The sequence below is a fragment of the Rana temporaria genome, chromosome 2, assembly GCF_905171775.1.
Source record: "Rana temporaria chromosome 2, aRanTem1.1, whole genome shotgun sequence".
Classification (NCBI taxonomy): Eukaryota; Metazoa; Chordata; class Amphibia; order Anura; family Ranidae; genus Rana; species Rana temporaria.
The window spans coordinates 270,412,562-270,556,740 of NC_053490.1; the positions used below are offsets into that span (position 1 = coordinate 270,412,562).

The following is a 144,179-nucleotide window of genomic DNA, read 5'->3' on the forward strand; positions in this document are numbered from 1 at the left end:
ACTCAGGAATTGGAACAGGGACCTCCCCCAAAGGTCAAAGGTCAGAAGGCGGGTTCCCAGAGGTCAAAGGTCACAGGGCATGGCTGAATGAACAAGTCGGGCTAAGCGTCTTTCATAGATCTCTTGTTCTGTGTATACCAGCCTCTACCATTGGTATTATGAGCTGGTTTGATTGGGCAGGGGATTATTTCCTATTTTTAGCAGTTTAATAGACATGAAAATATATCTTGCTATGTCAGTGGGCAGCCCTACAATTATAGCTCATTGTCCTTGTTTAGCTCAGAACTTAACTGAAAATTAACTCTATTAAGTGTAACTTGTTAGAATTGCTCAGCGTCACATGTGACCTTTTTCTTTACCAGTTTTACCAGTTAATCAAGTATTGATTGTTATACAATGATGAAGAAAAGCAGGACTCTGCTAGGTGTTGAGACCTTCATTCAGAATAATTCACCACATCATGTATATAAAAACATATCTTTTTATTATAAATCTATTAAAATGATTACTATGGGGTAATCATCCCCTAAAAAGGCATACAAAAAATTAGGCACATACAAAAACTCGAGCACATCCTGTTAACTAGTGCAAACCCTGAGAGAAGAGGTCCTTTGAGCCATGTCATGCTCCCAGCATAATAATTGAAACATGTTGGTGTTTTAATTCTTAATGTACAATTTTTTGGTGAATATCAACTAAGATGTATTTTTGTTTCCTTTAGAGCCATTATACATATACAGGTTACCACTACTTCCCCTGAAGAAGCCAATGTTTGGCGAAACATGTAGGGATTCATCATTTGTAACCTCAGTGGGCCGTTAATACCTTGGCCAGTATTATTTTTGCACTGATTTTTAACGCACCTGTGTATGTATTGTATGTCCAAAAAAAATTTTTTGTAATAATAAAAACATAAATCTTTTAAAGCGGAGCTCCACCCTAAAATCACACTTTGCTTCAATATGTTCCTTTTAATCAGTTTAAAAATGTTATGTGTGAAAAAATTTTCTTACTTGCCTGGAATAGCCTGTTGCTAGGCAGAATTTCGAATCTGCCTTCTTCCTGGACCGTGGTCCTTCTCTTTTCCTAACTGAGCCGCACAGACTCCTGGGAAATGAGTGTCATAATTTCCCAGGAGACGGTGCGCTCTTCTGTGCCGAAAAATCGCGTTGTCATAACAACGGGGCGGGACGGCACAAACAACCTGTGCTACGAGCACCGCTGTACTGCACACGTGCGAGATCAAGAGGTGCATGCTGGTTACCCAACATGCACCTTTGCGACTAAAACAGGGAAAAAAATGTACTGGGCTTCAGATGCCCACACGTAGGATGGCAATGGCCACAGAATGAAGGCAACTGTTAGATTGCTTTAGCGATCGTTTGGGGATCTTTTACTATATTTAATGTCATGTGTAGTGTAATTCAATTGAACTGGCCAGAAAAAAAAAAAAAATTATGACTGATACCCCGCTTTAAGAACTATTTGCAATCTATACTTTTCTAGGCACCGCTATAATCCCTATTCCCTATCCCTCCAAGGTCCTCCCCTATATAACATACACAATAAACATCATCACATATATCATAAAGCAGGGAGAGGAAGAATGCCTTAATCCAGACAAGATTCGCTGTTCTAGCTTGAGATGCAGCTAAAGGTGGTTAACAAAATTACCAGGACAATGATCTCCTAAGAGGTTGATATGTAGTGGTAATCTCTTCCAGTCCAATCACAAATGGAAGCAGTGTAGGAATGACACCAAGTGTAAAGACTAGTTGCTTGGCAGATGAATGCCCTCCCACCGCACATATATACAGAGGGGGTCCCACAGGGCACCCACAGGGGGGAGAGGAGACAGTGGCATCACTTTCCACCACCTTAAATCCCTTGTGTGTATTATCCTGCAACTCAAGGGTTCCGTCAGACAGACCAGGCCATCACTCAAAGAAAGGTTGAGAGATGAAGCTATGCCAAATTCAGACTAGATTTATCCAAAGGTCTGTTCGTAGCTGGCCTGTCTTTTGTAACATGCAGATGGGTATTTCCAAAGCAACACTGAACAATCTATACAAGTGGGAATACCACATAATTTTCTGACATTTGATGCATCAAGCCTGCTGACATATGCATAGAAACCACTTAGTTAGCCGTTAAAAGCGATGCTTTTGGGTCTGCTGTATAAGGCCTCAGTCATGTAGGCAGCATATACCTGCATTAATGCAACAAGTTAAAATGTTCGAAAAAGGTGCAGCTCGCATAATTAATGACTTTATGCGTCTGGGTGTAACTTGAATATCTGCATTGTACATGAAATTGGAAGAATTTGGAAATATTGTTTTGTAGGCAACACATATTAACTGATGTAGTCACAAGTAAACGTATGTAGAGATAAGTAATCTAATATTACTGCATGTAAAAACACAGAAATTAAAGAAGAAAAATAAGGTAAGAAAACAGAATACTTTTTTTTTTGCTAATTCCTTAAACATTTTTCTATGTGCTGAGGAAAGCTACTTTCTTGTGAATGAAATCTAATCGCTTAATTTCTTCTCAGCCTTATTTATGTGTGGTAATCCTTTCACAGAACGGCATAGAAGCATCTAGGACAGAAGGAAGAGAACGTTTCCTGTGCTATATACATGTAAGTATATCCCTGTACTAGACAGAACTAAGATAAAAATCACTTTTGAGGTCTGATATTAGAGTACCTATAAGCCCTGCTTCCATGTGTTTGTTGATGTTGTGCTAATGAGAAGGCTCCAACGTACTTTGGGGTTGGATCAGACTGAGTTCAGTAAACCAAAACCTGCATTTCATTATAGGGAGCACAGGGCTGCTTTCTGTAATAAAATGAAAGCATTGTGCAGATATTAAAAACAAATGTCCCGACAGTTAATGATATTTCTGCTGAAGCCTTTTACACACGGTAGCTGCAGGGCTGGCATCAGAATATAGATGGCACCTTTTTTTTTAAAGCATTAGAAGACTAACTTCCATGAAAAAGGACAATGTTCTTCAATATCCTTGTATCTGGTGCCACTAAAGTTGACACAGCAGAGCAGTCAAACTGGCTGCTCCTTCCGGCCATTGACCCGTTACCCCCCTGTAATTTAACCATGACCTGGCAGCAGAGCAGGGGCAAGGTCATCTAAAGCCAGGGCGAATATTCCAAACTGCCCCCCCCCCAAAATGTATGAGCAATATGTGTAAGCAAAAATCCCCCCCCCCCTCACAAAAACAATAAGCACTAATCTGCATTAGGCATAAATTCCACCTCCTGAAGCCCACTGTTTGGCTGACATCACAGAGTCAGTCCAGACCAACGGCGGATCCAGGGGGGGGGGGCAACAGGGAAATTGCCCCCCCCCGAGGCAATCATGTCACATTGGCTTTTAAACTGCTTTGCGGTGCCTGCAGCTCCCGCTGCCGAGTCTCTAACTCTCTCTCCCTCTCTCATCACCAGGGCTGGTAGGCTGCCTGTCCTGAGGCTGCTTTGAGCTGTAGCTGACTGCAGCACTCCCCTCTCTCCTGCGTGTATGACATCGGGCATCTCTCGCTGTGTGTGAGAGCTGGGTCTGTGTTCGGCTGTGCTGCCTGTGCTAGACCTGCTCGTGTGATAGTAGATGGAGATGGAACACTGATTGAATCAGTGTTTTGTCTATCACACAAGCCCATAGGGTGGGACTTTGCTAGGGCCGAACACAGACCTACAGCTCCTGTTTGTTCCATGACACACGTCGGGAGAGGAGATACCTGCTGTGTGTGATCGAGGCAATGCCATGGTGAGTGCCATGCACAGTGTGGCTGCATTAATAGACAAAAGTGGGGCTGCATTCATATACAAAAGTGGGACTGCATGTATATACAAAAGTGGGACTGCATTCATATACAAAAGTGGGACTGCATTCATAGACACAAGTGGGGCTGCATTCATAGACACAAGTGGGGCCGCATTCATAGACAAAAGTGGGGCTGCATTCATAGACAAAAGTGGGGCTGCATTCATAGACAAAAGTGGGGCTGCATTCATATATAAAAGTGGGGCTGCATTCATATACAAAAGTGGGACTGCATGTATATACAAAAGTGGGACTGCATTCATATACAAAAGTGGGACTGCATTCATAGACACAAGTGGGGCTGCATTCATAGACAAAAGTGGGGCTGCATTCATAGACAAAAGTGGGGCTGCATTCATAGACAAAAGTGGGACTGCATTCATAGACAAATATGGGGCTGCATTCATAGACAAAAGTGGGACTGCATTGATATACAAAAGTGGGTCTGCATTGATATACAAAAGTGGGTCTGCATTGATATACAAAAGTGGGTCTGCATTGATATACAAAAGTGGGTCTGCATTGATATACAAAAGTGGGACTGCATTAATATACAAAAGTGGGACTGAATTTATACACAAAGGTAGGGCTGCGTTCATATGCACAGTGAGGCTGCAATGGTGGGCACTGATGAGGCTGCATTGATCTCTTGTACCATGTGTTCAGTCTCTGACCATCCCTTGTACCATGCCTGCAGTCTCTGACCATCTCTTATACCACGTCTGCAGTCTCTGACCATCCCTTGTACCATGCCTGCAGTCTCTGACCATCTCTTATACCACATCTGCAGTCTCTGACCATCCCTTGTACCATGCCTGCAGTCTCTGACCATCTCTTATACCACGTCTGCAGTCTCTGACCATCCCTTGTACCATGCCTGCAGTCTCTGACCATCCCTTGTACCACGTCTGCAGTCTCTAACCATCCCTTGTACCACGTCTGCAGTCTCTGACCATCCCTTGTACCACGTCTGCAGTCTCTGACCATCTCCTGTACCACATCTGCAGTCTCTGACCATCTCTTATACCACTTCTGCAGTCTCTGACCATCCCTTGTACCATGCCTGCAGTCTCTGACCATCCCTTGTACCACGTCTGCATTCTCTGACCATTTCTTGTACCACGTCTGCAGTCTCTGACCATCCCTTGTACCACGTCTGCAGTCTCTGACCATCCCTTGTACCACGTCTGCAGTCTCTGACCATCCCTTGTACCACGTCTGCAGTCTCTGACCATCTCCTGTACCACGTCTGCAGTCTCTGACCATCTCCTGTACCACGTCTGCAGTCTCTGACCATCTCTTGTACCACATCTACAGTCTCTGACCATCCCTTGTACCACGTCTGCAGTCTCTGACCATCTCCTGTACCACGTCTGCAGTCTCTGACCATCTCCTGTACCACGTCTGCAGTCTCTGACCATCTCCTGTACCACGTCTGCAGTCTCTGACCATCTCTTGTACCACATCTGCAGTCTCTGACCATCTCCTGTACCACGTCTGCAGTCTCTGACCATCTCCTGTACCACGTCTGCAGTCTCTGACCATCTCCTGTACCACGTCTGCAGTCTCTGACCATCTCTTGTACCACATCTACAGTCTCTGACCATCCCTTGTACCACGTCTGCAGTCTCTGACCATCTCCTGTACCACGTCTGCAGTCTCTGACCATCTCCTGTACCACGTCTGCAGTCTCTGACCATCTCCTGTACCACGTCTGCAGTCTCTGACCATCTCTTGTACCACATCTGCAGTCTCTGACCATCCCTTGTACCACGTCTGCAGTCTCTGACCATCTCCTGTACCACGTCTGCAGTCTCTGACCATCTCCTGTACCACGTCTGCAGTCTCTGACTATCTCCTGTACCACGTCTGCAGTCTCTGACCATTTCGTTTCCAATGTTTTTTTATTAAGTTTTCAAAAAAAAATTGGGGAGAGGGGTATACAAAAGAAAAATTGGGGGTGGGGGAAGGGGAAGAAAAGCACTCGCAGTCAACATCTGGAGGGCCCTTAAACAGATACAAATTATTGCAAATATACACGTGACAAATACATGTCTCTGACCATTTCTTGTACCACGTCTGCAGTCTTTGACCATCCCTTGTACCACGTCTGCAGTCTCTGACCATCCCTTGTACCACGTCTGCAGTCTCTGACCATCTCCTGTACAATGTTTGCAGTCTCTGACCATCTCTTGTACCATGCCTGCAGTCTCTGACCATCTCTTATACCATGTCTGCAGTCTCTGACCATCCCTTGTACCATGCCTGCAGTCTCTGACCATCTCTTGTACCACGTCTGCAGTCTCTGACCATCCCTTGTACCACGTCTGCAGTCTCTGACCATCTCTTGTACCATGTCTGAAGTCCCTGACAATCGTCTACAAACTATGGGATAGATTTATGGCATTTATATTTAAATATTTTTTACTAGTAATGGCGGCGATCATTGATTTTTTAGCGGTACTGCAACATTGCAGCGGACACACCGGACACCTAATTGAGTTCTGTAAGCAACACCTTATTTTCTGGCAGTGCCCCTCCCGAGACTAGACTCTGGATCCGCCCTTGGTCCAGACAAGGGAAAGATCGCAACCACATGCATGGGGTTCAGTCTCTCAGTGAGCCACGGAAAGCCTGAGCCGGCCGCTTCCACCCCCTCCACAGCCCTCTGCTCATGGAGCTCTGAGAACTGAACGATTGGAGGTGTTTAATCGCATAGTTCTTAGACTTAGAGCCGACAATGCTGCATCCACCTAGGTAAGTATGATTCCCCCCTCCCACCCCAAAAATCCCATAATTCTCTTTTAACAAATTATTTTATGCTTAATTCTTAATGTGTCCTGTTATCAGAGGTTGGGACATGGAGTGTGTCTTTGGGCTAAACACTTTATGCTAAAGGTAAGTACTTGTACGCTGTGTAATGATCCACCCACTTTAGTACAGCCTGCTGTGTTAAATACTCACCTTGCTCCCTATTTCAGCAAAATTTCCGCATCTGTCCATCTTCACGGTGTGCATACGAGATGTGGTCCAATTTAGGTAACTTTTTTTTCCAGCCGTCCAACAAAATTTGTCTCTCCTATAGGAAAGGGTGGGTTTGAAAATAGGTTGGGCTTGGCTGTCACTTTGCCCTAAATGTGTAAGTGAATATGCAGTGCTATGTCACACATTTCACAGAGCCTGCCTTCTGAACTACAGCTAGGAACCATGGGATATGTAGTCCTTAGAAATTGAAATTAAACAGCAGAAGAGAAGCTGCAAAGCATGCAGGGAACCCGAAAGTTGTGGAAAATGATGGCCAGCAGACAGGCAGAACTCACAACATTAAAGGAGATTTTTACAGTAATATTTTATTGGATTTTTAAAAATAACTATTGTTTGTATAGTTATTGAAATGCTAATGTTATAAAATGAAACAGTAAGCTGTGACCATAGAACAATTTTAAATAGTTTAAACACGTTAGCCCATATTAGGAAAGCACAAAGTTGCCATATAGGTGAATGTGCATTAAAATTAATCTTCTGCTGTGTCGGCTGTCCACTCAAAATGAATAGGCTGGCTTAACACAATGCACAATACTGCACATGCAGCAACAGTGGGAATCTGGCCATACACATACAACTGATTGGAAAACTATTTTGCATATTTACATTATTGTAAAAAAAAATCTTAAAAATTCTGCAGTAAATACATATTTAAAGGATGAGAATTTAGTTCCGGTTTATCGCCCTGTTTAGTTCAGATCTACGTTGGGTAATACTCTGGTAAATAAAATTGCTCAGGGAACAACCAGTGCCTCTAGCCCACACGTACCCCAGACTATAGTGAAGCTGAAGCATCAGACACCATAGCCAGTTGGATACATTTAGAACCTTTTACTACAGAGGGGCAGACAATGGACCTAAAGGTATTTTTTGGCTTTAGGTCTGCTTTAATAGTGTACATTTGCAATTTCAGGTACAACCAGCCTGTCCATAGATGGATCAAAATTCAGACACTCCTTTCTGAACTGCTCAAATTTTATTCCATCTATGACCAGTTTAACACATGTGAATATAACTGTATATAAAAGGTGTTAACTGGAGTGAGGTTTTGTATACAATCAACAGGGTATCACAAGTAGATATTGCCCCTGATTCCAAATTCTGCTTGCTGGGTATAGTAGAAAAAAAAACATTGACAGTCAAAAGCCTTAATCCCCACAATCATATTGCTCTTTTTGGCACAAACATAAAAAATGTCTCTCTCCAAACTCACCAACATGCTTTATTGAGAAAAAAAAAAAAAAAAAGAATACCACACTAACTACGCAAAGGGTAGCTTATCGATGTAGGGGTTGCCCTCAAAAATGTTTTAAATTATGGAATGGCTGGTTGGCTTGGCCTAATTTGGCCCTTGCAACCTCTTTAAGTGAAACAATAGGTGTTTGAGAACACAAGAACATGGAGTCGCTCACATTAATGGCTGCAAATAATGGGCCAGATTCACAGAGATCGGCGTATCTCTGTGCGGGCGTAGCGCATATGAGATGTAACCTAGAGAGGCAAGTACAGTATTCACAAAGCACTTGCTCCCTAAGTTACGGCAGCGTAGCGTAAATGGGCCGGCGTAAGCCCGCCTAATTCATAGTAGGCTGGTAGTGGGCGTGTTGTATTGAAATGAATCGTGACCCCATGTAAATTAAGCGCCGAACGAACGGCGCATGCACGCGCATGCTCAGATTCACATCGAATTTACGCCCTAAGATACGACGGCTCAATGGCAACGACGTGAACGTAACCTACGCCCCATTCACGTACGACTTATGTAAACGACGTAAAAATATTTGATTGTTCCGACGTCCATATTTTGCATTACTTTGCATTACCTGCGCCTCATATAGCAGGGGTAACTGTACGCCGAATGTAAGCCTTACGTAAACGGCGTAGCTAAATCCGACGGGCGCAAGTACGTTCGTGAATCGGCGTATCTAGGTCATTTGCATATTCAACGCGTAAATCTACAGAAGCGCCCCTTGCGGCCAGCGTAAATATGCACCCAAGATACAACGGCGTACGGCAACTTACGTCGATCGGCTGAAGCCATATTTCAGGCGTATCTAGTGTTAGGAATCAGGCGCATAGACACAGCGGATCTGGACACTTACGCTGCATATCTGTAGATACGCCAGCAAAAGTGTTCTCTGAATCTGGCCCAATCACTTTATTTGTACACCAAATATTAGTTCCTTAAGTTGAATACATATGTGCTAGCACTGTACCGTTATGTATTCCTAGTATTACAATATCCAACAGTGTCTATATTATATTATAAGAATCAGAGTCAATGCTATCCCATCACAATTCTGCAACTAGTTTGTCCAAGTTTGTTCAGTTGTGATTTAACTTTGTCATGGGGGGGGGGGGGACGATAAATATAATTATACTGGTTGTTCAGCGTTCTATGTTGAATGAAACTTAAAAAAACAATTTCTATAGAAATTACTACCTCTGTTGTCCAATCCCCCGGTACCCACATGCAGCCTGCAATATCTGTGTGGCCTGCCACGTGTTGGGCACATTTCAGAGTGACAGTGGGATGCTGGGTACTGAGACACTCTCTGTGTTCCTGACACTGAAATTAAGCCAGTAGAAGTATAGTCATATGCCTGGTACACACGACCGGAATTCCCAACAGGAAAAGGTCCTTCGGAAATCCCGATGGGAAAACCGAGAACCTGCTCTCTACTTTTCCCCCGTACAGACGATCGTTTTTCCCGTCGGGAAAACTCACATAAGAGCTTTTCCTCGGGAATCCCGACCGTGTTTATGCTCCATCTGAGTTTTTCCCCACAGGAAAATGGCCACAAATGGCCGTTTTTTGCTGCCGGGTTTTCTGATGGAAAAAATCTGTCAGAAATCCCGGCGGGAAAAAAGATAGCTGGTTCTCTTTTTTTTTGTCCAGCGGGTTTGGCAGTTTTCCCGTAGGAAAAACTGCGAGGGAGCATACACATGGCTATTCCTGGCCAAAAGCTCTCCTCGCAGTTTTCCTATCGGAAAACCCGTTTGCGTGTACGGGGCATATGACATCATAAGTGTGAGAGTAGTATGGAACAGTGTGAACCAGTATGTAAACACTGAGTGGGCTACAACTGACCACCAATGTGGGGTGGGCGTTTACAAAACCTCCCCTGACCACCAATGTCGAGTAAGGGTTAACAACACTTCCACAGACCACCAATGTAGAGTGGAGGTTAAGAGGACTAACGGCATTGCCACTGACCTTCAAAGAGGGGAAACACTGCCATTGATCATCAATGCAGGGAGGGGGTTAGCTGAATTCCCATTGACCATTAAGGCAGGAAGGAGGCTAGGGGGAATTAACAGCATTGCCACTGACCACCAATGCAGGGGATTAGAATCAGTGCTATTACTGACCACCAATGTGGGGGTTATTTCTGCAGTCACTGACACCAATGCTAGGGGTAATTATTGCTGTTGCTGACATATATGATGGGGGCTATTATTGCTGTCATTGGCACCAATGCTGGAGGCTATTATTGTGGCCTCTGACACCAAATCTGGAGGTCATTACTTGGGCCTCTGGCACCAATGTTAGCGGTTATTATTGCAGCTACTGACACCAATGCTGGGAGTTACTATTACTACCACTGACACCAAGAATGGAGGTACATTTACTTCCAATTTGTATCTTGAGTGTGTGCAAAAAATACAGCAGGACCAAAGTTTTCAGGAGTTGAGAACAAGCTCTCCAGCAGAATGATTCAGTTACACAGATGAGGTAAACCATTTACTACTGACAGGGGCTCTTACAATAATCCGATTTTATTTATTGTAGAACTGCCCCTGTAGGGATTGCTGTGTGTGGACTTTGCTTAGCTTTCCCCTTATCTTGCAGCCAGTTACTAGGGTTTTTCACGCAACCAACTATACTCTCATCCGCTCGGTTCCAATAATCAATCCAGGAGTTTTTTATTTATTTTTATTTATTGTTGGAACTTTACAGATGAGGACAACTCTCACTTGGCCACACCAGGTTAACTGTGATAGCAGATTCTTTGCTTGGCCATACAACACTAATGCCGCGTACAGACGATTTGACATTCCGACAACAAAACCGTGGATTTTTTTCAGACGGATTTTGGCTCAAACTTGTCTTGCATACACACGGTTACACAAATGTTGTTGGAAAGTACAAGACGTACGACGAGACGAACAAATGAAGTCCGATAGCCAGTGCGGCTCTTCTGCTTGATTCTGCTTGTGCCGAGAAGGGGTAGTCTCCTCCTCATTTCGGGACCCCGTTCTCCAGCCAAAGACCACAAGCACATGTGCCCTTGGCATATATAAAGTCACCCAGCATGCACTGACACACTTTCCTCTGCCAATGGCCAGAGCTGTAACTATGCCTGTGCTCTCATTTGTCAGGTTTCCTCCCACTGTCCAATAAGCCCCATCCTATTGGACCAGTGTGAAACATTCAGACAACATGAGCAGCACCATGAGCAGACCCTACCAATGGATCCCTGCTCCCTGGTAGGCAGAGAGCACTCTACATTTATCTGGCAGTCTTCCTGGTAAGCAGAAAGACCCAAAAAACTCTACTCTCTTCTACCACCTACCTAGGAGTGTGCTACATTATATAAAAACTTTACCCCAAAAGGAACAAAACTGTTCACCGTAACTGCATATAGAGTATTACATGGGGTTTGACTTCAATTTGTTAGTGTATTTAAATTTGCTTGTACTGTACATTTAACACTCCTGTCTCCCCAGACTGACTGCCGCTGTCCAAAGATGCCCCCTGTGCTCCTTCATCTAGAGTGAGGCACTCTAATACAGGAGGTGTGTTACTGGCCAGATAACCAGGTGAAAACAGAGGGGTAGAAAGCCTAAAAAAGAAAACAAATGCAGCCACCACATCTAATGATTGGTAAGCTGCAATATATTACATTTGGTGTTTTGGGTTTAATATCACTTTGAAATACTCTTATATACTGTATGTATTGTTTTACTGGCTTTAGTTCCCTTTTTTTTTTACACATGCACGGCTCAGTGTGCTTTCACAATATATCAGAAATATTGCTGGCAAACAGAAGAGGAGTTCTAATTGCAGAAGTGGTATACAGAGTCTCATATGCAATAAAATCCTACCTGGCAGCATATTTATCTTAGGTTTTAGCTCCACTTTAAAGAAGACATGTTACTGTTCTGAAAATAAAGCACATCCTACAAAAGAAAACTGTTTGTAGTTACCTGTCCTGCTATGCGTTCTTTAACCATTTGCTTACTGGGCACATATACCCCCCCCCCCCCCCCCCTGCCCATGCGAAATTTCAGCTTCCTGCACTCTGTCGCTTTAACTGACAATTGCGCGGTCGTGCGACGTGGCTCCCAAACAAAATTGACGTCCTTTTTTTTCCCACAAATATAGCTTTCTTTTGGTGGTATTTGATCACCTCTGTGGTTTTTATTTTTTGCGCTATAAACAAAAAAGAGCGACAATTTTGAAAAAAAAAACAATATTTTTTACTTGTTGCTATAATAAATATCCCATTTGTTTTAAAAAAAAAAACATTTTTTTTCTCAGTTTAGGCCGATACGTATTCTTCCACATATTTTTGGTAAAAAAAAAAAAAAAATCGCAATAAGCGTTTGGTTTGCGCAAAAGTTATAGCGCCTACAAAATAGGGGACAGAATTTTTTTTTTTTTATTATTATTTTTTTACTAGTAATGGCGGTGATCTGCGATTTTTATTGGGACTGCGACCAGTGAATCCCCTATCAGCCAGGCTAGTTAGCACCTAGCAAGCTAAATTTGTTAGCCATGCCTGTCTACTATCAGGGTGCTACATACAAGACAGTGAATGGGCAGTGGTTTAGGTAAAGCCTAGTATGCACAAGCCAAATTTCTGGTGACATTGGCCAGTTCAATAAAAAACGTCTGACTGTATGACAGCCGGTCTGACAGAAGCCAGAAAACCAGCAGCTGACCGACTCCCGATTAGTGCTCTCAACCAATGACTAAGAGCGCTGACCGGAGTGTTCTGGCAGGGAGCCATTTCTCTGTCAGAACAAAATAGCACAGCAGGGGAGTTCGCTGTACTAACACCATATTGTTAGTACATCGACTCCATCCTGAGATGTCAGCTTTTTTTCGTTCAACCCAAAAATAGTGGCGTGTATTAGGCTTAAGTATAAATAGTCGTCTTTTGCAGGGCATTTCTTTTTTTATTTATAAAGGCAAGAGTCACAAGTCACTTTGGCAGTACAGACTGATACATTATGGCCAAGCAATTTGTAGCAGATTTGTTAAAGTAGAACTAGGCAGGACATTTGTTTCGCTTTGGATAGACTAAGGAAGGGTTACAACCCTGGTCAGGTTTTTTGCCATCTGTGTCCCACTGGGAGGAGATTTGTTTTCACGTCCTGTCCCATAGCCAAAACAGGAAGTGAGAGGAAATCCCTCTAAAGTAAGGGAATCTCTGTTAGTCACCAGCACTAAATGTCCCCTCATTGTAGGATTCCCCTCTATTCCTGTTCTGGTGAAAACCCAAAATTTGGGATTTTCTTTTACTTTCACTCTTGGTAGTATTGGTAAACAGGGCAAACAGAGAGAACCTTTCTAACAGGGCAACAAACAAATAAACCAGACCAGTTTTCTAAACCCTGTCGACGCTATTCAAGACAAAAAAAAGTGTTGCCTATAGTTCTACTTTAAGCTTAAACTTTCTGACAGAAATCTTTTAGCACAAAAGCAAAAAATATATACTTTTTTATTATTTCTAGCCTACTACTATTAATCGAAATAATCTTGAAGTTTAAAAAGACACATTTACTTCCTTGTGGTGTATATTTATTATGCCCTGTGAGTAAGCACTGCTGTGTCACACATTTCACAGAGCCTGCCTTCTGAACTGCTGCCGTGTTGAGAGGAGGAGTTTCAGGAGGTGGATTCAGTACAAGAATCACTGCTTGCAGATGTTTAGTCAGAATAGGCGACAGATTAGGTAACGGAAGTGACGTTCCGTCATCTGCGCATGCGTTCCACCGCTACAAGGTATATTCATCTGACAGAACACCTGCAGTCAGAAGAAGGCGGCAAAAAAGTGAGCGTATATAAATAAATATAGTATGTTTACATCTGTGATTCTGTTTTCATGTTACATTTTGAAAGAAACTGGATGCCTGCAGTAGGTAGGTGGCGGAGTCCATGTTGGTACACCCCGCACTGCTCAGCACTAAACCTTTCAAAAATAAACATCCAAACAGCACCACAGATGTCAATATACTAGATTTATTTATATACGCTCACTTTATTGATAAAATGCAAGGAAAATGGGATTGCCGCAGCGGGGTAGCTATTCTCCCCTAAGAGTTAAATTTGCGGTAAGAGTTCCCCTTGGCCCTTGGCCTCTGGTAAAGGTCAGGCTGTATCTGGGCAGTGTTAGGTGTTGCTAGTGTATTATTGGTTAACCTCCTCAAGTTTGAAAAAGTGCAGGAAGCCTTCCCATTGGCCCTTTTTTGCTCTGAACTGGTCAGGTGACCACTGTATCTGGGCAGTTTAGGGAGTTTTCTGTGGAGAATTTTAAATAAAAAGAGGGGTTCAGCGCCTCAGAGGCTCAGTCGCCTCAGTAGCATCAGCTGTGGAGTTCCCTCCCACCCTCCCTATGTTGCAGCGTTAAACTTTATTATGTGGCTAGTGTCACCATTTAAGGGGGACAGTTTTTTGGATACAAAGTTAAACGAGTGATTTAAAGTTATTAATATTATGTAGGAGAAATGGGTGGTCTACAAATAGCGCCCTAATAGCCGCCCACCGTTGCGCTTATGGATAAGTGAGTGATGCCTAGCTGCTGCTTAAAAATAAATCAGTGAAAAAAATGTAAAAAGATAAGATTTGTGTCAGCAAATTACAGCAGCGCTAACCAAATATATGTGCATATTCTACTAAAGTGCAAACACTATCACAAACCATATATAATAGTATCAAAAAACATTTATACTAAGTGAAAATTAATCACAAATGTGAAAATGTTCATAAACACCCGTGATGATAAAGAGACGTGAGTTTAAGAGCACTGAGCGTGCAAAAAAAGTCTTTAAAAATCAACAATTAGATCAAAAAATGATAAATGAAAGTTCATGTGATTAAGGATCCTTTGATCTTCAAGAGCTTTCACCACACCCGATAGTATGGGGAAGGAGGCACAGTTCACTATCGGGTGTGGTGAAAGCTCTTGAAGATCAAAGGATCCTTAATCACATGAACTTTCATTTATAATTTTTTGATCTAATTGTTGATTTTTAAAGACTTTTTTTGCACGCTCAGTGCTCTTAAACTCACGTTTCTTTATCATCACGGGTGTTTATGAACATTTTCACATTTGTGATTAATTTTCACTTAGTATATATGGTTTTTGATACTATTATATATGGTTTGTGATAGTGTTTGCACTTTAGTAGAATATGCACATATATTTGGTTAGCGCTGCTGTAATTTATTTTATTAATATTATGTGTTGAAGTGGGGAGATTCCCCTTTCTTTTGATTATTGTCACAAACTATGGTGAACGAGAGTGAACCACAACTGCGGTTTAAGGAAAGAATTCAATGCACCTCCCTATGTTATGTGAGATTTCAGTATTGGACCCCAGGCGTCACTCCAATCAGAGAACAGGAGTTTGGGGGTTCACTACATCATCTCTCTCACATATAGGAATGCGTTGAGCTACTAAGGGCGGGGTATTACAACATGCCATCAACCGTTGGCGTAGAAAATTACAATGAAGATCAACGAGCACAACTGCATTAAAGATACCAATGCACTTCTCTATGCAAGTGATTATCAGTACGGGACCCCAGGCATCACTCCAATCAGAGAACAGGGAACGCAATACGGCGAAAAGCATCGTTTACAGTACCCCCCTCTTAAGGGATACCCTCCTGGGGATCTCAATAGGTGAAGGCTTATCAGGGTATCTAGAATGGAATTGACTACATAAAGTGGGTGCATGCACTTCAGCTGAATGTTCCCAAGAATCATTTTGTATACCATAATGCTTCCATCTAATCAAGTATTGTAGACGTCCTCTTCTTTTTCTAGAGTCTAAAATACGTTCAACTTCATAATGTTCTTCACCCTGAACTAGGATAGGGGGTGCGGGAGGAGGATTCCTACCAGAAAATTGGTTGGGTAGGTAGGGTTTGAGAAGAGAAACATGAAATGAGGGATGAATCCTCAGTTCCGGAGGGAGGGAAAGTTGCATGGTATTTTGATTAATGACCTTAGAAATAGTAAATGGACTGAAAAATAGCTTGGCCAATTTCCTAGCAGGTAAATGTAAATGTAAGTTTTTTTATAGAGAGCCATACTTGATCCCCAACTTTATAGGATGGTGAAGGTCTATGCCTAAGATCATAATAGGTTTGTTGACGATCTTGTGCACGTTTGAGATTTTGTTTCAAAACTTGCAGTACAGATGAAAGGGTACATTTGTAAGTAAATGAGACTCCGGTAGAATGTTGGGATGAAACCCATAATTTGCAAAAAAAAGGAGAGTAGCGGGTAGAAGAACTAGTTGAATTATTATAAGAAAATTCAGCGAGAGGAAGAAGGGTAGACGAGTTATCCTGAAGATGGGTGCAATAACATCTGAGATATTGTTAAAGACATTGGTTTACACGTTCTGTCTGTCCATTTGTTTGTGGATGGTATGCACTGGAGTATCTATGGTCTATTTGGAGAATATGACATAGAGCCTTCCAGAATTTCGAAACAAATTGGGAACCTCTATCAGAAACTAGACGTGAAGGAACACCATGTGATTTAATAACATGATCAAGTAGGGTTTGCGCTGTTTCATTAGAAGAAGGTTATTTTCTTAAGCGGAACAAAGTGAGCCATTTTCGTAAGCATATCAACTGTTACCATAATGGTAATATAACCATTGGAAGGAGGCAGTTCAACAATAAAATCCAGAGACAATGCTTCCCAAGGTTTTGTAGGAATAGGTAAAGACATCAGCGACCCATAAGGTGGTCTTCTTTCATGCTTAGATCTTATACAGACCTCACAGGTCGAAACGTAATCTTTTATGGTGGTTGTCATATTGGGCCACCAGAAATAATGTTGGATGGGATCAGTATTTTTTTCTATTCCAGGATGACCAGCTAGGGGAGCATCATGTAGAACTTTTAGTATGTTGGTAACCATAGATAGAGGAATATAGAGTTGAGTATGCTTGTAAAAAAAAAACTTCTTCATCTTGCGTTAGGCCGTGAGGAATGGTAGTATCTTGCGTATTCAAACTTTGTTTAAGTAACTGTTTTAAATTGAGGTTAGCAAGCATAAACTTATGAGAAGGAATGAGAGGAGATGGGGAGGGAAGTTCTTCAATGGATTCTGAAAGTCTAGAAAGGGAATCCGCTTTACCATTTTTTGCACCTGGCCTGTAGGTGATCAAAAAGTCGAATCTATCAAAAAAGAGACTCCAGCGTACTTGTCTAGAGGAAAGGGTTTTGTTGGACTTGAGATATTGTAGATTACGATGATCAGTGTAAATCATTATGGGGTTTGTTGATCCTTCTAGTAAGTGTCGCCAGTTCTCTAACGCCTTGCACAGACGAGCAGACATGTCCGATGAAAACGGTCCGCGGACCGTTTTCATCGGACATGTCTGCTGGGATGTTTTGGTCTGATGTGTGTACACACCATCAGACCAAAATCCCCGCGGACAGAGAACGCGGTGACGTAGACGACACCGACGTTCTCTGACACGAAAGGTCAATGCTTCCACGCATGCGTCGAATCAATTCGACGAATGCGCGGGATTTCGGGCCAGCGGACATGTCCGATGAGTCGTACTAACCATCGGACATGTCCGACAGACAGGCTTCCAGCGGACAAGTTTCTTAGCATGCTAAGAAACTTTTGTCCGCTGGAAACCTGTCCGCTAGGCTGGAAAACTGTCCGGTAGGCCCTACACACGGTCGGACATGTCCGCGGAAACTGGTCCGACGGACCAGTTTCAGCGGACATGTTCGGTCGTGTGTACAAGGCCTAAGGCGCATTTAATTGCAAGCAATTCTTTTTCACCAATAGGGTAGTTACATTCAGCTGGATTTAAGTTCTTTGAAAAAAATGCAACAGGAAGAAGTGGTGAATCGGAAGTAGAACGCTGAGAGGGTATAGCGCCTAGGGCACTTTGTGAAGCATCAACTTCCAACACAAAATGATAATTTGAATTAGGAAGCTGCAAAATTGGAGCAGTAGTAAAACTATGTTTTAATTGTTGGAAAACCGTCTGGGCAGCTTTTGACCAGGTAAATTTTACCAAGGAGCTGGTAAGTTGGGTGAGGGGCTTCACGAGTAAAGAGAAATTTTTTATGAACTTTCTGTAGAAGTTAGCGAAGCCCAAAAAACTCTGGATGGCCTTTCTGCAAGTAGGTGTAGGCCAATTTAAAATACAAGTCACCTTGGACTGATCTATCTGTATGCCTTGTGGAGAGATAATAAGGCCGAGGAAGGAAATAGTGGTTTGTTCAAAGACACATTTCTCAAGTTTAGCATATGAGGAATGAGTCTTGCAAGCACCCATCTGACATGTTTCCAATGTTGCATCAAGTCGTCTGAGTAAATAAGTATATCCAGATACACAACAACGCATATATCGAGAAGATCTCTGAAAATATAATTCACAAAGCTTTGGAAAGTTGCTGGAGCGTTGCACAAGCCAAAGGGCATGACAGTATATTCGAAGAGTCCCTAACGTGTGCGGAAGGCGGTCTTCCATTCATCGCCTGACTTAATACAAATTAAATTGTAAGCACCTCTGAGATCAAGTTTAATGAATATGGTAGAAGTCTGCAATCTTTCAATCAATTCGGGAATAAGTGGAAGAGGGTAGCGCTTCTTCACTGTGACTTTGTTCAAGGCACGATAGTCTATTATAGGTCTAAGACTACCATCTTTGTTCCTGACAAAAAACATTCCAGCACTGGCAGGAGAAGTGGAGGGTTTAATAAAACCCTTTTTTAGGTTATCCTGTAAATATTTCTTTAAATGTTGAAGTTCAGGTTGGGAAAGAGTAAATCCTGCCTGTAGGTATGGGGCTTCCTGGCAATAATTCAATAGGACAATCATAAATGCTGTGAGGAGGCAATGTCTCTGCATTCTTCTCACTGAACACATCAGTAAATTCGTGATACTGAGATGGTATCTCCTGCGGGGCAAGATGAAGCAGTGGAGCAACTTGATAACTACAGTTCCTTGGTCCCAAAGGAGTATAGGCATATGCAGCTTAAGCCGTGGTAGACCGAATACAACAGGGAAGAGAGGAGATGAAATAACATCATAGGACAAAAATTCACTGTGCTTATCTCCACAAGTTGTCAATAAAGGCCGAGTTTGATACAAGATAGGCCCTGATGCAGAAGTTGTTCCATCAATAAAACTCACAGAAAAGGGAGATGATTTCTTCAAGTGTGGATTTTTGTGAGGAGACAAGGCCTGAATCAATGAAGTTACCACAAGCGCCTGTATCCAACATAGCTTTAACAGGAATTCTAACATGATCCCACTGTAAAATAAGAAGTAGAAAAATATAAGGGGCATGCTTGGAAACAAAACAAGTAAATTTGCAAAGGTGAATTGGCTTACGTTCTTCCTTTTTCTTTTTTACAAGAGGACAGGAGGAGATTGCATGGCCCGATGAGGCACAATAAAGGCAAAGATTCAATGAGCGACGATGGGCCCTCTCGGATGAGGTAAGTAGAGCACGCACAGTCCCAATGTCCATTTTTTCATCAAAAGAGGTCAAACTCAATTTTTGAGGTATGGGGCTTGATTGACTTTCAGCTCGTCTCTCTCTTAACCTACGATCTATAGTGATAGAACGTTGTATGATGTCATTAAGGGTTTGAGGGATATCTGCTCTAGCCAACTCATCCTTGAGTGGTTCGGAAAGGCCGAGGCGAAATTGGTTACGCAGTGTAACATCATTCCACTCAATAGCCCACCTCAAATTCCGCTATGAAGTCCTCAACTGGTCGTCTACCTTGTTTAAGATTCCTAATCGCATTTTCTTTTTTTTTTTTAAGTGTATTTTTGTGCGTGTACTCGAGAGAGGAGCCGGACTGCAGGAGTTGGGAGTAGGCAGGCCTCCCCCAGAGACAATCTGCCACCTTTCTCCATGCCCCGGGTGGCAATGGCGGGTGTGTGAGGGGGTCCTCCCACACAGCCCGCCCTACCTGCTCCGCTTTGAAGCCCAACGGGGCAGAGGGACTCCCTATAAGGGATAGAGAGGATTTGCCCGCTCAACCAGCCCTGTTAGTCCTTCGCCTCTCTTTTTTAGAGACCGCGTGGTCAAAGTGCGTGCATGTTAACCCAATTTTGAGTGCGTGTAAGTGTGGTGGTTTTTGTGGGAGGGGGGTGGGCGTACTAAGCGCAAGCTTACCTCGCATAGCACACCCACCGGGAGCCAATCTCAATTCCCATGTAGCCGAGACCGGGATCCGAACCCCTAGCTGCAGAGGTGAATGGCTTGTCAGCGCAGTGCTAATCGCGTTGAGCCACCGCAGCTCCCACCTAATCGCATTTTCAGCAGTGAGTTGCTTATTAAAATCATCATAAAGCAAGGACATAGTTGCCAAAAATTGTGGACAAGAATTTAGGATAGAATCCTCTTTTTCTAGGTAGGTATTTGCCCAAGCACAAGGTTCTCTAGTTAAATAGGATATAAGGGTAAGCACCTTAATCCTAACATTGGGGAAGGTGCGAGGGTGAAGTTCAAGCATTAATTTACATGCATTAATGAATTCTCTATAGGTCTTTCGATCACCAGTAAAATGTGCAGGTGGATTGACCTTAGGTTCAGGGGGAAAACGAGGCACGTTAGGGTTCTGAGCAACTAAATCTTGCAGGGCTTGATTTTCCACTTGCAGGTTTTGTACAGTTTGAGCAAGAGCGTCTACCTTTTGAGTAAAGGTGACAACATGGTTTGCAAGTTCCGCTGGGTTCATGATAAGGTTCTATTATTCTGTCACAAACTATGGTGAACAAGAGTGAACCACAACTGCGGTTTAAGGAAAGAATTCAATGCACCTCCCTATGTTATGTGAGATTTCAGTATTGGACCCCAGGCGTCACTCTAATCAGAGAACAGGAGCTTGGGGGTTCACTACATCATCTCTCTCACATATAGGAATGTGTTGAGCTACTAAGGGCGGGGTATTACAACATGCCACCAACCGTTGGCATAGAAAATTACAATGAAGATCAACGAGCACAACTGCATTAAAGATACCAATGCACTTCTCTATGCAAGTGATTATCAGTACAGGACCCCAGGCATCACTCCAATCAGAGAACAGGAGATTGGGGGTTCTCTACATCATATCACTTTACATAAGGGAATGCATTAGGCCACTAAGGGAGCAGGTATGAAATACCTTCTACCCTTAGCATACAAAAGTTAAAGCGAACATGTTCAGTATTTTAGGGCGGAAGCCCGTATACATTTAACAACACATGTCAAGCACGTAGCATTTAAGAATACTGTATGCAAGTAATATTTGCGTGTGAGAGGCAAGTATAGCTTAGCTAGTTTGAAAGTGAATGTCCCTTTAAGATATTACAGAGCTATTAGCTGACACACCCTAAGTTAATTCAAGCAGCAGGCTATTATTAATTATAGGCAGATCCACTTAGTACTTCTGTAAAGAATATGTATGAATAACTGTAAAGGAGTAATAGTACTTATCCGTTTGCAGGCTTGAGTAATTCCAGTAAGCTAGTAGTAGTAGTGCAGTCTCTCCTGGAGGAAGGTTCTGTTAGGGTGTAGCAGCAATGCCAGTATGCATGGCAGCATGGGTCCGGCTAGGATATTAGCTTGATCATCTTAGGTATTCAGCATGGTATGCCTTGCAGTCCAGGGATTGATGGTAGCAATTAAATGTAGTGTGGCCGGCTACGGCTGACAATAATGGAACAGTGTGTGTATTACACGCTGTTCTATTTAAGGCTGAGAGGCATGTGTGCCGAATAGAGCGCTAATGGCGCTCGGCACTTCCACGTTCCAAGCTGGAACGCGCGTGGTGCTGGGCGATGACATCATTGCGCGGTCGCCGTATGCGTTCAAGCGTGGAATGCAATACGGCGAAAAGTGCTGTTTACAATTATACAGCTTGAGCCGTAGTGGTTGAGTTGTTTTTTACGTGTTCTGAAGTTTAACTTTTAATATTTATTTATTAAAGTTAATAATAAAGGCCGTGGCCAAGTATTTTCCATCCTCGCTGTGCCCATTACAACCTCACTGTGCCCATTACAACCTCACTGTGCCTATTGCAACCTCACTGTGCCCATTACCTCACTGTGCCTATTACAGCATCACTGTGCACATTGCAGCGTACCTAAAATTATTGACAGGCTGCGCTGCGGGCGTCCATTTTTTAAAACTAGTGGCTTCCTCCTGGTCCTGTCCCGTTCCGTGATAGGCGTTTGACACTGTGTTCAGTGTTCCGCCTATTACAGACGTTCTTTCATCCTCGGGCTCAGTTTCCCAGCAGACACTGTGTTCAGTGTTCCGCCAATCACGGACGTTCTTTCATCCTCGGACAAGAGAAGGTCCGTGATAGGCCGAACACTGAACACAGTGTCTGCTGGGAAACTGAGTCCGAGGATTAAAAAGTACGTCTGTGATAGGCGGAACACTGAACACAGTGTCAAACGCCTATCACAGAAAGGGACGGGACCAGGAGGAAGTTGCAAGCTTTAAGAAATGGACGCCCAAGGTACACTGACTTGAGTATAAACCGAGAGGGGTATTTTCAGCCCTAAAAAAAGGGCTGAAAAACTTGGATTATACTCGAGTATATACGGTATGTTATCAATAAGTTACAAAAACACACCTAATAATAATTTTACAGAACAAAACATGAAACAACATATGACATACAATCCGACAGGGTGTAAATTGTTTTTTTCTCCTATTTTATCTTTAGATTTCACGTTTAATTCTGTAATTTCAGCATTAGAAACAGCAACTTCAGCTGCTCTGAGGATAAATTCAATATTTTTTATGAAACACAGAAGTCGTTCAGCGCACAGTGGTTTGATACAAGTGAACACCTATAATCTAATTTGCCAAGGAAGGAGCGTTGGAGAGGAGTGGGAGACCTCTAGAGCAGAGTGCAGGGGGAAGATCTCCAGTCTGAAGAGGCAGGCAGGAGGTGTATAAGAACTAGCTATCACTTTGGGAAGCTGAACTCCGATCTGCAGCTACATCTATCCCTGTGGAATACATTTTTTTCTGTGGTAAGCATGATTTATCCGGCAGTCTGCTGTCTTTGAGAAGTACTCGTATTCGTTGACCTGTATGTAATATAAATTTTAACTTTTCAGCTGTCTTTAGTGCTTCCATCTGCTTGGGATATTTACTTTGATTCCCTAGGCAATCAAAAGCAGCAATTTGTGTTACGGATTAAACAGCACACTAACTTTATTTGGAATTAAAACACTGACATTTAGAATGGAAGGTATTTGAGAAACTGATCGTCCATACACTTTGTGCAATATATATGATTTTGAGGACAGGAAAATAAGATCATCAAGAAGCATTTCCCATTTATTTTTTTACATTTTTTTCTTTTTGCAATATTGCCTATTTTCTAATCTGGAGACATTTGAAGAGTTAAGTTCTAATTGGAAAGATGTCTAACACTTTACAAAAAATTTGGACTGTGATTTGTATTGTTGGATTCTTCTGGCATTTCACCAATGGAAGCTTTGTGAAGAATCACCTCCGATCGAGTTTTATTCAGAGGAAGCTAAGCGGCAGAGAGAAGCGTGAGATGCAGAAGGAGATCCTCTCCATTCTGGGGCTGCCTGGGAGACCCAGACCCGCAAGCGGTGGTCAGTTCCCATCTTCAGCACCTCTGTTCATGTTGGACCTCTACCATGCTATGTGCAGCGAGGAAGAGGAAGATGGAACGCAAGGAGTATCACGAGCACTCTTTACCACTTTAAGCACCCAAAGTCCTCCCTTGGGAGCAGTAATCAGTGAAGCGGACACCGTCATGAGTTTTGTGAATATGGGTAAGATATACATTTTTGTTTCCCTATTCAAAACTACAGTAAAACCTTGGATTGAGAGTAACTTGGTTTGAGAGCATTATTCAAGACAAGCTACATTTTTTAATCAATTTTGAATTGATATACAAGCGATGTCTTGATATACAAGTAGTGTCATGTCCCAACTGAGTATACAAGAGAAGAAGGGAGCCTCTAAGTGTAGCAATATGGTTACATTTAACAAAGGTACAACATTTAGCAACATATTGCTACACTTAGAGGGCACCTCTCTTCTCTTTTATACTCTGTAGTTCCTGTTGGATTTTGCTTCTAACCCCCTTGTGGAGGCTTGTGGATGGACATTTTATGTTTACACAACCTTGTTGCAAAGCTATAATCTTTTTATATGGACTATAAACTGAAGGACCTATGAATAACTGGTTGTGGAATGAATCATTTGAGTTTCTATTATTTCTTATGGGGAAATTTGCTTTGATATCCAAGTGCTTTATATTACAAGCATGTTTCCGGAACAAATTATGCTCGCGATCCAAGGTTTTACAGTATCTATTTCAGGGGGCATATTCATTCTGCTGTGCTTAAACTTTCTATTTTCAATATGATTTTTTACCTAAGTTTGGGATTTTTTTTTCCCTAAACATATTTGGAATAGTTTCTTCTAATGAATTTTACCATAAATTTTCTATACTTTTTACAAGAATGAACATACTTCCTGATTCTTTGTCCAGTACATGTATTAAAGTGTAGTTAAAGGAAACTGACACAAAGAGAGATATGTAGACTTTCACTGCTAAACTCCTTCCAAAATGCACACTACCTACTTGTCTCTAATGCCTTGTACACAAGATCGGAATTTCAGATGGAAAAAGTCAGATGGAATATTTTCATCAGATATTCCAACCGTGTGTGTGCCCCATCAGACTTTTTTCCATCGGAATTTAGAAAGAGAACATCTTTTTTTCTGACGGAAATTGGAAATTCCGTTTGTCTGTAGGGTACTCCGACGGAAAAAAAAACATGCATGCTCAGAATCAAGTCGACGCATCCTCGGAAGCATTGAACTTAATTTTTCTCGTCGTAGTGTTGTACGTCACATCGTTCTTGACAGTCGGAATTTGGTGTGACAGTGTGTATGCAAGGCAGCTTGAACGGCATTCCGTCGGAAAAAAACGTCTGAGTTTATCCCAACGTGAAATCCAATCGTGTGTACAAGGTATTACTTTCAGGTTTTCTCTGTCACTGATCTGGAACAAACATGCCAGTCAATTCAGTGACTTCAGAACGTCTGCAAACTAGATCTAGGTTAGTGACTCAAAGACAATCAATGCCAATGAATCAGCCAGTCAATGAGCATTTTCCAGAACAGAGGTCAGCATTGACAGCTGCCATATAGCTCTCACAACTGGTTTACTTTACATGTATTTGTGGTATTATTATTCATCCCTACAGAGGAGGTACAGGCAGGAAACTAAAGCTTGCTTGTAGAAAGATTAAGGATACATTGGTAAGGACTGTACCACAGGAAACAAACGAACAGTACTTTCCATACACTTTGGTTCAGTTTTTTTTAGTAAGCAGACCTTCCTGCTGTGGCCATGATTTAACTGATATAAAGGTGACTAATTTATATTTCTTGCCCACCCAGGTTTTCTGTCCTTTGTTTCCCCTCTTATTCCAGACAACTGATTGGAGTTTAGAGACTGGCGATAAAAGATAGTTTTCCCATTCTGGGTCAGTACAGCTAGAACCTACATTTGAAATAGTAGGAAAAACTGTCAGCCTATCATTCTGTTCACTTGATTCCAGAAGTACAAACCTATAAAGTGTGAACTATGAGTGTGAACTATGAGTACTTTAAGAATTGTTACAACCAAAATATCAAACTGTGCAGGGACATCAACAGTGAGGACCCAGTCAAGTTGCACTTTCAGGCAGGATTGCAGTCTGCAGCTTTCTATAATACGAGGGAATGTGTAAAATAGCAGAGATGTATGGGTGGGTATGTGCTTCCTTCCCTGCCAGTCCTGCTGCCCTAGGCCATGGCCTATGTGCAAATATTCTAATACAAGTGCCATTTCCTTAATTTTTCAGCATATTATACCCTAATTGTTGATAGTATGTACGGTTGTTTAATACAGCATATAGCTATAGAAGACTGTATAAGACATATAATAAAACTATAATAATCTATGGCTTCTAGGGACTGTATAAAGTTAAAAATAACCAATAAAGGTCACAGACTGAGGTATTTGCCATAAAAAGCAGCAAAGAATAATAACATTAACACTAATTAGAACTAATAATATATATTTTTTTTTCACTATGACTATCAGTTGATGATTAATTATTATTTATTAAGGTGAAAAAAGGTCACATTTACATATAGTGTTACAATTTGTGGGCACCAAATTCGAAAAGAGTAATACAATTTCTGAACGAGATTAAAGGAGGAGTTTGGGTTCACTAAAAAAAAATCTATACATATTCACCTCAATGCTACAGCCTCAGCGTGACACTGCAGCTGTCCCACATTAGCATTAAGACCAAGAGCTAAGCAATCACATGGCTGCTGATCATCAGTTCTTGGTCTGCTTGCAGCAGTGAACAGTAACTGCCAGTCCCTGCCCTCCGTTTTTAAGCACTCACTGGAGCACTAGAATGGGGAGGGGACAGGTACAGAAAGCAGAGCCAGCTATCAGGCAGTTGGGTGGATACCAACAATATTGACAGGATCCTACCTGAGCCTGGCACAACTCTGCTCCGCTATCACCTGACTCACGGTCAAAGGAGTACAACAGTGAATGTTCCTCTGTTACCCTAAGGCTGGGTTTACACTAGAGCACGGAGCGGCTCACAGCAGGGGTCCGTTGCGTCCCCATTTACTGGTTCAGGTCCGATTTCAACCCGAAATTTGACGCACAGGGCTGCTGCGCAATTCGCACCGGAGCGGCTCCAGAGATGTGTGAACCGTCTTCATAGAGAACTTGTAACTATCTACTACTATGTGACTTGGATGCGGGCAAACCCGCATTCAATTCGCAATAGTGTAAAAGCAGCCTAAAGAAAAATACAGCCAAGAAAAGCCCTTTTAAGAATAGCTGAATTACAATTTTATTTTTAACATGAACAGAATGTATTTTTTGATAATGAAAAAGATATACAGTTTTTCTTTAAAAGTCTAAACTCACTTGCATATGATTGGGTATTAAAAATGAATATAGTTTCTCCTTATTTACTAAGTGAATATACACTTTGCAAAGTGACTAGCCTTTATTAAATCAACCCTTTTGTGTTTATGTATTTGCAGTATACTAGTTTGCTTTCTGATTTTTTTTTTAACTGGTAATAGTTAAATAGATGTTTATTGATTTCTTTTTTATTTCTTTTTTTAACCCACAACACACAAGATATCACAGTGATTGACCTGAAAAGTGTATTATTTAGAACTTTTTTGTGCCTAAGAGCTGGTTCACACTGGGCCGACTCGTCAGGCGACTCAGCCGCCTGACAAGTCACGTCCCGTTCTATTCAATAAAACCGTTCTAATAGGAGCGACACAAGTCGCTCCGACTTAGAAAAATGTTCCTGTACGACTTTGGAGGCGACTCGGGGCGACTTGCATTGACTTCTATACAGAAGTAATTTTGCAAGTCGCCTCTGAAGTTGTCTTCAGGTCGCCTTGCCGAGTCGCCCCCAAAGTCGCCCCTGTGTGAATGGGCTCTAAAGCCACTTTGTTTTTGTATTTTAATTACCATTTGCATGTTATATATTGTTTTCTTTAAAAACATACATATATGAATTTATACTTTTTTTAAAGGGTTAATACTTATTTTAGTATAATTATAATTGGCTTCTACAGTATAAGGTTTATTTTCTTGATAAGCAGATTATGGGGCAATTAACACAATGAGGCAATGTAGCACAATACATCTCTCTGCAGTGTAAAATTGTCTTGCAGTTAGGAGATGCTGGACAGCTCTACTTAAATTATCAGAAACAAAACCTAGTGTTCACTGTCTAAAATAGGGTCTAAAAATAAAAGTAGTGTCTAAATATAAAAACTTGTACGTGAAAATATGTAAGCTCTCACTACTGAGTTTTTGAAAATGCTAGTTATCTGCATGCTGATCCAAGGACTTCAATCATTTCTGAGTCTCTGATCTAGAGCAAGTATGCAGATTCGCAGTTCTATAGTCACTCTGACTTTTTAATTCGTAATGCTTGCTTCAGCAACTCAGAAACTACTGAAACAGGAATAGCCAGAAAACTGGTATTTTTAGGAGGAAGTGCAGCCTCCATATTAATACAGTATGAGGATAAGACTTCCCCTAATGGTAAATTTAGAGATGTATAAGAAGAAAAATGCCCTTGGAGTGGGGTCCCGCACACTGCACGGGTTAAATGCTTGTGATGTCTAATGAAACAAGGTGGCATTATTTACTCTATTCCCCATTCCAGCAGAACTAGCGCTATCCTTTTCTTCCGAAGCTCAAGGCTGCAATGCAAATCCTGCTGCCTCATCATATACAGTGCAGGGCTAATACAGTGCAGGGCAAGCATGTGACTGTGTTTGTTAGTGGCTTAGAGAGGGCACTGCAAGGACCCGGTCACACAGATAGAAGGAGCCTATAGGAGCCGAGAATAAAGTATTACTTATCACTGTATCCCGTAGATTTATTTTTGCAGTGTTGAGGGCCCAACTGTGAGGGTATTTTTTTTTTCAGCCTGGAGTTTAGCTTTAAAATGCCTGATGTATTAACCCTCATTCACATTACATGCAGCTTTGAAATCGTGCGACTTTATTTTAAAGCTGCATGTCAGCACGACTTCTGGTGCGACTTTGAAGACATCTGTGCGGCTTCATGCACAGATTTCTATGCAAGTCGCACTCGAAATCGCCAAAAGTAGTGCAGGAACTACTTTTGTCTAATCGATGCAGCACTGCAAAGTTGGTGTTGCATCGATTTGAACAGTGCCATTGCCGACAATAGGGTGCGAATTGTAATGCGATTTGACAGGTTGCTCCAATGTGAACGAGGGATTAGTCCATGTAGTGTCTGGGAGGTTTTAAAGCCTATATTTAAAGCTATGTAAAGGGAAAATCATTAATGTGTGGGGATAGAGTGGAAAGTCCTAAGTATGGAGGAATCCTCCTATGTGGCTGGTGGTTCTCAAAACCATGGGATAGTGATAGCTCAGCTTCTCCCCTGGAGATATCCACTTTGGGAATGATGCAATCACACAACTATATCCATGCCCAGTCTCCCAGAACTCTCACCTTGGTGGCGTGATAAATCGCATGTAGCATAAATGGTAGGGGCCTTGGTGTGACAGCTTTGGTGTCTCCAATGTACTTTGCTGTAATTGATATTGATTACATTCAGAGCACCGCTACCCACAGTCCACTTCCGCCCACTTGTGTCCACTTGTGTGGGCGGAAGTGGACTGTGGGTAGCGGTGCCCTGAATGTAATCAATTACAGCAAAGTACATTGGAGACACCCAAGCTGCCACACCAAGACCGACTACTATACAGAATATAATGACTTTGCAGTGTGATTATTGTCCAAAAAAGACCAAACACCACAGCACACATCGGACCACTGTGCTACACACCGATCATACCACACAAGGGCCTTCTCCTCCACCCTCTCCTACAGAATGTGTCCTGGTTGGCAAATCAGGAGTCTATCTAAGAATAAAGGCAATCTTCAAAGTAATGCTGAATGCCATAGAGATCAGAAATATCACCGTCCCATCACCTCCAATCACAAGGGCTTATGGAATTTGTCGTGAGGGTAAAGCAAGGCTGGGGCTGACATTTCCAGGAGGAGAGCTTACCCTGATATTCATAAAGAGCTATATGACAGGTAAATAGGAGCCTCTGAGACCAGCGGGATTACTACAGGCGGGCAGCCATCTTTAACATCCTAGAAAAATAAGGAAAAATCTGTGCTAACTAAATATGTGAAATAAGCTGCTACATACAAACAAACAAAGCCAATGAAATAGTGAACAAAAAATGTAGCGCTTATAAGCTCAAAAGAGAACAATATGAGGTACCATGTGAGGTAACAGCATTAATGGTATATGTGCACATGAAGAGGAATACCAAACATTAAATAAAATTAGGTAACCAAGAGGAAAAAAAATATTTTCTCATGTGATAAAACGTGGCAAAGTCTCTAATCAAAGCATTAAGTGAATAGTCTCTAGCTGAAGCATCAGGTGGACTTCAATGGAAAAATTAGAGCAATACATGGAGTGGACTAATGTCCAATGATTTGAATAAGACAGGTGATCAAGTTGTCTGTAGAGATCTATGGGATTCACAATCACATCAGGCGTAAGGAAAGTGTAAACACGCTTACCAGATGGGTTGGACTCTACTACTATACAGCAAAGAGTCAATCAGGCGTTGTGGTCTTTGGGGACCAGGACCACTGAAACCGGAAAAGGACCGTTGTTGTAGTGGAAACTCCAGCCGGTATGGACTCCAGAAACAAACGATACTCAGACAACGTGTTGCGTAGTCACCACGGATTCCTAGGTGTAACCCTCAGGCCTTGTATCCAGGGGTACAGGAGTAGATGTAACTGAACCTCCAGTGGGACCATGGAGTAAATAAAAATGGAAAAAGGGGCTCCAATAGCGCAGGTCAATTAAACCAGGAAAGGTTTATTATTAAAAATCATACATATAAAATTATGACAAAAATAAAAGTGATCACATAAAAGCAATATGGGGTGCACAATGGCAATACCCGACGCGTTTCGGCCACATAAGCCTTCAACAGTGTTCAGAAGTGGGAGAAATCATTCCTTATGGCCCCTACCTTTTATGCTACATGCGATTTATCACGCCACCAAGGTGAGAGTTCTGGGAGACTGGGCATGGATATAGTTGTGTGACTGCATCGTTCCCAAAGTGGATATCTCCAGGAGAGAAGCTGAGCTATTACTATCCCATGGTTTTGAGAACCACCAGCCAGGATTCCTCCATACTTAGGACTTTCACTATTCCATTTTATTCATTTAGTTTGTTTATTTATTTCCATTGTACTTTTACTGACTTTTACTCACTTATTTGGTGCTCATCCACCATTTGCACTTTGTGTGTATTGCATCCATTTTTATATCATTTTGTGTTATTGCCATTCAGTATACCCATAGGGATTTTCTTTAGCGCTAATAACCTTTTGTTATTCATTTATGTGATATATTGTCATTGTATTAAATTAGTCTTTTAGTCATACTTGTACTTGATTAAGTTTAAACATTTCTAACTACCTGAAAATTTTTGTATGTATGTGTACCATTGGAAAAATCCCTTAGTTATTAGTAGTTTGTGTTTCATTTTGATAGATGTACCCAGGGGTTTTTTTCAGCGAGAACGCGGGGGAACGCAGTCCGGCACCTCTAGCACTGAATGTATGTGATCTCAAGAGTGCTGGGTTGTGCTACAGTGTCTATTGCTGCCGGGGATATAGTGTTGCTGGAATGGATGTATTTTTGCAAGGGGAGGATCTATTGTTGCTCAGGAGGTATATTTTTGCTGACGGGGCATCTATTGTTGCTGGGGTGGGTCTTATGTTCCTGGGAGAGTCAGTTGTTGCCTGGAGGGATCTACTGTTGAGGGAGAATTCTATTGTAGCTGAGTGCTGGATGGTCTATCGATACTGTCTATGGGGAGATCTTTTGTTGCTGCTGGGGGTCTATTGTTGCTAGGGGGTGTTTATTTTGTTGAGGGTGGTCTATTGTTGTCAATGAACTATTGTTGCTGGGCAGTCTATTGTTTTTGGCTGTAGGGGATCTATTTTACTGTTATCATTAACAAATTAAAGGGGGAATACTGGGAGGTGGGTAGGGGGTGGGACCAAGGAACGGTGCTCGGAGGTAGGTAGTGGTGAAGACGGGTAACTCCAAAAGGGAGAGTTCCTGCACCTATTCTCTGAGAAAAAAAATCCCTGGATGTACCTATTGTTTTTTTTTTTTTCCAGTTTTAATAAATGGGCCAAAATATTAAATACTGTATGTTTCGTGCCATTAGAATTTCATATTTAAAGCGGAGTTCCGGCCACAATTTAACTTTTTAAATATAAATACCCCTGTAATACACAAGCTTAATGTATTCTAGTAAAGTTAGTCTGTAAACTAAGGTCCGTTTTGTTAGGTTGTTACAGCATTTAGACACTTTATAAAATAGAAATTGACTGGGGCCATCTTAAGTGTGTGCATCATGAAGCCAGACTGTACGACTTCATGGATTTCAGCCTTGCAAATCTTGCACATGCTCAGTGCTGCACAAGCAGTGTCAGATCAGGTTTCAGCACCTGTGCTGTCCAAGTCACATGATTCTTTGAGACTGGGGAGTGCACAGACTCCTGGAAAGTTACACCCACTACATTCCCAGGAGTCTGTGCGGTGTAGGTTAGGAAGCATTAAGCACCTAGGTGCAGGAAGTGGGAAGATTAACTATTCTGCCTAGCAACAACACTTTGAAGGCATCTAAAGAAAAAAAAAAATTGCGTAAAGGACTAATGACATTTTTTTTAAAACTACTGATGTAATGTTATATTTATGGGTGGAACTCCACTTTAATGTCACTTTAAAAAGTTTGTGTTGGGCAAGCTGTTTTGGATACAGAGCAATGTAGTCACTGGATGCGAGGTAATAGACTGTAATAGCATTAGGTACATACAGTAAACAGTGCTTTATGTACTACTTCCCATCTACTGCTGGGTATAAAGTATAAAGGTATAAAGAGTCAGGTTTAGTGCTCCTCTGCTATTCAGGAGAAGCTTTGTATATTTATCAATGAATACAGGACTTTCTCTGATTCTAAGCCTAACTGTGTGTAGCTAATACTGCCCAGTAGCAGCATCGTTCTTTAAAGGAAGTCATTTGGGCCAGCTTGACCCAAATGAACTATCAAAGTGTCATTAAACATGGAATTTTACTTTAAACTACGGTAATGTTATTTAAAGAAAAATTAACATAAAGAATAAAAGCCTCCCAAACATACACACAGACAGAAAAATAGTGGCATACATGCAATATTATATATAGTTAGGCTGGGTTCACATATGAGCCGCATTCGGCTCGCAGCAGGGGTCTGGTGCGTCCTGGTTCACCTTTTCAGGTCCAGATTTCAGCCCAAATTTTAGACTGAATTTGGACCTGAAACAGATCAAAATATGCACAGTGTTTTTGTGCAAATTACACCGTACCCGCTGCGGAGATATATGAACTGGCTCCATAGAGAGCTGGTCAAAATCCCCTGCTATTGCAAATTGGATGCCGGGAACCCACATCCAATTCACAATGGTGTGAACCCAGCTTAAAAGAAAAATAGATTTGATCCCCTGCTTATTTTTTATGTTTTCCCACTGACAAAGAAATGATCAGCCTATAAATTTAATAAATAATAACAAAAATATCCAGAAAAACACATTTCAAAAAAATTATAAATTGATTAGAATTTTAATGAGTGTAATAAATATTTCATCCCCCATCAATCAGCAAGATTTTTGGCTCCCATGTGTCTTCTATACAGGTAACAAGCTGAGATTAGGAGCACTCTCTTAACCTGCCTGGCGGTATTCCCGAGTCTGACTCGGGGTTAGATTTTCCTGCTGCGAGCGGTAACCCCGAGTCAGACTCGGGCTTGCCTCGCTAGATCCACAGGCTTGGTTTACTTACCTTGTTCCTGGATCCAGCGATGCCACCGCGCTGTGTGAGCGAGCGGGACCTCGCTCGATTCACACAGTGCCTCTGTGTGACGCCGATCTCCGTTCCCTGCGACTTTACGACGCACGGGGACGGAGAACGGCGCCAAATTCAAAAAAGTAAACAAACACTTTACATACAGTATACTGTAATCTTATAGATTACAGTACTGTATGTAAAAAAAACACACCCCCCCTGTCCCTAGTGGTCTGTCCTGTGTCATGCATGTAATTTTATATAATAAAAACGTTTCTTTCTCCCTGCAAACTGTAGATTGTCCATAGCAACCAAAAGTGTCCCTTTATGTCAAAAATAGTTTTAGATCAGCTAAAAAAACACCGATAATAAATTATAATCACTTGCAGAATTGTGCGATAGCGATTTGTGGGGAAATTCGTCATAAAAAAAAAAATAATGATAGCGACAATTCTGCAACTGAGCAAATTTCAGTGATTTTGATTTGATTACATTATTTAATAATTTTTATTATAATTATATTATTATTTGTTATAATTATTTATAAATATTTATTATATTATAATTTATAATTTTGTTTTTAAAAAAAATTCATACCCGGGATGCCTATTAGAATCTTGTTTGGTCAGATTTAAGTGAGTTATTTCTAAAAATGACAGACCTACAATATAAAACACCAAATTTCCTTGCAAATAATGGTACCGCTTTCAGCATGTTTTTTCTGAAAGAATCATACCGCCAGGGAGGTTAAAGGGAGTGCTACTAATTTCAGCTTGTTACCTGTATAAAAGACACTTGTTCACAGAAGCAATCAGATTCCAATCTCTCCACCATGGCCAAGACCAAAGAGCTGTCCAAGGATGTCAGGGCAATATTTTAGACCTACACAATGCTTTTCAACAAAACAAAGGTTTTTACACCAAGTACTAAGTCATGCTTTGTGATGGCTTCAAATACTTATTTCATTCATTAAAATGCAAATCAATTTATAACTTTTTTTAAATGCGTTTTTCTGGATATTTTTGTTGTTATTCTGTCTCTCACTGTTAAAATAACCCTACCATTAAACTTATAGACTGATCATTTCATTGTCAGTGGGCAAATGTCCAAAATCAGCAAGGAATCAAATACCTTTTTTCCTCACTGTATAATGGTTTCTGTTGATGGGGATTTCAGTCAAGAACTGAATTATTTTATTTTATTTGACATGTAAAAGGCTACATTTGACTTACTTTGTTTGAGGAGCAAACACACCTTGATAGGACATGTGGTGCCCAAAGAAAAACATCACAACACAAAGCATGTCAAATACATCTTCTGAACTGCCATGTGTGCTGCTTGATCAAAGTCTATGGACTTTTGTTGACCTGCTTTTGAGTTGTATTCCAAATGCATGTGTACTGCTGGGAAACAACATATCTGTCAGTGAGAACCCTAAAACTAGCTATCCACCGATATATACTGTATAGGTTTTATATACACAAAAGACATATGTTTTACCCACTTTCAACCTTTCTTTTATTATTCTTCCCTGATTTATAACTGAATCCTTCATAAACATCACATACTTCTTCATTTAGGCTCCATTCACACATTTGCGGTCTGAATCGCTGAAATTCTGCCTACGATTCCAAACCACGTGCTTATCACTGCACAACGCGAAAAAATGCATTTGGGTACCATTATCCTCTAAGGCCTTGTACACACGACCGGTTTCCTTGGCAGAATCCATCAAGAAACTTGGTGGGAGAGCTTTTTTGCCGAGGAAACCGGTCGGGTGTATGTTTTTCATCAAGGAAACTGTTGAGGAACTCGATGAGTAAAAAAGAGAGCAAGTTCTCTTTTTCTTCGACGGGAGTCTGAATTTGCTCGTCGAGTTCCTCGTCGGGCAGGTTTTCGACGAGAAACTCGAGCGTGTGTATGCTAAGAAACCCGCACTTGCTCAGAATAAAGTATGAGACGGGAGTAAAAGTAGCATTTGGATTGGAGATCACACATTTTTCAAAGCTGTAACAGACTGAAAAGTGCAAATCGTCTCTTAACAAACTTTTACTTAACACGCAAACACATGGGATTAGCAAAACCAGCCCCAAAAGTTGTGCCAGTGGAATACCCTGCTGTTGTATGTGTTGTATGTCACTGCGTTTGAGAACGAGGAGATTTTGTCTTGACAGTGTGTACGCAAAGCAAGCTTGTCGAGTTCCTCGACAAGCATAATAAGGAACTCGACGAGGAAAACTATGTGTTTCGCCCAACGAGTTCCTCGGTCGTGTGTACGAGGCCTAACAGTACCCCAACAAGATGTGATTCTGCCACAATTGTTGCGTGACAAGATTACAAGGCAATGACAGCAAACTGTGCCTTTCCAAATCTAGTGGAAGCTTGCACAAGCTTCTTTTGGGCTACACAGGCATAGGGCAGCCCATGTAAGTAAAGGAGCTGGCCCTATTTGACATGCAAAATCACATGCAAATTACTCAACAAAATCGAGAGTCGGAGCGCTTGTTCCTGCTACCCAAAAATGTGAATGGAGCCTTAGGAACAAATCACAAGCATTACTGCAACACACACGTGTGTTATCATTTTGAAGGCAATGAAACCCTGATGCACATGCAGTGCAGAGCCCCACAACACTGTTGTGATTCAGGAAAAAATGCTGCATGTACTATATGCTTTGTTTGAAGCTCATTCAAATTGAGTGGATGACTAATTTCAGACTGCTGTTACCATGGACCCCACCTTTCACCATTTTCCTCCAGCTATATTGTTTTTCCCATCTGCTGCCAGCTGTCACACATAGACCTCACCTCCATCCACTCTTTCACTCATATCACGCCTCCCTCCATTTCCTGCATGAGCGCAGATCCACACAGCCATTAGGCTTGTGGATCTTTCGCTCTCCCCTTTCCCGCTGCATACTACCAACTGTTTCAACCTCCGCAGATTCCTCTGACTTCCATGCCCACTTCCCATCAGCCCCTTCCACCGATCCTTATCCCCAGAATCAATCCTCCAGTCCCTCCCAAGTCCCTACCTATCTTTCATATACCCATCTGGTGTCGACTAGATAAACAACTCAGTGCATTCCGTTACCTTTATTTCAGTATATGTATATCATGATATATATATATATATATATATATATATATATATATATATATATATTCCTGTACATTTTCATTTTTTCACTGATAGCCCTGAAGAAGGGGGAGTCTTTGTTCCCCTGCATTGGTTTTATCATGCTTTACAACTTTCAATAAAACAACTTCAGATTATTTATCGGGCTATAACGCGCCCCGGCGTATAGCGCGCACCCCCGAACTTTAAGGAAAATTCCTGCAAAAAAAAAAATACTTACAGTTTGGATGCCCCTCGTCGGTGTCTTGCCCGTCGTCCATCGCGTCCTGCCCGTCGTCCATCGCGTCCATCCGGCGTCCTTCTGCGGCCATCGTGGTGTCCTCCCCACTCGATCCCCGCTGTGTTTGAACCACTGCGCCCGACATATACCGAGCGGAGTACACTCGGGTATATTCGGGCGGGCTCGGCTCCTCTCGCGTAAAGGACGTACAGGAAGCACAGGACGTGACCGCGAGAGGAGCCGAGCCTGCCCGACTATACCCGAGTGTACTGCGCTCGGTATATGTCAGCGCAGTGGTTCGAACACAGCACGGGAAGCAGGTATCGGCGTATATCGCGCACCCACGATTTTGCCCTGATTTTCAGGGCAAAAAAGTGCGCGGTATACGCCGATAAATATGGTACTTGTGTTCCACTTCTAATTGGATATTGGGTGCTCCTTCTAACTACCCTCATAATTTCAGATTGGGAATAGTTGACTAATCTCAGCATGGGAAATCAAATGGATTTTCCCAGTCAAATGATATGGTCTCCCTGAAATAAAGCCAAAACCATGGAAGTTTAATGCATATCCATGCATGTAAAATCATGCATATTTAGGCAGTCATGACTTTTGACCACTATCTTATGTCTTTGGATAGCTTTAGGCCTCGTACACACGATAGGTTAACCAGAGGACAACGGTCTGATGGACCGTTTTCATCGGTCAAAACCGATCGTGTGTGGGCCCCATAGGTTATTTATCCATAGGTTAAAAAAAAGCCAACTTGCTTTAAATTTTACCTATGGATTCCTAACCAATAGGTCAAAACCGATCGTTAGTAGGCACAACAATCGGTTAAAAATCCACGCATGCTCAGAATCAAGTCGACGCATGCTTGGAAGCCTTGAACTTCATTTTTTCAGCACGTCATTGTGTTTTACGTCACCGCGTTCTGACACGATCGGTTTTTTAACCGATGGTGTGTAGGCGTGACGGACCATCAGTCAGCTTCATCGGTTAACCTATGACAACGGTCCTTCAGACCGTTCTCATCGGATGGACTGATCGTGTGTACGAGGCTTTTTGGTCCAACTCTCACAAACTAATATTATCAAAGTTGTAAAACGAATACATAAATCTGGCTTCAACTGTATGTAATAAAAAGAGAGTAATATGTACGCATGTTGCTTAAATGGACTCAGTGAGTAGGTTTAGATTTATTGGAACAGAACTAGTGTGTGGTACATTTGTCAGGGTGTAGCTGCTTTCAGCTTAATTACACTTTGCTTCATGTAAGATTCACTTTAAGGCGGATCACACTATTACATTGCGGTAATACATGTTTCATCTTGAATGGCACTTCACACTGAGGCAATGCAATATTGTGTGTTGTGTCCCAGAAAAGGATCAGGTGCAGTTTTGGCAGTGTTTTAGTGCATTGTCACCTCATTCAAAATAAATAAGCCCCCTAAATGCAACCCATGTAAATTTGTGATGTAACGTGCTTCATAATGTGTATGTTAGCGTACCGGTGTGAACCCAGCCTAAATGTACATCTATAGTTTAAAGTGTTTCTGCAATGTCATATTGTAGCAATCTTAAAAAACAGAAAAGCATCAGCAAAGCAATATACAAAGGAATATACACACACAAAAAAACAAATATATGTGTATATATATATATATATATATATATATATATATATATATATATATATATATATATATATATACATATTTATTTATTTACAGTATATATGTTATATTTACCTGTGTCCTTTATGCAAAATAGAAACACTAGCAACATCACTTGGCATGCTCAACATATAATTTTCTTGTGGTGACTTTGGTTGCTCCTCTAAAGAACAGGTAACCACAATTCACCCACCCACATTCTTCCTGGCCTACTGCATGCAAAAAAACTGGAAAGCCATACTGAAACAGCTGGAGAGAGAAAAGGGACATTTATAATATCATATGCTGGAGATTTCATTTAGTTGAGATGCAATAGGGAATGGTGAAAACTGCAAAGTGGATGATATGGCAATCAGATCTCTCCATTGACTTGTCAATTTTTTATTGATTTTTTTTATACATTTTATAGCGTTTTTCAGAATAACAATACAGCACACAAATTAACAAGTCAATAAATGGTACAGATTATAGAGCGGGGGAGGGGGTAACAGATGAGATGGTGAGGGCGGGGGGAAGTGTGAGCCTTGGCCGATATAACTACCAATAGGCTATCACTTAACTTGGGTAGGTAACCTAGATATGTTGCCAACATGCAAACATGAGTGCAGACAAGAAGACCTAGCAGAGCTGTATGAATCGGGCCTGTAAAGATCTAAATGAAGGCCCGTCAGTAAATATTCTCATTGCTGTGCTGTCCAGAAGAGTGTCCCGAATGTACGAGGTGGGGGTTTTTGGGTGGGGCCATTTGATCCAATGGTGGAGCTAGCGATGGGGATGTTTAGACAGCAGTGTGGCCTTAGAACAGACTTGAAGGGTACTAAAGCATCTGGTGGTGCTTAATGTTGTGTGTTAGATCCGTTAGGGCCTGCCTGTCTGGTGGAGAGCGCGCTTCGTCCATGAATGAAGCCCATTTGTGTTGGAATCTATTGGATTTTCGATGGTTGATGAAGAGCAAGTACATGTTCTCTAACCTGAGGAGGTTCAGTAAGTCGGTTTTTAAAGTGGATGTTAAAGTGTAAACCCCTCTTACAACTTGCACCTACATGTAAGCCTAGATTAAGGCTTACCGGTAGGTGCAATATATATCTCCTTAACCTACACGGTTAAGAAGGAGATATTTTCAGTAAGGAATGCACCGATGTCTACGGCACAATGCGCACCATAGACAACGGCGCAGGCGCACTGAGCATGGCGTTTTTGTGAATGGAGCAATGGGGGGTTAATTCCATAATCCCGCACATTCGCTGGGATCTGCCTGTCCCGCGTGCAAGCGCGGGAGTGATGTCATTGCCGCTCCGGCCAGTCAAGGGCCGGAGTGGCGATACAAGGAAGAAGATTGTAGGAGACATGGCAACGGCGGCTGAGGGGACGAGGAGAACTTCGGGGCTTCGATCTCAGGTAAGTCAATCATAATGAGCTAGTATGCTATGCATACTAGCTCATTATGACTTTCTCTTGCAGGGTTTAAAAAAAAAAAAGTTGAGGGTTTACTTCCTCTTTAACCCTCCATACACCCTCCATGCACCCAGTGAAGTGAACAGCCTCAGACGATACACAGAGATTAACCAAATCTCCCTACATAGGTTTTACATCCATATCTGCTGTCTTCACATTTGTATACTGTTTAGAAAGTTCAGATCTTGTTAGGAGATTTTCTCTTCCTGTTTAACACAGAGTGTGATGTCTGGGAATACAGCCAAGATAGCTAAAATTGCAGATTGGAAGAAACGCACACACCCCCTCTCCACATTGGCAGAGACTCTCAGAGGTGTTTTGTAACAGGACCAGCTCCCTGCTAATCTATTTATAGCAACCTCCCCTGACAGAAAAGTCTGGCTACTTTTATCCCATGTGTCCGAGAATTTGTCAGGAGTTATAAGGCTGATCACAGAGGAATGGTACGGGACATAGCTCTTTGAAGAGAGATAACAAAATGCTGCACATATATGTGCCCAGCTCAAATTGCATGAATCGGGTTTACAGTTTATAGAGGAAGTCCACTTTTTGAGGATTGCCCTCCTGGCTGCCATGTAACAAGTAGCAATCCAGGCCTTATTGTGTTGCAGGATTCTGGACTGAGACTTAGTCATATCCTGTTTGGTGATATCCAATGGACCAAACAGTAGAAGAATATGTTGTTGTGGGGGGTAAGTCAAGTAATTGTAGATGCACAAAGTTCCACATGATTCCACTAGGATAAAATATAATGGCAGGGCCCTCTTTACTGTGCAGGGGAATTAAATTCCCAGGGCACACGGAATGCATGTGGTGCAAATGTCCGCCAATGAATCAGCATTTTATAATTCTGGTAGGCCAATAACCCACAGATTATTGCACCTGGAGCTGTTCTCCAGGTCATCCAGTTTGTCAAATTATAAACTGCTGGGCCTGTTTGTGGTGAAGGAGTTTTGCATCTAATTTTCCAGATCAGATACATGGTGCTCTATTTCGGAGAGCCTAGTGGCGTGCTTGCCTAGTTCCTTCCTCAGCTGTGTAATCCCTGCAGCTATGGCTCTGTCACCTGCTGCAGTTATTGTGGGAAACAGTAATTTCTGCTACTGCCTGGGCTAAGCCCGTGTATTGCTCCTCGGGTGGAGGGGGTGTTGCTGCCGTATGATTAGCAGAGTCTGCAGGGGTTGCGGAAATGCATAAGGCATCTGCTCCATCCGCCATGTTGGCTGTGTGAAGGGAGAGCTCTGAGCTGATTTCTGGTGCCGATGTTACTCAATAAAGCTAGCAGAACCTGTCCAACAGAGGTGTCTTTTATCACTCTCACATTTTTTATGCGAGTTAGCTGTGCTTTTCCATAGACTTTTATTATGTCCCGTGGTTTTGGTGCACTTTCTAAAAGTGCACCAAAAGTCCTGTATGTGGCCAAGTTGCAGCAGATCAGTGTGAAGCTGCCCTCTGTCAGTCACAGGTATGACTCCTAGAGGCAGAGGCATAATGAGTTTTGTAGTTTCATCACAGCAGGACTGCTGAAGTTGCCTACCCATGTATTGGACCATGTGCAAATTTTTTGTTCGTACTAGTAAATTTATTATCATCAGCTGCCCACAGGTTCACAAAATGACTCTCATAACATTGACAATTTGATACAGTTTTTCATGCCACTTATTTTGACGTACCGTATCTTACAGCTATATTTATTGAGGTTTATAAAAAAATAGAAACCCAATCTAGGAAAAGAAAACTCTAATACAGAGCAAAAACCCAGAGCTGTTTCTCAATGCTTCACAAGTCATATCAGAATAACGTGGGTTGTATCACGGGTTAGAAAGCCAGCAATCCCAAACAGCATTGAACAAATCAGGCTTCTTCCTAATAGGTGAGTTTATAAAGTGGGAGGCTATTGTTAATTAATTGTAGCTACATGGGTATAGTGGGGACAGTAAAGGTGTATATATATATAAATATATTAACTTGTGCTAGAAGTTAAAATAAGTAGATTGCAGCTGCTGTACACAAAGTGCACTTGAACAAATGAAAAATAAAAAGAAATTACAGCGCTCACAAAATATTATTTTATTTTTTTTAAAACCACGTCAGACTCAACCACAGCAAGAGACTTGCTCATGATTTCATTTATTCATAAATATTGTCTCTTCTTCAGTTTCGCATCATTTGTGGTTATCTATATTCTGTTTTATATATTTATTTTTCACTCTTTTTTTTTTTTTAACATGTGAAAACGTCCAAATATATTGCGCAGGTGTGCTCCAGGTAATAAAGTGCAAAAGTGTTTCAAACTAAAAGGGGCATCACACACCGCAATCATTTTTTTTTTTACTGTACTTCACTATAAGTCTTTACTTTCTTTTTGGTGCCACTATTCACTCATGATCATCATGATTGGGGAAGAATTTTGTAGGATCCTCCTGTGATATACCATTCATGGTCAACATTCAAGCTTGATTGACTCCTGGACTGAAAAGCCAGGGGTCCATTAGTTTTGGTGAGTGGGAACGCAGGCTGGGTGTGTGATGCACCTTGAAGTTTGAAGCACTTTTGCACTTTATTACCTGGAGCACATCTGCCCAATGTATGGTATATGGATGTTTTCACATGTTAAATTTATTTTGTGAGCGCTGTAATTTATTTTTATTTTTCAAAAAACTCCAAAACTTTTTTTTTTTTTTAACTCCGACCATTCTGAATAATGTGTGGGTTAAATAACAGTCATTTTAATTTGCCATCGACTATCTATCATTTACACCACTAGTGAGAGCAGAGTAATACATAGATATCAATCTGGTGGTGTCAGATCTATGCAGTAGCTTTTCAGGAGGAGTAATTTCTATAGGGCTTGATAAGAATCCAAACTGAGAGCTAATGGCATGGCAGAGTTGGTGGTAAAAAAAACAAGAAATTGGCCTGGGAGTTAAAATTCTTTGCATAACTGATTAAAGAACTTGAAAATCTTTTTTATGGAGCCAGTCAACATGAGTGGTAAGGGAAGGAATATTAACATAGGCATGCTCCGCCTGAAGCATAGCTGACCCAAGCTCCTCAGTGACTATATGGTTATCCTTATGCAAGATACCTGTTATGGACATGAAAGTTCCTCGAAGAGTAGATTTAAAGGCCTCCCACTCTGAGGAGGGGGAAGCGGTATTCGTATTACTGCTAAAGAAGTGTGATCTGAAATGCCCCTAAGTTAGTACGTCAACTATCAATGGAAAAGTCTGGGGGATAGCGAGGGCCAGGTTGATTCTAGACATAGTGTTGAAGGTGTCAGAATGACAAAGATACTGCCTAGCATCCGAGTACTTTCACCTACATACTTCAGTAAGATCGTACTAAATTAACTAATCAAGAAATAAAGATTGTGTTTTGCCTGTTCTGTGTAAGTGATCGCTGGCAGGGTCTAGCACTGCATTAAAGTCACCAACAGCAGGTGTCCACTTGGTGAATCAAGAGCCAGAATAGAACGTTTTTGTAAGCAATCAGTGTTAAAGGGGGTTGGAACATAGACGTTCATCAATGTAAAAATGGTAGTGTCCATCAGGGTCAGTCTTATCCTGCAGGATTTCAGCAGAGGGGGGTTGGGTGGCATTAAATGATTTAGCTATCTAGAATTTGTTAAGGGCTAAAATTTTAGAGGCAATCAGGTGAGTCTCTTGGAGGCAAATAACACGGGCCTTATATCTGTTAAGGAAGGAGAAAACCAGAGAGCGCTGTGGAAAACCAAGGCCTCTGACATTCTAGGACACCATTTTTAAAGGTGCAACAAGTGATGATCTAAACCAAAATGTGATACAAAGGGATTTATTATAGTATCAAAATAAGTATAAAAACAACGTCCGAGATGAAGCTACGCCATTGAGCAGGGCGAAATGCGTTGACATCATCACCCTGCGCCGTCACATGACGTTCTCCCGGTGTGTGAGAGACAGGAGAGAGTTGCGGTAAAAGGAGCTGTGGAATACGGACGAGCACACGTGGAAGTGCACGTACTAAACAGGCACAACTTGCCAGGAGTGTGGAACACACAGTCCGGATTGGTCACCAACTTGACCTCCGCGGATATCACTTTTCCATTCAAACGAATTGGCGTACTTACTGCCTCAGTGGAAAATTCATCAATAACCAACATAAGCTGACACTCCAGCCAATGTATGAGTGACAACAAATAACAAGTTGGTAATGTACTAGCATTCCAGTTATTGACATTGGTACCATTGCGGCAACTTGTATTTTCCCATTATCTTCAAGCGTTAAGATTAATATGTCTGCTTAATCCTACCTGGCTGATAATATATGATTTTTTCAAGCCATTATTAACAGGACTGTTTATGTATGGTTAAGGCAATTTAAGCTGACAAATCAAATCCACTTTTGCTTAGTGGATATTAATGGATCCAACCGTCATATACTTGCTAAGACTGCTTTAACTAACATTACTAACCTACCTCTGCTGAACTGCCTGATTGATTGAACAATACCTGGTTATCCTTCTGCTGTGTGTGCTTCAGGACCCTCAACTAATAACTGGCCTAATTTTTTAATTTAAATGGCCCTTACTCTCCAATTAGGATGAGGAAGTGATTTATTTGGCCCTTTAGTCATATCTCCATTGCTCCCCCACCTTTTCTCCTTTCCCCCACACACTGGGTTCAGCCACTTGTAAAAGCACCTATTGGCTTGATTAAGGAGGGGCTATCAGGCATTATTTCCCTGAATTATTAATTGCCCCTATTATTTTCTTGATAGTTAAATCAATTAGCCCATTGCATGATGTGCATGTAACTCGTGGCTGAATCAATAACGTCCGGACTAGTGCTGTGTGTATGTGTTGTAAATTGTGAGTCTTGTTTGTTATTATTGTCCATGGCAATCTATTTCTTTTAAATGGTTCCATTTTTCCATATAGTTCGTAAATGACTGTACTTTTTATACTTATTTTGATACTATAATAAATCCTTTTGTATCACATTTTGGTTTAGATAATCACTTGTTGCTATTAGTAACCCCTTTTTTAGGCCTTCTCTTAGGCTATTCCCTTCTCCCCTTTTATAGCTATGCAGAAGTGAGCCTGATTTTGCACTTTCCAGCTTTAGTAAATCAACCCCATTGTGTACTTAAAAGTGGGGTATTCCTGTACTGAGTTTGGGGAACTGGTTTGCTTGCGATGGTAGGGGTAATATTTATTTTTTGTCAGATGGCCCTAGTTAAGTTCTTGGATGGTTTTGCTAACCAGTTTGTAGATTTATAGCTGTTTTCAACAAAATAGATAAAACTTGATGAAGACAGGGATGCCGTAGTTTATCTCTGAAATTGTGCAAGCACCACTTGCTAATCTATATAAATCAGTTGTATTTATGGTCTGCATATCCTGGCAAAATGCTCAATCCATTTCTTGCACTTATTTTTGGACGTCTTACATATGATGTGGTTCATCACTCCAGAGTACCTTTTAATTTAGTGTCTGAAAGAAAGAAAGCTGGGACTAGTAATTACAGATGATGTGTCATTTATAGTAAGCAAAAGCCTACAAAGTAAGCTTACAATAAAAACTGGACCACATTTCAGTGAAAATCTATTTTGCTGACATTGTGTGGGAGGCAAAATACAGTGTAGCAGGATCATTAAACAATAAACATTAAAGTTGGAACAAAGTGTGACAATGGGAAGCTTTGTTGCTCTCTATTTCCCAGCGGCCTCTAATATTCATGTTTGGCACAAACCTATGTGCCTTGAGCGGAACTAGGGAAACGCCATTCTATTTTAAAGTCTGGACCTCTGGATATACCTCTGCTGTTCTTTGCATGTACTGCAAAAAAAGCTCACCTGAAATAAACTTCTGTACACTGCCTTTCAAGCGTTGTTAGGTCTTAAAGTGTATCTAACCCCAAGAACAAAATTGTATTATATAGCAGCTTGCAAATCCTTTGATATGGTGGCTGCATTGACTTTCTGCAGGTTTTTGTAGCACAACCTCCTGCTTTAGGGTGACACTGAAACCGCCATAATGTTTGATTTTCACATGACTGCAGTCCCCGTCTATTCCCAGGCATTGATGAGTGTGCTTAGTTAGAAAGGTACCCCCACGTACAGGGCGAGTGACTCTGCCCACACATAAAAAAAATAAAAGATTGCAAACTTGCAAAGAAGTGGTGGCTAACTTTTTTGATAAAGGGGTATTGAAGTATGGCCTTCTTATATTTTCTTCTAAAGAATATTTTTCCCCTACTTGCCTGAATAAGCACTTAGGTAAGGAAAACACATAGGGAGGAATTTACTAAAACTGGAGCAGACAGATTCTGGAGCAGCTGTACATGGTAGCCAGTCAGCTTCTATCTTCATCTAGTTCAGTTAAAGTTGAAATAAACCCATAAATGTAACAATTTCCCAAAACAATTAGGGCCCTTTCACACAGGCGGATCAGTAACGCTCCGTGTGTCCGCATTTCCTCAGCGGGGATCCTCCGTAAAATCCCCGCTGAGCTGGCAGCTGACAGGGCGGTCCCTGCACACTGTGCAGGGACCGCCCTGTCTTTTCTCCGCTCTCCCCTATGGGGGATCGGATGAACACGGACCGTATGTCCGTGTTCATCCGATCCGGCAGACGGAAGAAAAATAGGATTTTCTTCTGTCTGCAAATGCGGATCTTTGCGGAGGCAGACAATTGCGGGTGTCAGCGGATGGTCATCCGCTGACACCCGTAATCACATAGGGACCCATGTATGTCCCGTTTTCATCCGCAACGGACGGATGAAAATGCGGACATACGGTCCGTACGCGTGAAAGGGCCCTTACAGTCAAAGCATACCCTTTGTTTCACTTGACCCTCCCTTCTAGACTTTAAGCTCTAACGAGCAGGGCCCTTTGATCCCTCCCGTATTGAATTGTATTGTGACTGTATTGTCTTCCCTGATGTTGTAAAGAGCTGCACAAACTGTTGGCGCTATATAAATCCTGTATAATAATTATAATAATAATAATAATAATAATGTATGATAACTGTCATATTTGCTTGTGCTCTCAACTGCACTATCAATTCATCAAATGGATGGTGTCATAAATGATCACATGTGCAGAATCAATTTGGCAATTGCAGAGCAAATGGAGGCTACAATTGCAGCTTCCTTGCCTGTAAAGGATAAGAGAGTTTTTTTGTTTGTTTTTTTAACCTTAAAGCATTCTCTGTATTAAAGCGGTGTTCCAACCACAATTAGCATTTTTTAAATGTATGTCCTTTCATCATGCGTTTTTATAATATAAATCCGGTCACTTACTATTTTAAAATCCGCCGCCGCTCCGCATAGTTATTCAAAAAAGATAGTTTATAAAACTATGTCCACAGCGTTGTCATTTTGCTTGTGGGCATTGTGAAGCCCACAAGCACTTACTTCCTGGAAGTCTTGGATGGGGAGTTATAATGGGGAAGCGCACTGCATCCTGGGAAATGATGACACACATTTCCCAGGAGCATTAGCGTGCTGGGGAGCTGAGGGAGATGATGTCAGAATCCTAGGTGATTCCAAAGGCAGATTTCGTGGGATCGCATAGCAACAGGCATTTCCAGGTGAGTAAAAAAAATAAAAACATGTAATTTTTTTATTTTTTAGGTCTAATGAGCACAATAATCAAAAAAAAAATTTGGGATGGAAACTCCACTTTAAGTTAAAAAATAGATTCTGTGTTCAGCAACCCCCATGATTACCATGATTGTTGTTTTAAAATAAATATCCTTTTTTAATCACTTTATGCTTTGAAAATGGAAGCTAGAAGCCAATGAGTTGCTATGTACATCTGCTTCAGACTCTGTCTGCTACAATCTTAGTAAATTACCCTAATATTATCATCGCCTTGAGGGTGGAACAATAAGTGCTCAATGCGCCACTTTGTAAAAATCCCCTCATATTATCATTGCTCTGAGGGTGGCACAATAAGTGCCCATATGCGTTACTTTGATTTGCAACTAAACAATTTTATTTGTCATGTGTTTTGGCTTTTGAGGATCTTGCTAGGCATTGCATAAAATCATGCCCCACTTCCCTAAATTTGAGATCTTAATGGTTATTATTACTTCTGTAAAATATGGTGGGGAAAAAAACCCCAATGTATTCTGAATGTGAGGCCCCGTACACACGACCGAGTTTCTCGGCAGAATTCAGCCAGAAACTCGGTTCAGAGCTGAATTCTGCCGAGAAACCCGGCCGTGTGTACACTTTCGGCCGAGGAAGCCGACGAGGACCTCGGCGAGGAAATAGAGAACATGTTCTCTATTTCCTCGTTGTTCAATGGCAAAAGTCGATGTGTTTGGCACGTCGAGTTCCTCGGTCGTGTGTACAGGGCCTAAGTGATTGACTTAGAAAAGGAGTTTTTCAATAATAGTTTAGCAAACATGGGCTAATGTGTATGAACAAATTGTGCCATACTAATGTATTTCCCTGATGTCTAAAGGATCGACAGATATGCTTTACATTACAGATATGCAATATATTACAGGCTTTAATGCAGAAAAGCACTTTTAGAAGTTAAATACAGCGTTACATTTTGTAATACATGTGTACATTAGACCAAAAAAGGGACATTTGAGGTGGAATGAGAAGAAATCTGGTGCCAAAAGGGAATTCATCCCTCCAAATAAGGAACCTTTTTGTGTTAAGCTTTATCTGTCCCCATGACATTTATGCCGCGTACACACCATCACTTTATGTGATGAAAAAAAACGACGTTTTAAAAAACGTCAATTAAAATGACAGTGTGTGGGGGAAAACGTAGTTTTATGTCTTGTGAAAAACGACAAAAAAAAATTGAAGCATGCTTCAATTTTTTGTGTCGTTTTTCAAAACGTCGTTTTTTGTGTCAATTAAAATGATAGTGTGTGGGCAAAACAACATTTAAAACAATGTTTTTAAACCCGCGCATGCTCAGAAGCAAGTTATGAAGCTAGCTTCAATGGAAAAGACTGCTGAACGTAACTGCACTTTGCTAGAGCATTTTGAAAAAACTATGATGTGTAGGCAACGTTGTTTTTTGAAAATTAAGTTTCAAAAACGTTGTTTTATTTAATGATTTAAACGTCGTTTTTTTTCATCACATAAAGTGATGGTGTGTACGCGGCATTAGGTCAATGCATCCTCTGGCTTCAGCATTCCTTGGTTTACCCCAACCAAACATGCTGGAGTAGAAGGAGTTTGTAGCATCATCTTATTATTATCTGCTAGTAGACTGCAGTTCCCTCCATAAATACTATGAAAAAACTGTTAATTCTAGCTGCATTAGGTTTATAATTAGACAGGGTAAAGTAAGTTAAGACAGTATTCTGCCTTTAGTACAGCTTCAATATTTCCTGTTATACCTTTAGCAGTTAACTTAAGTTACAGTATGTTTTATATTTGTTGCTTTTGTAGTTGCCTTGTGAAAACACACAGCAACATCCATTGCCATTAATTTTCACGTGTTGTGCTACTGTTCTTTGAAGGCTCCCATTCAAATGACCTCAGAAATGCAGGAACACAACGTAGTAATGGTGCTTAAAAAAATACAATACATTTTCAGTTGTCTGCATGTCAATGTGTTTGGTGTTAACAAGTCCTTCTAGTAAATATATTCCTCTCGGAGGTTTATTCTTATTATAAACTCAGCACGTCCCACAGTGTCTGCCTATAAGCGAAGCACAGATGTTAAACTAAAAGACATTGTTACAAACCTTTAAACCCATGAATCATTTGCCTCCTGGGGCAGGATGCCTGCTCACTGTGTACTCACTTATTTGTGATGTTTCATCTGTTTATATAAAAAGAAGTGGCTTGGCACAACTAGGCATCATGAGTGTACCAACGTCTTTGAATAATCATTCCTAATTATGGTTTTTGTTTTTTCATATTATAGAGATCAGATTCAGCTGTTTTTTTGTTACTGCAGGGAAAAAGGTCAAAATCAAAAAAATTAAAATTACACTCAAAGGGACCGCATAATTATTTAACCATTCAATTAATTTATAAAGCTTAGATTAATTCATTATCTGATCTAGCGCAGTAAAACTTTGGAACAGAAGGTGATTACATTTCTCAATCCATCGCCCATTCAAAAATAAAAGGCCATTTTCTATGGTAATATGTGGAAAAATACAGGTTGATCAACATCAGCACTACAAATTAAACTATATATTTATTCAGAACAAATATTAACTAAGGAAATCAAGTAATTCTAGTAAAAAAAAAAAAGTTTTATACTGGATAATATTTCATTTTTTTAATTTATGTATGTATTTGTTTTATTGATTACTTTATTATTGTGTTATTTAATATTAGTAATCTAGTATTTTATATATATATGAATTAGGGTTGTCCCGATACCAGTATCAGTATCGGGACCGATACCGAGTATTTGCGGGAGTACTTGTACTCCCGCAAATGCCCCCGATGCCTGAATAGAATACTTAGTCCCCCCCTCCCCCCGCCGCCGCATACCGCAAAGCTGCCGCTGCCGCGTTAATCAGCGTGCGGGGAACATTACAGGCAGCTTTTGTTTGAAAGCTGTATTCCCCGCCGCGCCGTGTATAGACACTCCCCCTTGCTCGGGATTGGACAGATCCGTCCAATCTGGTTGCCACACACACTTGACACCATCTGAACCAAACAAGTTTATCTTGGTCTCATTAGACCACAGGACATGGTTCCAGTAATCCATATCCTTAGTTTGCTTGTCTTCAGCAAACTGTTTGCAGGATTTTTTTGTGCATCATCTTTAGAAAAGGCTTCCTTCTGGTACAACAGCCACTGACAGGCTGACCCCCCACCCCTTCAACCTCTGCAGCAATGTGTGCAGCACTCATACGTCTATTTCCCAAAGACAACCTCTGGATATGATGCTAAGCACGTGCACTTAACTTCTTTGGTTGACCATGGCGAGGCCTGTTCTGAGTACCTGTCCTGTTAAACCACTGTATGGTCTTGGCTACCATGCTGCAGCTCAGTTTCAGGGTCTTGGAAATCTTCTTATAGCTTAGGCCATCTTTATGTAGAGCAGGGATCTCCAAACTACAACCCCCCCAGCTGTTGCACAACTACACCTTCCATAAAGCATTGTAAAATGCTGACATTCGCAGACATGACTAGGCATGATGGAATTTGTAGTTCCTGGACAACTGGAGGACCCTCATTTGGAGACCCCTGATGTAGAGCAACAATAATTTTTTTCAGATCCTCAGAGAGTTCTTTGCCATGAGTGAGTGAGTGAGTGAAAGACTTATATAACGCTGCACATGCAAACTGAATTGCCTCTGGGCGCTTGTTGACCATTTCTCCTTTGACCTCAAAAGAGATGGGTTTTGATCTTTCTCCTAAAGGCCAAGTGGTTCTCCTCCAACCTAATGGAGGTTGGTAAAGTGTTCTAGAGTCGAGGGCCTAGGACAGCAAATCTTCTTTCTCCTTTGGACTTGTATCTAGTTTTGGGGATTTGGAGTAGCTTTTGGTTGGAGGATCGCAGAGTGCGACTGGGGTTGTAAGCCTTTAGTTTTTCGCATAGATATTTGGGTGCATTTCCCAAAATACATGTATGCGTCAGACAGAGTGCTTTGAATGTGATTCTGTCTTTCACTGGCAGCCAGTGAAGGCTTCTCAGTGAGGGTGAGATTGATTCCCAAGGTTTTTTCCCAGTCACCAGTCGCGCGGCCGTATTCTGAACGACCTGCAGGCGAGTGATTTGGTACTTTGGGAGACCGAGGTAGAGGGCATTAGCATAATCAAGTCTGGAGTTAACAATTGTTCCCACCACGACTGCTATGTCCTCTTTGGGAATAAATGGAATAAGTCTGCGTAGTAGGCACAGCAGATGGTGGGATCCGCTGACTACTGACCCTATTTGTGCATCCATTGTCATGTTGGTGTCAAAGATGACTCCGAGACTTTTGACTTTGGAGCTAGGGGTGATGATTTTGCCCAGAATAAGCGGAGGTATCCAGAGAGTTGCCGGTTGATTATTTTGATCGGCATGAAATAGGAGAAGTTCTGTTTTCGACCCGTTGAGTTTAAGATAACTTTGTCATCCAGTTCTCTATCAAATAGAGGCATTTCTCTAGATCGAGATGATGATCCTTTTTGTTGCAGATGCGAAAGTACAGTTGTGTGTCATCTGCATAAGAGTGGTAGAGCAGCTTTTGGCTGCTGATGATTTCAAAAAGGGGGCGAAGATTGATATTAAACAGCACCGGGGACAGAGGGGATCCTTGAGGGACTCCGCATGACACCGTGTGTTTTTCAGAAGTGAACGGTCCCAGTTTCACTACTTGTGATCGGTTTTCCAAAAAGGAGGAGAACCAGGATAAGTTACATTCTGTGACATTGGCTACTTCAGCTAGCCGAGTCAGCAATAGTTTGTGGTCTACCGTGTCAAAAGCCGCACTGAGGTCCAACAGTACTAGGAGACAAGATTCTCCTTCGTCTGCAGCCTCGAGAGCATCATCCCATATTTTGAGCAATGCTGTTTCCGTTCGAATCGAGCAAATTATGGGTGTCTAAATGCTGCATGAGGTACCATGTTGAACTTTCAGTGACCATTATGAGAGAGTGAGAGCAATTACACCAAATTTAACACACCTTCTCCCCATTCACACCTGAGACCTTGCAACACCTGCCAGTCACATGACACCGGGAAAGGGAAAATGGCTAATTGTGCCCACTTTGGACATTTTGATGTGGGGTGTACTTACTTTTTTGCCAGCGGTTTAGACATTAATGGCTGTGTGTTGAGATATTTTGAGGGCACAGCAAATTTACACTGTTATACAAGCTGTACACTCACTACTTTACATTGTAGCAAAATGTAATTTTTTCAGTGTTGTCACATAAAATAAATAGAATAAAATATTTATAAAAATATGAGGGGTGTACTCACTTTTGTGAGATACTGTATTCCTGCGCTCATGGTGTGTTATACATTTGTGCTCAAGTTCATAGACCCTGGCAGAATTTATGATTTCTTGGCCATTTTTCATAGGAATATGAATGATAACACAAAAACTTTTCTTTCACTCATGGTTAGTGTTTGGCTGAAGCCGTTTATTATCAATCAACTGTGTTGACTCTTTTTAAATCATAATCACAACAGAAACTACCCAAATGACCCTGATCAAAAGTTTACATACCCTGGTGATTTTGGCCTGATAACATGCACACAAGTTGACACAAAGGGGTTTGAATGGCTAATAAAGGTAACCATCCTTACCTGTGATCTGTTTGCTTGTAATTAGTGGTGTGTGTGTGTATAAAAGGTCAATGAGTTCTGGACTCCTGACAGACCCTTGCATCTTTTATCCAGTGCTGCACTGACGTTTCTGGATTCTAAATCATGGAGAAAGCAAAAGAATTGTCAAAGGATGTGCGGGAAAAGGTAGTTGAACTGTATAAAATAGGAAATGGATATAAAAAGATATCCAAGGAATTGAGAATGCCAATCAGCAGTGCTCAAACTGTGACACAGATAGTGAAAAAAAATCTGACAGGGGGTTATAACCCTCCCTTGCTCTATCCAAAATTAAAAAGAAAGTTTTGCCTATAGTTCTACTTCAAGTGACAGTTCTTAATTTGCTGGAGCTGCCGACATCAAACTCAACAGTCTTGGGGCTATTGGATGTCTACACAAGGGATGTTTTTTACGGGTAAAAAACATGTACAGTAAAACCTTGATTTAAGAGTAACTTGGTTTGAGAGCGTTTTGCAAGACAAGCAAAAGGTTTAAATAAATGTTGCCTTGAGGTACAAGCAATGTCTTGATATAGAGAGGAGACTCTAAGTATAGCAACATGGTTACATTTAATGAAGGTACAACATTTAGCAACTTATTGCTACACTTAAAGGGGCCTCTCTTCTCTTTTATACCCTGTAAAAAAAATGCTTTGATATACAAGTGCTTTGGATTACAAGCATGTTTCTGGAATGAAATATGCTCGCAAACCAAGGTTTTACTGTATAAATGTGTTAAATGCACAGAATATCTTATGGGAAATTTTTAATTGACAGGACTCATTGGAGGGTTCTGACAGTAGAAGTGAATGTAGCAAGAAAGTACATCCTCTTCTACTCCTTCTGGAATTTTGTATTGATACACTGAAAAGTTCCCATTTCACATATTGTCCACTCATTGGATTCCATACGCTGGTAGAGGGATTTATTTTATAATCTTTGTCCAAGTCCCAATCACAGCCTCAGCATTATCTCTGTGCAACTGTGCTTTGCACACAAGTTCCAATTGCAGCATTGTCTGCAGTGGCTGCTCTGGCAGCACCTTCACTATTTCCTCCAATATATTCTTACTTCTCCTGCTCATCACAATTTTTTTTGACACAAATGCCAGAGTCCACAAAAGAATCTCTGGAGCCCCCCACCTCTATTCTACCAGCCCTCCTACCCATCGACCGTGTCTCCTCACAACTTTCTCTACCAATCCACTTGGTTGTTTTGCAGGCTAGCTGGTAAATCTTTGTTTGTGATGTGCGTTTACCTCTCATGTGCACCGTACTGCAAAGGTTAGTTATAGGTTGTTGTGGTTGACACTTTTTTGTACAGTTAGATAATAGTCCTCCTCAATCCAGTGTCCATAATCAGATTCCATTGCTTCCTCTCCTTCCATGATCATCTTCTCAGTTTCCTGGGTACTTGATCAACCTTTTTTTCATTGCAAAAAATAACCAAATCAATGCAGTATACCATCTTAGATATTAAAGCTTAAATGAAGGTATGCCACTTTTTACAAAGTTACATTGGACCAGGAAGCTAGTGGAGATGACTGTAGTAGCAGAGCCTGTTTGATTTCCAGCTTCCACGGGAACCCCACAGGTATACAACCGCAAGTCCAAAAAAGTTGGGACACTGTATAAAAACAGAATGCAGTGATTTGCAAAACTCATAAACCCATATTTAATATACAGTAGAAAACATATCATCAATTGAAAATATTTTAAATTAAAAATACCAAAAAGAAGATCCAGGAGAGTAGAGCAATTAGAGTCCTATATAAGGAAGCAATTGGTCTCCTCAGTATCCAGACATTTCAGAGTGTTGTTAAACCGCTACACCGTGGTAAACATGACACTGTCCCAACTTTTTTTTTTAGATGTGTTGCTGCCACCGAATTCAAAAATTACCTTAATTTTTTCCTAAAATGGTACATTTTCTCAGTTAAACATCTGATTTGTTGTCTATTCTATTGTGAATCAAATATGAGCTTATTAGAGTTGCAAATAATTGCATTCTGTTTTTATGTAGATTTTATACAGCATCCCGATTTTTATGGAGTTGGGTTGTACATTGGTCCATGATGCGTTATTATGTGAATAGCACCATACCTAAACTTCATCTTTAATATATACATTCCAGATCCTGTCTTGTTCTGTTTGTTGTCAAACATACCTAGAAAGTTGCTGTGTATGGCCAGCATTGACCCACTTCCTCTAATAGCACCCATCTACTCTGGTTCACCTATGTTCGACCACATACCTCATATACAGTAGCACACAGTTTTAGAATAAGAATACTTTTCAGGTAGTGCTGACCAGAAACCACTACTTAACCTTTGTGGGTAATGCTGCTAAAAAAATGCATGTCCTTAGGCTATATGACTCATAACATTTGCCAACATGACTTCTTACTAACAGGCCACTACTGCCTTGCTCTGCCTCAACAGGAGAATGGCATTGAAAAAGGAATAGAAAAAAAATAGACAAACTAGACATGCCAAAGTATTGTAAATGCATTATTCTTTCCATTAGAACAAAGAAAACCTGTACTACAGGTGTAGGCAAAAATGAATTACATTCTAATTATATTAGCATGCTGCCTGATAAGATGCAGGTAGATGTAGACTGAGGAACAATGAAAACGTAGAAAATGGAGCTCATTCATATCTGAGCACTGAAAACCATAGATGAAAAAAAACTGAGGCCCAGATTCTCGTAGGGAGCGCGTATTTGTGTGCGGGCGTAGCGTATCGTATTTACGCTACGCCTCCGCAACTTTGACAGGCAAGTGCAGTATTCACAAAGCACTTGCTCCGTAAGTTGCGGCGGCGTAGCGTAAATTGGCCGGCGTAAGCCCGTCTAATTCAAATGTGGAAAATGTGGGCGTGTTTTATGTAAATTTATTGTGACCCCACGTAAATTACGCTTTTATCGAACGGCGCATGCGCACGCATTCTCAGTATCACGTCGATTTTTCCAATTAAATTGCGCCCGCTCAATGCCTAGTCGACGTGAACGTAACTTACGTCCAGCCCCATTCACGGATGACTTACGCAAACGACGTAAAACGTGAAAAATTCAATGCTGTTCCGACGTCCATACCTAACATTAGTACGCCTCATCTACGCCTCATAGAGCAGGGGTAACTATACGCCGAAAAAAGCCTTACGCAAACGACGTAAAAAAATGCGCCGGCCGCACATACGTTTTGAGAATCGGCGTATCTAGCTCATTACCATATTCAACGCGTAAATCGACGGAAGCGACACCTAGCGGCCAGCGTAAATATGCAGTTAAGATACGACGGCGTAGGAGACTTACGCTGGTCGTATCTTAGAGAAATTCTGGCGTATCTGATTCTTTAAATCAGGCGCCAAGATACGACGCCTCAGACTCAGAGATACGACGGCAACGCCGTCGTATCTCCTACCTGAATCTGGCCCTGAGTTTTCAGAGTTCAGTTGCAAGCTGAGCAAGGCCTTCTTTGTAAAGTACATCCAAGCTGCTGCATAGTCACAGCACACTTCACATAACTGCAAAGATCTGAAATGAGTCATTATATAAAATAGTCTATTTCTTGAATGTACCTATTATGTAATGCACCACTCTGCTAATCTGCTTGGTTAGGAACAAGTTATTAAAGCAGGAACTGATGGTGTAAGTCTTGTAAAGGCTACAAAACTTACAAATCCCCTCTAAACTACATGACTGATGCAATGTCATGTAGCTCTGAGTTTAAACACTTATTGTAGAACTCCAGACAAAATTTGCTTCCTTTATTGATAGAGTAAAAAAGGGTTATACGGTTTGTCAGCTTGTCATTGCTGTAGGTACACATACACCATTTGTTAATGTGGACCATTGTCACTTGGACAAAAAATTAGGTGAACATTTAATTGGAAATGGTAGATTTGCCCAGGGAAAGTGAGGAAATCTATTAATGAGGACAACCGTTCTAGTGACAAACATCAGAGGTGGGATTTCCCATTACTTCAGGGTGATTTTGACTCACTTTCTGTTATATAACGGATAGCCTCCCAAGGGGTAAACAGACAGCAATGAAAACCCAACATAAGCTAGAAACTATCCATACTCTGTCTAAAACTAAAAACAAAAGGATCAGCAATCATGTCACAACTGTCACAGTGGTCACAGTGATTAGAAGCTGCATAGAATCGAGATGTATAGCCGGCAACACATCTTCCAAAGCAATTGTATTTATTGATGGAGTACAGATATACAACAGCTACAAAGCCATAGCCATGGCTGTAGTTGAGTGTTAGGAAGACACCAGAGTTCATTTATTAAAATTGGAGAGAGCAAAATCTGGTGCAGCTGTGCTTAGAAACCAATCAGCTTCCCATTTTTTTTATTATTTTTTGTGGTCAAAGCTTAAATGAATGAGCTGAAGTTAGAAGCTGATTGGCTCTCATGCACAGCTGCACCAGATTTTGCCCTCTCCAGTTTTAGTAAATTCCCCCCAACCATCATTTAGGGCACCATTTACTCACCTTATCCAGGGAATTCACTTTCTTATAAATAATTGGAAGCATGTCCTACAGGCTAATGATCTTTTGCTCAGACCAAGAGCTGTGTTTGACAGCTCAGTCCTCAGCACATAAACATCGGCCACCCAGCGATGCTTATGTGTGGTGTGTAGGCATTAACTACTTGCCGAGCCGCCACAGTACAAATACTGTGTGGCGGGGCAGGGACATGCAGTGAGGTCAGTGGCTGATGAGGCACTGGCTAGTATCAGAGCCAGATACACACAGATTACATACGCCACAATCATTAGAGCGAGAGCAATAATCCTAACACTAGACTCCCTCTGTAAAGCTAAACATGTAATCTGTAAAAAAAAATTAAAACATCGCCTATGGAGATTATTAGGTACTGAAGTTTGGCGCCATTCCACGAATGTGTGCAATTTTAAAGCGTGACATGTTAGGTATCTATTTACTTGGCATAACATCATCTTTCACATTATACAAAAAAATTGGGTTATCTTTAGTGTTTTTTTAATTGGGTTATCTTAAGTGTTTGAAAAATTGCTGAGCAAATACTGTAAAATAAAAAATTGCAATGACCACCAATATACTGTATATAATGTTTGGGGGTTCTGAGTAATATTCTAGCAAAAAAAATATGATTATGTAGGAGAGAAGTGTCAGAATTGGCCTGGGTGGCAAGGGGTTAATTGCCATAAGTAATATACAAACAATTATTATTATCTTGTTTTTAAGGTAATTTACTATATTTTCAAAAACTGTACTCAAGCAGGTGGCTTAACGGACAAATTACTGAAGTTTAAAGTTATAACTTCAAACCAGTAATTTCACAGTAAATAGATAAATAATTAATGATTATGTTATAATATAATATATAGCATAATAATATTTGATTTAGCTTGAATAAAACAGTACCTTTTCAACAGCAGCAGATTCTCATTCTCCCTTTTAACTGTGTGAAAAAAAACATGGGATTGTGGGTAAATCTTCTACCCATAAACCCATGTATTTCCTTGTAGATAAGAGGGCTGAGCTGGAAGGGAGCATCTGTCTTTTAGACACATGCCCCTTCTATGACACTGCAGTGAAAGGCGTGTATCCACTGCAGCATTTTTATTGCACAGCTGGTGCTAATGGTACTTTACCATTGGTCCAAGACTCCAAGCTGTCCATTGAGTTCAGTACCTATGACAATAAATGAGGAGAGGCACTGTGAGCTTAACCTCTCAGGCCCCGTACACACGGTCATTCCAAACCGATGAGAATTGACCGAGGTTCAGTTTCATCGGTCCAAACCGACGGTGTGTATAGCCCATCGGTCTGTTTTCCTTCGGTCCAAAAGTTTAAAACATGCTTCAAAACCGAACCGATGGACCGCTGCCCGATCGGTCCAAACCGATGGTTAGTACAGAAAAACATCGGTTCAAAACCCACGCGTGCTCAGAATCAAGTCGACACATGCTCGGAAGCTTTGAAATTCGTTTTATTCAGCACGTCGTGTGTTTGACGTCACCGCTGGAACGATGGTGGAACGATGGTGTGTACACACATCAGGCCACTTCAGCGGTGAACCGATGAAAAAGGTCCGTCGGACCATTCTCATCGGTTTACGGGACTAAGTCTGCTGCAAACAGTGTGCCAGCTTGTATTTAAACTGGCCGCTCTGTATGTAGCTTCTGACAGGCTGCCCAAGGAGGCTACCTACCCCCAAAATGTGGGGTTTCTACAACCCTCAAAGCTCTTTTTTTTAATGTTCATGGCTCTGCCTCACCTGCCACCCCTGACTGCACATCCCTGGTGGCAGGACAACATGTGCAGGCACAATCATGACATGTACATCATTGTGCCTGCTGTCTTTTTTTAATTGTATAATAAAAAAAACCCAGTGGTGATCAAATATCACCAAAAGAAAGCTCTATTTGTATGAAAAAATATATAAATTTAATTTGGGTACAGTGTTGCTGTTGCACAACCGCCCTTTTTGGCTGGTCATAAAGTGGTTAAAAAAGAACTTCTGTCACTCTTCTTCTACACCACCATCTTTGAATATCCTGCGCATGCGCAGGAATGCCAAAGGTCACTGCCACGTTTTTGAGAACCAGTGGAGACCTGAAACGCACACGTGAGAGGTTTCCAGCGCGAATGCAAACACCTATGATATCTAGGATCTCGGTACCTGTGCTGTCTGAGCGCATGATGTGCACAGGTCTCTGCCATTGGCACACATATGGTGCATGTGTCCATCAGTAGAACTAGAATAAAAAGCACTTTGTTCAATCTTGCCATACAGGAATGACATAGACCTCCCATTGCCTCCTAAGATGTCTAGGTAAAACTTGTCCATGTATGTCATTCTCGCCTGGATGAGAAAACAGAAAGTGCTGGTCTGCAGAAACCATTCAAAAAAGTAATAAGCTTATCTAACTGTGGTAAAGGGAGAGTGGAGAACCCAGAAGTAATGGGTGAAGATCTGCTTTAAGAATAAGAGCTTGTTATTGAAAAGGGCGATTTTCTTCTGAATTCTTCCTATTCATATTTGCAGCTAGTTCCCCCATATGTAAATATTTGGCAAGATGACTATATTAAAACCACATAAAAAGATCTGAAAAGTAAACTAATTACCTTATTCACAAGGGAGGAAATACCCTGCGGGCTTTACATACATTTGGAGCTCCCGTTTAGGTTCCACAAAATTACCATAATTTGTCCCAGTTTAGTTCTATTCACATTTCATAGCTGAACATGGCAGAGCCACCGCTCTACATTACCAATAAGCAAACATTTGTAAACTGGAACATACATCAGAAAGCACGTATTGTACATACGGTAAACTTGGAAATTAACAAGCTCTATTTATATACTGCTAAATGTAATGTAATGGTTTGTCACACAAGATTAAAAAGCAGCGTACAACATAATCACTTCCATCCTGTCACCGTACAGATGTCCCATTTAACAATGCCATGCCAGAGCCACAAATGTTCTTCACATCCGTATGAGCCTTTGTTTTTCTGTGGGTGATTTTACAGTGCACAGTGATCATTTATTTTTGTCATGCATTTGTGATTACATTTTGGAAATCTAATAATTGTATTGCAATTATTTTTCAAACTTTACCCTGTTAGACCAATATTACTGCAAAAACTCTGAAAAACAGAATGACAGTAAGACGCAAACAGATGAAAAAGGTTATTTTGGCTAGCAAAAAATATTTTTACATAGACAGGCAATATGCAGTATATAGTAAGGAAAAGTCCATGGCTGCAGTGCTATATATACTCGAGTATAAGCCGAGTTTTTCAGCACATTATTTTTGTGCTGAAAATGCCCCCCTTCGGCTTATACTCGAATCACCTTTTTGCACCTGATCTCTTGGACTTTGGGGAACCGGTACTGGTCGGCCGTAGGTCGCCTGGACCCCAACCTTGGCATGTAGCCCCAGTTCTCCTCTACAAGTGTGCAAAGTTTGCTGCCTGGGGGACCTATGGCCGGGGAGCACCAATTTTTCAAAGCCTGATGCCGCATGCAGATGGACACCCTAGGCTTATACTCGAGTCAATACGTTTTCCCATTTTTTGTGTGGTAAAATTAGGTGCCTCGGCTTATATCCAGGTCGGCTTATACTCAAGTATATACGGTACTTGGTAGATTTATTAAGGAAGATATCAATAACAACGTCCCATATAAATAGAAGCTTTTATGCAAGATTTGCCCTTCCTCAGATTAGCAACACTGGATTAACAAAGTAACATATTTTACAATATATGTACAAAATGTAGGAATCACAAATTTTAGTACCCAATTATTTTATTATCCAATTCAAAACAAATGAGAAAAGGAGACAACATCCCAGAACTGCCCTCCCTCTCAAGGCAGAAACACACAGGCACATACATACATGTATTCCAGGGGAGGGGTCGAGCACGACACTCCACACCAGGGAGAAAGCCTTGCATTACTGTGTGTAGTTACAGACAGAAGAACAGGAAGTGAGGATTTCTCAGAAGAAATAAGGACATTTAAAAGCAAAATCGAAGGATGAGGTAAGTGAAGGAGGACTGCACTAAGGTAAAGGAAGCTATTTAGGAAAAAATTTTTTTACCTTTACAACCCCTTTAATAACGGCAAGGATGTGGAATTCCCTTCCACAGGCGGAGGTCTCAGTGGGGGGCATCGATAGTTTCAAAAAACTATTAGATAAGCACATGAACGACCACAACATACAGGGATATACAATGTAATACTGACATATAATCACACACATACTATGTAAATCAAATAAATAAATATACTGTATAATATATATATATAGTATATATATTAGGGGAGAATTGTCAGAGAGAAAAGCTATGTAAAGTGCACACCTCAGTTTAGAGGTTAAGCTGGGCTAAATCCTGTTCTTGTTTCCTGCCCCTAGATTCACTACACAAGCTCATTTCTCCAATACAAAGAATGTTCTGTTATGTGTCTTGCTTGCCTCTGCTTCCTAAGTGCTGTGTTAGAGCAGGGCACCACATTATACCAGCAGAGTTTCTCAAAGGGCAGCAGCTTAAAACTGCATATTGTAGACATATGCCATCAAAAATCTTGGTAAATAAAAAAGATACCTATTTAAAAGGCCATACTCTGTTAGAAAATGAGATTCTGCTGAAGTACATACAGATAATTTACACTTTTATTTATTACAGGTACTTATATGGCACCATCAATTTACACAGCACTTTTTTGATACTGTATATTGTACATTCACATGAGTTCCTGCCCTCCAGGAGCTTACAATCTAAGGTCCCTAATGCACATGCATACACATATGGAAAGCAAAAGGGGTTTTTGGGACTTTAAATGAGGTACAAGACACGTGGTAGGAGAAATTATAGGTTCCACTTGCCAGGGTGTCTCGATCAGTCGAGATGAGACTGAAGGGGGTGAGAGTTCCTTCAGCTTCTTTCCTCCTTTCTTTCAGCACACCATCTCCCTCTCTCCCTGGCACCTTCTGCCTGGAGGCAGCGCCACCCAGCACAGGGGTCCCTTCCACGCCTCTAGATCCTGAATTCTCTCTCCACATGGCCAGGCTCCTGAGCATATATGGGCCAACTCTCCACCCTTCAGGGCTGTCCTCACCCAGGGATTGGTAGAGCTTCCATAAATATTTAGGCTTCTATCTCTATACCTCTGCCCACTAAGTTCTGGAACTTTCTAGAGGCTTCCAGAAGCCAGAGGGAGGTGACAGAGGCTCAGCCCTCAGAGTCTGCCTTCTGAACTGTACATGGCCCAAATTAATCCTGGCTCCACTGTCTGCAGTGAAGTTTAAAGCATTTGTTAACCCCCCCAAAAAATGGATCCTGCTCCTTTAAAGCATGTTATATGACACAGTGCTTGTCCGGTGTCATTTGGTTGCCTGTAACACCTAAAAAACCTGGCTGATCCTGACTATTTCTACCCTCCCCTCTGCAAACTGACCACGGTGTATCATGGCTGCTGAGCCTGACACCGTGGTCAGTTTACATGCCTCTGTCATCTGCAGCCTGCTATCTGCTCTCTTCTGCTCCTGTGTCCTCCTCCCCTCTCTGTCTGTGAGCCACCCCCCTTCCTGCTGCTCTCATAACACTAACCTGTATACACCATCTGCACTGCCTCCCATTGCAGTGTCCCCCTCTGTAAATGATTTATAAACATAAATGCTGTAAATACCTCATTTAACCTCCCTAGCGGTATGATTATTTAAGATTTTAGGTGCTGAAAGCAGTACCATTATTTGCAAGGAAATTTGGCGTTTTATATTGTAGGCCTGTAATTCTTAGTAATAACTCACTTAAATCTGTCTAAAAACGAGAGTCTAGTAGGCATCCCGGGTATGACATTTTTTTAAAAACAAAATTATAAATTATAATACAATAAATAATTATAACAAATAATAATATAATTATAATAAAAATGATTCAATAATGTAATCAACTCAAAATCACTGAAATTTGCTCAGTTGCAGAATTGTCGCTGTCATTACTTTTATTTTTTTATGACGAATTTCCCCCACAAATCGCTATCGCTCAATTCTGCAAGTGATTATAATTTATTATCGCTGTTTTCTAGCTGCTCGAAAACCATTTTTGACATAAAGGGACACTTTTGGTTGCTATGGACAATCTACAGTTTTCAGGCAGAAAGAACAGTTTTTATTATATAAAAGATGTAGGACACTGGGCAGACCACTAGGGACAAGGGGGGTGTGTATTTTTTACATACAGTACTGTAATCTATAAGATTACAGTATACTGTATGTAATGTGTTTGTTTACCTTTTTGAATTTGGCGCCGTTCTCCGCCCCGTGCGTCGTAACGTCGCAGGGAATGGAGATCGGCGGCACACAGAGGCACTGTGTGAATCGAGCGAGCACCCGCTCACTCACACAGCCCGGTGGCATCGCTGGATCCAGGGACAAGGTAAGTAAACCATGCCTGTGGATTCAGCGAGGCGAGCCCGAGTCTGACTCGGGGGTTACCGATCGCAGCACAGAAATTTAACCCCGAGTCAGACTCGGGAACACCGCCAGGGGGGTTAAGAGTCGAGATTACGATCACATGACCAGCCAGCTCTCTCTTCCCCTCCAGACTGATGTCAGTAGGGAAATTTCGGTCCCGCCCACTGGATCTCTCAGAGGAGGAAAGGAGAAAGCTGGCTGGTCATGTGATCACAATCTCGGCTGTGAAACTAGGTATTTGCAGCATTTATTTTTATAAATCACACACAGAGGGGAACACTGCAATAGGAAGCAGTGTTGATGGTGTATACAGGTTAGAGTGGCTTAACAACCACTTTAAATTTACATAACCTATTCACGCTATGTACACAAGGGAATGCTACAAGTAAATGCAACAAGCAATGCTTTTGAGATTTTTTTCTGTGTTGTGTGAATGAATCAAAAATTACTATAGCTGTTTCCACAAAAAGAAAATCCTACACACTTACCCTGCAAGGGTACTTAAAGTGGTTGTATACCCGTGATTAATAATTATTAATTGTTTAATTATTTTTTTTCACCTGAAAGGCAAAAGCCATAATAAGCTAGTATGCACCGCATATTATCTCATTATGAAATACTTACCTCGGAACGAGGTGAAGAGAACTTACCTGGTCCACGCCAAGCGAGATGTCATCTTGACTCGGCGTGTCTTCCGGGTATCGCCGCTCCAGCGCTGTGATTGGCATGCGCGCGGGAGACTTCAAACTGGCAAGGTCCGGCGGCTGCCGGCCCTTTAGCCAAGGATCCCTGCTGCGCATGCGCCGCTGCAATCAGCAGCGCATTGCGGGGGGAATATCTCCTAAACCGTACAGGTTTAGGAGATATTCTTTATACCTACAGGTAAGCCTTATTATAGGCTTACCTGTAGGTAAAAGTTACAAAAACCCCTATAAAGACTACAGTTGAGAATCATTGCTCTACCTCTCTGGTAAGATAATTATTGTTGTTTTTTTGAAAAGTCTTATTTTTTATGAAGCTGTGCTCCTACCTGGTAGAGAGAAAAATATACAATAACAGCAGCTTTTGGAGAACGGATTTGAGTCAGATTGATTTATATTTACATACTCTTATATTTTTACAGTTGAACATGATAGAGATATCTTCCACCAAAAGCCATATTGGAAAGAGTTCAAGTTTGACATGACACAGGTTCCTACTGGAGAAACTGTTACTGCGGCTGAGTTTCGCCTTTTCAAGACTCGTAGCTTCTCACGGCATTTCAACAGAACACTTCACATCAGTGTTTATGAGATTCACCGAGACCATGCTCATCGGTATGCAATTTATTAATCAGTGATCTTAACTGTGATAGTGTCCTCATAGAAGTTTGTCAATTTAGATAGAAACTGCTTGGAAATAGTGAGGTTGCATGACACCTGTGTTCAATGGAGTGTTTTAGGAGTTAAAGTATATATACACAGATCTGTCATAACTTTATGGTTGGTTAGGTGAATAACACTGATGATCTAGTTACAATGGCATCTAAAAGTAGAAGGGCTATATTAGGCAACAAATAAACATGTTGCCCCTGAAGATAATGTGTTTAAAGCAGAATAAAATGGTCACTACAGTTTGTTGCGTATGGAGCTGTGTAGCTGCAGACCCTTTAGGAGGGCCATGCTGACCTGTGTCCACAGCCAAAAGAACCTACACATGAGCATCAGAACTGGAAAACATAACAATGGAAGAAGGTCTGATTATTCACATATTCTTTTACATTATGTGGATGGCTGAATGCATGTGCGTTGCGTAGCAGGGCAAGACATGGCACCAGGATGGAGTATGAGAAGGCAAGCCAACACAGACAGTGTGATGCTTTGGGCAATGTTCTGCTGGGAAACCTTGGGTCCTGCCATTCATGTGGATGTAACTTCACACATACCACCTACTTAAGCATTGTTGGTGACCAAGTACATCTCTTCATGGAAATGGTATGCCCTGCAGACAGCAGTGGCCTCTTCAGTAAGATAATGTGCCCTACCACACTGCAAAAAAATGGTTCAAGAATAGTTTGAGGAACATAACTGCCAGTTTGAGGTGTTGATTTGCCTCCAAATTCTAAAGATCTCAATCCACTCGAGAATCTGTGGGATGTGCTGGCTAAACAAGTCCAATCCAAGGAAGCCCACCTCACAACTTACAGGACTTAAAGAATCTTCTACTCCCCTTCTTATTAGATATATTTTCTTCTTTATTTTTATTTTTTTATATTTTTTCTTGTTTTTTTTCACATTTAATGTATTTACTCAATAAGGGAAATTATTCCCCCTAGAATATTCTTGTCTGAGTACTCACCTTTTATGATCTAGGGGAGGGGGGTATGGAAGGGGAAGGAACTGGAATGTATGTGAGTCTGGGTATGTGTGTGAATGTGTATGTGTGTAAATGTATGTATATGCATATATATGTATGTGTGTGTGTGTATGAATGTGTATATATGTATATGCATATGTATATATATGTATGTGTGTGTGTGTATGAATGTGTATATATGTATATGCATATGTATATATATGTATGTGTGTGTGTGTGTGTGTGTGTGTGTGTGTGTGTGTGTGTGTATGTATGTATGTATGTATGTATGTATGTATGTATGTATGTATGTATGTATATATATATATATATATATATATATATATATATATATATATATATATATATATATATATATATCATTTTTTTTTTTTTTATATATTTTTTTTCCTCCTTTTCTCTTTTTTTTTTTTTTTCTTCTCTCATCTCTCCTTTTTTTTTATTATTTTATCTCTCTAATGTTTTCGCTACCCCGTGCCCCCATCTCCCCCACCTATCCCGCCCCCCCTCCATTAGGGGCTCCGGAGCCCTCTCACCCGGTGTTCCTCATAGAGAATACAATGGGAAAATTAGACCTGGAGGCAAAATGGGAAGGAATATTCTTGAAGAAGTACTGTCTGAAGATGTATCCTCTTTTATCTCTTTTATCTCTATTAGTGTAAGGGGTACCAACTCGAGACCATGTATGTTGTTAGTCTATATGTTGATTTTATGTTGTATTTATTGTAATGTCTAGAAAAAATATAATAAAAGAATCTTCTACTGCTGCCAGATACCACAGAATACCTTCAGAGGTCTAGTGGTGTCCATGACTCGATGGGTCAAGGCTGTTTTGGCAGGAAAAGGGGGACTTTCTCATTATTAGGTGGGCAGTCATAAAGCTGATTGGTGTATAGCCGAAACGTTTTTTTTTTTAACTTGGATAGAGCAGAAATGTGCTAAAAGCTTACTTTGGGCCCTGTTGGGGAGATTTTCCTTCACTTTCTGTTCCAGAGGCAACAGGAAGTAAAAACAAATCTCCAAAGTGAGTGAAAGCCCCCTTTCAGACTGTTGTCACTGGAACAGGTGTCCTTGTTGCACCTCTTGTTTTGGTGACAACTGTAAGGGGCCTTTCACACGGACGGATAGAATGGTGCTTTTAGCTGCAGATTTTCTAGTTTTCTACCGCAGCTAAAAGCACACAATGCTTTCCTATGGCCCCATTCACACACAACGTTTAGCTGCGATTTCGTTGCATGCGGTTTGGTGCGAATAGAAAAAATAGAATTGAATGCGTCCAGGTGCGATTTAGCGCAGCTATATGCACTTAACCGCAGGTAATCGCAGTCTTTTGTGTTAACTGCGGATAGCAGCGTGAGAAAAAAAAAGAACAGGAAGCACATCATAATCAAAAAAAAAGGGTTGCTATGGAAATGACTACCGCAGCTAAACGCGGCCGCATGTAACCGCACGTAATCGCAATGTACAAATGCAGCTAATCGCAGTGCCCAGAGCCTTGAATTTCACTGAAAATGTACATGCTTTTAATTGCGGCAAAACTGCCGTCCGTCTGAAAGGGGCCTTAAGCTTTGGAGTAGTTCACCAGGACAAATAGAAAAGGAAAATCTACCAAGTAGGGATACAGACAACATTAACCCCTTTGCTTCTAGGACCTTTAAGATTTTTAAAAGCTGGGAGACAGAGGTGGGCATATGGGTCATGTGACCTCTGTGATTTTGCTGTGATGATGCAAGTATGCACAGTAATTGGTTTACACTGGGCCAAATCTATGCCGCTGAGTGGCCTGATATATGTGCTTGCGCCCGGAGTTAAGAGGGTAAAAACCTGACAGGTGTTCTAATCCTTCCTACTCTTTTCAAAACTACAACATATCTTTTTGGCTATACATGAACTTTAAGATTGGCTTTTGTTTGTTACATTTATTGAAGAGTGATCCATAATATCCAACATTTTGTCACTCTCTTCTCTAGGCAGCCCGAATTAAATTTACTGGACCATGAGAGCATACAGACCGGGGATGAAGGCTGGTTGGTTTTCGATGTCACAGCTGCTAGTAATCACTGGTTGCTTAATGCCAAGTATAATGCAGGACTACGTCTTTATGTGGAGAATGATGAGGGTGAGACACAACCACACCAATGGCTATTTGGCCTGTGATATGTAAGCTGTCATAGCACATGCTCATGTGGGCTCAATCTATTTTGTTTTGGACATTCTTGCATTTGCCATACTTTGAAAGATTTATAATTTTCTTAGTATATCTCAACCCAACACAAGAGTGTTTTTTAATGTAGGCGTGCACAGCTGGAAGGCAATTGACTAACCATACAACCACAAGAAAATGTTTTCCTTCAAAACAATGTTGGCATTGACACTAAAGATGTAAAAACAATCTAGAGATTATTGCAGGTAATAATACATTATTACTGTAACGCCTGTATCTCACTTAAAATAAGAACTCCATTTTATAATACATTTTACCCTCCCCCCTAGTTTTCAAAATTATTTATTTTTTCCCTGGGTTGAAGGGGTTGCATTTAGCCCTATGAACCTAAGCTGTCATGAACACATACCCTAGGGGTGCATTATGGCAAGGGGGAGATTCAGGGAAGGAGTAGGCAGGGGGTGACTAGGTGCCTGGACATCTTCTTTAAAAACAAAAGCTAAAATGTGCCCCACTTTTGTATTTCTATATCTGTTATAGAGAGTAACCAACAGCAATACCCTCAGGGTAAATCCAGACAAATGTTACCATGCTACAACAAAGTACAGAAGTAATAGACGTACTTCAGTCCTGTTTCGAAAAATAAACATTTTTTTTCCTGTTGTGAGTAATAAACTCCTTTTTGTTAAGCATAAAATTGACTGGCGCTCATTCTTCTATCTTGTACACCACCCACCATGCCTAGTAACCTGCACCCTGAGGTGAAATATCAGCTCTCCCTGTCTCTGGGGGTTGCCACCATGCCTCTGGAGGTCAGGGGGTGCTGCATACAAAACAGTCCATATATTGACATAAGCACTCTGAGAGAAACAGCACTAAAGTACAATTTCGAAGTGAGTCAGGAAATAAAGTGAAAAGAGTATGTGCACAAAATATAAAGAACAAAGTGCAGAAGAAGAACAGAAGACTGAGAGGGTGACCAAGGGAAGCAACCAGGTATGATGGTGGTGGGGGGAGTGTACTGCTTGAAAAGAAAAAGAAAAGCCTGTGTAGTGCGGCAAGCGGCCACTTTTTTAATAGCAATAGGTAAGTGCCCACATGTCTCACTTCTTTTGCTTAACATGGGCTTCTCAGTGTGCTCCAATTCATGTACTGATGGTAGAGGGACAGAAAAAACAAACTAACATAAACCATACACAGAAAGGGTATTACAATTTCAGAAAATAAAATAGTGTAAACCATTTTTATTGTCTGGTAAGATGGCATGTCTGTGATCTCCATTCATGGAGCCCCTACAGATCAGCTCTTTGGCAAAGCTGTGAGGAGCAGTTTTTAACACTCCAGCAACTGGAACTTTTTCAATGCTTAGTCATTTGTTTTACAATGCATTAATTGAAAGTAATTAGGATGACATTGGTAACATTTTTTTTTTTTTTTTATGTAACAGGGCAGAGCATTGATCCAAGTCTTGCAGGCATCTTGGGAAGACGTGCACCACGCTCCAAACAACCATTTATGGTTACATTTTTCCAAGCCAATAAAAATCAGATCAGATCTACAAGGGCAGTAAAGCAGCTGAAAAAACGACAACAGAAGAAGCACAGTGACTTACCACATCCCAATAAACTTCCTGGTGTATTTGGTAAGAACAGGGGAAGGGATTAATAGTGGTAGTATGTCAAGTTTCATATCACAGCCCAACCATAATTGGTATAAAAACATTGCACATTAGGCATAAGGGCTATACCTGTGAAAATACACAATTAATGATGAGAAAAAAAGTTAGGCAAATTAGTGAATAAGTGTAATGTGACATTTTTTAAATTATACATATACATGTACATTTGATCGCTCCATAGAGAATCATAAAATTACACTAAATGATAACCTTATTATCCAAATGAAAAAAATACTTAATGGCCCTATAATCTATTTTTCATGAAACAGTTTATTTTGTGTTTTTCTGCCTCCTTGTAATGTCCGCCATGAACTCTTGAACCTCTCCATTTTTGCGTCACTTCTGTTTGTTTGGAATGGGCAGTACATTTTAGATGAGATTATGTGTACTGTTCTATGCATTCTGCACATCCCATAGTCCCCTGCCATTCTCAGGAGCCATTCTCGTGGTTCTACTTACAGTGGAACCACGAAGAACCCTCTAACAGGTAGTTGAAACACAGTAGCTTATAAAATGGATTTGGAGGGGGCTGAGAGCAATAGACCGTGTTTTTGCGGTTAAGACATATTTTTTTAAACCAGAGTTTAGTATCACGTTAATTAAGTGACAGGAAAAAATCCTGTGAATAGATAGTGTCCTTCGCGCTACTGAAAGTAAAAAAAAATCACAAAATAACTATAGTGAAATTGCAGCAAAAACTAGTGGTGATTACAATGCGCAAAAAATGGAATAAATAAATAAATTCTCGTGCAAAATCTAAAACACACTCTATAAATCAGAAGTGGAAAAGCACATTATAATGTGAATAAGTAAATAAAGTCCATAAGGTATCATATAGATGACGTGCCAGTGCACAAAGTGGCAGTGCACATATAAATCAATCAGTGGTGTATAAATAAACTGAATTGAGAAGCAAGGACAACATATATATAAAGTGCAGGTGAATAAATAATTAAATAAAGTCTGCAGATGTCAGTGAAATTCTGGATCCTCAGAGTGTTCAGTCTCACAGAACTCTCACCTCATAACAAGTATAATGGGCATCAAGGACAATGGTAGAGCTCTCTAATACTGGTTCCAAATCTTCACAAATAGCTCACAGGCTTACTCCAAACCCATAGATGTGCTGCAGTCTCATGTACACTCCATCAATGGTATCTAGTCAGACTCACACAGGGGGAAAAGAGAAGAACAAGCCTCCAATAGTGTAGTAGGTGAAGTACAGGGAACCGTGTATTGACCAATAATGCTCGTACATTTAAAAACAATAAAACAAGCGTAAAAAGAAGCAGCAGCGTTCTCAACGTCTCCTCAAGTCACTCCTGGTGCACGTCTGTCCACAGCCAATCCCGTTGGCCGTGGACAGACGTGCACCAGGAGTGACGTGAGGAGGCGTTGAGAACGCTGCTGCTTCTTTTTACGCTTGTTTTATTGCTTTTAAATGTACGAACATTATTAGTCAAAAAACGGTTCCCTGTACTTCACCTACTACACTAACTATTATAGCAAAAAGTACAAAATATTGTGTTTTTTCAAAATTGGAGCTCTTTTTTTGTTTATAGCGCAACAAATAAAAATCGCAGAGATGATCAAATACCACCAAAAGAAAGCTCTATTTGTGGGGGAAAAAATGCTGTTTGGGTGCAGCGTTGCATGACCGTGCAATTGTCAGTTAAAGCGACGCAGTGCCGAATGGTCATTGAGCAGCCAAATCTTCCGGGGCTGAAGTGGTTAAACAATACCACTTAGTCATCAACCTATGACTGGGCAACGAAGAAAACATAGACTACTGAGCTGACCACCCCTCTCCCTTCTGTAATCATGTTCAAACTCTTCACAGGGAGCACTATGCAAAGCCTGGCTCAGGTTTCTATCCCTCCCTCCCCTCTTTCTGGGTAAATGCTGCTGTACAGAAGACTACAGGACATTGATATCAAAATAGACTTGGGTATTTAATCTAATTCTATGTAAAAAATATTTAAACACACTTCAAAATGTATTCATAATACTTTCTTTTAAACTACACAAACCCTTTTTACAACATACAAAAAATTAGAAATTATCATTTTTGTTTCTCTGTCGTATAAGTGTAATGTTTATTTTTCAATGAGGCCTGATAAATTGTGCCCTTGAGTTAGAGTGAGGAACTGTGGGGCATGTTTTGATAACTAAAGCAATATAAATAACTGTACATCCAAGATCCAGGCAAAAAGTTACATAAATATACAAAAACTGCTTACAAGTATAAACCGGTTTACAAAAATCTTTACAATGCAATATGGATGTGTGTGACTTGATAAATAGTTTTTATTTTAGTGTTTATTGTCGATCACTTCAGTATAAACTTCTTTTGTGTAGCTAAAGTATATTTAAACGATATTTGTATGCTACCTTCAGTTCACTTCACTTTTTAGTTTACATACGCACACCTTATGCATTTGAAAATGTTTTTCTTTAATGTAAAACAATGAAGATTTTGTAGAGCAGAAAGTTTGGTACGCTTAGATTGAGGCAACAGTTGCTTGTTATTGACCTGGGTGCAGCAGTAGGTTTCTCGGGAGGGGACATAGGCGCATTAAGTGCAAGTGGGGAATTGGGGGTTTTGGAAGTGAGATGTCGCAAGTTAACATAGGGGTAGTTCCATAATGGGGAAGCTATATCATGGGTGCAAGAAGGGGCGTTGTACTGAGGGGAGGAGTGAAGTATTAGGTGTTTTAGGTGGGCCCCTGAGGATGCAGGGGAAGCTGTATCACGGGCATGTAGTGGTATGGGAGAGTAGGTGGTAGCAGAAGAGTTGGAAGGAGGGTGTTGTGGAAGGTGTAACTAGAGCTGCAGAACAGATGCAACAGCATGGGGACTAATGATTGACGTGGGTGCCGAGGAGAGCTGGATGACAAGGGATGTGGTGGTAATGTAGGGAGATGGAGCTGGTGTACAGGAGTGTAGTGTTAGATGTTTGGGGGATGACTCCCTGACATTCAGGGAGAATGATTCAGTGGCAAGGGTGCTGAATGCCAGAGGAGTAATAGGTGGAGTGTGTGCAGAGTAAAATGGAGGATATGGATAGCAATCACTCTTGGGTAATCTGAGGGTGTAGGAAACAAGGGTGCTGGTAGTTAGGAGTGGACAGTGGTAAAGGGAAGCAGTAGCAGGGGTGCAGGGAACCATAGAGGGGTAGGGGGAGCTTTGGGAGCAGGAGTGCTGGAAGTAGGAGGGGTATCACTGGCAGGAGTGCTGGGTTCAGTCAGGGGAGCATTAGCAGGCTATCATCATCATCATCTCTCCCCAATGATACCCCAGCACCCCTCATTTTGCTTTCCCTGTCATCCATGTCCCCTGAACCCACAGTCCTAGCACCTGTTAGTCACTGCATCCTTCCACACCAATGAACCCCCCTATCTGTGTGTTGAGAAAGGAGGAGGTCACCCCCAAACAGCACATACAGCAATCATGTACAGCAGCTACTTAGCTCAAGATCAAGCCTTTGTTACCCTGTTCTCTACCTGAAACCATCTGTTATCCAGATGCCCATACCCAACACCCTCCCACCCCATGTGGCTATAAATTAATGATTCACATTTCTATGTTTGCACTCTACATTCCTTCCTACTATCCCCACCACTACCATGTCATTTGCATCCCTTTTTCTTAACACCCTTCTGATAATGCCTCCCCTACCAAATGCCCCCCAACCCATACCACTGTGCACCAATTTTTTTTCCTACCACTGAGCTCCCGTTTTAGATTGCACATGCTCCACTGACATTCTAAGCCCCTGTCACGGCCTTCAACATTCAGATGTAATTTCCACAGCACCCACATCTCCCAAACCCCTTTAGTGCAGTAGCCCCTATTACTTTTATGTCACCAACCCCCATATGAGCAGGGCTTGAGGCACCCTAGTGGGGACACTAATAAACGGCACTCCCTAGTGCCTAAATTTCAGGCAGGAATTTGCGGTCATGTGAAATCAGCATTAAGGTACAACTCCAGACTTAGAAGCTGGCAACAACTCTCAAGGTTTGTAATCCGTGCCTGACTTCATTACATTGTTTATGCTTAAACACTCCAGACATGCTCTATGTTAGAGAACACCAATTTCCTAGGTGTGCAGAGCCTGTACAGGTCTCCACCAATCTAGCAATACCGTCACCTCACTCCCAGTGACTAATCCAGTGTTGCTATTGTATACAAGAAACACTCTCTCCATTCCCCATGATTGCTTCCTCTTCCGCGTGCCCTATTACATCTTCAGGCTTGGTCCCTAGGCACTCTGTGCCACGAATCCAGCCCCAAAAAGTGGGGAATTGGCCGCTAGTGAAAGTGCCTAGCACATAAACCCCTTCACTACCAGAGTCACCGTCACCTATGCCATGTCACCTGTATCTTGACTGATTGGCTGCTTTGCATTTGACACTGTAGTCATTGGCACTTTAGCTTCCTCTAGATAGCACTCTATACGGTAGACCCATGTAGTGTATCTTCTCTTTGTTGCAAGCCCTGTTCTTTTGATAAAATGTGCATGCACCCTTTTAAGAGACTTCAGACCAGGCAAAGAAATTGAACAAATAAAGATCCTTTACTGAGGTAGTCTGCAAATAACAGTTCCATACTCATCTACACTCTGTTTCCTATACAAGCTTTCTAGTGCCCCATAAAGTGTGCATACCTTAGGTGGAAGGCAAGTCCATAAAGCAATCCTTGTAAAGTAAAAGTCCACAAATGGCACTTCTAGACCCTAATGCCGCGTACACACCATCACTTTATGTGATGAAAAAAAATGACGTTTTTAAAAACGTCACTTTAATTGACTGTGTGTGGGGGAAAACGTCGTTTTATGTCTTGTAAAAAACGACCAAAAAAAATTGAAGCATGCTTCAATTTTATGTGTCGTTTTTCAAAAGTGCACTTTTTACTTCACAGAAATTGACCGTGTGTAGCAAAAAACGTTGTTTTCTAAGACGTTTTTTCATCCACGCATGCCCAGAAGCTACTTATGAAGCAAGCTTCAATGGTAAAACGTGGTGGAACGTAACCTCACTTTGCAAGATCATTGTGAGAAAACGATGGTGTGTAGGCAACTTCATCTTTGAAAATTGAAGTTTCAAAAACGTCATTTTTTACTTCACAGAAAGTGTCGTTTTTTTTCATCACATAAAGTGATGGTGTGTACGCGGCATTAGAGTCCATGATTAATCCATCAAGGCAGTAAGTCCAACACTGGAATCTGTAATTCCATGAGGGTCTCCATGCTCCAGACCCCACTCAGAACCCCGACTGGGCTCCCATCAACCCCCCCCCCCCTCCCAGGGGGTTATCTACTCCAGCAGAGTAATAGCTACATCTTGGTAATATTTTCCCAGAAACAGATCAGGGACTCTCATGGCACTTAGTGAACCCTTTTTATATGGTATGACCTGCAGGGGATGGTAACTTTGCTAAACAAGGTGGGAAAAATCTTAACCCATCCCCCTCAGTTACTCCCAGCTAACCCTAAGGGCACAGTGCAATATTAAGACATTAGAACACTTTACACCTGATTGGTCCAATTAATTTGAGGGCACGGACAGGAAAAACCTATTTAACTCTTCAGAATCCTCTTGTAGGCACCTGCCTTCTCTTACTTTCCCCAACGCAAAACCCATGCCTGCTTATTATGACACCCAGGGCAACCCCTTTCAAATCCAGCATGGTAGACCTGTGATTCAAACTCACCACTTCCATTTATTCAACGCTATGGACAGAGCTCTCTGTGAGGTCTGCCAAAAAGAAGGACCATATCAGATAAAACAACCTTAGGCCCTTAACCCAATCAAATCCAGCATGGTAAACCTGGGATTCAAACTCACAACCTCACATTCATTCAAAGCTATGGATAGAGATCTATGTGAGGCATGCCAAAAAGTAGGGCCATATCAGATAAAGTGACCAGGTCCTTAACCGGTGGAGCCAACACTGTGCCTGTTGAAGCTATAGCCAGAACAGCTTGCAACATTGCCCAAAACTAGGTTCTTATTAGATATAAAAGCCCTGTCTGAACCAGCTGTAGGCTTAGTGTCTGGTTTCTATGTCTAACAAAGCCCTAGTTTTAGGGAGTCATCACAAGCAGTCCTGGCTGTGGCTCTGTGGGTAAATGCACAAATTGTGCTAATGTGAGGCTGTGAATTTGAATCTCAGGTTAGATTGAAGAAAAAGTTGTTTCTGATTGACCTGGATGTGGAAGCAGGTTTACTGGGAGAAGGACATTGAGGCGTGTTGAGCCCAAGTGGGGGGATTGGGGGTTCTGGAAGTAAGGTGTTAAAATGAGGGTGGTTTCATAACAGAGGAAGCGCTATCATGGGTGCAAAGAGGTGGGTGGTACTGAGTAGAGGAGTGAAGTATCAGGTGTTTGAGGAGGGCCCTTGAGGATGCAGGAGAAGCTGCATCATGGGCATGTAGTGGAACAGTTGTAAGGAGGGTGTTGCCAAAGGTGTAAATAGAGCTGCAGATTCAGCAGCAAGGGGAATGATGACTGCTATGGGTATGTGAGTGCTGAGGAGACCTGGATGACATGGAATGGTGGTAAGGCAGAGAGGTCAAGCTGTTGTAAAAGAGTAAAATGGCAAATGTTTGGCGGGTGACTCCCTGACATCCAGGGAGAAGGATTTAGTGGCAAGGGGAGTAATGATATGGGGGAATGTGTGATCATTGAATATAGACACTGCAGATAATTATTTTAAATGATCATACCCACTGGAAATATACCTTATGTTGTACAATATGTCATTTCAGACCATGTACATGTTCCTGATGGCAGACAAGTATGCAAACGACATGAGCTATATGTCAGTTTTCGGGATTTAGGCTGGCTGGTAAGTTGCCCTCTTATGAAAACTTCTCTGGCCTACTCTATGCATTTAAATGGATGGTTTACTCTAATATGTGTATGACTCCTGCCTCAGACGCTTAGATGCTTTTCCCCATACCTTCACCTCTTTCTCCACCCTTTCACTGCTGACATGAACTCATATGACATTACTTTTGCATCCACATATCGAACGGACGGAATAGATATATTTAAAATCCAATTGCAAGACATTCTAATGAACTGGAACACTATTACTTAACTGGAACTGCACATATTGTCAAGCCCTGTACACACGACTGGGAATCCCATCAGGAAAAAAAACGTTGGTATTCCTGACAGGATTCTTGGCAGGCTTGACTTGAAAACCAGTGTATACACACGACCACACAAAATCCCGCCGTTCTTTTGAATGGCAAGAATGCGATGATGTCATCGACTACGACAAGCCAGTGTCTCGTCACATTCGATGCCGTTGCCGCCATCTTGCTCCGCCCCACACTAACCTTGTATGCTACCGCGCATGGCCAGGATTCCCGGCCTAAAGCTCGCCTTGCAGTTTTCCTGCTGGGGAAACCGGTTGTGTGTACGAGGCTTCACCATTTCTTTTTTTGCAAAATCAACATATACATTAATCAAAAGTTGTTTCCAGTGCTGAAACCGATTGCATCTTTTGCAAAAAAGGGTGCAGTGTATGGACCCTCTGAAGCTAGATGATACAAGGGCAAAACAGATTTTTGTCATTTGGATGGATTAAAAATTAAAAAATGTTACATACCATCTACTCCATCCACAATTAAGAGGTGTGAACCTGCAAATCTGCATACTGTATTTTCAAAAACGTAGAAAACAAATTGTTATAGCAGTCTATGGGTAAGACTTGTATTTAGATGTATCTATCATTTTTTCCCCATATAGCGTGCATCTTGCATGTAGCAAACAACCACTTCAAAGGGTAGCAACAATGTGCAGGTCTAAATAAAATGATTCTTGTGTGTTCTTAGTGATAGTTAATTATCTTAATATAGTATAATCACAAGCCTCCTAAATCAACAGTTAGTGCAAAAAAAAAAAAACATTTAAAGTGCATTCCATGCAAAAATGTCACAAAAGAGTCAAAATCATGCATTAACTAATTATTTCCTGGAACGTCTGGAGATTTAATGCTAAAACCAAATGGTCCTTGAAACGTACTTACTTGAAAACCTATTGTCCCCATATCTTTATTTTCCAGGAAACACATCTTGTGGGTAGTAAGGTGCTCAGCCTTAAAAAAAAAAGAACCTTGGGTGGGCCATTACTACCATGCAAATTCAATCCTCATACACCAGAGTTGTGAGTGTTCTGATTCCTAAGTCTCTTTCCCTCACACTTAATTAAACCCTGACATCACAAAGGATTCAGCCCTTTCTTGAAGGGTGGATGTATTTGATCTCCATGATGTCTGGTGGTGGAAACATCCCAATACTAAGAGTTTTACCTGTTATTCTACTGCTTATGCTACTGTGTCATGTATTGATTTGATCTAATGTATGCCAGTACTGCTATGCTGTCTAAGGACCAGGAGAGATCCATAGTTCAGTGGAAATATCTGATCATGCTCCCCTGTTTATATAGTTAGTCAGGTTGAAAAAAGACACAAGTCCATCCAGTTCAACCACAAAAAAAATAAACAAACAAAATAAAAAACATAGTACAATCCCATACACCCAACTCCATACCCACAGTTGATCCAGAGGAAGGCAAAAAACCCCAGCAGAGCATGATCCAATTTGCTACAGCAGGGGAAAAAATTCCTTCTTGATCCCCCGAGAGGCAATCGGATTTACCCTGGATCAACTTTACCTACAAATCTTAGTACTCAGTTATATTCTGTGCCTATCCAGGCCTTTCTTAAAGCAATCTACTGAGCTGGCCAGAACCACCTCTGCAGGCAGTCTGTTCCACATTTTCACAGCTCTTACTGTGAAAAAACCTTTCCGTATTTGGAGGTGAAATCTCTTTTCCTCTAGACGTAAAGAGTGCCCCCTTGTCCTCAGTGTTGACCGTAAAGTGAATAACTCAACACCAAGTTCACTGTATGGACCTCTTATATATTTGTACATGTTGATCATATCCCCCCTTATTCTCCTCTTCTCAAGAGTGAATACATTTAGTTCTTCTAATCTTTCCTCATAGCTGAGCTCCTCCATGCCTCTTATCAGTTTGGTTGCCCTTCTCTGCACTTTCTCCAGTTCTCCGATATCCTTTTTGAGAACTGGGGCCCAAAACTGAACTGCATATTCCAGATGAGGTCTTACTAATGATTTGTACAGGGGCAAAATTATATCTCTGTCTCTGGAGTCCATACCTCTCTTAATACAAGAAAGGACTTTGCTCGCTTTGGAAACCGCAGCTTGGCATTGCATGCCATTATTGAGCTTATGATCAACTAAAACCCCCAGATCCTTCTCCACTACAGATCCCCCCAGTTGTACTCCCCCTAGCATGTATGATGCATGCATATTCTTATTCCCTAAGTGCATAACTTTAAATTTATCAACATTAAACCTCATCTGCCACTTAGTCGCCCAATTAGACAGAGCGACGCTTGTGTACTAGCACTGCTCTCTCAAATAAAATGTGGCATCTTTCTCTTCCGTTCATGGACGGACACAGCAGCCTTTGACCTTAGGGTTATATCCGCTTCCTTCCAGGAGAGTTAGGCAGAAACAAAGCACTTTAAGTGTTAACAACACTTTCCACAGTGCAGCTCCTCCCAGGGGGTGTGGTTCCCCTGGGTATAACCCACACCCTGCTCTAGCAGCTCCAGTTTCTTTTTTCCTAACATCAGGAGAGGACAGGCGCTCTGGAGTCCCTGTACTCTGGAGATTTTTTTGCGATTTTTTCGCTTTTTATTATTTTGTTCCTGCATTTTGAATCCTGTGATTCTTCTATCAACTGCCGACTGGGTGACAGGCTGGGTCTTGACTCTTGTAGTCCCCCCATGTTCGGCCATCGAGCGTGTGCCGACCCTCAGCTCAGCTCTGGGTCATCCACGACAGGCCCCATTGCTCCATGGGTGGCCGGGGAACTACATGTTCCAGGACACACATATGACCGGTCTCTATGGCCTTGTCACAGTGTGTCTGGCCAACAGCCATGCCGTTAGTGGACGTTGGTTCTGTCCGGGATACCCCCAGCCGGTAGTCGCAGGTAGGGTAAGTAGTGGCCCCTTGCCCTGGCAAGGTGGTATGGCTGATGTTTTTCCCTGGGGAGGTCGACTGAGGGTCTGACCTGCTTTCCTCTCTCCCTTTCCTCTCCCTCCTTCCTCTGACTGGGTAGCGGCTGTGAAGGGGGGCCTCCTGGGTTTTCTTTATTGCCACCAGGCCCGTGTGTTGTGGGGGACTGTGTTGTTATTCTGGGGGGTGCTGCTGTGTTCTGCTGTGTAGTATTAGGTGTTTGGTGCATCCCTGGGAATTTTAAACTGCGCCACGGCCACCATTTTGCCGTGGTTGCGATTTACATAGCTTGGCGGCCATTTTCCTGTAGCCCGCCGGTAATTTTTACCTCACACGGTGGCCATCTTGGATATCTCTTGGCCTCTTGTGACAGTTTTAGCACTGTGAAACGCAGCAAATCTTCCCTGAGGTGACAGACGCAGCACAGCCAGCACATCAGTGCACACCTCAGGTTTTCAGCTCTCTCTGCAGCCGGGTGGGGTGGTGAGTCCCTCGGAGGCCTCTGCTTCTATTTTTGCAGCCAGGAGGTGACCGGTGGGTTGTTCTGTCTAGCAGTACACAGCGGTGGGGCAACATGGAACCTGAACCTGGTGTTTCTGCCCCAGCAATGCCTGAGTTATACTTTAATCCCCCTGCTCCTGCCGCATCTGTTGAGGCAATGTCGGCTGTCCTTGAGGCGTTTCTCGCCAGGTTTAAAGCAGCTAGTGCCCAGATGGGGGGTACAAAGTGCCCCCTCCCTGAGCCTGATTCTGAGGATATCTCTGACACAGACTCATTGCCTGCTGTGGCTTCAGGCTCTGGTTCTGTCATGTCGGATGATGCAGACTTAACCCACACAGACTGTGAGGATGACTCTGCCTCAGGGTCAGTAAATGATAGGGAATTTGTTGGAGCTCTTATTTCTGCAGTGCGTGATACTCATAAACTTGAGGATTTGGCGGGAGCACCAGATGTGCCGGTCCCTTTTGGGTTTCGCAAACCGCCCAGCACCGCAAAAGTATTTACCTGTATTCCTTTTTTGGAGCTTTTGCTATTTAAGTAATGGGACATGCCACAGTAAGTTTTTGCTGTTCCTAAAAACGTTGCGGTCCGTTATCCCTTTGAGGAGGACTTTTTGAAAAAATGGGTCTCTCCTCCGTCAGTGGACCCTCCTGTGTCCAGACTGAGTAAAGCCACCACATTGCCTGTGGAAGGGGCTCTCGCTTTTACGGACCCCACTGATAGGAGAGTGGAGGCTGTGGCCCGCTCTATGTTCACAGTTGTGGGTTCGGCTGTGAGACTGGTTGTGGCCGGGTTTCTGGTGTTGCAGACACTAACTGAACAGGCAAAGTTGTTGCTGCAGAAGCTGGAGGAGCAGGATGCTTCCGAGACCTGCAAGGACCTGGCTGAACAATTCAGCAAGTACATCACTTCACAAGGTGCAACAAAGGAACAGGTAGATAGCCGACGCGTTTCGCACTGAGATAGTGCTTAATCATGGCTAGTGTGCAAACTGGACTGTTTAACCTATATATAGGAAATAAAAGACAACCGTTTGGTCATTGGAGTGCAGCTATCCATCCTCTTTCTTCGTATCTTATGCATGGTTAGTGCATCGCCAGCACCCACGGTATCCTGAGTCAGTCCATCTCTACATAGTGACCCACCTGGAGCGGTGATCCCTTCTCTTGGCTGAACAATTGGTTCAGGGTCTAAAATTTGTCTGTAAGTCGGCCCTGGATACGCTTCCCTTGCTTTCCAGAGCCTCCGCCTATGCAGTGGTACTAGGCCGCCTTGTGTGGCTGAAATGCTGGTCTGCGGACCAATCCTCCAATAAGGCCTTGGTGGATTTGCCCTTTTAAGGGTGAGAGGCTTTTTGGGGCGTCCCTGGATGACATCATAAAGGATGCCACAGGTGGTAAGAGCACACTGCTCCCACAGTCTGGGAAGGGCAAGGAGCCTCGCCGTAGGCAAGGGCCCTCTTTTACTACCCCAAAGCGTTTTTTTCGTGCGCCCAGTGCGGCAGGAAAAAGTTTGCAAGGTGCTAAGGCGCCCGCTGCAGGGCAGAAGCGCCCCTGGTTCCGCAAGCCTAACAAGCCTGCGGACAAACCTGCTTCCGCATGAAAGTCTGCCCCCGCCCGTGTCTCGGGTGGGGGCCGGCTTCGCGAATTCGCGGCTCGGTGGAGGTCTCTTCTCTCCGACCGTTGGGTTTGCAAAGTAGTTTCCTTGGGGTACAAGATAGAGTTTCTCTCTTGTCCACCAAACAGATTTTTTCCTTCCAACCTCCAGCTTCCTCCGGTTCGCCGGCAGGCTCTGTCAGGGGCTGTCCAGGATCTTCTGGTCAGGGGAGTGATTGTACCAGTTCCCTCGTTGGAACGGTTTCAGGGGTTTTACTCCACTCTGTTCGTAGTACCCAAGAAGGAAGCGGTTCGTCCAATCCTGGACCTCAAGGCCCTCAATTGCTTTGTCAAGGTGCAAAAATTCAGGATGGAGTTGATTTGTTCGGTAATAGCAGCACTCCATGCCACTTCATGGCATCCTTGGATATCATGGACGCATACCTGCATGTTCCCATATGCGCAAAGCACCAGAGATTTCTGCGCTTTGCGATCGGGGAGGACCACTTAGAATTTGTGGCCCTCCCGTTCGGCCTGGCCTCGGCACCACAGGTTTTCACCAAGGTGCTCGCCCCGATACTGGCCCTGCTGAGGCAGCGAGGGATCGCTATCGTGGGATATCTGGACGACCTTCTCCTGAGAGCTTCCTCAGGCTCAGAATTAGAAGAGGACGTGTTTATCGCGTGTCAGACTCTCCAAGAGTTTGGCTGGCTTCTGAATATCCAGAAGTCAGTGTTGGTTCTGTCTCTGCGTCTGGAATACCTAGGGCTAGTCCTGGATTCCACGGAGGCGAGAGTTTTTCTCCCAACGGAGAAACTCCAGACACTGCATTCTGCGGTGCAGCAGTTGTTGACCCAGAAGTGGTCGTCTCTTCGATTCTGCATGAGGGTTCTGGGTCTGATGGTGGCCTCTTTCGAGGCAGTTCCTTATGCCCAAGGCACCCAATCAGCCCAGGGGCGCTGGACTCAGGAGGAGTCCCGCCTGCCAATCAATGTTCTGGGGCTCCGAGCAATCAAACTGTGCCTTGCCGGGTGTTCAGAATTGGCAAGCCGACTACCTGAGTCGCCAAACACTGGACCCGGGAGAATGGTCACTTCACCCGGAGGTGTTTCAGAGTCTGTGCCAAAAGTGGGGCACCTAGCGTCCCGTCTCAATCGGAAGGTGCCACGGTTCGTGGCCAGGTAAAAGGACCCGTGGGCGGACGCGTCAGACGAGTTGGTGGCTCCTTGGGGTCACTATCGCCTGATTTACACCTTCCCTCCTCTAAAGCTTCTTCCTCGTCTGCTGCGCAGGGTGGAAGCCGAGGGGATTCCAACAATCCTGATAGCCCCAGACTGGCCACGCCGCTCCTGGTACGCGGACCTGGTGCGTCTGGTGGGCTTTCCGGCATCAAGCCTCTGTGTAACAGGTGTGTAAGGCAGCGACCTGATCGTCGGTCCACACTTTTTCAAAGTTTTACAAGGTGTATGTGAGTGCATCTTCTGATGCCTCCTTCGGCCGCAAGGTGTTACAGGCGGCAGTTTAAAGTTGGAGTTCCTCCGTTGAGTAACTCCGGTTTTGTTTGGGGTGTAGCTTGGTTTGCTGTGTTGTTTTTCCCATCCCTCGAAAATTTTGACACTGCTTGGGGACGTCCCTAAGGTCAAAGGCTGCTGTGTCCGTCCATGAACGGAAGAGAAAATAGGATTTGTGTACTCACCGTAAAATCCATTTCTCTGAGTTCTGTACTGGGAGAAAAGCTCACTATAGCAAAAGCTTGGAAAAATCTTAGGGTCTCCATTGTTGCCACCAAAAGAAAAATATCTTGGATAATGACCCAAGAAAAAATAGTCAACTCTATCCTAAAAACATCGAAACAATTTGAAAAGACACAGGAGCCATGGGCCCAATACGTAGTGTAGGGATTTCCTTAATTCCCAGATCCAACTCTCTGTAAGCTGGAGGGGACGTCCCGGACTCTGTCATCCACACACCTGATGCATTTTCTCTCTTCTTTCTTCTGTTCTCTTTTTGACTCCCTTTTCTCTCTCCTTTTTTATGTTATTTTTTTGTCATTTACAATATTGCTGTACAGTACTGACGTTATATTGACAGTAAAGAACCTTCATTAATCAGACTCCTCCAGTTTCCACCAAACTCGAACAGTTCTAAGCTTGAGGTCATAACACACAGGCTTCTGTTGCCCATCTACGGACAGGATGGATGACCGGGGGGACCTCTCTTACGGTCCGAGTGCCGGGAGGGTCCCCAGATGACAGATGTATGTTAATCCTCCTCTGTACTAGAGGAGTGGATGGACTCACCGGTCATTCCTGGACACAGTGTGTTCCTAATGGGTGTGTCATTCAGTTATTCCCGGACTTCTGCGTGTCTCCTCAGTGTCCCTCCAGGCAGGCCCCCAATCCACAGGGCTTGGAAGGAGCCATGCACTTGGACCTTGAGAGGAGAGAGGGGGGGAAGAGCACCTGCAATTTGTGATTGACGAATCAGAGTAAGTGAACGGAAACCATTTTTGGGGTACTACCGATTGACACTAGAGGTCGACCGATATATCGGCCGATATTTGGCGTTTTTAAATTAATCGGCATCGGCCGATTTGTGCTTTAAAAATGCCGATTTAAACTTCAGCACCGCGACTTGCAAAAAGCTTCTGTAATAGAAGTCAATGCAAGTTGCCTGAAGCTTCCCGTAGAAGACTTCTCTCTCTCCTGGGCAGCCTGCTAAGTTTTGAGAAGAGATATACAATGTTGCTACTTATCAATTAACTGAACTCCGTGTAGGAGAGTTCTCAGTTTAACCATTTAAAGGCTAAATCTTTTTTGACACTTGATGCTTACAAGTAAAAATCCTGTATTTTCTGCTAGAAAATTACTTGGAACCCCCAAACATTATATATTTTTTTTTTAGCAGAGACCCTAGGAAATAAAATAGCGATTACTGCAATATTTCATGTTACATGGTATTTGCGCAGCGGTCTTTCAAACACATTTTTTGGGGAAAAAAATATACTTTAACAAAAAATAAATAAACAGTAAAGTTAGCCCATATTTTTTTTTTCATCCAAAAGTTTTCATTACCTGTTTTTGTGTAAAATATAATATAATATAATATAATATAATATAATATAATATATATATATATATATATATATATATATAATATGTAATACACAAAAACAGGTAATGAAAACTTTTGGACGAAAAAATAAAAATATGGGCTAACTTTACTGTTTAGCCCAAAAGCGCCTGAAAAATCGGCTTAACATATCGGCCCCAAAAAATCGGCATCATAAATCGGCTATCGGCCGCCGCGATTTCTAAATATCGGCATCGGCCAGAGAAAAACCCATATCGGTCGACCTCTAATTGACACCCAGCTGGCTAAGATCCCACCTTTTTATTTAAAGTTTTATTAATTTTTTTTGGTTATATTTATTTAAAATCTATTTGATTCGCCCGTAAGTTGAAGTAATCAAACCATGGAATAAAGTGATCTATTGTACTATTAAAGTGACTGCGCATAAGGCTGAGTGCATAGCTAAGTGGGAAGCTCTGTTTTTATGCCACTAACCAAAGCTCATATTTTAGACTCTTTGTACATTTGAAACTTTTTTTTCGAATATAAAATAAAGAAAGTAATTATATTTTTCCCAATATTACTTTAATGTTTACTTTGCTGCTAAAAAACCCTGTGGATAATTTAAACCCTGCCCTCTGTCAACTGACTCTGAAATGCACTGTTTGGAAATCATTGCCGTTAACTCAGGGGGGGGGCAGGATCAATCATATCAAAATGACTTTCCTTCTTAAAAAAAATTCAGCATACCCTTTCCCAAAATGTTTTCCATTAAATTTGATCAAATGATATCCTCAGTATCCTTAATTTGGGAAGGTGGTACCCCTAGAGTGGCTAAATCAACATTACAGCTCTCACTCTCTTTAGGAGAATTAGCCCTTCAAAAATATTATGGGTCAGCAGTGATCGTTAGATAGTGGTTCTCCCGACCAGTTAACAATCCGGCGGTGATTCTAGAAGGCATGTCACCTCGTCTTGTGCCGAGTAATCTTGTTTTCCGAGGCCCCCTCTCTAATCCAAATGGTACAACCCCCATGCAGTATACCATCGTGGTTATGAGACAGATGGGGAGATATGTTTGTGAGCTTAATACTATTTCCCCTCATACACTTCTCTGGGGTATCCCATCTCTTCCTCACCTTTGCTCTATACCTGACCCTAGTGTTTGGGGACAAAACCTTCATATCATGCCTGAGGGTCAAGGGTGTTGGGTTTCTTCATCTTAATTGTTCCGCTCATGGCAGATGGACATTCTGAGTTTAACTGATGCTGACTGTGGTGAGGAAGTAAAACAATACCTACCCCTTATGATATCAGCCAGAGACAGGTTCATTCAATTAAAATTTCTGCATTGAGTCGAATACACTCCCCAGACGCTTTTTCTTATTTACCCCAGGGTTCATGACCACTATCCAAAGTGCCAGTTGGCAGTCGGTACATTTATTCATATCGTTTGGACTTGTCCCTGTATACAGCAAGTTCTAGGGTGATGTGGTAAGAGATCTAAATGCAGTTACTGGACTCACTCTAAGGCCCTGTACACATGATCAGTCCAAACTGATGAAAACGGACTGAAGTTCAGTTTCATCGGTCCAAACCGACCGTGTGTGGGCCCCATCGGACTGTTGTCCTTCGGTCCAAAAAAAGAGAACTTGCTTTAAAATTGGACCGATGGATGCCTGACCGATAGGTCAAAATCGATGGTTAGTAAGCAAAAGCATCGGTTCTAAACCCGCGCATGCTCAGAATCAAGTCGACGCATGCTCGAAAGCATTGAACTTCATTTTTCTCTGCACGTCGTTGTGTTTTACGTCACCGCGTTGGACTCGATCGGTTTTTGAACTGATGGTGTGTAGGCACATCAGACCATCAGTCAGCTTCATCGGTTAACTGATGAGAACGGTCCTTCAGTCCGTTTTCATCAGTTTGGACTGATCGTGTGTACAGGGCCTAAGTGTGGATCCTACATGCCTGATCTCGAATATCTGTTACCTCTCCCCATAGGAGATTGTTTCTTTTATGCCGCCTTCTATGCTAAGAATACTATTTTATCTACGTTATCAAATTGTATCTATTTTATCTAAATTGAAAGTATCAGATCCCCCCCTGGGAAGAAATTGCCCTAAGAAATTTAATAAGGTCTGGGCTGATTGGGTGGAAGCCAGGGGCCTTACAATGTGATCTGGTGAGACTCTCCTTTACTTGTTGGTAGCTGACTGTTTCCCAGGGTTTCAGTGAATATCAGAAGTCTGGTGCATTGGAGAACTTTATTTTTTTATCCCCCCTCCCTTCCCTTATATTTCTATCTACCTTTTTTTCTGTTTCTCCTCATTTTTCCCCTCCCTTCCTGTCCCCCTTTATTCCTTTCTCCCCCCCCTTTTCTTTTTTCCTTCTATTACTTATGTAAGTACATGAGTACTCCCTACTGTGATCACGCCTTGCTTTATATTTTGATGACTAGATGCTGGGTATCCTATCTAATCTGAATCTTTGTATGTATGATATGGACCCTTATGTATCGAATTGACATTGTATATAATTTCTAGGCTTCTATACATGCCTTCTGCTTTGTACCCCCTTATATTCCTTTTGTAAGTTCTACACGTGCCACTTGTTTTTGTTTTTTTTGAAAATGTAATATAAAACATCTGTTAAAAGTAAAAAGCAGGTTTCCTCCCCCTCCTTCCTTGCGCTTTTTGGTTTTGCACCCTTGTCCTCAATCATATCTTCTTAACCCCTACTCCGGTTAGAACTGCTACCTTTACCTACCTTGACCTCTTCCCTTACTCACTGGACTTCCCAGCAAACTTTAACTATCCGCAGTTGATATATCAAAGTCCTCTCTTTAACCCTCTATTTTACAAATACATTTCTTAGGTTGTGTTTCCCATAAAGCTCCAGTCAAGATCTGTGAAGAGTCACATACATTATTTTTCTGTAAAATGCTGTCAAGTTCTGTATCTAAGTTACACAGTATTTTTAGTTGGGTTTTTGAGACCCATAAATTTGAAACAGACAAAGATGATATACATACCTGTACATCATAGGCGTGCGCACAGGGTGTGCCAGGTGTGCCTGGGCACACCCTAATCACCCTGTGCTGCACAGATTTCCCCTTGGTTGCTGAAGAAAGGGACTGGGGAATCTGTCTCAAAAGTGAGACATTGGGGGGCTGGTTTAAACCCCTGATATTTCACCAAAGCCCCCCAATGGGGCTTGTAAAAGATTGTAAAAAAACGAATAGTAAATGATTGCAAAAAAAAAGTAAAAAAAAAATTGTAAAAAATTAATAATAAAAAAAAAATACTAACACTAATCTCTGCTCTGCTGACACCAACCTCTGCTCTACTGACATTGTCCACTGCTCTACTGATACTATCAATTACAATTACTGCTATATATTTCCTTACTGTCCAGTTAATGACTAACATTTCATCTAGAGATTTCTCTGACTGTGTTATTTACTACTGTTAAATTCAGTTGCATGACTTTGCATTGTAATTTATTGGACCTGCTTAATAACAATAGAACAAAACAAAGGCCATCAAAGTAGGACTAGGACCAACTCACCAACTCATAAAAGGTATGCTACATGCCCAGGCTAAGGATCTAAAGCACAGAAATCTCCTAACATCTCTAGGTATGTCCAACATAGGAATTGTAAAGAGGCTAGTTCTCCAGTGTCTACCAAAAACTAAAATATCCATCCAAATTGCTGGTGTAAGTAATAACTGTTCTATGAATGGCACCTATAGCTAGGAAGGTAGTGCTAGCATAAATAGCTCAGAGCTAAAAAGAAGATTGAGAAGTTGTGTGTGCCTGGGTTTTTCTTTGGCAATACTGAGATTGGGCAGCTATTCTGGACAGAACGGAAGCACTGTATATATAGATAATTCCAATGTGTTGGAACGAGAGATATGTAATTAGTATGATACAATTTTAGATGTTGGCTTAGGTTGGCCCAGTAGGGAGGTGTGGTGGTGATTTTGAACCAGTGTGAAGAGAGGGAATAGGGGTCTTTCAAATACTTCTGTGGGAACCAGTCATTTCTTGTTCATCTCTACAATCCATTCACTTTGATTTATGCTCTACTGTCAAATAAACAAGCAGTATCTAACAACATTGAGTAATCAAGTCAAACCTTTTGGTTTTCTAGGACTGGGTGATTGCTCCACAGGGGTACTCAGCATTTTATTGTGAAGGAGAATGCTCATTTCCACTTGACTCTTGTATGAATGCCACCAATCACGCCATCCTGCAGTCACTGGTAAGGAACGGTATTCTGAAGTATACATGTGTGACTAAATAATTTGCTATATACAATTTTCAAGGTACAAAATATAAATTTGCCTAAGTTACTGAGCTTGGCTACTAGTGTCACAATAAAAACATCATGAATGATGCAGCCATGCCATAGCCTATGACATTGTTAGGAATCATTTACTTGGAACTAAGTACATTGTATAATCAGGTTTAGTAGGTTTGTGGGCAACAGATGTATTTTAATTATAGTCTTACCACTACATAGCCTGTCCTAATACTCCCACCTCCACTACACATATTGCTCATCGGTATCCTGCCCCCCCCCCCCCCCAGAAAATGCACCTCACTTCCCAGTACCCTTGCCACATATGAGATGGCCCCTTCAGTACAGGCTCTCTAAGCTATGTATGTGCATTACCCCCCTCAGTGACCATTCTCCTATGTATTGGCATTAATGGCTCGGTGACCAGTCTTCACAGTGTTTGTAATAACCGCAGTAAACAGTGTATAAAATATGAGCTTTAGAGTTACTTTGTGATGAAAAATAAAGACTTAAATAAAAGGATTAATACTTAACGGTCACCAATTTTTGCTCTATGAGCTATTGGGCCCAAAATATCTTCAGCATCTGACACGTATGCGCTGTGTGCAGAGCTTCCTTCTGCCAGCCCCAGCGTCATATAGAACACAGTAGTGATGTACAACAGGCAGGTGACAATAGTAAAGTAGGGATGTATGGCTTTTGAATAAGCTACATTGCTATGTGGGGGGATCAGGCATCTAACTTAGAAATATCAGATGTTGAATATTTTCTTGGGTGTTGTAGCTCATCAAAGAGAATGTTTGTGTGGGTAGGTGGATGGGTAAGCAGTAAACCTTTTCTATACAAGTTTTTTCAAGTTTTATTCTAGTGACAGTCACTTGGACCCCTTAGTGTCCTGGGTCTGTGTACTTGGTTCCAGTGTATGAGTTATAATATTCAGTGGAAGGATGTCACAATTTTGACTGGGGGCTGTTTGGCAGTGCGTTGGCATTTTACTATATTGCTTAATATTGATATTTGGCCCTCTGTATGCCCCCTTCGGTCTCTTCTATGATGGAGATTAGACTCTGGTCTATGGCATGACTGACTGGACTCTGATAAATACACACTTTCTATATTTCCTGATTTCGGGGTTGCTTTCCTTATTATAGGCTTACCTGTAGGTACAAGCGGTGTGACTAGGTTTACAACCACTTTAAATGCACCTGTAATGTAAGTGGTAGCATGGTGCTCTCTCCATGGTGCAATAGTAAACATGGATACTGTGTAGATGTGGAAGTGTCTGCGCTGTAAAAAAACCGAACTACAAGGGGGACATAAACCCCCCCCCTTTTTTACTTTTATGTCCCCCTTGTAGTTCGGTTTTTTTACAGCGCAGACACTTCCACATCTACACAGTATCAATTCTTTTGTCTTGAGAGGACAACACCCTTGGTGTTTGCTGCAGTATCCACGCCCACTTACCCCACTGTCCTTTTCTCTGGCCCACTCCCCTTCACTTTTATCCCATACAGCGCAGGAGCCCACCCAATACAGTAAACATGGATAGTAGGGGTGCAACGGAACGTCACCGATCCGTGATCCGAACGGGTCACCCCGTTCGGATCGGCACACCCCGCGATCCGCGGAGCGCTCTGGAGCCTAGGAAAGTCCCCGGCTTCGGCCTAGCTCCGGAGCGGCGACCATCTTTCTCCACCCAGTGTGCTTGCCAGAGCCCAGAGCACAGCGTGACACGCCTCCCCGCCTCAGCGTGTTGACATGTCACGCTGTGCTCTGGGCTCTGGCAAGCACACTGGATGGAGAAGATGGGACTCAACTAGTTCTAGATCTAGTTCTGCATGACTGTATGGCCAAACAATGACTGTCTGTCTATTTTCTCTCCTCTTTCCCAACTATAAGCACTGCTCTTTTGCGAATCAATGTTGCAAAAGTAAAAACTGTTAAGGAAAACCTTTTTATATTGCAATATTTTTATTCAGACTAAAATAAGGATAGTACATTCAATTCAATAAATAAATATAGGATAACATATTGATCGCTGCACGGGTACATACAGTTGTGTTCAAAATTATTCAACCCCCCAATGCTGTAAAGGGTTTTAGGGAATTTAGTGTACATTTGTAATTGTATTCAGAATGAAATCCTACAAGGACTTCTTAAAGAACCATATGCAACTAAAATAACATCAATTGGTTTTGTAATACAGTAGTAAATGTTTATTTTGTAAATTCTTCATTTACACAATTATTCAACCCCTTAAAGACTACCACTCTGAAGAACAGAGGTTCATTGAAGTGTTTTCAATCAGGTATTGGAAACACCTGTGGATGTCAGGGAGCAGCAATAAAGCCTAATAAGCACCAATCAGGCAGCTTTAAAATGACTGTGATACTTAGCTCCTTCTAGACATTTACTGGTGTGGTTACAAACATGGTGAAGTCAAGAGAATGGTCCGGGAAGACAAGAGAAGAGGTGATTACTCTTCACAGGAAGGGCAATGGCTATAAGAAGATTGCAAAGATGTTAAACATACCAAGAGACACCATAGGAAGCATCATTCGTAAATTCAAGCCAAAGGGCACTGTTGAAACGCTACCTGGCCGTGGCAGAAAGAAGATGCTGACTTCGACTGCTGAGCGCTACCTGAAGCCTAGAGTGGAGAAAAGTCCCCTTGTGACTGCTGAGGAACTGACAAAAGATTTGTCAGATTCTTCAGATACTGAAGTTTCTGCTCAGACAATACGGCGCACACTGCGTAATGAAGACCTCCATGCCAGAACTCCCAGGCGCACCCCCTTGCTGTCTCCAAAGAATAAGAAGAGTCGACTGCAGTATGCAAAAATCATGTGGACAAACCACAGAAGTTTTGGGATTGTGTTCTGTGGACTGATGAAACAAAATTAGAAGTGTTTGGGCCCATGGATCAACGCTATGTTTGGAGGAGAAAGAACAAGGCCTATGATGAAAAGAACACCTTGCCTACTGTGAAGCATGGCGGGGGGTCAATCATGCTTTGGGGCTGTTTTGCTTCTGCAGGTACAGGGAAGCTTCAGCGTGTGCAAGGTACCATGAATTCTCTTCAGTACCAGGAGATAGTGGATAACAATGTGATGCAGTCCGTCACAAACCTGAGGCTTGGGAGACGTTGGACCTTTCAACAGGACAATGATCCCAAGCATACCTCCAAGTCCACTAGAGCATGGTTGCAGATTAAAGTCTGGAACATTTTGGAGTGGCCATCGCAGTCACCAGACTTAAATCCGATTGAGAACCTCTGGTGGGACTTAAAGAAAGCAGTTGCAGTGCGCAAGCCTAAGAATGTGACTGAACTGGAGGCTTTTGCCCATGACGAATGGGCGAAGATACCTGTAGATCACTGCAAGACACTTGTGTCAAGCTATGCTTCAAGTTTAAAAGCTGTTATAACTGTAAAAGGATGTTGTACTAAGTACTAAGATTGAATGTCAATTGGGGGTTGAATAAAACTGATAATGATGTGATCACAGAAAAGACATGTGTGGTTATTTAATTATAAATGTTATGTTATATTTGTCTGACCTACACGTGCCTCTTTGATTTAATTGTAAGCAGGATGACAGGATGATCAAAATCAATGTCAAACTTGGCAAAACAATCAATTTCAGTGGGGGTTGAATAATTTTGAATACAACTGTATAAATATTCAAAAGCACAATAGAGTAAGAAACATTAGCTATAACATTATGAATAGCTAGGGATACATAGGTATGATCATTTAGGTAAATGCAAGCACATAATTCAAAGCACATCCCTGGCTTTCTTCCACAGGCTTGCACTAGATCAACACATGGTATGATTTTGGAAGATAATAGTGCACCTATCCTTCAATCTTTTGTAGGCTTTTTTTTTAATATCCTTTTATTTAATTTGCCACAGTTTTTGGCAATAAGTGCAGGGAATGTTGATACCATTTATGGAGATCAAAGATTATACGGTGTGGTCATTTAAAGGAGATTACTTTTTTATCTGTACATTTGAAAAATTTTCTTTATTGCTGATCCGAAAAACGATCCGATCCGTGACTCCTGATCCGAGGATCGATCCGATCCGTGAGTTTTTTGATCCGTTGCACCCCTAATGGATAGCGTATTATCTGGTAGTTTGTGAACACAGCTTCCTAAATGATGGCTTGTTTTAACTGGCTGCACTGATTTCAGAGAGAACAGGGAGTTTGAAACTCACACATATTCAGAAGACACAAATACAAAATTTCGATCATTGCTATCATTCCTCAAGGTGAAAACAAAGTACCTGGGAAAAAAGATTGTAACTGCAATGAATGGTGCTTTTATATTAGGATCACACCAGTGGTGTATAAGTATTACTAATGCTATAAAGGGTTGTCTAGACTCACAAGGTAAACTACACTGAGTTAATCTGAAAGTGAAAGATAGAACAGCTGATATTTCGTATCAGAAATAGACTTCTGTACAAACGACAGTGCTACTCGCTTTAATGTTTTATCACACTTCACCCCCCTATAAAATAATTTGCACATTTTCCACCAGGAGAAACCTGGTTTTCCCTTTCACAGTTTCCCCTTGTCTATTCAGAAGGCAGGAATCTAAGCATGACTGCTGGAATTATAAATAATAAATAATAAAATAGATCACCTCTTTCGGGTTTTTATTGCTGTCTTTGTTACTGTTGGGGAGGATTTCCATCTATTCCGTGAAAAGACCAGTGAGTTGATACTGTCAGATGTTTTCTGTTGTCCTCACTAAAGCTCATTTCCTGTTCCAGTGACATTTTGACAGGAAATAATGAGAATCTTTCTAATCAAAACATGAAGTTTTAACCATTCCCTTTTTTCAAAACAAAAAGAAAAAACAATGTTAGGCTATACATTCAAAGGCTGAAGAGAACCTTAAAGTGCAACTAAAGGCAAAAATATTTTTTTTTAGTTTTGGATAGGGTGGAGAGGGATTAGAACATCTGCCAGTTTTAATTGCTGTCTGTGTCCCCGTTAAGGAGATTCACCCTCTCTATTTGCACTGTTTATCGTTGTGTTGTCCCCAGAAAAGTAATAGAGGGAAAATCTTTCAATGGGGACACTAGTTCTGGTGATCTGGGGGTCCCCAAGAAATTCCCTTAATTTACAGGAATTTTCTCTCACTTCCTGTTTGGCTATGGAACAGGAAGTGAAGGAAGATCTGTGCAATGAGACACAGATGGCGAAAAAATCTCTGACCAGGGTTATAACCCTCACTTACTCTATCCAACATGAAAAAAAAAAAGGTTTGCCTAAAGTTCTACTTTAAAGTACTCCGATCAGCAAATAATACTCCAGACTGAAAACATGTGTAAAGAAAAAAGCCACCTAGAGGAGTCTTTAAGTAGGACCACTGATTCTCAGGCTGCCTTAAACTGTTAGTTTCAAATGTTGGCCTGTTCACTTAAAAGATGTTCTTCACCCTGTCTGAGAAAAAAAAAAAGTCAGCAGCTACAAATACTGTAGCTGCTATCTTTTAATAAAAGGACACCTCCCTGTCCAGGGACCCAGCACTGTCCTCCCCCAGACCGGTTCTTCGCTGGTGGTAAGCCACATGTGGCTTTACAACTGGCTTCCCACTGCACATGCAAGAGCCGCACTGCACATTGTGGTTGATCCTGCAGTCTTCTGGAACTTGTGACATGTCCCAGAAAGTTGTGTGTGGGAGGGAGAACCTCCAGTGAAATCGCCTAGGGTCATGGGTGCTCAACCTGTGGCCCTCCAGCTGTTGCAGAACTACAAGTCTCATGAGGCATTGCAAGGCTGACAGTTACAAGCATGACTCCCAAAGGCAGAGGCATGATGGGAATTGTAGTTCCACAACAGGGACCCAGCGCTGTCCTCCCCCAGACCGGTTCTTTGCTGGTCTTCGGGGCGCCGGCATGTTGACTGTGGTAAGCCACCTGTGACTTCACAACTGGCTTCCCACTGCACACGCAAGAGCCTCACTGCGCTTTGTGGTTGGTCTTGCAGTCTTATGGAACTTGTGACATGTCCCAGAATGTTGTGGGCAGGAGGGAGAACCTCCAGTGGAATCGCCTAGGGTCATGGGTGCTCAACCTGTGGCCCTCCAGTTGTAGCACATTTACAAGTCCCATGAGGCATTGCAAGGCTGACAGTTACAAGCATGACTCCCAAAGGCAGAGGCATGATGGGAATTGTAATTCCGCAACAGGTTGAGCACCCATGGCCTAGGTCAGTGGTCATCAACCCTGTCCTCCAAGGCCCACTAACAGGCCAGGTTTGCAAGATAGCTGAAATACATGTCAGGTGATATCATTTTCTGCTCAGTGATTGCAGTATTCTATGTATTACCTTGGGAAGATGCAGAGTAAAACCTGGCCTGTTAGTGGGCCTTGGAGGACAGGGTTGATGACCACTGGCCTAGGTGATCCAACTGGAAGTAGAAGTGGGTAGCAAGCAAAGCTAGGTACCCAATCCCTCCCTCCTTAAAAAAGGTCTAAAAGAAGAAGAGGGGGTAGGATGGGAATAAAGCAGAACTTACCCTTTATGGCAGGGGTGGCCAACCAGTGGCCCAGGGGCCACATGTGGCCCACGAAGCCCTCTGATGTGGCCCGCGACCTCCTGCTCTGGCAAGCCCAGATCGCAGGTTGCTGACCACAGCATCAGTGTTATGAATGGTAGAGGAAGAAAGCGGTTGCGGAGCAGAATCCCATAAGCCGATGCTTCCTCTACAGCACCGGCATTTGCCACAGGCGGAATCTATGGCAAAGTTCAGATAACCCACAGGATAGACACAGGTGCACGATGCTGCACCCGCAGGGTGGATAAATCGCAGCACATCAGTGTGAAAGCAGTCTTGGGCCTTTTTCACACGATCAGCCCGACTACACGGAACCCTCAATTCACCTCTACAGAGCAACAAATGTAAACAGACTTTTGTCTGTTTTACGCCCGCCTACCTCCAATCCGATCCGCAAAAAAAAAAAAACAGAAGGGAATTCATCCCCTTCCATTTGGGTGGATTGGATCGGAGGGCCTATAGAGTAATTGTGACATGTCATCCGCCCGCTCCACTCATTGTGGCCCGTGACTAGTTACCAAGTTTCTTAAGTGGCCCTCGCTCTTCAAAAGGTTGGGCACCCCTGCTTTAGGGTGTAGTTCTGCTTTAAAACTTTTCAGATTAGAGATACAAACAATGTTTTGGCTTAGATGTAAGGTTTAGATGCTGCAAATTTGCACTGGGGTGTTGGCAGTTCGCTATGCCTCCAAATATAAAGAATATCCACTTAAGTCCAGTGAACTTTTTATTATGTGGCCTTGTTTGTCTCAACAGCTACCCTATTACAAGAACAGATAATTACTGCTGCTGGCATTATACTAATTTCCTGCCTAATTCTCCTGGGTTCAATTTCCTACGTAGTATCCTAATCTCATATTTATCTGGTTACATTCTGTACACTGCAATACTTTTAGCAGCTGCCTAGATACAGAGTCGTGTTACCATTTTAGATGCAATAACGAAAGGAGTAAAAATAATAAATGCACTAAATCAGCTGCAACATTAAAGTTTTCAATGTTTTTTTGTTGTTGGGGGAATTTGATGAAAGTAAGAACTATAGAAAATAGGTGTAATTATTTCAGGTCATCCTAGATCATTTCAGCTTTATTATACAGAATGGTGATCTCACTGTGCTCAATATAGTAAACAAATCTTATTATCAAGTCATTACCCAACAAGAGAGGAGCCAGCATGCATCGCTGACACTGATCCAGAGACATGCAACCATCCCTTAGTCATTTAACAGAGTAGCACTCAAGGCAAGCTTTGAAAGAAGAAGTAATAAGGACGCCAATGTAAACTACGAACAAAATCTGCCAAAGAAAACATTCAAGAATGAACTGAAAATATTCGAACTACCGAACTGAACCCTTTGCTATAAAGAATCGCTCTTTTATACGTATTTTTTTTTTTTGTAGTTTGGTTTGGTGTGTTTTTCTTAAATACGTCAACATCTGCTTTATTTGTTTATGCTTTGTTTCCCTTTAGTTATAGTAAATACATAAGAAATATTTGGCAGTAACTAGTATTTTCCTTGCCAGGTTCACCTTATGAAGCCAGAAAGTGTTCCTAAAGCTTGCTGTGCTCCAACAAAGCTCTCAGCCACCTCAGTGCTGTATTATGACAATAACAACAATGTCATCCTAAAAAAGCATCGGAACATGGTGGTTAAGTCTTGTGGATGCCACTGACCAAGATGGAAGATGGAGGATTTGCACTTAAGGAAATATGAAGCATGTTTTATGCAATTTACTTACATAATACTGGAAGGATTATTGCCAATCTTTTTTTTTTTTATAAAAGCTAAAGGTTGGTAATGGTTAAACGTATCAAATACTTGGATTGGACAAAAAAGACTGAAACTTTGTTTTGTAAACCACAAATGATCAAGTCTAGACCATAAATCAAGAAACTCTCAGTGCCTTCTTGGCACAATTGCATTTATTTACTGTAGTAGCATTGTCACGATTATTTTAAAGAGCTAATGTGTTCTGGTATCAAGTATTTGTCCCAACACACCTTATAGCTCAGCAGGTTTTTATAAGGCCTATAGTGGACATAGTTTGGGACCTTAGGTCATCTCTGTTGCTCCACTGGCAAACACTAAAATTTGCATTGCTGTTCTTCTATTGATGCTGCATGTAAATTTGTTCTGAGCAAATTAGGTAAAACTGAATGTTTTCTCCGACTATAATGCCTGCAGATTGTATACGTGGATAGGGAAAATACTGCATTATGGCCACTAGAAGGCGCTGATGAGCATACTTATTTTCTATGATATCCCATGCCATCCAGTGGCCATAATGTTCTCAATTCTCACATTCAATTGACTATGCCTTGTTCAATGTGCATACAGTACAGACCAAAAGTTTGGACACACCTTCTCATTCAAAGAGTTTTCTTTATTTTCATGACTATGAAAATTGTAGATTCACACTGAAGGCATCAAAACTATGAATTAACACATGTGGATACATAACAAAAAAGTGTGAAACAACTGAAAATATATTTCATATTCTAGGTTCTTCAAAGTAGCCACCTTTTGCTTTGATTACTGCTTGGCACACTCTTGGCATTCACTTGATGAACTTCAAGAGGTAGTCACCTGGCGCAGCACCCCATCACTCTCCTTCTTGGTCAAATAGCCCTTACACAGCCTGGAGGTGTGTTTGGGGTCATTGTCCTGTTGAAAAATAAATGATGGTCCAACTAAAACGCAAACGGGATGGAATAGCATGTCGCTGCAAGATGCTGTGGTAGCCATGCTGGTTCAGTATGCCTTCAATTTTGATTAAATCCCCAACAGTGTCACCAGCAAAGCACCCCCACACCATCACACCTCCTCCTCCATGCTTCACGGTGGGAACCAGGCATGTAGAGTCCATCCGTTCACCTTTTCTGCGTCGCACAAAGACACGGGGTTGGAACTAAAGATCTTAAGTTTGGACTCATCAGACCAAAGCACAGATTTCCACTGGTCTAATGTCCATTCCTTGTGTTCTTTAGCCCAAAAAAAGTCTCTTCTGCTTGTTGCCTTTCTTTAGCAGTGGTTTCCTAGCAGATATTCTACCATGAAGGCCTGATTCACACAGTCTCCTCTTAACAGTTCTAGAGATGTGTCTGCTGCAAAAGGTGGCTACTTTGAAGAACCTAGAATATGAAATATATTTTCAGTTGGTTCACACTTTTTTGTTATGTATAATTCCACATGTGTTAATTCATAGTTTTGATACCTTCAGTGTGAATCTACAATTTTCATGGACTGATGGACTGATAACCGATAGGTCAAAACTGATGGTTAGTACGCAAAAGCATCGGTTAAAAACCTGCGCATGCTCAGAATCAAGTCGACGCATGCTTGGAAGCATTGAACTTCGATTCTTTTCAGCACGTCGTCGTGTTTTACGTCACCGCGTTGGACTCGATCGGTTTTTGAACTGATGGTGTATAGGCACATCAGACCATCAGTCAGCTTCATTTGTTAACTGATGAGAACGGTCCTTCATCAGTTTGGACTGATCGTGTGTACAAGGCCTGAGACGGCTCTCATTCACTTCAATGGAATTTCTCATGTCAGGCGACACAAGTTGGATCCCAAGTCGCTGTAGTGTGAACCAGCACTTGGAATCAATTTAATTGTGGTAAATATAGCTTCCCAGGCCCCTCATAAACAAAGAGAACCACCTAGGATTTTTTTCTTTGCCAGAGGGTCCAGAATGGATCATCCAAAAAGGTAAGCTGTAATTTTTTTATATTTTTATATGCTACATGAATAGGGGCATGTAACATATATAAAGTACAGTAGGTGATATTCAAATATGGCTGCAAAAGTGGAAATACACTTTAAGCTTTAGGGGATTTAACTGAATACATTTTACTTATTTATTAATTAGCCCTATTTTAAATAAAATAAGAACAAATCCTTCACAATATCACTCTGTATAATTAAATAATTCTGGTGATGATTAGTGTTATCAGAAAATACTTCCTGTAGAGTTGAATTAATTACCGGTACTGGAAACTTTGGTGGAGTAATCTCTTAATCCCAGCTACACCGATATGCCACGGCCATTGATAAGGAGAGGAGTGGTCTCCCTCTGTTGGTTATTTAATTAATATTACATTGTGAACATTGCATTATTGATACACTTGTTGTTACAATATAAACAATCCTACAAGAGACTCCAAAATAATAAGAGAAGTCAGTGCGCAATTCAATCCACCAACAGCTATAAATAACCAAACTATCAGTATTGTGTGGACTAACACGGATTTTGTCCTTTGACCCAGTTCTTATCAAAAAATAAACAGATTCAAATATATCATGTATTTTACATGTCATTAGCACTAAAGTATTTATTACATTGTATATTGTAAGATAAGATAATTTATTTTCAGAAATACATTGTATCTGGCAAACTCACTGCTACATAAATATATGACAAGTTTTCAGTGTTTGGTGTGTATTTGTTTATATGTGTTTTTGTTCCATTGTTCTTTCCGCTAATTTTGATGCAGCAAGACATCCATACCCGATGGAATCATCTCTTGCTGATCTCTTGTGATAACTGGGCTGTGTAGGATTACCACCAATGTGATAATGAACACTTTAAAATGGTTGAAATGTTTATTTGCACACAGATTTCCATATGAAAATTAAAGTATTTAGTGATTTTCGCAGTAGTGGCCACCTTTCTTGGTATGGGGATCTAAAGTGTGGCCCTTGACTTCAAACAGCAGCACATAGAATTTAGTGAATATTCAGTGCCAGAGACAGTAGACATACAACAAGATATAGTTAAAAGCCTCATACACACGATCGGACTTCCATCAGACAAATCTGTGGATTTTTGTCCGAAGGGTGTTGTCTGTGAACTTGTTCTACATACAGACGGAAGAACATTTTCAGCCAACATACACCAAACTAACCAACAGCTCTTTACCGCCACCCTTTGGGTAATTTCTGCTATCGTTGTCTGATGTTTATCATTGGTTCGGAGAATGCGTGTCTGTACTTTGGATTTAAGTCCGACAGATGTGTACACACGATCAGATAATCCGACGGAACACATTTGTTGCCAGACAATTTGAGAGCATGCACAGCCAACATTTGTTGTCGGAAATTCCGACAATTGTCCGATGGAGCATACAGACGGTTGGATTATCCGACAAAACACGTCCAACGGACAATTGTTGTCGGAATATCCGATCGTGGAGACAGGAGATGGTCAGAAACTGTGAACATAATGCAAGAGAAGGTCAGAGACTGAAGACAGTATACTATATAGTACAGAAAGACATGGCCAGGTACTGGAGACAGGATGCAAGAGATGGTCAGAGACTACAGACAGGATGCAACAAATGGTCAGAGACTGCAGACAGGATACAAGAAATGGCCAGAGACTGCAGACATGATACAAGAGATCACCAGAGACTGCAGGCAGGATACAAGAAATGTTAAAAGACTGCGGGCATGGTACAAGAAGTGGCCAGAGACTGTATAAAGGATACTAGAGATGGTCAGAGACTGCAGACAGGATGCAAGAGGTGGTCAGAGACTGCAGACAGAATGCAAGAGATGGTCAGAGACTGCAGACAGGCTGCAAGAGATGGCCAGAGACTGCAGACAGGCTGCAAGAGCTGGCCAGAGACTGCAGACAGGCTGCAAGAGCTGGCCAGAGACTGCAGACAGGATACAAGAGATGGCCAGAGACTGCAGACAGGATGCAAGAGATGGCCAGAGACTGCAGACAGGATACAATAAGTGGCCAGAGACAGTAGAAAGGATACCAGAGATGGTCAGAGACTGCAGATAGGATGCAAGAGATGGCCAGAGACTGTGGACATGATATATAAGAGATGGTCAGAGACTGCAGACATGATACAAAAGATGGTCCGATACTGCAGACATGATACAAAAGATGGTCCGATACTGCAGACATGATACAAGAAATGATCATAGACAACAGGCATGGTATACGAGTTGTTGGAGACTAAGGACATGCTTTAAGTGACAGTCAAAAAGACTGAAGACATATTACAGGAGAAGACTGCTAGAAATCATTGCTATATAACAGGGTAATAGGAAAATTCATGTCTACAGGGGCCCCGAAGGCCACAGGTTGGGCACCAGAGCTCTATAGTTTAGGGAACAAGTTTTTCTCCATATCTATACCACAAAAGAATATCAGCTAAATTAAAGTTATAGTAGTGTTGAATGACTGCATACCACTTGGCTACTATTCTTGGCAAAAGATCTACTCGAGTATATTCAGCTTTATGTCACCCAGGGCCATAGGCATAGGAAGATGGTCAACTAATCTAGCCAATAACACTTAGATCAAATAAAACAACTGTATGTCTGCGAATAACCCCTGAAATAATGAAGCTATTTTCCATCACACCATGGAACGACGTGAATAGCGTCCAAACGGATAATTTATTGCATGATCACAACACAAGGAGAGTGCAACGTTTCGGAGTCATGCAGGACCTCGTCGTCAGGCATGTGAGCTTATCCAGGAATGTGTGCAATGGGAATATGAAGTATAACCCCTGAAATAAAGGACATCAGATAGACAAACTTCAGTGAATGTACAGTGCGGCCTTGATAGATTTTCTATTCTATCATCATACTTTTTCCCTGATACAAGGCCAACATCAGAAGTGTTTACCCAGTCTGGGCCTGACCAAATTTGCACATGTATACGTTGTTCTACAGTATGAGTGGGCAGTAGTCCAACTTGTAGGCATCATTTTGGGTACTATTTACACAGGCCACCAAGGTAGCTACCACTTAAAAGTATAAATTTGGATTATATGCGTTTTAACATAAAACAGTGAATTATTTCAGAGATTTCTGAACTTCTAAGTGTACCTTTTATGACACTAACATAAAACATATGCAGCTTTTTCAGCCACAGCTGTCAAGTAAGCACATATTTAACTGTACACCACCCATGTTAACATTAGGGCAGCACAGTCTCACACTGTAGTTTATTATTGCTGATGCCATTTGTTACTGTTTTGAAGCAATAAACAGGATAGCTGTTTGAGCATTACTGTTTAAAGTGGAAGAAAATAAACACACGGCTTTCTTTATCTTTCAGTGTATATTTACATTTTTTTTTTTGTTTCAAGCCTCATGTTTTCCTTTCCACAAGTCATCGGGTCATTCCTCCTCAACCATCAGCTGGCTTTCACATCCTGAAGACCTGGCCCAGTGTTTTTGCTGGTTTGTGATCTGAGTCTATAAAGGTTTGCAGTCTAAGTGGGCTAGAATAACAAGGCCCGTCCTTAATGCCCTGCCAAGTGGAAATTTAAACGCCTTGTTTTTTTTTCTACCTGTTACTGTATGCTCTCATTTAGAAGTACTTGGTTCAGCAGGTCACCTTGTTCAGCCGCTGAGAACAGCCATTCATGCAGGCGCTGGGTAAACACCCATGAAGCATGAGGTGAAATCGATACAGAACACAGCCTGTTAGCCATGAAAATGGTAACAAAAAGATGCAAAGCAGCATAAAACACACACACACACACACTGTGCTCAAGTTTCTACACTGCACAAGCATTGAAGTACTGTACTACCTGAAATACGATACACTAACCAAACATCACCTCTTCAACTTCTGTATACATAAACCTAAAGGGAAGCAGAGGCATCTCAATTACTGGAATGCTTAAAGAGAACCATTCATAAAAGAAACATGGGGGCTGCCTTTACAGACTTCTCATTCTGCAAATTCTAGTCGCATTGCTATCCCACAAACCACGCAGCTTCAATACTTTGAGCTAGCAACCCAGAAAGTATGTAGACAAGACTTTCCTAAATGTTCTGGGTCAGTGATGTAAAATAAATCTTTACTAAGGGAACATGTAGGATGATCATTCCTTTAAAAAAAAAAAAAAAAAAGGTTAGTTGACTCCATGCGGATCCAATGGGCTCAACACTTTATGCATTAGTGAATAGCAACAGGAAACAAAAAAAAACAACAAAAAAAAATAACGGAGAATTCTGACAATACCTGAGACATGTTACATCTGGGTCATTTTTGGATGGAGTACTTGCCCTGGTGCTTATTGTCACTAAAAGAAAAATATTAGAATATGCAAAATGTTAAGTTTTTTTTATTAGAACAAGAGGCGAGACGAGATCTTCTTATGGTGATATCTGACAGTGACAACTGTTACCAATTTGAAAAGATTTCCTCTCACTTCCTGCTAAATTTTCAGAAAGCGAGTAAGGTAAATCTCCCAAATAAGACGCAATCAACAAAAAAATAAACAGGTTTTTAACGTTTTCTGGAAAAATTGGCTACACGCACACTTTATTCAAGGGTGGCAGCCAACATGATTCGCTCAGCACAGATGTATCTAACCTACTTGAGTCCTCAAAACCATTTTAAAATAGCACCTGGTGTCAGCAGCTTCCAGCAGGGGTGCAGACAGACATCTCCAGCTAAAATGTACCAAGTCCGTTAAATGAAGGCCCAAGTATATCGGCAGTGCAAATTGCACTGACGTGCACGTTTGAAATCATGCTGAAATAGCACAATCTCAAAGGCGTACCAGGGCTTATGGAGTGTTTTACTACTGTTTATGTCAGTGACAGCTTAACCAGGGAAGTATGGTGACATCAGACCACTCCCATTCAGGACAGATGCTGTGGTTAAACTATTCTAACCCTGTTCCCAGCTGTAGTGATCTATTGCTTGCCGATAGCAGCCAGCAATAGATCACTATTAGAAGTGGTATGCTAGCTTGAGCAGGTCTGAATCTAGTCTCCACAGACCAGATCCAGACTGTTCATATAAAAAAAAAAAAGTAGGCAAAAAAAAAAAAAAAAAAAAAAAAACTATTATTATACAGGATTTATATAGCGCCAACAGTTAAATATATAAACCATCCATCCATCCATATTCTAAAAATAAAATATATTCCGCCCTCATATTAAGTCCTGGGACCCAACAGTGACATTAGATGATCTGCATGACATATGCGCTCACTGAGCAAGCATTGTGTGCTTACACATCAAGTGATTCCAATGCCATTTGAAGTTTTAGTGCAGTGATGGTGAACCCTGCAATGATGGGGAACACAGTCGGCACACCGAGCTCTCTCTGTGGGTACGCCAGTAAAAATGAGAAAAGCACACACACTGACATCCAATTGTCCACACTGCACCCCAATGCCTCCCCCCTACGAACTACATCTCCCACAGGTCTTTAGGACCAGCGAGGTAGGTGTTACTAAAAAGAAGCTGCTGTGACTTGCTGGCAGAATCCACAAATCTCTGTCTGGGGTCAGCTGTGACGTGCTAGGCGTGACAGAGAACATGCGGCTGGGATCAGAGGAGACTTGCGGGCGGGAATGAGCTGCCGGAGACATTGGAGATGTTAATGTGGAGTGGACATTATGTACAGTTGTTATCTTATCAGTCCGAAGCAAAAAGGGTTCACACCGCTCCAGGCATGTTATCCCATGGATCGCCTGCCCCACTCTCAGACATCAGGTAATAGCTCTAGAAACATGCAAGCAATCAAGAAATGTAGCTAGACAGTCGCACACCAAATTACACCTTTATTGTACAGAATTTCGTAAAATCCAGAACAGTCAATCCATGGACAGAAGAGGTACAAAAAAAACATCTAATTAGCTGTACTTTGTGTACCTCTTCGGTCCATGGCAAATTGTAAAGGCTAGAAGAATGGACAGCCACACTTCCAAAAAACCCTTAGGTTGTCTTTATTTAAAAAAATGGCAAATACACTACAAAGTACAGCAAAACAGTGGAGATCGCAGCCTACGCGTTTCACACTGCGGTCAGTGCTTAATCATGGCTCATGGATTGACCGTTTTGGATTTTACGCAATTTTGCACAATAACGGTGTTAATTTGGTGTGCGGCTGTCCAGCTACCCTTCTTGAGTATCTCATCAGTCCATGGTGTCCTGCTTCAAAAAGCTCCATGAGTTACTTTGCATGTTTGAAAGCAATGGGCTGACCTATACATGTTGACATTTTTTTTTTTTTATAAATACGCTAGATGTGAATAGAGCCTTAAAAAAAAAGGTGCAAAACAAAATGGCATCACCAATACAAAAAATAAATCAAAAAATGCTCAAAGAGTGTAGGCCAACTAGGAGCTTGCCTTTTTTTTTAAAGGTGGAGAGAAAGAAACGGCTGCACCAGAAAGGTTACCTTTGAAATACCATATCTACAAACAACTAGTTTAGTTTGTTAAATTGTGGCAGGTTTGTTGGCTACACACTAGTACTGTATGAATCTATACATATTTTCTCAGATTTATCCACCCAACTCTCAATTAGGACACTATGGGGTCCCAAATGGGCATATCAAGTCAGTGATGTTGACCCCAACTTCTGTTGCTCCTGTATCAAATCACACTTGGCTGTGTGCAGAGTAATCACATCAATTATCAAGTTTTTCAATAATTTTTTTTCTTTTATGAAAAATCCAGTAAAAACAAGAATCACTCAAAATTGGAAAGTGGAATGTGTTTTACATAGTTAGTTTGAAAAAAGACACCAACCCATCTAGTGCAACCAATAATAAAAAAAATATATATAAGAATAAATAAATATACAATCCGATATACACAATCCTATACCTATATTTGATCCAGAGGAAGGCAAAAAACCCCAGCAGAGCATGATCCAATTTGCCACAACAGGGGGAAAAAAAATTCCTTCCTGATCTGAGAGGCAATTGGATTTTTCCTGAATCAACTTTACCTATATATGTTAGTACCCAGTCATATTATGTACATTTGGAAAATAATCCATGCCTTTTTTTTTTTTTTTTAAAGCTCACTTAAGCTTTTACTGTGAAGAAACCTTTTCCGTATTTTGAGATGAAATCTCTTTTCCTCCAGACGTAAAGAGTGCCCCTTGACCTCTGTGATGATCTTAACCACTTCCTTACTGGGCACTTAAACACCCCTCCTGACCAGACCAATTTTCAGCTTTCAGTGCTCTCACACTTTGAATGAGAATTACTCAGTCATGCAACACTGTACCCAAATGATTTTTTTGTCCTTTTTTTCATACAAACAGAGCTTTCTTTTGGTGGTATTTGATCACCTCTGGGTTTTTTATTTTTTGCGCTATTAATGAAAAAAGACCAAACATTTTGAAAAAAAAATGATTTTTTCTTAGTTTCAGTGATAAAATGTTGCAAATTATTAATTTTTCTTCATAAATTTTGGCCACAATTTATACTGCTACATGTCTTTGATAAAAATAACCCACATTTTTTGGAAATTATTTGGTCTGTGTGAAAGTTTTAGAGTCTACAAGCTATAGTGCAAATCATAAAAAATTGTCACATCTGATCAGACCTGATGTACTGAAGGCCTATCTCATTTCTTGAGACCCTAACAAGCCAGGAAAGTACAAATGCCCCCCAAATAACCCCTTTTTGGAAAGTAGACATTCCAAGGTATTTAGTAAGAGGCATGGTGAGTTATTTGAAGTTGTAATTTTTTCCCAGAATACTTTGCAAAATTAAGATTTGTATTTTTCATTTAAAAAAATTCTCAAAATTGTCATTGTAATAGCTTATTTCTTTCACATGGCATGTGCATAATAATATGAGGCATAATGAGTCTTTTGAACAGTTTTTTTTTTTCCAGCAGTTTTTAGAATATGTGGAAAAAAAATGAAAACACATTTTTTTTACACAAAGTTGTCCATTGATAAGATATTTCCAACACATAGCATGTACATAGCAAAAATGACACCCCAAAATACATTCTGCTACTTCTCCTGAGTAAAACGATACCCCATGTGTGAGACTTTTTTACTGCCTGGCCACATACGGAGGCCCAACATGCAGGGAGCGCCATCAGGGGTTTTAGGAGCATAAATTGCACATCTAACTAGTTGACTACCTATTACACTTTTGAAGGCCCTGGAACACCAGGACAATAGAATTACCCACAAAGTGACCCCATTTTGGAAAGCTAACACCCCAACGTATAATCTATGAGGCATAATGAGTCTTTTGAACGGTTTATTTTTTTCCAGCAAGTTTTTGGAATATGTGGAAAAAAATGAAAACGCATTTTTTTTTTACACAAAGTTGTCCATTGATAAGATATTTCCAACACATAGCATGTACATAGCAAAAATGACACCCCAAAATAAATTCTGCTACTCCTCCTGAGTACAACAATACCACATGTGTGAGACTTCTACACAGCCTGACCACATACAGAGATCCAACATGCAAGGAACACCGTCAGGTGTTCCAGAGACACATAGCATGCACATACCAAGAATTACATCCCAAAATACATTATGCTGAGCAAAGTGTAAAAAACAAAAGATTACCTGTGGTAATAGTAGCGCAGTTCTACACATCAGGATAGCACTGGTCCAGGCAGCAGGCAGGGACTTGGTCAGCAACGTTCAGGCAGGGATACTGTCCCTTCAGGGTTAGTGCAGGTGGTCAGTTCATGCAACAGGCAGAGGCATGATGGCATAAGTCCTACAGGCAGAAGGCAGAAGTAGGGCCTCATTCAGGACAGAATGGGGACAGGGGTAGAGGCTTCTCCCACCCAAATCTCTTTGAAGCCTCCGGGCAACCAGACCCTAATCTAGGATGAGAAAACAAAAAAGTTTTCTTCATCCAGAAAAACTTTTCTGGCGCCCTTCACATATGTGAGACCCCTGTGTTCCCACTAGTCCAGTAGCAGGGTACAAGATCAGTCCATGAGGCAGGCAAAAGGCATGGTCAAACAGTCCGAGGTCAGTTCCAAATCAGGTAGAGGTATTACAAAATCGTTAGGCAGAATCGTGGTCGAAAAACAAGCCGGGGTCAGTTATAGGGCAGGCAGTGGCATAAGGGGTGTATAGGTGAGTAAAGGCAGGAACGGAGGATTAATAATTTAGTTTGGTATGGTAACGTCGAAAACACTCAGTTATACAGAGGCCGGGTTGGGAAGGACATTCGGCACAATAGTAAGCTGAGTCTCGTCTGACTCCATCACTGGAACACACCTTGCATCTTTTTTGAGCTCGTCGGCCTGATGCTGTGGGAGGGACCTTATCTGGGAAATGTCGTTCGCAGAGTCTACTTAGAACATCTGATCGAATGTTTTGGGGCAGGTCGTTCGGGAATATCAGGGAAGTGGTAATTTCCTCCTGGTAGCCAAGGAAGGGTAGGGGGTTTTGGGTGGATTTACGATAAATGATATAAGAATTGTAGACGGCCAATTGAAAAAAATAAATGGCTACTTTCTTGTACCAATGGTACGTGCGTCTTGTGGCCAGATATGGTTCCAACATTTGGTCGTTAAAATCGACCCCCCCCCCCCCATGAATAAATTGTAGTCCCGGATACATGTTGGCTTTTGGATGGTGGTGCCACGCCTTCTGCGGGTTTCTACAAAGGAATCGTTGTGGATGGAGGACAGCATGTATACGTCTCTTCTGTCCCTCCACTTCACTGCAAGAACCTCCTTGTTGCGCAGACTCGCCGATTCCCCTTTCCTCAGCTTCTTATTCACAAGGCCTTGAGGAAAGCCTTTCCTGTTCTTTCTTGCCGTGCCACAAGCCGGGGTCTGCTTCCGATGAAGGTTGTGGAACAGGGGAAGAGACGTATAGAAGTTGTCCACGTATAGGTGGTATCCTTTATCCAGGAGGGGGGTGATAAGTTGCCAAACCACTTTTCCACTTGTTCCCAAGTAGTCTGGGCAATCGGGGGGATTCAGCTGGGTGTCCTTCCCTTCATAGACCAAGAAGGAATACAAGTACCCTGTGGCTCGTTCACATAGCTTGTAAACATTCACCCCATAGCGGGCTCTTTTGCTTGGAATGAACTGTTTGATTTTAAGTCGGCCACAAAATTTTACTAGGGACTCGTCTACACAAATGTGTTGTTCCGGGGTATATATTTGGGGGAATAATTCAGAAAAATAATTTAATAAGGGGCGAATTTTGAAAAGCCTGTCAAAATTTGGGTGGTTTCGGGGAAGGCACTGGGTGTTGTCGTTGAAGTGGAGGAACCGCATTATCATGAAATATCGGGTTCTGGGCATTGTTGCCGAAAAGATTGGCATATGATAAATGGGGCGTTTGGACCAAAATGAATGCTTCTCATTTTTTGGGTTGAGTCCCATACAAAAGGTGAGGCCTAAAAAAATCCTGAACTCCTCCACCGTTAGGTCTCTCCAATGGAAGGGACGGGCATAGGACGATGTGGGATTGTTGGTGATAAACTGTTGGGCATATAAGTTGCACTGGGCCACAATGCTAGAAAGCAGTTCCTTAGTTAAAAATAAACCAAAAAAATTAATTGGGGAAAAATTTTCTGTGTCCACCTGGACTCCTGGCTGGGCAGTAAAAGGGGGAATGTTGGCTTCTCCGGAATTTGAAGGAAGCCACAGGGGGTAATGAAGGGCATAGGGAAGGCTTGCATGGGTCCTTGGCCTTTGTTGCCGAGGTACTGCGGTACTGGTGGATGGCACTTCAGTATTTGTGGATTGCACTTCGGTGCTGGTGGATGGCACTTCAGTATTTGGGGATGGCATGACGGTGCTGGTGGATGGCATGACGGTGCTGGTGGATGGCATGACGGTGCTGGTGGATGCCACTGCCTCCTCACCAGAGCGCCTTCTTTTGGCGGGCTGACCATCTTCCCCCTCTGAGCCTGTCGCTGTTCCACTGCTGTAGACTGGTTCATAGACTACGTCCGAATCGGAATCCAGCTGGGAATCGGAAGACGAGAGCTCCCCGTTGCTCTCGTCAGTTGCGGCAATAATTGTATATGCCTGCTGGACAGAGAAGAGGCGTTTTGACATTGTTGCTGGCGACAGGTGGGCACTGATCACTGGTGGGCACTGAGGCGGCAGGTGGGTACTGGTGGCACAGGTGGGTACTGGTGGCACAGGTGGGTACTGGTGGCACAGGTGGGTACTGGTGGCACAGGTGGGCACTGAGGCAGCACTGATCACAGGTGGGCACAGATCACAGGTGGGCACAGATCACAGGTGGGCACAGGTGGGCACTGATACGCACTGATCACAGGTGGCCAATGATCATAGGTGGGCACAGGTGGCACTGATATGCACTGATATGCACTGAGGCGGCAGTGATCACAGGTGTACACTGGTGGCAAAGATGGCACAGGTGGGCACAGATGGGCACTGGTGGCACCGATTGGACACTGGGCAGTGATTTGTAAGACTTTGTATCGTTTTTTTTTTTCACTCACAGTATCTCTCTCTCCTCACACGCGCTGTCTGTGTGAGGAGGGAGAGACGGCAATGAGAGATGATCTCATATGTTTACATTTGAGATCATCCCTCATTGGCCGGAAAGATCGCGCTGTAAATAGCCGCTGTGATTGGCTATTTACCGCGATCTGTTATTGGCTGTGTCCAAGGGACACGGCCAGAACAGAAGTTCCCCGCCGCGCGCTCGGGAGTGCGCGCGGGGAACGCGGAAATGAGCTGCCGTCAATTGACGGCGGCTCAGAGAAGTAGAACCACCCCGCGGCCGTCAATAGTCGTACGGCCGTCGGGAAGTGGTTAAAGTGAATAACTTGACATCAAGTTCACTATATGGACCACTTATGTAATTTGTACATGTTGATCATATCCCCCCTTAATCTCTTCTTCTCTAGAGAGAATAAATTCAGTTCCTCTAATCTTTCTTCATAGCTGAGTTCCTCCATGCCTCTTATCAGTTTGGTTGCCCCTCTCTGCACCTTTCTCCACTTCCCCAATATCCTTTGAGAACTGGGGCCCAAAACTGAACTGCATATTCCAGATGAGGTCTTACTAGGGATTTGTACAGGGGCAAAATTATCTCTCTCCCTGGAGTCCATACCTCTCTTAATACAAGAAATAATTTTTCATCCCACTGAAGTGATTGAAGGCACAGCCTATATGAGTGTGGCAGTTCAGCTCTGAATTCAGGAGCAGTGCAGCATCATTGCCACACCATTAAGAAACTGCAGCAGAAGGCTCTGTCAAGTAGTTGCTGGGTGATTCCTGGTGCCTGGCGATTACCCCATAAAAGCAGTCTTATCTGAAAGTAGTACAGTCTTTAATGGTTTAGCCACCCTTTATTTTATAAAAAGAAATCAATACACAAAGTTACAAAACAATATTTATTTATGCATAGAAAATGTACAAAAATGACCAGTGGGGAGATGAAGCATTCTTGCAATGATGTTGTCAAGTCCCAAACAGATACGTCATACGTATATGTCATACATATTCTCCACAATCTGAAATAATGACTTTCTGTTTAGGTTTTCCATCTTTGCTTCCTTGTGCCTTTTAAATGACAAATCCATAACACAAGCATTAGTAGATTCAACCTTAAACATAGCATTTTATCTTAGAAGATTCACCCATTTCAATGTAAAAAATATTCACCTCAATTTGACGCACCACATCAATTCCTTCCATCACTTCTCCAAACACTACATGTTTCCCATCAAGCCAATCTGTCTTGTCACATGTGATGTAGAATTGGGATCCATTTGTATTGGGACCAGAATTTGCCATAGAAAGCAAACCTAAAAGATAAAAAATAAAATAAAAATACATACATACATACATACATACATACATACACTAAAATGGAGCCAAATCAAACTTTTTTTTTTTTTTAAATAATAACCATGTCATACTTACCTGCTCTCTTCAATGGTTTTGCACAGAGCAACCCTGGCCTTCCTCTTCTGGCTCTACTTCTTCTGTGAGTGCCCCTATAGGAAGCCGCTTCCAATGGGCACTCGTGCAAGCTTGATACCCAGCTGTGCTGCCTGCATCTATATGAATGGCTACAGACAATGACTCCCGCTGCTATCTATCTGCCCAGTGAAGAGGGAGAGAGCATCTGCTCTCGGACAGAGTGCTGGATTGAGATTGGGCTCAGGTAATTATAAAAGTAGTGATATGGGGGAATCATCTACACAGAAGGTTTTTTACTTTAATGCAGAGAATTTATTAATCAAACAAACAATGGAACCAATACTAGGCACCCTCACAAAATGATGCTAATGAATAATATGCAGCTGCCCCTAACCAAATGACCTAAAGCAAAATACATTTAAAAAAGTGTGGTGCTTGTAAACTTTCCTATGCAACACAAAGTGGTTGATAACAAACATATATGAAAATAATATGAATGTGATGTAAACAACAAAAATATGACCAACCATAAATGCAAAATATGCAGCTGCTGTACACAAAAGTGCTACAACTCGTGAAATGGGTCCATGAAAAATACAGCACTTGCAATAATAAATGTAATGTAAACAGTCCAATAAATTATAATATTAAAATCTTAAAAGTGCTCCGTGCTTCAAACCAGTGGCGGTGCGTCTATAGAGGGCGCCGGAGCGCCGCCCACGCTGGCTCTCGCACCGCCACCGATTACAAGAACATAGATTCATGCATTGCATGAATCTATGTTATTGTTGCCGCTGCCGCCGACTATTCAGATGGCCGGATGGTGAGCGCCGGCCACCTGAATAACGGCAGCTGGTTGGCTGTGTGGAAGTGCCTATCAGAGCCAGCGGCTTTGATAGGCTTTCCGAGTACAGCCCTCAGGCTGTAGTCTGCTTCCGAATGCTTATCTAAGGGACGTACGGTGGGTGCGTTCCTTGGATAAGACTGACAGGCGTCTCAGCCAATCAGGTTCACCGGTTCTGGTTACCAGTAACCCGATTGGCTGAAGCATCATCGAGGACGGGAGAAGACATCGAGGGACGTGGAAGAAGGATGGCTGACCCCCAGAAAGGCAAGTGCCGGGAAGGGGCATTTTACTGGGCACAGTGGCGACAATTGATGGCACAGTGGCAGCGTTTGATGGACACAGTGAGGCTGCAATTGTTTTTGTTTTTTTTTTTCGTTTGTTTGCGCCCCCCCCAAAAAAAAATGTTGAGCACCAGCCGCCACTGCTCCAAACAGTTCAAAAAAATCCTATTTTTTTAACAGCTTACCTGTAAAATCCTTTTCTTGAAGTACATCACGGGACACAGAGAAGCATAGTAATTACTATGTGGGTTATAGAGAGTACCTTCAGGTGTGGACACTGGCACGCCCTTAAGGCAAGAAGTTCCCTCCCCTATATAACCCCTCCCATACCGGGAGTACCTCAGTTTTGTAGCAAGCAATAAGTGTCCCAAATACCCCAAAAAAGAGGGGCGGGTGCTCTGTGTCCCGTGATGTACTTCAAGAAAAGGATTTTTACAGGTAAGCTGTTATAAAAATCCTATTTTCTTTATCGTACATCACGGGACACAGAGAAGCATAGTAATTACTATGTGGGACGTCCTAAAGCAATGCTATGAGGGGAGGGAGACCCCAAGAAATAAGCCGGGCGCCATCAGACATGAGGAATCAAACTGCAGCCTTCAGCACACTGCGCCCAAAGGCGCTCTCCTCATTCTTTCTTATGTCCAATTGATAAAATTTAGTGAAAGTATGGACAGACGACCATGTCGCGGCCTTGCAGACTTGAGCCATGGAGGCTTGATGATGCACTGCCCAGGAAGTACCCACCGCTCTAGTGGAATGTGCTTTAACCTTAAACGGGGGAACCTTTCCCCTCAAGCCATAGGCTTGAGTAATGACCTGCCGAATCCATTTGGAGATAGTGGACTTCGACGCTGCCTGCCCACATCTGGGACCTTCTGGCAGGATAAACAATGTATCAGTTTTCCGGACCTGAGCAGTAGCCTTAAGATAGATCTTAACTGCTCTTAATACGTCTAGCGTATGCAAAGACTTCTCCCTTGCAGAACTAGGTTCTGAGAAAAAAGACGGGAGAACAAGATCCTGATTCAAATGAAATTTTGAAACAACTTTAGGTAGGAAAGCCGGGTGGGGCCGTAGGACCACTCTATCCTTATGGAATATAATAGGTACGGTTCCTTACAAGATAAGGCCGCCAACTCCGAAACCCTCCTAGCGGAGGTTATGGCTACTAAAAAAAATCACCTTCCTGGTCAGAAGGACCAAAGGAATATGAGCCAAGGGCTCAAATGGTTGTTTCTGTAAGACAGAAAGGACCAGATTCAGATCCCATGGACACAAGGGAATCTTGACTGGTGGACTAAGCCGGATCACACCTTGCAAAAAGGTTTTGATCAGGGAATGTGTAGCTAGTGGCCTTTGGAAAAAATCGATAAGGCCGAGATCTGGCCCTTAATGGTGCTTAGGGCCAACTTCATGTCTGCCCCTAACTGCAGAAACTCCAGAATTCTGCCAATGAGATACCTCCGGGGATGCCAACCCCTGGTCTCGCACCAGGCCACATAAGATTTCCAAACTCGGTAATAGATAAGTCTGGATGCCGGTTTTCTGGCATTAATCAAAGTAGATGCCACCGCATTAGAGAGACCCCTTTTCTTTAAGATATGGGACTCAATAGCCAAACCGTCAAATTGAGAGACGGTAAGGAAGGATGGAATATTGGCCCCTGGGACAATAGGTCCGGCCGAAGCGGAAGGGACCACGGTTGCCCCACGGACATCCTTACAATGTCCGCGAACCAGGCCCTTCTGGGCCACGCTGGAGCCACCAGAATCACTGGTCTTCCTTCCGATTTTACCCTGCGAAGAAGACGGGGTAATAATTGCAGCGGAGGAAGCGCATACATTAGGGAGAACTGGTCCCATGGGAACACCAGTGCATCTGTGCCGTAAGCAAGTGGATCCCTTGTCCGGGACAGAAAGTTGCCCACCCTTGCATTGAACCTCGATGCAAAGAGATCGACATCTGGTGTTCCCCACCTGACAAATGCTCTGGAAGATGTCGGGGTGAAGAGTCCATTCCCCCGGAAGCACCTGTTGGCGGCTTAGGTAGTCTGCTCGCCAATTGTCTATTCCCGGAATGAACACTGCAGATATGCATGGGACATATTTCTCTGCCCAGGTCAGGATTCGATTCACCTCTCTTTGGGCTGCACGACTTCTTGTGCCCCCCTGGTGATTTATGTATGCCACGGCAGTGACATTGTCTGATTGAACCCTGACCGGAAGACCCTTCAACCTGCAAGCTGACAGGGCTAGATAGACTGCTCGAATTTCCAGCAGATTTATGGGTAGAGACCTCTCGGAGGCTGACCATTTCCCCTGGAGAGACAAACCTCCCAGGACTGCACCCCAGCCTAGCAGACTGGCGTCCGTGGTCACAACCTGCCATGTCACGGGAACAAAGGACTTCCCCTTTAGCAGGTTCCGGGGAACCAGCCACCAACAAAGGCTCTGCCGGACTGACTGGGAGAGAGACATAGGGAGATCCAAGGCTTGAACCTTTTTGTTCCAAGCGGACAGAATGGCATGTTGAAGCTCCCTTGAGTGGAACTGCGCAAATGGGACGGCCTCGAACGAGGCTACCATCTTTCCCAGTAACCTCATACAGAGGCGAATGGGAGGCCGACGCTTTGCTTTGACTAGTTGAACTAGTTCTCTTAAAGCCTCGAACTTCCTTTGGGGCAGGAAGACCCTTTTTAGCTTTGTGTCTATGAGTAGACCCAAATATTCGAGCCTTTGCACAGGCATTAAGGCTGACTTGTCCAGGTTGAGAACCCAACCCATGGATTCCAGAAATTTTACGGTTCTGTGTACCGCTGAGTTTAGATCGGCCACTGACCGGTCTACCACCAATAGGTCGTCTAGATAGGCTACTATGGATATGCCTTGAGACCTTAGATAGGCTAACAGTGGAGCCAATACTTTCGTGAAAACACGGAGGAGCGGTGGCCAGACCAAAAGGTAAGGCCACGAATTGGAAGTGGCGCTGATTTACCGCGAAGCGAAGCAGCTTCTGATGGTCGAGAAAGATAGGAACGTGCAAGTATGCGTCCTTTATATCGATGGACGCTAGTAGTTCCCCTCCTTGCAGGGAGGCCACCACTGACCTGATCGATTCCATCCGGAATGATTGGACCTTTAGGAACTTGTTTAAGGCCTTGAGGTCCAGGATGGGTCTTACATCCCCGTTTGGTTTGGGGACGGTGAAGAGATTGGAATAAAACCCCAAAACCTGTTCTTCCACTGGCAGTTCTCTGATTACCCCTTGGGATAACAGATGATCTAAGGCCAATGCTAAGGACCTTCTTTTGCCGAGGTCCTTTGGGACGTTCGAGGTTAAGAAGCGCGGTGGAGGAAATTCGCTCAACTCCAGCTTGTAGCCCCCGGAGACCGTAGAGAGGACCCACCTGTCTTGGATCCTGTCCAGCCAAGCCTCCGCAAACAGCTGAAGCCTTCCCCCCACCCGGCTGAGTGGGGGAGAACCTTCATAATGCTGACTTAGATGCTGGCTTGGCCTGTGGCTTACGGTTCCAAGGCTTTTTGGAAGCCTGAGGCTGGCCCTGTGGCTTTCCACCTGCATTGAATCGTCCAGGAGGCCGTCGGAACTGCCTGGTACCGGAAGTACTAGGGATCTTTACTGGCAACAGTGTACTTTTGCCACTGGAAATGTTCTGAATATAAGCATCCAGATCTTCCCCAAACTAACGCTCTCCATGAAAGGGAAACCCCGCCAGTAATTTTTTACACGGGGCTTCAGCAGACCAGTTCTTCAGCCAGAGTAACCTGCGCATATGAACTAGCGAGAGAGTGAGACGTGAAATTCAGCCAACTTCTGGGCCTGTTCTGCCGGCAATTCCTTTAAGACCCCCTTAAACTGGTCTTTCAAGGCCTGGCAAATCCCAATAGCCGCAATTGCAGGCTGGGTTATTCCTCTCGCCGAAGCAAAAGAGGTTTTTAATAAAGTCTCTAATCTCTTGTCTGTCGGATCTTTGAATACCAGAACGTTGTCTACTGGACAGGTCAAAGATTTGTTTACGCAGGACACAGCTGCGTCAACCTTGGGGATGCCCCATTTTTTAGTGAATTGTTCCTCCATGGGGTATAAAACCGAAAACTTCTTAGGAGGAAGAAAATATCTATCTGGATGTTCCCAATCCCTGTAGATAAGCCCTTCCAGCAGGGGGTGAACCGGGAAGGAATAATTAGCTTGAGGAGCTTTTAAGGAGCCTAAAGATGAGACTGCACTTGAAGCTGGCTCTGAAAGTGGCAACTTGAAGGCCGAACGGACCATCTCAGTGAGGGACTGGACCAACAATTTTTCGGATTGCGACGCCGAAAAGGGTTCTCCCAAAGTGGAATCCTCAGAGTCCACTACTTCCAACTGACCTTCTGCCAGATCTCCAGAGGGTAAATCAACCTCTTCTGAGGATACATGCCCCAAATCGAGGGACTCCTCAGAGGGAGAGGGGGACCTTGTGCGTTTTTCCCTTGAGAGAGAGGATGCAATCAAGGTCGCTAATCTCTGCTCCAGACCCCCCATAGCTGAGGCCAGAGCCTCCTGTGTCACAAAAACTGGAGCAGGTGGGACAAGGGCAGAACAGGCATCTGACAGCCCTGATGGTTCACCCTGGGCCTCCTTCAATTTATCAGGAGAGGAAGCAGCCGCAGGAGCATGCCCGAGATCCTCTGAGCCAGATGGCGATCCCTTTGCTTTTTTGCTTCTAGTCACTGAGCCTTTAGCCACGATAAAGCTGAGGTACTCACAATAGTTGCAACTACTTGCGAACCTATAGACCAGCACTGACGCTGCTATTTGATGGTTGGCAAGGTGCAGAGCCCACTATGCGCCTTAAGCAGATGTCACTGTCCACCACCAGTACCAAATACTGAAAGTATGTGCACAAGATCTGTGTCCACCGTCAGCCAGAACCAGTTAGGTGGACTGGAGCATATAAGGACTAGGTGTAATCACCTGACCTGCTCTGTCCTGTAATCTCAAGTCTCATAGAGAACAGCTGAGATAGACCCCCTGCGCGCATGCGCGCGCCGCTGCTAGGCGTGCACCACGAGGCTACGCGCGCACACGTAGCCGCACGCGCGCACATGTCGTCACACGCATCTCATGGATCACGCCGCGCACATTCGTGCGCACCGAAGCATCGTACAAAAAAGTTCATTTGCGCGCGTGCGCCTAAGACACATCAATGTCGCGTGCGCCTAAGACACATCATGTCGCTACGCGCTCATGCATGAGGATGGAACACCGCAGCTCCATGTGAGGACCAGGTAAGCCAAGTGAAGCCAAACATTTTGGACAACTTTTTCTGCTTTTAACCTGCACAGGAGGGGCCAACTACCTGACTAGAGATACCCCTCCTCCCCACCACACACAGGACCATATCGGAGAAGCACAGACAGATAGCTTAGGCAAACATAATGGCTCAAATAAAGGAAGGTTACTTCTTGGACCAAGTCCTGAAGCACCTTCACTTACCTGATCCAACGCTGCAGGACTCTGCATAAACAGACAGTCCAATCTTCACCCATCACGGAGAGCAGCGTTTATAGACCTTCAGGGACCGGGGTCCATGGACAGGAACACCACACCCCTGGACCCATATCGCACCCTGTCAGTAGACTTTTGGTATTAGGAAATTGACCAAAGTACTGAATAACCAGGATCCAGCTCTCAAAGAGAAGCATTACAGGCCAAACCCCGTTCTTCTTAACCGGGGCCCGGGTACCGTCCACTTTGGCTCAGAAGCACTTTGGACGGATCCGGATTTCATGGAGGCTTTTTACATCCAATATGGATCCCTCCAGTGGAGCTCCTTGGAGCACATGTTCACTCGTGACCAACACCTTAGACACTGGCAAAAAACTGAGGTACTCCCGGTATGGGAGGAGTTATATAGGGGAGCGAACTTCTTGCCTTAAGGGCGTGCCAGTGTCCACACCTGAAGGTACTCTCTATAACCCACATAGTAATTACTATGCTTCTCTGTGTCCCGTGATGTACGATAAAGAAAAAGTGTTAAAGTGCTTCAAAAAACATGCTGTGCCACGTGTCACACTCCCCTCTTGTAGCCCCACAGCTTTTCAGTCTGGAGGTCAGACAAACAAACATACAACTGGTGTGGGGTATAATGGATCTCATAAGCTTCCTGTTCTCATATCCACAACTGCTCTTGACATAATGTTCAAATGGAAAGAAAGGACACCAATAATGGAGTACTGCAAGCATATTTTATTAAGCGCAAATAAAAGATCAACTTACAGAATTGTAGTAAAAAACAGGCATGTAATAAAGTGAGGCTTTTCTGGGTTTGCTGCAGTACAGGGCAGAATTGACGTCAAGTCTTGAAACTGGAAATACGTCAATTTGTTTCACCCACCCTCAGGGCATCATCAAGGATGTACCGCAGTGAACCCGAATAAGCCTTGCTTTATTACAAGCCGTTTACTGCAAATCTGTAAGTGGATCTTTTATTTGCGCTTACTAAAATATGCTCACAGTACTCCATTATTGGTGTCCTTTCTTTCCATTTGAGCATTGTGTCAAGAGCAGTTGTGCATATCAGAACTGGAAGCCTATAAGATCCATCATACCCCACACCAGCTGTATGTTTGTCTGTCCACTAGACTGAAAAGCTGTGGGTAAATTTCTTCTGGTGAGTGGAGCTACAAGAGGAGAGTGTGACACACGGCACAGCATGTTTTCTGTTTAGAGCAGAGCACTTTTAAGATTTTCATATTATAACATTTATTGGACTGTTTACATCGCATTTATTATTGCAAACGCTGTATTTTTCATGGACCCATATATTAAAGTGAATATTGTATTGTAAATATCATGAATGAATAGATCAACGTAGAAAAGTCCAAAGTCATTTTTGGACTTGCCTACATAGGAAAGATTAAAGCTTAAAAGAGGAGAAGTCCAGCCTGAGCTTTTTAGGCTGGGCTTCTCCTCTGGGTCACAGGAGTGCAATTCGTTTTGCACTCCTGTGACCTGTTTTCAGCGGAGAGCGGTCTGAAGTCCACTCTCCGCTGACGTCACCAAGAGCAGTCGGGGCTGCGCGTCATCACGACTTCCAAGTCGGGATCCACCAGCTGCCTTGATTGATGGTAGTCTCAGCGAGCTGCTAAGACAGCCTCTCCCTGCCCCTCCACAGCTCAGCGCTCCAATGAGAGAGGAGAAGTAGAGCAGAAGCAATGCTGACTGACAGTTAGCTTGGCTCTGCATGGGGAGGAGTGAGAACCGAGCCATTGGCGGCATTTCGGTGGCTCAATCTCAGTGCAGAGAAGCCAGGGGAGAAATGCAGAATCGGTATGATGCTGCATCCACCGAGGAAAGTATAATTAGAAAACAAAAACCCATTCTTCTCTTTTAAAGTGTTTAACGCCTAATGTTTTTTCACCTTTATGCATTATGGTGAAAAACCTTCTGTGCTGCAGCTCCCCCCTAGACTCCCCCTTTTCTTACCTGAGCCCAATCCAACGATGTGCACGAGAGCAGTGGCTACAGCCGCTGTCTCTTTCCTCATTGAGCAGATTGATAGCATCGGGAGCCATTGGCTGTCAATCAAATGTTGTGACACAGGAGCGGGGGCAGGACCAAGTTCTGCTGTCTGTGTCAATAGATGCAGCAGCGGGGGTCAAGAGCAAGCACGCGCAGGTGCCCCCATGTAAAGTGTCTTTCTGTGGGGGGGCACTTGCCGAAGAGGGGCATAGAGCGGCAGTAGGGGACCCCAGAATTTGAGGATCGGGGCTGCTCTGTACAAAACCATTGCATAGAACAGGCAAATATAACATGTTTGTTTTTTAAACCAAGGCTAATTAGGCCCCATTTACACACTGCATTTAGCAACGGTTTTGTTACAGGGGGTTTTGTGCGTTAGAAAACATTTATTTGACTGCGTCCAGGACCAATTTAGCACAGCTATCTGCACAAAACCGCAGGTAATCGCAGTGTACCATTTTACCTGCGGATAGCAGCGACAACAAGGAAAGAAAAACAGGAAGCACATCAGAAATGGCAAGAATGTTCAAACAACTCAGCCGCATATAAACGCTGCTAATCGCGATGTACAACTGCAAGTGATACCTGAGTCTTGGAATTTCAAAATAACAAAACATGCTTTTACCAGCGACAGAACAGCCACATACTTTCCATTTAACACACACAGTACAATGTAGGAATTCCTTTGAATTGTTTGGAAACAATGCTGCACAAGTTAAATTTACTTTTCTTATCTTTTTTTCTTTTACTTTGTCTACAAGATATTTATGACGTTAAAACAAGTAAACTGTAAGCTTCTGTTGGTAAATATGCTTGCATACCTGGTCCTGTGTGTTTCAGAATAAAGTTCTCATCATCAAACTTCCTTCCATAGATGGATTTCCCTCCTGTCCCATTGTGGTTTGTAAAGTCTCCAGCCTGACACATGAACTGTGGGATGACTCTGTGGAAGCTGCTGCCCTTGAAACCAAATCCTTTTTCATGAGTGCAGAGACAGCGGAAGTTTTCTGCATAGTAAAAAAAAAAAAATAATGTACCTGCTTAGTACAACAATAAGAATTCAATGTCACAAAGTGTTTGCGCATACTCTATGTATCCTATCATGTTACACATAAATTGTTTGGGTGTTTGCCTTTAGAAAATCTTGCCCCCACCTTATTCTGCAGCTAGGGCATGCTCTATGTAGTTTTTCCCACCCTTCTTCATGCTTTGTCTCCATTCTCCACGTGTGCTGTATTCTGATGGGAGCTAGACATGCCACGATTTTTTGGACCCATCTGATGTTCATCTGTTATGATCTGCACAAGTTTTGGATTAAAGCTTTCTATGATCTGCAGGATGTCATTTGAATCAAGTCACTGTCTGCCAACCTACTGAGACTGAAAGTTAAAAGATTGTAAACCCTTAAGATTTTTCACCTTAATGCATTAAGGTGAAAACCCCTCTATAGTTCAGCAGCCCCCCAGAGCCACCCTTTTACTTATCTGAACCCAATCTTTTCAGTGACGGGGACAAGCACAGCAGCTCCATCCGCTGTCTCAGGTCCTCATTGGATAGATTATTGATCGCACCAGAAACCATTGGCAGGGCCGAGTCCTGCTGTCTGTGTGAATGGACGCAGCAGCATGACTCTGGAGCACGCCCACACAAGTGCCCCCATGGAAAGCGTCTCTCCGTGGGGCACTCAAGAAGAGGAGGAGCCAGGAGTGCCGCTGAGGGACCCCAGAAGAGGAGGATCGGAGCCACTCTGTGCAAAACCCTTGTTCAGAGCAGGCAAGTATGACATGTTTGTTATTTAAAATAAAAAACACAAACCTTTACAACCCCTTTAGAGTATCTCACCACAACTGGATCTTTCAGTGCTTCAATGTGGAAGCAGAAAATATGCAGTGTGTAGTGGTGGTGTTTGCAAGACTAAGCATTTGCTGCCCAAAAAATTACAATAAAAGTCGATTGAAATTACAGCTGGATTTGGCCTGTTATTGAGATGAAGGATTAAACTTTGAATTCCTAACAAGTGGAATTCTGCTTGCAGTACCAATGTCTAAAGCTTTACAGCTTATTATCCTCTTACCTTCTCGTCCATTATCGCCCTTTCCTATGGTAGAATAGATCTCTTACACTACATTAAATGACAGCCTAGAAATCAGGGATGTGTACTTCTTAAATTATAAATTCAGGACTATCAATTGTATCCAATAAGGACTAGCAAACCAAAAGGCACCCAAAGTTTATTTGGTCCACTGCTGCTTCATTTAAACAATGACCGGTCATTAGAACAATATACAGAATGCCATTGCAGATCTCCTGCTGGCCATCTGTTTCAAACATGCTTTGAGTCAATAGGGGGCGAGAGTCACACTGTGTTGTCTCTTCATATTTCTATGTTAGAGAAGAGAAGCCAGCTCCCAAATGGTCTGTGAACGTCAGGAGGTGAAGGTTTTAGAGCGGTGCCCTGGATCTTATGTTCTGACTGAATGTCCCATAACAGGAGATCTACCTACAGAAGTCTTCTAGGTCACAGACTGAGAAAGTATGAATGCTGGAATATCAACACCACCGGCCAAGCACAGGAGTCTAGATGAAAAGAGGGTGCCTAAGCACTATCACATGAGATTACATGCTCTGCTGCTTCTAATTGGGAATGAAATGCTAAAAAAAGGCATTATTTGTAACAATATCAAGAAGGAACCACTGTTATTAGACTACAGGCACCGATTCATACAACATATTTATTTTGTGACTAATAAATGAAACAAAAACCATCGCAAGTCATATCCGCACGAAGACCTTCCTTTATTTTTTGCACAGAATATAAAATCACCAATGAATACCCTTTCCCATTAAAACCCCCTCTTGCCAATATGCTGAGTGCTCCTTTGCAAACATTTTCCCAACAAGGATTACAGATAAATTCACTTACCCTCTGTTCAACTAAGTTAAGACAAGTTGATGTAAATACAGTATGTATATCACACACACACACACACACACACACACACAGTACAACCTATTAATACATTCAAAGCTACACAAATATACTTCCTATCAAGTTAGACCATAACATAATATTGGTTAAACTTTCACAACTGGGTGTATGTGGTTATAAATCTGTCATTCCATTAAGTGTATATAGTTTCATAGAGTGGTTTTACGGCATGCCCAATTCGCTAAAAGGCCATCGTTAGACCAGCTTCTGGCAGACAGGCTGTACACAAGGGCCAAATGTCAGACGGTTTCTGTTGAGCCAGCAGGCCCATGTGTACGAGCCTTTACCATGAACATTAGCAAATCCAGATAGACAGTCTGAAGGGGTAAGTGCCACTGGATATTCTCAGCTGTGGAACAGTGTTTCAGCACTCACCATAAAAGCCCAAAAAAAAAAAATAGGGTTTTACTGTGGATAACACCCTTCTCCTTTACCACAAGGATCCAGAAGTGTATTGTATACACAGATGGTTACCAGAGATGAGATATCCAAAAAATAATATTTGTACTCCTCCACACAACCACTTCTAAGAGTTTTCATAATGTCTGTACACCAGGAATCCACAAGTCTAAATTTGAGGTTGCAACCCTCACGTACACAAATACACATTTTGTTCTTGCCACACTATATTTTCATATGCAATTCTTTGCCGCTCTCATAACGCATCTTTCTGGTCTCATAGCTTCCGTTTCCCTTTTCTCTTAACTACCCTCTAAAGCGAGTTTTACTTATCAAATCTTCTTTAGAATCGATTTCACCAAGTTTTTTTTCTTCTTACCAACTGCACCACACACTCCACAACTGTTGTGGGAATATATAGATTGGAACTTTTGATGTGGAAGACTATTTCTGCAGTTAGGTTATGTAAGCTTCCTTAGTTGCTATGACCACCATATTATAAAAATACATTTTTAGATCTCAAATTCCATGTACAGGGGAATGGGGCAGGGAAAAGTCTCCCAAGCATATTCCAGACCACAAACCAAGCTTCAGTGTTCCTTTATTATCACTTTTGGATGCCAAAATCAATTTAGGTGACATACAATAAAACAACTCATTTAATATCCAGGAATAAGGTCAACATGTTCCCAAATACATGGAACATACTTGCATAGTATCATCGTTAAATGTCCATAGATTGAACCGAACTCTTCACATGCACTAGTTCCAATAGTATGGCCAGTTGAACGCATACAGTTTCTAAACACCCCCCCAGACACTTACCTTTATCGATCCAGTGCGGTTCCCAGCTGCAAGTCTTCTCCCCTCTTTCAGCTTTCACAGGCTTCACTGAGAGCAGGAGGCCACAGGCTCCTGTTGCTCTCAGTCAAATAGCAAAGCCGTGAGTGCGCACGAACGAGTGTCCCTACAGCAGGCAGCTTGCTGAGGGGGCACTCATAAAAAGGAGAGCGTGCCGGTGGAGGGCGCAAAACAAGAGGTAAGGGACTGCCCTGAGTAATATAATTTTAATAAAAATAAATAAAAAAAAAGACATTTGAGCCACTTTAATACCCAATGTCCCATTTGGGGGGTCACAGTGGATGTGCACAATTATTTAACCAGTTTTGCCATTCATACCTGGTTTGATAAGAGGCCACCCCTAAAAGTCTGTCAAGTTTTCTCTTTTGTTACTGACTGCTTTGCCATATTTACCGGCGTATAAGACGACTTTTTAACCCCTGAAATTCTTCTTAAAAGTCAGGGGTCGTCATAAGCCAGTAACCTAACATGCAGACCGCAGCCGTCCATTTTTCAAAAGCCACGCCTCCTCCTTCTGCTGTTCCGTGATAGGCGGAACACTCAGCTTCCCAGGAGACACTGTGTTCAGTGTTCCGCCTATCACGGATGCCCTCTCGTCCTCGGTCTCGGAACAGCACGAGGAGGCACGGCTTTTGAAAAATGGACGGCCGCGGTCTGACAGATTCTGCATGTCAGGGATAAGGTAAGGGATGATCGAGGCATGTAATGGTGGCACAGTCAGGCATGTAATGGTGGCACAGTCATGCATGTAATGGTGGCACAGTCATGCATGTAATGGCACAGTGAGGCGAGGCATGACTAGTAGGAAGCGGGTCGTCTTATACGGTGAGTGTATCCCAAAACCAACACTTTAGCTGGAAAATTAGGGGGTCGTCTTATACGCCGGCAAATACGGTAGGTGTGCGACTGAATACTTGCTACACAGCCAGCATTATATTTTAAGTACATGTTAAATCTATTGGTGCACCCCAAAACTGCCGTAACATCTTTGGTTGGTGCTGGTCTTTTCGCTACACCATAACAGATTAATATATTGCCACTGGCTTCTCATTGCACAGATAAAGGTTTTACAAAAAAGGGAACAATGACTAATGTCAGACATAAGACATCTCATTCTGGAGCTTACCTGCTGTCATTGGAACAACATCAGAGCGAAGCAAAAACCGAACTCGCCCAGCAGGCTTGTTTCCGATTTTGATGTCCATATAAACTTGAGGATTGGCTCTAACTTTTTTAGGGGGTGGCTCTCCCTACAGAAAAAAAAAAATTGTGTAAAGTAGCACATTCAAAAAAAAATATTTACAACAACACATATTACATTTAGGTATTAAAAGATTTAAGGAGAACATTTATTTTAGAAATCCAAAACATATGCTGAAAAAAGAAAAACACTTATAAATGTAACCTTCAATTAAAAAAAACACAACTCAAATTAATCAGTGATTTCAGAGATATGGAAAGCTGAAGAAGCTGCAACTCTCGACTTGCCCTATAAATAAACAGTTTTCCTGCAACATGCCCCTCTCCCCCACACATGCCCAGATTCAGTGAGGTAGTCCTTCACATCACTAAGCAATGGGAGGCTTGGTGGAAAGTGGGGGTGGAGCCAAGCTCTACTTACAGAAAAAAGAAATATATAATTGCAGCTCTCTAGATTGCAGGATCTATTGATGTCATCATTATGATGATATGTAGTTTTTTACCAAACGCAAGTTTTGCATTTTATATCACAGTATTCCAAGTTAAAATTGTTCTGGTTTGTTGTGAACTAAAATTTTAGGGGAAATAATTTAAACCACTTCCATACCACAGTAGGTCATATGACGTCCTGGACTTCAGTGGGGGATATCTGAATGATGCCTGCAGCTACAGGCATCATTCAGATATCACCGTTTTTAGGCGGCGATTCTACGCACCATAAGAATGATCATAGCAGCGATTCCGCCGCTTGATCGTTCTTATAGGCGCCCCCTCCCGCCACCATCCGGTGCTTCTCCAGGCTCTCCCGTGTCATCGGAGGCCCGGAGAACGAATCGGCCGCCGCTGGATGAAGAGCATAGAGAGGACCACCGGTTATGACGTCACACCCGGGTACCCGGAAGTAAACAAAGCCACAATCGCGGCAGAAAGCATGACATCAGTGAATTATTTTTTCATGATCTCATGCTTCCCAGCCTGAAAGGGGAGAGATGTGGGGCCTTATTGACCCTCTCCATAAAGAGGACCTGTCACACACTATTCCTATTACAAGGGACGTTTACATTCCTTATAATAGGAATAAAAGTGATCAAGTAAAAAAAAAAAAAAAAACACGTAGAAACGCCCCTGTCCCCAGTAGCCCGTTCTCAGAAGCGATAGCGCACATAAGTCCCGCCTACATATGTAAACACTGTTCAAACCACACATGTGAGGTATTGCCGCATGCGCTAGAGTGAGAGCAATAATTCTAGCACTAGACCTCCTCTGTAACTAAACTGGTAACCTGTAAAAAATAAATAAAACATTGCCTATGGAGATTTTTAAGTACTGAAGTTTGGCGCCATTCCATGAGTGTGCACAATTTTAAAGCGTGACAAGTTGAGTATCCATTTACTCGGCGTAACATCATCTTTCACATTATACAAAAAAATTGGGCCAACTTTACCGTTTTGTTATTTTTTTAATTCATGAAAAAAAGGCGTTTGGAAAATTATTGCGCAAATACCGTGCGAGATAAAAAGTTGCAATGACCGCCACTATAAATTATATATATATATATATATATATATATATATATATATATATAATGTTTGGGGGTTCTGAGAAATTTTCTAGCAAAAAAATTATGATTTATACATGGAGAGAAGTACCAGAATAGGCACATACCGTGCCTATTCTGGTACTTCTCTCCTTCATGTAAAAATCATAATTTTTTTGCTAGAAATGGTTAAATAAAACTAACAAATCATAAAACGTATTTATCTCCAACTGTAACGGTAAAGCGTTACCTCCTCTGTTGTCGGATTGGGTGCTTCTGTCCCCTCAGCCGCTTCGTTCTCTTGTAGCGTTTTTCCAGAAAATTTCTTGAGCCAGTCATCATCAGACCACACTAACATCAAAATAGAGAACAAAGCTGAAGAAAGTTGCAAAGAACAAAGGCCAATTTGTGCAAATAAAAATAAACTTCTAGTACAGGTTATAAAAATAAAATATGACACACATTCCCACAAACTAACCTGCTTTAGAAGAACCTTCTTTTAATCGCATTGGTTTTGCCAGATTTACTCGTATTGTTCTTCCAAATAATTCTGATTCATTCTATCAATAAAAAGTCGGCATTAACAAATGACATCGATATAAAGATACTGTATTTTCAGTCACCAATTACCTTAATAAAAACATATAAACTTTTCACTTGAAATGGCAATGGCTCTGTAACTGCCTCCTATAGAGATGCTTTGTTCAATGTATCCACTTTTAATACACATGCACACAGCACCATCTAGAGGCTAAGGTAGGTAATTAACCTTATATAGGCTGGCCATACACTGGCAGATTCAGATGATTAAAACAGTTGATTGTCCTGCTGGCTTGACTTTTGTTGAAAGAGAGACATGCCAAAAGTTATCAGTCAAACAGCTTCTGCAGTAGATTAGCTACAGACACCGTGTGGGTATTTTCACAGCCAACACTAGCTATTATTATTTGTATTACGGTCTTTCAGTAGACAAAACAATAACAAGGTGGCAACAATACAATAAGCAGGCCTGCATTAAAAAAATAAACTAAAAAAAAATAACCAAAAGTTAGGGGGGTTCTAGAAGACAGAGGCCTACTATCTACAAAATATAAAGTAGCCCATCCCGTCCCACCCCCTCCACTTCATCTCCCTATCCACTGTGTTTGGGGGCCTGGATGAGATAAATATATATATATATTTTTTTCCAGTATCATAAGAGCAGGAAGATCACTCAAGCTCTCCAAAACTAACAGCACCATGTCAGAAGGATTGTATAGCATCTCACACTAATAAGAGATAAATGGGTACCAAAGATGCTAGAGGTCCAACTGGCTAATCTGTGTTAACACACAGCTTGACTATCTAACATATAAACGCCAATATATCAATGCTATACTGCAGAGTATCACCCCGCAGTGGAGGAGGAATCCAACCAAGCCTGCCAAACCTTATTGAATTTCTTTTAACATGCCCGGGAAATGCATGTGGCCTTATAGAATGGGATCATGGAGTTAACCAGGCCCCTCCAAAATGACACAGTGGGGGACGCAGGTTTTGGTCACTGAAAATGGCCTTACGTGCATTAAGTGGGGTTCTAAGAGCATTGGATTGGGCTATAGCCTCCAAGCCGAGACGACATACAAAGATGGGGGGGTAGCGGGTACCTATTTTTGACAGGTACATGTCCCCACTTCCAAGAAATCTCACCACGGAAGTTCGGCCCCTCTCCTCCTTCCCACGCCGCTAGTCCTTTCAGAAAGCGCAGCGTGCTGGTGACAAAGGTGGCGGAAGCACCTGAGCCGAAGGAAACATTGACTGAGGTGCCGACATCGCTGGATTCCAGGACAGGTAAGTGTCCCAATATTAAAAAATTAGCAGCTGCAGCATGTGTAGCTGCTGATGTTTCATTTTTTGCTGAGGGGGTGGAAATCTGCTTTAACTTTTTATTTTCTTTGAATCAGATAGTTTTATTAAACATATTTCGGTAAACACAATATAGATTTGTCATCAGTAGCAAAGTAATGTGTCTGCAGACATGCTCAAGCATTACAAAACATTGTTTTTCATTTAAACAGACAAAACACTGAGAATCATTCGGCAAATTACATACAATAACAATACAAGTGCAAGTGCCTGATGCAGGAAACCCGCATTCTCTTCCCGTTTGCCATACAGCTTTCAAAATGCAGTTGCAATCTGCAGCGAGTGTCAATGTTGTGTTAACGACACCCCAAACGCAATGCATTTGCTTGCCCCAGATTGCATGGTACCGAAGTACCATGCGATCTGGTTGCAGTGTGTTTTTTTCAAAGTAGTGCATGGTCTAGTGCAATTCAGCCCATTCAAGATGAATGGGATCAAAGCGCACTGCATGTGAATCGCGCAGGAATGGGCAGCGAGTACCTGTGCGATTCCTGGTGTGAACCAACCCTTGGAATGGTTAGTTATAACCACATCAAGTGTGTGACCACCATTATATCCCACCTGTCAAAGAGTATCTAAACTAGACTAGTCACCTAGGGTATAGAAAAAAAAGAAGGATAACTGTAGAAGCCTGTAGGAGGTGGAGCAAGCCCCAGAGTATACAGTGCTTCTGGGCAAAATTAAGCTTACAGGCAATGAAAAGTAGTCTTGTCACTGCAATTTGGCTAGGGGGTATAAACATTACCTCATTTTTTTTATTTTTTTTTAACAAGAGAAAACATTGCCTCATCTTAAGAACCCGGAAGGCATAGAACAGGATCTTGGGGTACAATACCAAATATGGATGATATTGTAGTAATAACATCATTCCAATATCTAGTTGACTTAGGACATCTCCAAAACAATGAACATATGTATTCAATTTCTTACATGTCCCTTACATTTGGGGCACGGGGTTGGAGAAATCTCTTCTACCCAATCTGTACAATTGAGCTGGGGTCCTATATGCTTTATGCCAAAGAAATAAGTGGGATAGTTTCTGCGAGTAGGAAAAAGAAAACAAGGGGTACAGATGTCAAAACCGCTTCCCACCTCTCACCAGCCATTTTACCAACATCCAGCTCCCACTTCCCTTTACAAGTTAACCACTTCAATACCATGCATTAAACCCCCTTCCTGCCCATGCCAATTTTCAACTTTCTGCGCTGTCATTGTTTAAATGACAATTGCGCGGTCATGCTTCACTGTACTCAAACAGAATTTTTATCATTTTGTTCCCACAAATAGAGCTTTCTTTTGGCGGTATTTGATCACCCCTGGGGTTATTTTTTGCTATACAAGTGCTATAAAAGTTTTTTTTTTTTTCTATTATAACATTTTGTAAAGAGGTGGCACTGATAGGCGACACTGATGGGTACTTATGGGTGGCACTGCTGGGCGTCACTGCTGGGCATTGACATGCAGCACTGGCAGGGATTTTGGGTGGGCACAGATTTGCATTTCCCTGGTGGTCAGGGGGGCATACCTGGGGGTCCAGTGTGAATGCCCATCCCTGCTGGTCCTTGGCGGGGATCCGAAGGGGGGCTGCGCTGATAAACTATCAGCACAGACCCCCCTCCTGTCAGGAGAGCAGCTGATCGACTCTCCTTTACTCGCGTCTATCAGACGCGAGTGAGGAAAAGCAGATCTTCCCATTTACATTGTGATCAGCCGTGATTGGACACAGCTGACACACCGCACCACCCGATGGTCGCGATGCTTACCCCCTTGAGAGCGTGGCGGCTCTTATCCGGCTGGATGTCGTATGATAACGCAACCACTTCCCGGACGTCAATTTGCTATCGACTGGGCGGGAAGAGGTTAAATGGACAGTATACTGGGTAAGAGTTAAAAGGTTAGTAAATATAGGAGAAAGCATACCTTTCTTACTGGTTTTGGACATTATTTCATGAATCCAACTGGTTTAGTCAAAAACTTTACATAATAATAATAATAAATTATTCAATTTTTTTTTGTGTTGGATCTTTTTGTTTTTTATACTGTTTCTAGAGCAGCTTTTCACCTCAGAGAAACTCTTGAAATACGTTTCAGGTCTCAGGGAACCCCTGGTAAGATTAGTCCATCCAGGTTATTGGGTAAATGCCCCCTGTCATTGGTGGTGGTAAATGGAAAGAATGCCACATTTGCATGGGTTGCCAGGAAAGACACCCTTGCAGTCATGCTGGTAAGCTTTTGCCAAGTACCAGATAGGAGGTTGGTTGTGGCTGATCTAGGGTGTTACAAAATCTAGTGCACAATGAAAAGCTTGTCAGGCAGTGGAAGGACTGGTTGTGATACACCCACAAATGCACCAGGTTTAGGAGGAATAATGTTTTTTTTTTGTTTTTTACAGCATTTCCCTATACATGTATGTACGGGTCTAATGATCCAGCTTTTGTTGGAAAGGCCATAGGTATGATAGTTGCTCGAGAAAAGAGGGTGCACAAGCCTTGTGCATTATCCTTGGATATTTTTTATTAAAAAATTAAATTAAAAACGACTCACAAACATGTGAAAGAAAACCACAGTATAAACGCCTTTAAATTATGGCGATCGGTCTAATGACAACAGTCTCCAGATGACAATAGAGAAGCCTTGAGGGCCACTGCTGGCTGATGTGTTTCGAAGGAATGCCTTCTTCCTCAGAGCCCAGCAGTGTCATCTACTTCAGCTTCTTATATATAAGTGTGCATTCATCGAGCACCTCCCAGAGGGCAAAACTGTGGGTGGTCAAACAGAAGGCCAAGGCCCGAGTGACAGCTAGAGAGTACATCTATGCATATGTAGATATACACATGCATATATAGTTTGTGTAAAATTATAGGTTCCCATCACATGGTGTTACAAACATATATACCCTATTGAGCAATCCACAATCTCTATCACAGTGTGAAGGCCAGAAAAGTGTAATCAAATTAAATAAAACAGTAGTAACCAAAATTAGATAGATACTCTACAAAAATAGATATTTAGCAGCCATCTGGGAAAAGAAGCAACAGCATGATGATCTAGATCTTACCATATAGTATGCGGTCAGGGCGATTACAACGTCTGACGTCAATCCTGCGCAAAAGTGGGCACAAGGAAGTGACGTCTGGACTGCATTTCCGTTTTTCTGGAACGCAAACAACGCATCGTGCATTCCAGACACTGGGTCTGACCGCAAAACAACGCTATCGGTGTGGAGTATCTAAATTTTGGCTACTACGGTTTTATTCAATTTAATTGCACTCATCCGGCCTGCGCACTGTGATAGAGATTGTGGGTTGCTCAATAGGGTATATATGTTTGCAAAACCATGTGATAGAAACTTAACATTTTACACTAACTATATATGCATGTGTATATTTATATCTACATATGCATAGATGTACGCTCTAGCTGCCACTCGGGCCTTGACCTTCTGTTGGACCGCCCACAGTTTTGGGTGGGGCCTCTGAGCCCCTCTGGGAGGTGCTCGATGAATGCACTTATATATAAGAAGCTAAAGGAGATGGCACTGCTGGGATCTGAGGAAAAAGGCATCCCTTTGAAATGCATCAGCCAGCAGTGGCCCTCAAGTCTTCTCTATTCTCATCTGGAGACTGTTGTCATTAGACCGATCGCCAGCATTTAAAAGGCATTTATACTGCGATTTTCTTTCACATGTTTGCGAGTAGTTTTTAATTTCTTTTTTTAATAAAATATATCCAAGGATAATATACAAGGCTGGTGCGCCCTCTTTTCTCAAGCAACTATCCAACAAAAGCTGGATCATCAGACTCATACATGTATAGCGAAATCCTGTAAAAAAAAAAAAAAAAAACACACAAAGACACATGATTCCGCTATGAAAATAAACATGGTACATTTGTGGGTGTATCACAACTAGTCCTTCCACTACCTGACTAGCTTTTCATTATGCACTAGATTTTTTGTAACACCCTAGATCAGCCATTCTCAACCAGGGTTTCCGTGGAAACCTGGGGTTCCTCCAGGGCTGGCTAGGGGTTTCTCGAGCTGTGGCTAACTGACCTATCTCTTAGCCCTGTTCATAGTTCCAGGTCCAACACTACTTAGCAAAAGCTACCTGCAAGGGTGCCGTTTCTGGCCATCAATGCGAGTGTGGCATTCTTCCCACTTACCAACACCAATGTAAGGGGGCATTTGCCCAATAACCCGGATGAACTTAAAGCGGGGGTTCACCCTATCGACGGGAAAAAAAAAATTTTTTTTTCTTTTACCTTTAAATCAGGCATTGTAGCGCGAGCTACAGTATGCCTGTCCCGAATTTTTTCCCCCCATACTCACCTTGTAGTCGTCCATCGAAGATACCGGGGAATGGGCGTGCCTCTGGAGACGGAGGATGATTGACGGCCGGCTCTGGCGCGTCACGCTTCTCCGGAAATAGCCGAAATAGGCTTGGTCTTCACGACGCGTGCGCATAGCCTGTGCGCACGCGCCGTGAAGAGCCGAGACCTACTCCGGCTGTCTTCGGGGAGAGTGACGTGCCAGGGCCGGCCGTCAATCATCCTCCCTCTCCATAGGCACGCCCATTCCCCGCGGGAGCCGAAATCTACGATGGACGACTACGAGGTGAGTACGGGGTTAAAAAAATCGGGACAGGCATACTGTAGCTCGCGCTACAATGCCTGTCTCGATGGTAACATCAAGTACGAGAGGGTGAACTACCGCTTTAACCTTACCAGGGGTTCCCTGAGACTTGAAAGTTATTTCAAGTGTTTTTTCTGAGGTAAAAAGGTTGAGAAAAGCTGCTCTAGAAACAGTATTAAAAAACAAAACTAAAAAATGCAACACAAAAAAATAAAAATAATAATCAATTGTTATGTAAAGTTTTGATTCATTTAATCATCAAATGTAAAAAAAAAAAATTTTGAATAAGCGATACTCAGAGAACACAACAACCTACACATACAGATATGTTGTTAGGTGAATATTATTTAGTTTATCTTGCTGCTGGAGCCATGTTTTATCTGGTGCTAAAATTTGCATATTGTACATAAAAACCACACAAAATCCCAAAACATTACATATCTTTGGAAAGTAGAGGATCAACAGAATTCAATATTATTAATTGAAATTTTTTATGTCACACAATATTTGTGCATTTATCAAGCCTATATTTTCAATAAAAAATACGCAATGGGTTGCGATTGTCTGTCACAGTGGTGACAGCTTGGTCATTGTGCTGGGAGAATGCAGTAAATGTGCTCTCAGTGCAAAAAGCTTTCCTTACTGTAGTGGCTATTCTCAACCAGTGCTCCATTAAACCCCAGGGCTCCTCCACAGGTTGCTTGGGGTGCCTTGAGCTGTGGCCGATTGACCTCTCATTTGATAGTGCTTGCACAGTTCCACGATCAAAGCCACTTTTAGGTGTCTTGGGTTGCATTCTCCCGCCACCATAAGGGGCATTCTTTCTATTAACCATTGATGCAAGGGGCATTTTTGCTATTGACCCCCCAATGAACTGTGTTTAATAAGGGTTCTCTGGGACCTGAAAGCGCTTGAGAAAAGCTGCCGCATAGGTTATTTTGTTTGCTGTGCTCCTCTCAGAAGATTTCTATTTACTTTATGTCCTGGAGATGCAGCAGTGAATAAGAGAACATTCCTTCAAATTGAATGGAACTTAGAGGTTTGTCCCAATTGAATTTCATATCCTGCTTTGGTGACAACTCAGAATATTTGATTTCCCCACACTTTTCATCTGGGTACCAATTGTCACCAAGACTAATAAACGTGTGAACCTCCCCAGTGGGAACACAGACTGCAGTCAAAATTTGACACATGATTTGTGCCTTTACATACACTTTAGATTCTATTCAAATGACAATCCCTGATTCAAATTGTGAATTCTACAATAAATGGTTCCACAGTGCAAAAATATTTTGTTAAGTGCTCTGGATTTATTCAGCACAATTGCTAAAGCTACAGTATTTTGAAGCCATGTACACACGATCGAATATCTGATGGAATCTAATCCGATGGATTTTTCCGTTGGATATCCGATGAAACTGACTTTCATCAGTCTTGCCTACACACCATCAGTCAAAAATCCGTTCAGATCAAAACGCGGTGATGTAAAACACTACAACGAGCCGAAAAAAATGAAGTTCAATGCTTCCAAGCATGCGTGGATTTTTGACCGATGGACTTCCACACAGATGATCAGATTATTCTATCTTTTCTTTTTCAATAGGAAAAATGTTCTATTTTTTTACACCAATGGAAATAAAACCGATGGGGCCCACACAAGATCGGTTTGTCCAATAAAAACAGTCCATCGGTCCGTTTTCAGCAGTCAAACCGATCGTGTGTACGCGGCTTTAGAGTTTGGGGTCTGAATTTTAGAAAGTCAATCAGTTCTACCTAAAACCACTAATATAGCAGAAGTAGTCCATACCATGTTATCAATAGCTGCAGCAGCATCCTGCAAAATATAAAAAAGTTAAATCAATAACCGATAAGTGTAAAAGTACAAAAATACAATCAAGAACCCAATGACTATATCTTACCCCCCCCCCCCCCCCCCATACATGTACTAAAATTCAGTACTTATTCATCTTACATGGTAAGGTGCTATGTTTTTCTTAGGGTAACTTACACTTGCAATATACAACAATAATGTAGAAATTGTAGTGCAACCACAAGCCTATTAATCATAAAAGTTACACAACATACTGTATACACATGTGCTAAGCTTTTACATGTGCAGCTTCCAAAGCTTGAGCAAAAAGTACATGTACAGTATATATAAAATACTTGCAGTGATTTTGATTGGTTGCCCCACCCAGAAATCAACAGTAGCTACAAAAAGTAATTAAATAAAATAACAGATGCCCACTGACCTCTGGAAGCTCAAACTCCACAAAAGCAAATCCTCTGTGCTTCTCTAAACAGATAAAAAGGTAATAAAACAACAGTTTTAGGTTTTGTTTGAAACATATACAGGAACTATAGTACATCTGGCTTAAAACACTACACTACAGGCCTGTTCACACCACAATGCAGTGCGGAAAATCAGCGTTCCAAGTGTATTTCCCGCACCACATTTAAAACTTACTGCACTATCGTTCTACGTCGGGTATCAATGCACTGCCAACGACACCCCCAAATTCAGATCACAAATGCAGTGCGTTTGCCTGCACCAGATTGCATTTTACAAAAGTACCATGCGATTCAGTTGCAGTTTGTTCTTTTAAAGTAGTGCATGGACTACTTTTGGTGCAGTGCAGTGCGATTTTAGCCCATTCAAATATATAGGCTGAAAATGCACTACACTCAAATCGCACATAACACGGCACCTTCCTGTGAAACTCCTGGTGTGAACCGGCCCTAGGTAAAAGAGCAGTTAGGAACCAGTAACCACTGCTTGGTAGCAGTAGTACCATATTAGGTTATTACGTAAATTACAGGTAGGTTGATTTATTAAAGGCAAATAGTCTGTGCAGTTGCTTTAGATTTGAGGGGAACATGCAAGGGGGGGAAGAAAAAAAAAAGCATTTGTGCTTGCACATGATAGAAATCATTAGATCTTCCCCTCAGATCTAGCACAAAGACACTTGCAGTGCACAAACCATTTGCCTTTAGTAAATCAACTCCAATGCGTTACATAAGAGGTAAGGTAACCATGTTGCAGAAACTCACAGTTTTCAAATGTATTCATCCATTGCTGACTATGTAGCAGTAGCAATTCTGCATCTTTATTATATATTATTAAAATCTCTAAGGCTGGGTTCACACTATGTGTGGGGCACAGCAGGGGGTCCGGTGCATCCCTGTTAACTGTTTAAGGTCATAATTTAGTTTAAGGTCAGAAACGGAGCCAAAGACGCACAGGACCCTTCTGCTGTGCATTCTGCAGCCACCCGCTTCTATCCCTAACAACCAAGGAAGCTTCTTCTGTTTGATTTGTAACTGCCATGATGCTGCACATGTGATCAGTTATGACACCAGCCATTTGAGGCTTTGACAGTTTGGCCTCTTTCACACTGGGCTGATCAGTAATGATCCGCCCCGTGCACCTCCGCTTGCTCAGCGGGGATCGCTCCGTTGATCCCCGCTGAGCAGGCGGATGACAGGGCTGTCCCCGCACACTGTGCAGGGACCACCCTGTCTTTTCTCCGCTCCCCCCTATGGGGGGGGGGAATCGGATGAGCACGGACCGTATGTCCGTGTTCACCTGATCCGCCAGACGGAAGGAAAAGTAGGTTTTTCCTCCGTCACACTTTGGCAGGTCGGATGTCAGCGGGCATGTCACCGATGACATCCGCGGCTCCATAGAGGAGCACAGAGCGCCCGTACAGGTCCGCAAAAAAAAACCCCAAAAAACTGACAGACGGACCTGTACGGGCGCTCAGTGTGAAAGAGCCCTTTGGTGGAGAATACAAGCAAAACGTGACAGTTAGTAATCCCATCATTCCAGGAATTTGAAACAGTTAAATATACAGCTTTAGTTCCGTTTTACTGCTGTTCAGGAGCTCTGGGCTACAGCAAAATGGCAGCCTCCAGCAAGAAGAAACAAGAGCCATGCTGGAGCCAATTTACAGCACACACTAATGTTAGTAGCAGAATTATTAATATGGAATGTATGTTCCTTGCTAAAAAACATTTTTTTTTTTTTTTTTTTTTATCAAGTTGTTAGTTCCGTTTTACTGCTGTTCAGGAGCTCTGGGCTACAGCAAAATGGCAGCCTCCAGCAAGAAGAAACAAGAGCCATGCTGGAGCCAATTTACAGCACACACTAATGTTAGTAGCAGAATTATTAATATGGAATGTATGTTCCTTGCTAAAGAACATTTTTTTTAATTTTTTTTTATCAAGTTGTTATGGGAAATGTAACACTTTAAATAGCGAAGCGCTCAGCTGGACTGGATTTTGTTACAGGAGTCCCTGCACCGTTTCCTGGACACAGCAGATTTCAAAGGTTGAGTGCTTGGGGACATATATGGTGCAAGTCGTGTACTGGGCAATGTTTTTCTGGTTGAAGACAACGTCGTTTAATAAGAGCTGCCATGTTTAATACTACTTTAATCCTGTGTGTCCTCACAGTTCAATCCATGTGTCCCATACTTTGTCAGAGTCACCCAGAATAGGAGCCCTTACCTGTCTCATAGTCCAGAGGGATCTGTATGTCTGTGATGTCTCCAAAGGGGATAAAGGCTGCATGCAAGATCTTCTCATCCACCTCCTCAGCCAGTCCTCCTGGGAATGACAGGAAACAATTAATAAGCCCCCTCCTCCCATACAGAACATGGACTCGCACAACTTCCACATTACTTCATTCAGTCACTCAGCTCCTAGGCGTTCATCGCTCACACACCAAGCTTGGCTGATAAACACGTACATTAACCGTAAGAACAAATGTCACTAACCAACATATAACACCCGCTTGGTGGCCGCCATATTGCCTGCGATGTGTTACCTTTACCCTCTGACCTCTCAGCAGAGGGGACGTCACGAGGTGCAGAATGTTGGCGAACACTAGAGGGAAGCACCGAGCGCCGCACCGTGTCTCCGCTCTATGGGCTCCATGTTTCCGGAGACTCCCCCTATCAGCAATGTGCATATTGGAGTGATAATAAGGCAGTGACAATCCGGACGAAACACAAGCACTCAAATATATGGAGCTGTACACAATAATGCTAGCAGACAGAGGTTTGTTTTTCAGAATGGCCGTGTATATAACTCTTCTGCCAACAACTTGTCTGCATGCATTTTGTTTTTTGTTTATCCTCATGTACATAGACACACTTCAATACTGGACACCTTCACCCCCTTCCTGCCCAGGCCAATTTTCAGTGCTGTTGCATTTTGAATGATAATTGCACGGTCATGCAACACTGTACCCAAAATACATTTTAATTATTTTTTCCCCCAAAAAATAGAACTTTTTTTTGGTGGTATTTGATCACCACTGGGGTTTTTTTTTTTTACTCCAAATAAAAAATAAAAGACAAAATGTTGAAAAAAAAAAGACAACATTTTTAAAAAAATAAATACGTTTTTCTTAATTTCTGTTACAAAACTTTGTAAATGAGTAAGGGCCCTTTCACACGGGGTGGATCAGTAATGGTCCGCCCCGTGTGTCCGTAAGCTCAGCAGGGATTGCTCCGTATATCTCCGCTAGGCTGGCGGCTGACAGGGCGGTCCCCGCACACTGTGCAGGGACCGCCCTGTCTTTTCTCCGCTCTCCCCTATGGGGGGATCGGATGAACACGGACCGTGTGTCAGTGTTCATCCGATCCGCAGACGGAAGAAAAAATAGGGTTTTCTTCCGTCCGCAAAATCGGATCTTTGCGGAGGCGGGTGATTACGGGTGTCAGCGGATGTTTATCCGCTGACACCCGCAATCACATAGGGACCAATGTATGTCCCTTTGTCATCCGCAAACGGATGGATGAAAAAGCGGACATACGGTCCGCACGTCTGAAAGGGGCCTACGTTTTCTCCTTCACTGATGAGCACTGATGAGGCAGTACTGATTGGCACGGATGCAGTGGCACTGATATGCAACACTGATGAGGTGGCACTTATATGCAACACTGATGGGCACTGATAGGTGACACTATTGCTACGTTTCCACTGAGCGGATCGGTTCGGGTCGTTTAGAATGGAACGGGTTTGAATGGTCCGGTCTATTCTGGTGAGCGTTTCCACTGCAAATCGGACCGCCAGGGCCATACAGGTTTTAGAAAAAATGCCTCTCATGATGTCACACTAGTGCGACGAGAAACGTGATGCAGCGTCACTCAGCGTCAGCCAAACAACAACAACAACAATGGAGGTCATTCAGCAGCTCGTCTTTTCTCTGCTAGCCTTTTGGTTCTTTATAGGCAAAATTCATACCGCACTGTATGAGAGAAGGTTGCGAGCGGCAATGAGAAACACAGCCGAAAAGAGAAGAAAACTTTTAGCTTGGATGTGTAGCCGGGAGGAGAAGTATACATTTGTGCTGCTAAGACAAAGACGGCAGCGCTATAGGGTAAGCACAACTGACTGACTTACCTGAAACACACACACACACATACACTGACACACTGAAACACACACTGACCTACACACACACTGACACACACTGACCTATACACACACACACTGACACACACTGACCTATACACACACACACTGACACACACTGACCTATACACACACTGACACACAGACACACACACTGACCTATACACACACTGACACACACACACACACACTGACCTATACACACACTGACACACACACACACACACACTGACCTATACACACACTGACACACACACACTGACACACACTGACCTATACACACACACACACTGACACACACACACACACACACACACTGACCTATACACACACTGACACACACACACTGACACACACTGACCTATACACACACACACACTGACACACACACACACACACACACTGACACACACACACTGACACACACTGACCTATACACACACACACTGACACACACTGACCTATACACACACTGACACACAGACACACACACTGACCTATACACACACTGACACACACACACACACTGACCTATACACACACTGACACACACACACACACACACTGACCTATACACACACTGACACACACACACTGACACACACTGACCTATACACACACACACACTGACACACACACACACACTGACCTATACACACACTGACACACACACACTGACACACACTGACCTATACACACACACACACTGACACACACACACACACACTGACACACACACACACTGACACACACTGACCTATACACACACTGACACACACACACACACACTGACCTATACACACACTGACACACACACACACACTGACCTATACACACACTGACACACACACACACACTGACCTATACACACACTGACACACACTGACCTATACACACACACATACTGAGACACACACACACACACACACTGACCTATACACACTGACACACTGCATTTTTTACAGATGCTTCTCCTTTTGGCAAAGCAGCGCCGCCGACCAGTGATTTGGGCATTCCCTCGTGCCAATGAGTGGTGGAATGTGACCGTCCCAGGATTCACCCACAGACAGTGGGTGCAGAATTTAAGGATGTCAGAGGAAACCTTCTCATTCCTTTGTGCCAAGCTACGTCCAGTGATGGAAAAGAAAAGCACCAACTTCAGAGCCTGTTTGCCTGTAAGGAAAAGAATTGCCATTGCACTGTGGAAGCTGGCTACCAACAGTGAATATAGGAGTATAGGTCATCTTTTTGGTGTCAGCAAATCATCAGTGTGCCGGTGTGTGCAGGACTTCTGTAAGGCTGTGTGCACATTGCTAGCTCCTGAAATTGTTCATTTTCCTAACAGGGAAAAGCTCAAAGACATGGCTGAGTACTTTGAGAACAGGTGGGGCCTTCCACAGTGTGTTGGTGCTATTGATGGCTCACACATACCAATAATAGCACCACAAGAATACCACACTGACTACTTCAACCGAAAAGGCTGGCATTCCATCGTCCTTCAGGGAGTAGTGGATGGCAAGGGACTATTCTGGAATGTGAATGTAGGAAAGCCTGGGAGTTTGCATGATGCTCGGGTTCTCCGATTGTCAACATTTTGGGATTGGGTTGGCCAGGGAGGCCTGTATCCTGTTAGCACTAAGAACATTTGTGGGGTGAATGTTGGCTATTATGTGCTTGGGGACTCTGCCTATCCTTTACAAAATTGGCTCCTGAAACCATTTTCTGACAATGGGCGCCTAACAACAGAGCAGCAAATCTACAACAAGAAAACATCCAGGGCACGTGTTGTAGTGGAAAATGCGTTTGGAAGACTAAAGGGTAGATGGAGGTGTCTTATGAAGAGGAATGACAGTGACATTCAACTTACAAAATCCATGGTCCTAACGTGCTGTACTCTTCACAATCTTTGTGAAAGCCATGGAGAAGACTTTGACCAGGATTGGAATACATCTCCAGAAGAGCCAGTACCAGTAATAGCAGCACAGGATATGGAAGAAGAGTGCAGCGAAATACGTCAGGCTCTGATGAGGCACCTTAACGTTAACGTTGTTACCGTGAATAATTAAAATCTTTAATTACTTTTTGCTAAATGCTAAATAAAATCAGACATACTCAGAGAAGTCGTTCTTGTTTTTTATTCCACAAAAAAAATCATCTTCATACATATTTTGTAAAAGCAAAATTTTGATAATGTAGAAACATTGTTTACAATAAAGAGCTTGTAAAGGTTTGTTTTTTATTAAGCTAGTGCAGGGATACGCAATTAGCGGAAATCCA

At 42.3% G+C, this 144,179-nt stretch overlaps 2 protein-coding genes across 5 annotated transcripts; one reads left to right on the forward strand and one right to left on the reverse strand.

The window, feature by feature from the left end:
• Window positions 1-2,281: 2,281 nt before the first annotated feature.
• LOC120926768 (bone morphogenetic protein 8B-like) lies at window positions 2,282-99,048 on the forward strand. 4 transcript variants are annotated; one of them, XM_040336951.1, is made up of 10 exons: window positions 2,282-2,445; window positions 2,555-2,641; window positions 22,870-23,155; window positions 23,243-23,935; window positions 65,470-65,662; window positions 68,672-68,820; window positions 70,313-70,507; window positions 77,315-77,394; window positions 89,933-90,043; window positions 98,178-99,048. In XM_040336951.1, exons 4-10 carry the CDS (start codon window positions 23,551-23,553, stop codon window positions 98,325-98,327), a joined length of 1,263 nt encoding a protein of 420 aa, XP_040192885.1. In that variant the 5' UTR covers window positions 2,282-2,445; window positions 2,555-2,641; window positions 22,870-23,155; window positions 23,243-23,550; the 3' UTR covers window positions 98,328-99,048. The 4 variants fall into 4 exon arrangements, with proteins under 4 accessions (XP_040192885.1, XP_040192886.1, XP_040192884.1 ...); XM_040336952.1 differs by having other exon boundaries at window positions 2,585-2,641; XM_040336950.1 differs by lacking the exons at window positions 2,282-2,445; window positions 2,555-2,641 and adding an exon at window positions 11,732-11,772.
• A 13,707-nt stretch (window positions 99,049-112,755) lies between these two features.
• PPIE (peptidylprolyl isomerase E) lies at window positions 112,756-140,367 on the reverse strand. Its single transcript, XM_040336954.1, has 10 exons — window positions 140,258-140,367; window positions 139,989-140,087; window positions 137,732-137,775; window positions 137,287-137,313; window positions 129,421-129,502; window positions 129,193-129,293; window positions 127,332-127,455; window positions 122,778-122,963; window positions 113,044-113,186; window positions 112,756-112,941 (listed from the first exon to the last, which is right to left on the reverse strand). The coding sequence occupies exons 1-10, from the start codon at window positions 140,286-140,288 to the stop codon at window positions 112,873-112,875; spliced, it is 906 nt and encodes a 301-aa protein (XP_040192888.1). The 5' UTR covers window positions 140,289-140,367; the 3' UTR covers window positions 112,756-112,872.
• Between the last annotated feature and the right edge of the window lie 3,812 nt (window positions 140,368-144,179).

What these genes read in the sequence shown, in the direction of transcription:
- LOC120926768 (XM_040336951.1), top strand. Translation starts at nt 23,551, where the DNA reads ATGTCTAACACTTTACAAAAAATTTGGACTGTGATTTGTATTGTTGGA. An exon ending in CACCGAGACCATGCTCATCG is followed by an intron (nt 65,663 to 68,671) that starts GTATGCAATTTA and finishes TCTCTTCTCTAG; the next exon opens with GCAGCCCGAATTAAATTTAC. An exon ending in TTCGGGATTTAGGCTGGCTG is followed by an intron (nt 77,395 to 89,932) that starts GTAAGTTGCCCT and finishes TTGGTTTTCTAG; the next exon opens with GACTGGGTGATTGCTCCACA.
- PPIE (XM_040336954.1), bottom strand. Translation starts at nt 140,288, where the DNA reads ATGGCGGCCACCAAGCGGGTGTTATATGTTG. An exon ending in CCCTCTGGACTATGAGACAG is followed by an intron (nt 137,776 to 139,988) that starts GTAAGGGCTCCT and finishes TTATCTGTTTAG; the next exon opens with AGAAGCACAGAGGATTTGCT. An exon ending in ATGTGGTGCGTCAAATTGAG is followed by an intron (nt 112,942 to 113,043) that starts GTGAATATTTTT and finishes GTCATTTAAAAG; the next exon opens with GCACAAGGAAGCAAAGATGG.